The sequence below is a fragment of the Pinus tabuliformis genome, chromosome 8 (assembly GCF_031772625.1).
Source record: "Pinus tabuliformis cultivar Carrire ecotype Pingquan chromosome 8, CPIR1, whole genome shotgun sequence".
In the NCBI taxonomy this organism is placed as follows: domain Eukaryota; kingdom Viridiplantae; phylum Streptophyta; class Pinopsida; order Pinales; family Pinaceae; genus Pinus; species Pinus tabuliformis.
The window spans coordinates 1,369,989,170-1,370,133,348 of NC_142294.1; the positions used below are offsets into that span (position 1 = coordinate 1,369,989,170).

A 144,179-nucleotide genomic window follows, 5' to 3' on the forward strand; every position below is an offset into this window, starting at 1 on the left:
TTAACAACTCATCATTAGTCTATCTGCAGTTAGACTAACTACAACCAGTTTAACGAAGTTAAACTGAACACAACTCCATCAACTGTACCTCCAGTCCACTAAACTCAACTCACTTGAGTTCTAACTGAAGTCATGCATGCAACAACTCAACTGACTCATAAGAAAAACGAATTTCCTTCTGACAGCTGCATGTGCCACTTCCGTAGCTCAAACTGAAGTGCTCCAAGAGAATAAGATTAAGTTTATAGTCCAAATATTATTGTGAGATAATAATATTTGACTTTTCTATTTTTGACAGCCAGTCTAAAAATAGACTTGATCACTCACACTGTGATCACTCACACTTTCATCAAAAATAGAAGTCCATCTATTTTTCCCAACTTGATCAATCATCCATAAACATAGACATGATCCATATGTCTAAAAATAGACATAGTCTAAAAATAGACTTGCGCCAAAAATAGCCTGCGGGCCCACTTAGTGAAGGCGACTCTTTTCACTAAGCTCCATCATCTTGTTGCAATCTCAACACTCCCTCTCGACAAGATATGGATTATCAGCAACCCCTATCCTGCCTCGGTGGTACTCGAATTTTCTCCTGGTGAGAGCCTTCGTCAGAATATCAGCATCCTGATCCTCCGTTGGAATGTACGAAAGTAACATGATCCTCCGCTGCACACAATCTCTGATATGATGGTACCTGATGTGCTTGGACCCGAAAAACCCGACCAAGATCATCCTCATCCACACAGATCTCTGCTTCCTGCTGTACCAAGAAACTACTGTCGATCTGATACTGAAGACCCCTCCTGATGTGCTCTTTCTGTCCGTTGGGCTCCATACCCACTCTGCATCCTCCTGCCTGTACCAAGATCCATATCCCGATGTGCCTCTCAAGTGGCTCAATACATGCTTGCCCGCCTTCCAGAAGAGCTTGGTAGGCTTAACCATAGCTTGTGAAAGCTGGTTAACTGCATAGCATATATCAGGTCGTGTATTGACCAAATACATCAGCGACCCCACCAACTGTCGATAAACAGTGGCATCCACTTCTTCTCCCGAAGTGGCATCCTCCTTCCTCCAGCCTCCAGGAAGAGGAGTATCAACAGGCTTGCAGCCATGCATGTTGAACTTCTCCAGTATCTCCCGAGCATACTTGCCCTGAGAAACAAACAGTCCACCACTGCGCTGCCATATTTCCAATCCTAGGAAATAGTGAAGGAGGCCCAAATCCTTCATCTCAAACTCTGTAGCAAGATCCTTCTTGCATGACAGTATCAACAGCTCATCACCCGTTAGAATCAAATCATCAACATACAGTACAATGATAAGCAACTTACCCTCCACCACAATCTGGTATAGGTTCGAATCCGCCTCGCTCTTGGAGAATCCAAGTCCTGTGAAATAGTTGTCTATCCGTGTGTACCAAGCACGTGGTGCTTGCTTCAACCCATACAGCGCTCTCTTGAGCCTGCACACATGCGACTCGCTGCTGAAGACTTCAAAGCCTTCGGGTTGCTCAATGTACACCTCCTCCTCAATGACTCCGTTGAGGAACGCAGTCTTCACATCCATCTGATGAATGTGCCATCCCATCTGCGCTGAGAGAGCAAGAATCGTCCGTATGGAAGAATACCTTGCGACAGGTGCAAAGGTCTCCTCATAATCGATCCCCTCAATCTGTGAAAAGCCTCGGGCAACAAATCTTGCCTTGTACTTCTCCACACTCCTGTCAGCTGCCTGCTTAACTTTGTAGATCCATCTCGAACCTACCACTGATTTCCCTTCCGGTCTAGGAACAATCTCCCATGCATTGTTTCTGACAATAGAATCATACTCTTCCACCATGGCGTCTACCCATGCGGGATCCTCCACAGCTTCCTCGAAAGAGGATGGCTCAGTCACAACACACTTGCTCATAAGAGCCATGTATCCAGTGTACCGATCAGGTGACTGTCTCTGCCTGCGTTGGGCTGTAGGTGGTCCTAACACTTTCTCTGCATCTTGAGCCAGTCGCTCAGCTTCTGTCAAGCGCTTTCGCCCTCTGATGGTTGGCGCTGCATGAGTGGTCTCTTCCACTCCATGAACCTCGTCCTGTGGTTGATCCACATCCTGAAGCTCATCCTTAGGAACTAATATCTCCTCATCTGCATGCAAGTGTAGCTCCCTCTCAAGCGAACACTTCATGGCTTTCTCCTCCTGAAATTTTATATCCCGTCGCACAACAGTTTTACCACTGTCTGGCAAATACACACGATAGTTGTGGGGCGTATCAGTGTACCCCACAAATATCCCAACCTCTGCAGTCGGCTCCAACTTCTTTCTGGCATCCTTCGTCACATGCATGTAAACGTTAGCACCAAAAATCCTCAAATGAGAAAGATCAGGCTTCTTACTAGAATAAGCCTCCTCGGGTGTACTCATGCCAAGTATCCTATGAGGACAACGGTTCTGCACATAAACTGTTGTATTGCATGCTTCCGCCCACAAGTGAAGGGGTAGGCCCTGATCATGCAACATTGCCCGTGCAGCACCCACAATCGTTCTGTTCTTCCGCTCAGCTACCCCGTTCTGCTGTGGGTTATGGGGAGCTATGAGCTCTCTACGAATCCCTTCTGCCTTGCAGAAATCCTTGAACTCGTCCGAGATGTATTCACCACCATTATCGCTCCTAAGAGCCTTCACCTTCTTCCCCGACTCCTTCTCGCCCAGTGCTTTGAATTCACAGAACTTTGAATATGTCTCGCTCTTCTTCTGCATGAAGAAGATCCAACACTTACGAGAGAAATCATCAACAAAAATCACATAATACCTGTGTTTTGCTATCGAAGCAACTGAGAAAGGTCCACACACGTCTGTGTGAATTCTCTCAAGGATCGTCGTGGGGTGACTATCCTTCTCGTGAAAGGTGGCTTTCACAAACTTCCCCAAAGTACACCCCTTGCACTGATCTGACTGCACAAGTGTGCCTTTAGGAAGCCCTGTAGTGATCTGCTGCAGTATCTTCAAGGCTCCATGGTGAAGGTGACCCAATCTCCTGTGCCACAACTCGCCATCATCCCGGCTCACCAATCCTTCTGCCTTGCCTGCCATTGCTGCGCATCCATCTACATGCAACTGATAAAGGTTCCTCACTCGAACCCCTATCTTCCGGGTCTCACCAGTTGTCTTGCTGCTCAGGAAGGCCTTTCCCTCGTTGAAAACAACATCATACCCCTTGTCTTCTAACATCGCCACTGAGATGAGATTCTTCTTCAATCCTGGAACATGCATGACTTCCTTCAATACAAAGAGTTTACCAGACTCCCTCTCAAAGGAAATGGTACCGATACCGGTCGCACTGTATCTACCATCATCGCCCATCTCGATGTGCACTCCAAGATCTTTGTCCTCCATATCAGAGAACAAATCTCTATCTCCCGTCATGTGAAAAGACGCACCACTGTCCAAGAACCACACTGATCCCATCACACTTGAAACCAAGCATGCGATCAATGAAAAATCAAGCTCAAACTGAGAAGCTAAAGCCTCTCCCCCTGCAGATCCAGCAGCTTGCTTGTTCTTCTTCTTCTGCGGACAATTTGTGGCATAGTGTCCATGCTGGTGACAGTGAAAACACTTCACTTTGGACATATCCTGCTTCTTGCCTTTCGCACCGGAATGAGAAGCTTTCTCGTTCTTCCCCTTCTTTGCTTTGGCAGCCAAAGCGCAATTCTCTTCATCAGATACCTTTGATGAAGATCCATTCTCACCTTTATTGTTATTGAGTTTATCCTTGAGCGCCAGGTCGCTCTTGCTTTGGAATAACATTTGCAATCCGTTGAAAGACATTGCTGCGTTGTCACCAAGAAAACACTGCTGCAAATTCGAATTCCACCAGCAACCAACTCAACTGCTTCCGATCAACCCTCGCTTGATATCCTGTAAAAATCTCTTCTACAAATCAAGCTGCTCCGATACCATGTAGAAACTTTTTCTACAATTATCTAGCTCTGATACCATGTAGAAATTTTGAATAATTTAACACATATTCACAGAGATTATCCTGATCATACAATTATAAGCGGAACATGTATAATACATAATCTCCTCTACGTTGATCAAGAATATAGCAGCATCAATAACAATAAAACATCAAGAGCATTCACACATTAACACAGTATGTATCACGGGGAAAGCATCTCGCTAAAAACCCCACACTATCTGTATATTAATGATTGAGTCATGTAACATTACACAGCATAATACTTCTCACAAGTATCTCCACCTCTGTTACACACAATACAGCTCAGATCTGATCTCCAAATCTCTTCCACTGCTTGCCTGCCTCCACTGCTCAATACCTGCTCAAGAACTGATGAGAATAGCTTCCCAAACTCGATTTTCACCTGCAAAATAGTCACTCACTCTTTGTGGACGTGAGCAAAGGCTAAAATGCGGGCCAAATACGTGAGCAAACTCATTGGCATACTCAATCCTTTGATTGTGCAAGATCTGGTGCACAACTATAGTCACAACTGATAGCAATCTGATTCTCTACCACCTGTCCCTGTTGAACTGAACATGCACTGACATGCAACTGAGTTAACTGATGTATTCTTTAGTTGTATTATGAGTTAATAATTAGTTTAACAACTCATCATTAGTCTATCTGTAGTTAGACTAACTACAACCAGTTTAACTAAGTTAAACTGAACACAACTCCATCAACTGTACCTCCAGTCCACTAAACTCAACTCACTTGAGTTCTAACTGAAGTCATGCATGCAACAACTCAACTGACTCATAAGAAAAACGAATTTCCTTCTGACAGCTGCATGTGCCACTTCCGTAGCTCAAACTGAAGTGCTCCAAGAGAATAAGATTAAGTTTATAGTCCAAATATTATTGTGAGATAATAATATTTGACTTTTCTATTTTTGACAGCCAGTCTAAAAATAGACTTGATCACTCACACTGTGATCACTCACACTTTCATCAAAAATAGAAGTCCATCTATTTTTCCCAACTTGATCAATCATCCATAAACATAGACATGATCCATATGTCTAAAAATAGACATAGTCTAAAAATAGACTTGCGCCAAAAATAGCCTGCGGGCCCACTTAGTGAAGGCGACTCTTTTCACTAAGCTCCATCATCTTGTTGCAATCTCAACATCTCTTTCACCAATGGCATGCTCGAAGGCATGTACTACAATGCAATGAAGGCAAACATAAAGAAGTGCTCCCATAAGGAGTAGAAGGTGGTTGACTAATCATCCAAGAAGAAGAAAATGAAGAAAGAGATCAAGCATGTGAAGAACACCATGGTCATAAAGAATCACTATCTGATAAAATCCACTAAAGACATCTCCGAAAAGAAGGAATGACAACTCTGACAAAGGAATAAAAATATCAAATGACCCTTGACACCTATGAAGGCCTTGGAGATAGTAAGGTGCAGATAACTTATTCAAATCTACAAAGATGTCATGATGAAGAAGCCATCCAGCAAAAGCACCATTTAATGTTGAAGCGATATCAGGATGAAGTCATGAAGGGTTACCAAATAAAAGTATGGGAACAAGAAAGTATAACTAAGCATCCATGTGATAAGTATTTTGAAGCATAGACAAGATGACAAAGGGACCTGATATATATCAAGAAGGCCACTTTCCATGAAGGGAGCAATGACATGACAAACCAAGAAGGAAATTGATCGATGATCAGTGCCCTACCAAGAAGAATTTCAAACAAAGACTTCATGACATCGAACGAAAGAAGGAGATCAAGCAGCTGAAGGACCCATGAAAAATAAGTTGCTAATGAATGGACAATTCCTTAGTTAAGAGGGAGTTCTAACAAGTTCCCAACTACAAAGGAGCTTGGATAAGTTCCTTGTCAGAGGAAACTTGGGCATGTCTTCCTGAATTAAGAGGAAGAGATAAACACAACATTCTTGTCTTCACTTGGGAAGAAAGAATGATGGGATTGGGTAATCATCTGGCATCTGATGCTCTTTGAGGATGTGTAGGGCATCCAAGACAAGATTAGGGAAGAGGACCGATATTCTTTTAGGGTTGGGAACCCAAGACAAGAATAGTCCTAGAAGGTCATACTCAGTGAACACCTGGGTGGGTATGTACCTTGAGAGACAATGAATAAGGTGTCTATAAGTCATTGGTCTCACCAACATTGTGCTATGATCTTATGAGAGATAGAGTTGTTAGTCAAGGCCTTTGCTATGAAAAATGTTGGTTACTATGATGTTATAACAAACGGATTTCCAATCCGGTTTCTCTTACTTGAATTCTTCAAGATTGAAAAATAGCCAAACACCTTGTAATGATTTATGAATACCTCCCTAGTTGAGAGGGAGTGTTGAATAAAATGTAACTAGGTTCAGTGTTCATAAATGTACTTTTGATATTTTTATTTATTCAAGAAAAGAACTATTATTTTTGTTATATTTATCAATGAGTTTCTTGCTCATTGAAATAGGTCTAGCACATGTCAAAGTGCTATAGGTGAGTCAAAGAGTCAAAAGAAAATGTTAAAGACCCTTAAGGGCATGTTACACCATGTATATATTTGTATAAGAGTCAAATAATATCCCTCCAAAAAAAGACAAGTCCTCTCCATGCAACAACATCTTCGAAGGAGAAAAAACAAAGAAGAAAAATGAAGTTGGCCAACTTTCCTCAAGTAGGCCTAAAGGAGGGCCAGTCCTCTATATATAGAGGTTGTCCACTCCTCCAACGAAAATCCAACACACCTCTAAAATCAGCAAAGAAAGATAACAGATAAAAGGTGAATAAAAGTCGAGTTTAAGGAGGCTCTATTGCAGCGAAGAAGGAGAAGTCAAAACCGAAGTTTAAGGGATTGTTTTTAGGGTGAAAAATAGTCACAGGTGTGAGAAATAGAGGAGGACTGTGGTTATATCAGCAGCAATATCATAGTCATATATATCTTATCATTTGGGCTAGAAAGTTAGGCCTATAAGGCCTCCTACTCAAGCGAAGAAGAGGCTCTCCCTAGAAAAGGTAAAAGGAGCCTAATATTCAAGGAAACTACCCAAACGTGTGAGAAAAATAGGGTTGTTGTGCTATCACATCAAGCCTACAATTACACATCAAGAAGAAACTCAGTTGGTCAAGAGAAGGAAGTTGTATCCATAGGTGAAGGATCTCATTAAGTATAAAAGACAAGTATCTCTTCTACAGCTCACATAAAAAAGGTCTATCTCCAGTCAAAGAAGGAAGAATAAGGACGAAGTGTCGGGGAATGAAGTGTCAGGGAACTAAGTGCCGGAAGAAGGAGGATGAAGTGTCGGGAAACAAAGTGCAGGAAGAAGGAAGGAATTGACTTTTTCTTGGAGGATATTCTTTTCAAAGGTCTAGGGTTTGGCATTGATCAATAAGAAGCTTCAATAAGAGAAATTTACGAAATGGTTTTCCTCTCTAAGAGAGAGAGGTTTTCCCTGACAGGGAGCCAACATCTTTTGTTGTTGTTCTTATGTTTTTGGTAGTTGTTTAATGAAGTAAACACACATGCATTAATAAGAAGAGAAGAAGATTAAGCTAACAAGAAAAATTGTAAAAGAGCTTCAAAATTTTTTATCAAGTCTAGAAGAATCCTACTATACCTCATTGCCCTAGATTTTGCAACAATTTGTGGGGTACATTGATACACCTCACAACTATCATGTGTACTTGCCATCTCTAGGGATGGCAGTGATCAGAAGAGATGTGAAATTTGATGAGGAGAAGGCAACGAGATGTTCTCTTGAGAGGGAGCTTTTGTTGCATCTTCATCAGGAGATTTTGGCTCCAAAGGAAGAATCTCAGGAATTTTTGGAGTAGCCGCAAACAGAGAAGCAGAGAGTGGATACATCCACTCAAGCAAAGACATCCAGAGAAGGAAGGAAGTGAACCAGGAAAGTTGATAGATTATTGCAGGATGCTAGAGAGAATGTTGGAGCACCCACATCATAGCACAAGTAGAGTAGATCACCAAATCAGTACACTAGCTACATGGACATGATGAGTGAGATGGTAGAGACAGAGCCATCCTCATTCAAGGAAGTTTTAGAGAAACCAGTATGAGTTGATGCTATGGTAGAGGATTCAATTGTCATAAACAATGTTTAGGAAGTGGTCCCATGTCCAGCAGACAAATCAGTGGTTGGGTCGATATGGATTTGCAAGGTAATGCATGGAGCATATGGGAGCATAGAGAAACACAAGGCCAAATTTGTGGCCAAGGGGTTCTCTCGGCTGGATGGAATTGACTATGAGGATACCTTTCCTCCAGCAATAAGTTACTCATCCATCAAGTCAATTCTAGCACTTTCAGCACATATGAGGTGGAAGATCCACTAGATGGATGTGAAGAAAACATTCCTCAATGGATTTATTGACGAGGAGGTGTATATTTAGCAGACAAAGGGGTTTGAGACTTTCGACAGAGAGCCACATCTTTGCAGACTCAAGCAAGCGTTGTATGGACTCAAGCAAGCACCTCGTGCTTGGTATACTAGGATCAATATCTATCTCAATAATTTGGCCTTCACCAAAAGTGAAGCACGTGCAAACCTTTATCACATTTTGGTAGAAGGTAAATTATTGGTTATTTTGTTATATGTTGATGACTTGATCCTTAATGGTGATGAGCAGCTAATTAGATCTTGCAAGGAGGACCTCGCAATAGACTTCGAGATGAAGGACATGGGACTCATGCATTATTTCCTCAGTTTGAAAGTATGTAAAGGAGATGGGGAATTGTTTATCTATCAGGGAAAGTATGCCAACAAGATATTAAAGAAGTTTCACATGGAGAGTAGCAAACCCATGGACACTCCTCTAGCAGGTAACTGGAGGAAAGAGGATTCCATTTCAGGTGAGGAAGTGGAGGCTACCATTTACAGGAAGCTTGTGGGTTAACTCGTGTATTTGGTGAACACACGACCAGACATGTGTTATGCAATTAACCTGCTTTGTCAATCCATAGTTAAGCCAACCAAAATGTATTGGAAGGTAGCAAAGCATGTGTTGAGATACCTTAGACGCAATACTCAGTTTGGTCTTTAGTGCAAATGGACAGAGGGAGTGAAGTTGAAAGACTTCACAAATTCAGATTGGGCGGGGAGTCCATCAGACAGGAAGAGCACTTCCGCACAAATTTTCAGTGTTGGGTCAGTAGTAGTTTCTTGGCACATTAGGAAGCAGAGATCTGTGGCACTCAACTCAGCAGAAGAAGAGTACATGGCTGCAAGTCAAGCAACATGTGAGGCTATCTAGATGAGAAATATTCTTGTTGGTTTATTTGGTCAAAATATGGATCCTTCAGTGATTTACTGTGACAATCAGAGTTGTATCAAACTCTCTAAGAATCCAGTATTACACTATCGATCCAATCATATCGACATTCGGTATCACCATCTACGAGATTGTGTGCAGAGGCGGATTATGTTGTTGCAGTACATTCCAAGGGAGGAACAAGATGCAGATATTTTAACAAAGGCCTCGTCAAGAGGCACATTCGAGTTCCATAGAAGAAGGATTAGGGTATCTGGTAATCCCTTTATCGCTAAGAGGGAGTGTTGAAAATGCATTAAGAAATTCCTAATTTAATTTTCCCTTGATTAAATTAGCATAAATTCGAATTTCAATTTCAGCAGAATACTTGGAGGTAGTTAACTGAGGTGACATGGATCTTTGTCACTCAGTTAAATGTTAAATTCAAGTTGGAGACACTTTATTTCAATTCTACATGATTAATTTATAATTTGTAGCAATCTATTTCAGTTAACTTGAGTTATTGTCAGTTTAACTAGTTCTCACTGTCAATAGAACTAATGGAGGTCAAGTTGAGGGTGTGTAACTTTCTTTCATACTACGTGATCATCCAGTTAACTGATCAATCAATCCAAAATAATTGTTTCATGTAGATAATTAAAGCTACCCATTTGAGATTGGAGTTTAAGCGAAGTGTACTATCAGTGATAAACTATTCCAAGTTGTACTGGTCATGCATGCAATCAAAGAAGGACCTAGAGGAATTTCGCAACCCATATTGAGGAATTTCTTAAATAATAGGGACTAATTTATTGAGAACAATGCAAGGAAATATGATCTTGGAGGCTCGAAATTTTGGCTAATTATTAGCCAAGATCACTCAGTCAAGAAAACGATAGAAGATACTGGTGCAAGTTGAGCTCAAGCTTCAGCAAAGCATATTGTATTCATCCATATTCTTTGATTAATGCAATATATATAGTAAGGGGTTTAGAGAGGTTTATTTCCCCTAAATAAATCTTTGTTTATTTGTGTTGAAACTTTATGCATGTTAATGATTTGTGTTCTCGATCGTCAATATACTTCCGCTGGTCAGTAGAGTAGCTACTAGCCTTGTGATTTAGAAAATTTCATGAGCAATTTAGAATCTACACATTAATTTACATTATATCATTTATAGTTCCTCACCAATCAACCATCTATAAACATAGGAATTCATGGTACACATACCACAACAAACCATGAGAAATATCACATAGTGACAGCCAACTTATCATGTCAAACAATCAAACATAAATAAATAAATGACTTTGCAACTCAAGAACATATCAGCAAGCATAGGCTCCACAAGCCTTTCATCCATGAGAACACTCATATCAATATTTAATTATAAACAACCATGAATATCATATTCCTTCATTCACAAAGTTGATACATCCATTGTCACATCTCACAACACATCATTCATCATTCATTATGCCACATGTGTACAAGTAAATATATTTATCTTATTATCTTAAGTGACTGGAAACTGAGATAGGGACTTCAAATCTCAACCCAACCATAGGCCAGCTACATGTTGAAGCCTCGAAAATCGTTGCAACAACATCGGGGATAACCACCCGGTCCAGACCTTAGTACAGCTCCTTTTCCGTTTGGAATAGTGGCTCCGACTAGGGATAATGGGACCAGTTTCCCAAAAGTGGATAAACGGGATGAATGTATGATTTATAAACTAAGCTAGCGGTAAGCGAATGACTAAACTATTACCAAGAATACAAGAACTATAACCTATCCCGGGAATCTATTGAACTTTAAAGTGCAGCGTTTAATGGTCTGTGTCTAAAGACAGGCATATAGATGACTCCATTGATCAGACATAGATATTAATTCATTTAAGATTACTGTGCCTAAATAGTTAAGCCCAGCGATTAATGCAATATTACCACACTCATCATTTATATTATCGACATATACATGATTAAAAGGAAAGCATATCATAAAGCATCCAATAGTGGTATGAATGTAGATGTGTTGTTACAGCGCATGCATATAATCAACAATAGCAAGGATAATCAAATAACAATTCACATAACAGGAATGAATTCAGACATAGATAGAAATACCATATGAGCTGCTTTGACACTCCCGATATCAATCACTACTTGTAATTCTTTCTTCAACGCAGAAACATTCTCAACAAAGACAATAGTGCACAATTGCATAAAAAGCCTCCTTGTTGAATTAAGAATAACTGGTCCAGTTTCATAAAAGAATATTGACTGAAGCACAATAGTGCAAACTTCTGTCTTTAAGTCTGGTACAAAAATTTATGACCCTTTCCAAAACAATGAAAGGTCTATAAATACTAAATTAATCTAAATATCTATTAAACTGAAATGCAACTAAATCGGTATCACTAAATTTTGATCCTATTTTTCTCAGCGATCTGGCAATCGGCGGCATGATTCATCAGGTAGGCTGCTTGCCTTTAAATCTGAGCTGACTTATCGCAAGCATTGGCTCTACTTCAGGAGGTTTGTTGAGGCGCGAACTGAGCTGGGCGGCATAGGTGGCATCCTAAATATCGGGAATTATATACCCGATCGCATCTGTTAGGCACTTAAGGGCGGCTCTCTGTGTATGCGGCTTTACCAAGAAGAGCCAATATGCTTCCATAGTTAAACTATTAATCCCAGCGATTAATCTCCCCTTTTCCTCTAAATCAGGATAGCATGATTGTTCCAATGTGTTTGTTGTTGTCATATTTCCTGGTGTACATTGGGAAATCATATTTGATAAGTAGAGAGTGTTGTTGACTAGTTCAACCAAATTCCTGGAAGTTGATTTACATCTTGAAGCTGCCCTTTCTGCTTTCATCATCTCAGAGTGCCATTCTGTGAAAAGTATATCTTTATGTGTTTCCGAAATCTTGGGAAAATTTGCTTCTCTCCCTTGATCAGAATCTTGCCAGTCAAGAAATGCAGTTATGATCTCTTCGGCTTGATCTAATTCATTTCTGGCCTTTTCTACCTGCTGATTTATGGAGGTCGTTAATTCACAGAGTGGCTCTGCCTGAGCGATTTGTTGACACATAAGCCTAATTTGAGATATTAATGCAGTGTTTATTTGTAATGCTTCTGCTCTGAATTCACCCACTTGTTGAGCGCCCTTTATCTTTTCGAGCTGCGATGACAATTGAGCGATTTGCTCATCCTTTGTTTTCATCATTTGCTCGTTTGCTGCTCTTAGTTGTGCCAATGCCTCTGATAATTCCTTCTGTTTCTGGATCGCGCTTTGGTCGACCCTTTGCTTTTCTGCCTGCAATTGTTGGGTTAGTTGATTGTTCACTTACTGTTGTGTCAACAATTGTTGCTCTGCCTTCTTTTTTGTTTTAGCCAATTCTGCCTGTAGCGCGAAAATTTCTTGATCCTTGGTTTTCAGTAAAAGACTTACCTCTGATGCCTTATCGATTGTCGCTGCCGAATAGGCTCCCGCATACTGTGACAGTTTTGTCAGGTCATCGGAGGGGTTGAATTCCTCCCTCCAAACCACGCTGCCCGTTACAGTTTGTTCGGGAAAAAGGGGAGGTTGATCAATCTTCCTCCTTTTCCTTTGTCTTTTTACCACTGCTTTATGCCTCGGGCTGTAGAAAACATCCAAGGGAGGAATATCTTCTACCTGGAGAATGATTTGGTCAGAGGGGTCTTTTGGTATTACCTCAACATCCTTGGAAATGGGTGGGCCGCTGGTTCCACTTAGAACCTGAGGTGAAGTGATGTCCTGTGTATCGTTTGTCTTGGAAGTGTCTGTATCCTTGGAACATTCCAACCCACTCATGATAGAGTCAAATTGCTTCCACTCCCGAAGCAATTTAGGGTCAATATTAGTATCTATATTGACATCAATGGTGGTTTGTTTTTCCTTTTCAGCTTGGGACTCCTTCCACACTTTTTCCTGCTCTCTCTTCTGTTGTTCCTCTTGTTCTTTCTTTTGCCTTTCCTCTTGCTCTTTCTTTTGTTGTTCCTCTTTCTCTTTCCTCTGTTTCTCCTCGTGTGCTTTCTTCTGCCTTTCTTCTTTTTCTTTTCTCTGCCTTTCCTCCTGTTCCTTCTTATGATCCTTTGTTACAACCGGAGGTTCCTTTGACTGTTGCTGAACAGGCTCGCTTGATGATGTCGCCGGGGTTGTTGCTAGTAAATCTAGAGGCAGAGTTTGCAACCTCTGTTCTCTAAGCTTATTAAACTCAGTCAGCCCTTCATCATTATATTTCATTCGAGCGAATTCTTTAGCCTAACCTATTGATTCGGCTGAAACGAATAGGTCGTCAAACATATCTTCTTTGTGCTCAAATTTTGTCAATTTGGCCTGTTCTAGTGCATTGTAGGCAACTTTCTTTGGATCATATGGCCTATTTGGGATAGTCGCCAAAGTTAAGGATTGAATCTTTGTGGCTTCCTTTTCTGCATGTTTGAGATCATGCAGAGTATAGACACCACACCTCAAGGGAAAAGAGGGCCAGCCCCTCTTCTTTTCTTTCTTGAGAGTCTGTGTAACACTCTCAGCCGTAATCTGATAAGCAATTTCTCTTGCTAGCAGTTTATCTGGTATGTGCAAGGGGAGAACATGCGGGTTGGCTTGGCTGCCGAAAACTCTTATGTAGGTAAATCTCTCCTCTCCAAACCAACTCGCTACCACTGTTATATCAAACGAAGCTTGATAGGAAATCTTGGGAATGGGTTTATCAAAAATAGAATAATGAATAGGCACCATAAAGCCATTGCAGATTTGGTACAGATGGTGCTTGTAAGAGGACTTCCATAATTTCTGGTGGTATATGTGGATAGCCGTGGGATCTTGTGGCGTCCACCTCCAGCCGAGCACGGGAAATTCAGAATTGAAACATAATGTATCTAAGATATATGCACTGTAATAGAATGGGGGAATTTTCCTTTCAGAGACGACAGTCTGATTTCTAAAATCACGCACAGCTTGTGCTAATTTGTCAGAAAGGATGGTGGCCCAATCCATGATTATACTGTTGCATGCTGCTTCCATTAGAGGAACCATTTCTATGGTAAAATTAGCAGAGTCATGCAATCCCCATGATCTACACATCATTATTCCAGCATAGCAATAAGGAGAAGCCAGAGAATCAACCGAGTACTTACCGGAAGATTCGTGTTTGTGCTTGGCCGGATTTTGTCTCCAATCCCGGATGGGTTCGGATTCAACTTCATTTTCATTTGCGAATTTCTCCAGGAACGCCTTATTATATATCTTCTCTGGCTCGGGCAAATGATACATTTGCCTTAGATCATCTGCCCTGAACGATCCGAAGATTCTTCCGTCTCTAGTGCTGAAAGTTCTATCCAAGATTGGGATTTCTTGAATCGCCCACCGCACTACGTCTGTGTATGGGAGAATTTTCTCCCTGGCCGCTATTCTGTGAAGGAAAGAGTCGGCTAAATCCTTGAGAGTACATTCAGACTTCCGAGTAGGATCCGCAGTAGCTTCAACTATTGTCCTTGTTGGTTCTTCGGCTTCAATCAGGTTATAGGTCCCTTGCCAAGTAAATCTGACGAGACCTGTACATGTAGTATCAGATATCAAGCCCTTCTTTTTGTCCACGAGAGCTTGTCCTGCAGCTGGTGTAGCGGAAGCGCCTGTGGTCTTCTTGGATTTCTTCCCCATCTTGCTTGAGCTTTCTCCTTTGGATGAATTCTGCACAGAAGCGCAAATATACGTAACACAGAGAAATAGCAATGAAAACTTGCAAGTGATGAGAAATATTGAGAAATGCGTAATAAGGGATTAGCTTTAAAAATGGGCGCAGACACAATCCATGGGAGGATCTTACAATTACATTAAATGGTCGTTTAAGACCTGCCACCCCTTAAATGCTCATTATACCATTATTCGGCCGAATGGCCCGTTTAAGCGTGCTGTGGACGTTTTGGCGGTTGAGCGCGGGTGAATGATTGCTTAAAAGATCAAGCTTTAAATATGAATGAATCATAATATTCCTCCATTTAACGACTTTTTTGAAATCCGCGCTATATAGTAATCGGGCGTCGGGAACACTTAAATCCTTACGTTGACAATTTTGAAATCCCGATCGCCGATAGCGAAATCGCATCGCATCGGGGTGAATGGGCATCATAATGTGCATAAATAGCGTATCGCCGATTGCCGATTGCGATATCGCATCGCATCGGGGGTATGACCTGGGCACCTTATTATTGTGCATGGGATACTGCCGATTGCCGATTGCGATATTCCATCGCATCGGGGTGAATGGGTTGGGGTGTTTTAAGACTGTGTAAAGATTACCGCCGATAGCCGATCGCCGATTGCGCATCGCGTCGGGGCTAATGGCATGGGGTGCTTTAAAATGTGCATGGAGTATTGCCGATAGCCGATAGCGATATCGCATCGGCGGAGACCAATGTGCCACTTATTTGTGTTTTCTATGCCATTGCGATATGCGATCTTGCGATCGCTTTATCGCAATGATAAAAGATTGTTTTATTTGATCAAAAATGGGTTTTTAAAAGGTTTTATATAATGTCTTCATTTGGTTTGCGGACCTTTTTCAAATAATGAAGTATTGATACCAACTAACTTCTAAAGGGACCCATTTCATATATTGATTTAGTAAATAAATATGATATGAAATGGGGGGTTGTTGTAGGGCACAACAATTGGCGATTCGCTGGAAGAACCAGTTATCTCTGGAAAGCATAAAAATACTTAAACTTTTTCCACAATAGAGTTCTAGTCAAAGGGGAAGATTCTAATATAACTAGGTATATATGCACTCCGAGTAAGATGAAACTATTTTTCTAACTTCCTTTCTTTTTTCAGAAAATAAATACATCCTAAGTTTTAAATAGGCCTTTATTGGTTTATAATGATAAAACAAAAAACCTTTCCAAATCAGCTTTTAAAATGAACTCCTCTGTCATAGGTAGAGCCTCTGCTGCCAACAAACGTTCATAGTTTCGACAGGGATACCTTTTAACCATGCTATTGTCCATTGTTCCATCCAATTAAGAGTGTGATTAACATAATGAATTCAAAACATGTTTTCATATTTTGTATTTCATTTCCTTTTTCTGTTGTTGATAAGATAAAAAGCCATTGTCCTGGTTTGGTGGCCAGCTATTGACAATGCCATTCACTGGTAGTAATCTAACCGAACAAGCTGGCTCTTGATGAGACCCCTTGTCTTATAATTTCAAGCCATTACCCTGTTTTGGTATGCAGTATTGGTAATGTCGGTTAAACTATTTCCCTATGAACATGGTAAGCAGGCTTGTAATAAGACCTCTTATCTTTAATATCAAATATTTTAGAATTACACTCTGAGTAATCATAGACTTTAGTGAATGGGATGAACAATCTTCTCCTTAAGAATTAATGGATGACAGGGTAAGAGTTGAAGATGCTGAAATTGGATTGGCATCTATCTTGATATTGATAACCTTTTGAGACCAATTTGAAAATAGAGGATGATTTACAATACTTTTAAACTTTGAAAGGAGTTCACAAAACTTCAACTGTAGTTTCAGAATACAATGATACCTAATTTCCTAGAAATTATCCCTTTTGGTTAAGAGTTCTATTATTTTAAAAGCAAATATCGCTGCACTCCTGTAGATCAAATTTTCAAACACAGAAAAGGTCAATAGTAGATACCTCACAACATTATTTTCTGCAAATCCTACAAACTACAAAAATCTATCAAACTAGAAGGAGAAGGGGTTACCTCCTCAATTAAAGAATTTCTTCAAGATAAGGCCATTAACAGGGAGAGAATCTCTCAACCCTGATAAGTCTTGCAATATAAAGGTCGAATGGCCTATCTTTTCACAGATCTGAAACGGTCCAAGCCACATCTTTTGGAACTTGGTATGTTTACCCTTATCCTCATGGGATTTGTCCCATTTCAGAACTAAATCACCGACTTGGAATTGTTTTGAACCAGATGAGACTGAATCAAAGGCTGCCTTAATGACTTGCTGATGTTTGGCATGAATAACCCTGGCTTTTTCTCTTTCCTCTTCTAATTTTAGAATTTGGTCATGTCTAAGCTGAATAGAAGAGGAAGGACTTTCCTCAATGAACTGCACTAGGGCTAAAGAAGGAAGAACAAGATTTGTGGGTAGTACTGCTTCTTTTCCATACACAAGATTGAACGGAGAAGAACCTATAGAAGCTTTTTGTGTTATCCTATCAGCCCATAATGCAAACACTAAGATTTGTGCCAGTTTTTATGATTCTGTTCGATAGTTCGCTTAATGATTTTGATCAGATTTTTATTAGTAGACTCTGCTAAACCATTACCCTGGGGATAGTAATTAGCAGAATATTTTAATTTAAATCCTCTTTTAATAGCGAAATCAAACATAGCATTGCCTGAAAAGTAAGATGCATTATCAAAAACAAGAGCATTTGGGACACCAAACCTGGTAATGATGAATTGATCTATGAATTCAATGATTGCTTCAGAATTTGTTGTCTTTAAAGGGATTGCCTCAACCCACTTAGTAAAATAATCGGTAGCGGTAAGGATATACTTATGTTGTTTGGAAGATGGTGGAGTAATCTCCCCAATGATGTCCAATCCCCATTGCTCAAATGGTTGTTCAATGTTGACTGGTTGCAGAGGGAAAGCTTATTTACGTTGTCTTCCACTAGAAGTTTGACAATTGAGGCATTTCCTTACATACTCGTGGGCATCTTTAAACAGAGTAGGCCAATAGTAACCAGCATGAATAATTTTGTGAGCTGTTGTATCAACTCCAAAATGTCCTCCCGCTGGTCCATCGTGTAACTCCTGCAAAACCTTTTGTGCTTCAGTTTTCTCAAGGCATCTCAATAAGATGGAATCATAATTCTGCTTAAAAAGCACATCATCAATAATTGTAAAATTATTTGCTTTCAACCTAATGGCCCTTTTGTTCTTGTAAGATAGATTCGGAGGTGCATATCCATTCTTTAAATAAAAGATTAAATCTGCATATTGAGATTCAGAATCAGTAACACTTATCTGATTGATTTCTTCAGTTTGCTCTGTATCGCTTGATTCTAGAATGTTGGATGCTTCTGCCAATATCCTGCAAAAACCTTGGCCCCTAACAATCTTTGCTGGTCTAATTTCTAAGTCATACTCTTGAAGCGTTGTGACCCAATTTGCCCTTTTTTCACCTAGTTCTTTTTAGATTAATAGTTGCCTAACTGTTGGGAAAGGAACTATAACTTTTGTGTGAGTTTTCAAAATGAAGGGTCTATAATGCTTGACTGCTTTAAACACAACAAAGGCTTGTTTTTCTACCTCGGAGTAATTCATTTCAGCACCCTGAAGATTTGAGCTAAAAAATGAAATGGGTGCTTCCAAATTGTGATTATTTAGTTGCGTGAGTACTGCAGCATAAGACAAGTTGGATGCGATGGTATACAATGTAAAGTGATTAGAAAAATTTGGAGTATTTAAAGCTGGGGCATTGATTATTGATTGCTTGATTAGATCAAAAGCTTCCTTTTCTGCTAATCCCCACTTAAAGACTAAATTTTTCTTAATCATTGTTTGAAGTGGCAAAATAATTTGAGAAAAATCTGGGACAAATCTTTTAACAAAATTGATCTGGCCTAAAAACGACTGCATCGATTTTTTATTGTGTGGGAAAGGGATTTCAGAGATTTCTTTGATCCGATCAGGATCAATATAAATGCCATCTTTGGATACAATAAAACCCAAGAGCTTTCCTTGATCAAGAGCAAAGAAAGACTTTTTAGGGTTAAGAGAAATACCATATCTTTTGCAACGCTGAAAGATTTGATTTAGATCATGCAAATGATTATACCTCTCTTTAGAGAATACAGTAATATCGTCTAGATAGACGACTACTGTTCTATTAATCAACCCTCTAAAAGCTATATCCATAGCTCTTTGGAATGTCACTCCTGCATTTATAAGTCCAAAAGGCATTTTCTGATACGCATATGTTCCCCATTTTGTTCTGAATGTGGTTTTAAGCTGGTCATCAGGATGAACCAGAACTTGGTTATATCCTGAGAAACCATCAAGAAAGGACATCAATTCAGAGCCTGCTACTGATTGGAGTATTTGCTCCATAGTAGGTAATGGGAAATTGTCTTTCAAGCTTGCTTTGTTCAAATTTCTGAAATCAATCCAAATTCGAATGTCGCCATTTTTCTTTCTGACTAGCACCATATTAGAGACCTAGTTTGAGTGTCGGACAGGAAAAATAATCTTGGCTTTCAAGAGTTTGTTAAGTTTCGATTTTATCTGGCTCTCCAAATTTGGATGTATTTTTCTTAACTTCTGCTGTATCGGTTTCTGATCGGGAAGCATAGGAATGGTATGCTGGATAATGGATGTATCATAAGTCTTCAAATCATCATACTTCCAAGCAAAAACTTGTTTATTTTTCCTTAACAGTTTAATAAATGCCTCCTTCTCTTCCAAGGAAAGTCCTAATCCTAAATTAATATTTTGAGGAGCATGCTCAGTACCTAGATTTATCAATTCGAACCTAAGGGTAGAACTTTGGAGCTTTGCATTAATTACAGGTTTAAACATGTCTTTGATATCATAAAGATCTTCGAGCTTTACCACTGGCTTAGGAATTGAATTTTCCTGAGGTGTTTCTTTCATTTGTAGATCATGGTCATTTTCCTCTATAATTTGATCGTCATAGGACTTTTCAGAAGTTATAAATTGTAAAATATCCTCATCATGATTGAATACTCTCCAATTAGTGACATTGTCAGGAATTGAAGGCCTAAAAAGTAATTCTACGGAAAATCTATCTAGGTTGTAGTCTTCAGAAGGTAGAAGCTTGGAAGCTACATTGGCTAGGAGATCGGCTACTGAGTTTTGAGACCTGGGGATGGAGGAAATGTTGAATGCAGAAAAGTGCGAAGTAAGTTCTTGTACTAGCGATTGATAGTGCTTGAGGTGATTTGAAAGACAATGGATTGCATTCCTCACCTGTTTAACAATAATTTCAGAATCACCGAATACTTTCAAATATTGCACTTTAAGACCGATCGCTTTATACAGTCCCTGGACTAAGGCTTCATATTCGGCTGTATTGTTAGTGCATTCAAATTCCAGCCTACAGGACATCATTGTCTTTTCTCCTTGTGGACTAACCAAAATACAACCTGCTCCTGAGCCCTCGTTGGACTTAGAGCCATCAAAATATAAAGACCAAAATAAAGAGGTATTAACAAATGTATTTACAGTTTTCTCAGCATCATTGAAACATCTAGACTTATCAGTTTGTGAAAAAATTTCAATCTGAGATGTAAAATGATTGACTGAAAAAGGAGATGGTTGGGCAACAAAGTTGCCAAAGAATGACTCTGACGAATAATTCCCCAAAATGTTGTTGTTGAACGCCACGGGTTGGTTTTCTTGCTCAAATTCAGTCACTGTATGGGTCATATGTTTCTCTCGATCGATCCTTATTTGATTTGGCTTGCCCTTGTAGGGAAGCCACATATGTGACCAATCAGTGGAAATATACCCATGCAATTTTTCGGACCAATCCCTACTCAGAATTAAACCGTAAAATTCAGGTATATCGGCTATTAGTATATCAATCCTTTGTACTACTCTGGGATCAACAGACAACCTGATAGTTACGGAATTAATTTCTCCCACAACCTGCACTTTGGTCCTGTCCAATTGTACAATATGAATAGCAGACTTTTGGGGTTCAATGTTCAGTTTAGAGCAAACTGAAGCTGGCATTATGTTAGATGATGCCCCTGAGTCAATTAAACAGTTGTGCAGGTTTCTGTTGTAAATCTCATAAGTTAGCAGGAAGGGTGGAGTATGAGAATTTGATCTATCTCCAATTAGAACTGAATCGGTAGCTTCAACCATACCTGGAGGAGGTTGGCCTGAATCATTAGCGGCTTTTGCACTGGGAAGTGGTGTAGAGGGAACAACATTCAATTCTTTAAGAAGTAATTTATGCTGATGTTTTAATTTACTAAGCTCAAACATAGTAATGTTTTCTTTAGTTTTCTTCATGTCATCAACAATGTTATACTCCATTGAATCGGATACGACTAATGTTTTAGATGTTGAAGGAATATTAGAAGTTGAAGGCTGGTTTTGGGGAACTGTTGCAGGTGATTTCTTTGCAGGTGTTTTTTCTTTGATTGTAGTGGCACCTGCACTCCTCTTCTTTGATGATACCTGAATAGGTTCAGAAGTACTTTTGCTCCTAGTAGTGACTGGGAACGCCTCTTCTTCATTATCAGTATCGGAGTTGGGGAGTATAAAATCCCACATTCCATGACATTCTACTACTTCTTCTTCATCATTAGTCGGTGCGATTGTTTCCTCTTCCTCTTCTTCTTCTTGCTCTGAGTCTGCGTTAGATATGACATTTGGGGGCTTTGACTCATTTCTCTTAAAAGTTCTAAAGGGTCTTTTGGTTGAGGTTTCGGCCACTTGCTTCTTTATTTCGACCATTTCATTTGATAACGTTTTTAAGACCTTTTGCAAACCTTCCATGTCGTATGGGTCTTTTGGGGTTTTCTTTCTTGAGTCATCTTTGAAAGAGACTTTTTTGGCTTTTCTGTCCTCCATAACAACTTTCTTCTCTAGAGCATTGATGCGTTTTTCCACAGCAAGTGCTTCTCTCATGTTTTCGGCTCAGGTAGCTTTCCCGGCCCTGTCTACAAAAATGGCTATATTGGCAGGTAGGGCGGTGATATACCATTCGCTTCGAATTTGTTCACTTGGTTTGGAAGCTGTAGGGATTTTATTGAGGAGTTTATTGAAGCAAGCATTAAATTCCTTAATTGGTTCCCTATGCTATATTCTCAGATTGGAGAGATCGTTTATTAAGGTCGCCAAAGACTTATCATCTCCATATTTGGTAAGAAACTGCTCTTGGCAAGTGTTCCAACTGGTAATGGAACCATAGGGTAAAGAGAAATACCAGGATCCTTCTGATCCTTGTAAGGTGTAAGGGAAAAGTCTAACAACAACATCTTGTTCTGTTACTCCTTTCAAGTTGACTGCTAACATGAAATTATTGATGTGTTCCTCAGCTTGGGTTCCATCATCTGGATTAAACTTGGGTAGCCATTTTTCAGGATAATCTGGTAATGGATGCAATGGCGCAGGCATATTGACTGCACCAGGTCTGGTCCATGGATCTGCCATTGTAATAGCAACAGTGGTTGATACTACTGTTGGAATTCCAGATGTATGGGAAGGAAATAATACTGAGGAGTGAGAAGGTTGGGATGTTGAAGCTTCTAATCCCTGGTGAACAACAATATGTAATGGGGGAGTGGATGGTTGACTTTGCAGAGGGGAAGATGCAATGGAGGATGCGGATGAAAGCTCTTCACTATCAGATCCTTCAGTATTTTTCTTCGCCTTTTTCCTTTTGGGTAAAGGGAACTCAGTGGGTTCAATACTGAGCTTTTCGCTCTGAAGTCTGATGAGAGGGTGAGGTAAATTGAACTGCGAAGTAGCACTACTTTGTGATACCTTAGATTTCTGTGGTGAAATCGAGAAGCTCTGAAGTTTGTGGATAAGAGACTGGACTTCAGGTGATTCAAGACTTAATTGTTCTGGAGTATGATGGGTTTGAGCAGTGGTAGTTGATTCCTCTTCTTCTTGTTTGGATACCGGCGAACCAGTATGCGAATAGGAAGATCGAGGGGATTCGAAGGGAGGATTACTCTTAGAATGGCTTATAGGTTTTGGCTTATGTGCCATTCACAGTTGATGGCCCTCCTTCTAGCGCCAAAAATGTTGAAGCCTCGAAAATCGCTGCAACAACATCGGGGATAACCACCCGGTCCGGACCTTAGTACAGCTCCTTTTCCGTTTGGAATAGTGGCTCCAACTAGGGATAATGGGACCAGTTTCCCAAAAGTGGATAAACGGGATGAATGTATGAATTATAAACTAAGCTAGCGGTAAGCGAATGACTAAACTATTAACAAGAATACAAGAACTATAACCTATCCCGGGAATCTATTGAACTTTAAAGTGCAGCGTTTAATGGTCTGTGTCTAAAGACAGGCATATAGATGACTCCATCGATCAGACATAGATATTAATTCATTTAAGATTACTGTGCCTAAATAGTTAAGCCCAGCGATTAATGCGATATTACCACACTCATCATTTATATTATCGACATATACATGATTAAAAGGAAAGCATATAATAAACCATCCAATAGTGGTATGAATGTAGATCTGCTGTTACAGCGCATGCATATAATCAACAATAGCAAGGATAATCAAATAACAATTCACATAACAAGCATGAATTCAGACATAGATAGAAATACCATATGAGCTGCTTTGACACTCCTGATATCAATCGCTACTTGTAATTCTTTCTTCAACGCAGAAACATTCTCAACAAAGACAATAGTGCACAATTGCATAAAAAGCCTCCTTGTTGAATTAAGAACAACTGGTCCAGTTTCATAAAAGAATATTGACTGAAGCACAATAGTGCAAACTTCAGTCTTTAAGTCTGGTACAAAACTTTACGACCCTTTCCAAAACAATGAAAGGGTCTATAAATACTAAATTAATCTAAATATCTATTAAACTGAAATGCAACTAAATTGGTATCAATAAATTTTGATCCTATTTTTCTCAGCGATCTGGCAATCGGCGGCATGATTCATCAGGTAGGTTGCTTGCCTTTAAATCTGAGCTGACTTATCGCAAGCATTGGCTCTACTTCAGGAGGTTTGTTGAGGCGCGAACTGAGCTGGGCGGCATAGGTGGCATCCTGAATATCGGGAATTATATACCCGATCGCATCTGTTAGGCACTTAAGGGCGGCTCTCTGTGTATGCGGCTTTACCAAGAAGAGCCAATATGCTTCCATAGTTAAACTATTAATCCCAGCAATTAATCTCCCCTTTTCCTCTAAATCAGGATAGCATGATTGTTCCAATGTGTTTGTTGTTGTCATCTTTCCTGGTGTACATTGGGAAATCATATTTGATAAGTAGAGAGTGTTGTTGACTAGTTCAACCAAATTGCTGGAAGTTGATTTACATCTTGAAGCTGCCCTTTCTGCTTTCATCATCTGAGAGTGCCATTCTGTGAAAAGTATATCTTTATGTGTTTCTGAAATCTTGGGCAAATTTGCTTCTCTCCCTTGATCAGAATCTTGCCAGTCAAGAAATGCAGTTATGATCTCTTCGGCTTGATCTAATTCATTTCTGGCCTTTTCTACCTGCTGATTTATGGATGTCGTTAATTCACAGAGTGGCTCTGCCTGAGCGATTTGTTGACACAGAAGCCTAATTTGAGATATTAATGCAGTGTTTATTTGTAATGCTTCTGCTCTGAATTCACCCACTTGTTGAGCGCCCTTTATCTTTTCGAGCTGCGATGACAATTGAGCGATTTGCTCATCCTTTGTTTTCATCATTTGCTCGTTTCCTGCTCTTAGTTGTGCCAATGCCTCGGATAATTCCTTCTGTTTCTGGATCGCGCTTTGGTCGACCCTTTGCTTTTCTGCCTGCAATTGTTGGGTTAGTTGATTGTTCACTTGCTGTTGTGTCAACAATTGCTGCTCTGCCTGCTCTGCCTTCGGCTTTGTTTCAGCCAATTCTGCCTGTAGCGCGAAAATTTCTTGATCCTTGGTTTTCAGTAAAAGACTTACCTCTGATGCCTTATCGATTGTCGCTGTCGAATAGGCTCCCTCATACTGCGACAGTTTTGTCAGGTCATCGGAGGGGTTGAATTCCTCCTTCCAAACCACGCTGCCTGTTACAGTTTGTTCGGGAAAAAGGGGAGGTTGATAAATCTTCCTCCTTTTCCTTTGTCTTTTTACCACTGCTTTATGCCTCGGGCTATAGAAAACATCCAGGGGAGGAATATCTTCTACCTGGAGAATGATTTGGTCGGAGGGGTCTTTTGGTATTACCTCAACATCCTTGGAAATGGGTGGGCCGCTGGTTCCACTTAGAACCTGAGGTGAAGTGATGTCCTGTGTATCGTTTGTCTTGGAAGTGTCTGTATCCTTGGAACATTCCAACCCACTGATGATAGAGTCAAATTGCTTCCACTCCTGAAGCAATTTAGGGTCAATATTAGTATCTATATTGACATCAATGGTGGTTTGTTTTTCCTTTTCAGCTTGGGACTCCTTCCACACTTTTTCCTGCTCTCTCTTCTGTTGTTCCTCTTGTTCTTTATTTTGCCTTTCCTCTTGCTCTTTCTTTTGTTGTTCCTCTTTCTCTTTCCTCTGTTTCTCCTCGTGTGCTTTCTTCTGCCTTTCTTCTTTTTCTTTTCTCTGCCTTTCCTCCTGTTCCTTCTTATGATCCTTTGTTACAACCGGAGGTTCCTTTGACTGTTGCTGAACAGGCTCGCTTGATGATGTCGCCGGGGTTATTGCTAGTAAATCTAGAGGCAGAGTTTGCAACCTCTGTTCTCTAAGCTTATTAAACACAGTCAGCCCTTCATCATTATATTTCATTCGAGCGAATTCTTTAGCCTGACCTATTGATTCAGCTGAAACGAATAGGTCGTCAAACATATCTTATTTGTGCTCAAATTTTGTCAATTTGGACTGTTCTAGTGCATTGTAGGCAACTTTCTTTGGATCATATGGCCTATGTGGGATAGTCGCCAGAGTTAAGGATTGAATCTTTGTGGCTTCCTTTTCTGCATGTTTGAGATCATGCAGAGTATACACACCACACCTCAAGGGAAAAGAGGGCCAGCCCCTCTTCTTTTCTTTCTTGAGAGTCTTTGTAACACTCTCAGCCGTAATCTGATAAGCGATTTCTCTTGCTAGCAGTTTATCTGGTATGTACAAGGGGAGAACATGTGGGTTGGCTTGGCTGCCGAAAACTCTTATGTAGGTAAATCTCTCCTCTCCAAACCAACTCGCTACCGCTGTTATATCAAACGAAGCTTGATAGGAAATCTTGGGAATGGGTTTATCAAAAATAGAATAATGAATAGGCACCATAAAGCCATTGCAGATTTGGTACAGATGGTGCTTGTAAGAGGACTTCCATAATTTCTGGTGGTATATGTGGATAGCCGAGGGATCTTGTGGCGTCCACCTCCAGCCGAGCACGAGAAATTCAGAATTGAAACATAATGTATCTAAGATATATGCATTGTAATAGAATGGGGGAATTTTCCTTTCAGAGACGACAGTCTGATTTCTAAAATCACGCACAGCTTGTGCTAATTTGTCAGAAAGGATGGTGGCCCAATCCATGATTATACTGTTGCATGCTGCTTCCATTAGAGGAACCATTTCTATGGTAAAATTAGTAGAGTCATGCAATCCCCATAATCTACACATCATTATTCCAGCATAGCAATAAGGAGAAGCCAGAGAATCAATCGAGTACTTACCGGAAGATTCGTGTTTGTGCTTGGCCGGATTTTGTCTCCAATCCCGGATGGGTTCGGATTCAACTTCATTTTCATTTGCGAATTTCTCCAGGAACACCTTATTATATATCTTCTCTGGCTCGGGAAAATGATACGTTTGCCTTAGATCATCCGCCCTCAACGATTCGAAGATTCTTCCGTCTCTAGTGCTGAAAGTTCTATTCAAGATTGGGATTTCTTGAATCGCCCACCGCACTACGTCTGCGTATGGGAGAATTTGCTCCCTGGCCGCTATTCTGTGAAGGAAAGAGTCGGCTAAATCCTTGAGAGTACATTCAGACTTCCGAGTAGGATCTGCAGTAGCTTCAACTATTGTCCTTGTTGGTTCTTCGGCTTCAATCAGGTTATAGGTCCCTTGCCAAGTAACTCTGACGAGACCTGTACATGTAGTATCAGATATCAAGCCCTTCTTTTTGTCCACGAGAGCTTGTCCTGCAGCTGGTGTAGCGGAAGCGCCTGTGGTCTTCTTGGATTTCTTCCCCATCTTGCTTGAGCTTTCTCCTTTGGATGAATTCTGCACAGAGGCGCAAATATACGTAACACAGAGAAATAGCAATGAAAACTTGCAAGTGATGAGAAATATTGAGAAATGCGTAATAAGGGATTAGCTTTAAAAATGGGCACAGACACAATCCATGGGAGGATCTTACAATTACATTAAATGGTTGTTTAAGGCCTGCCACCCCTTAAATGCTCATTATACCATTATTCGGCCGAATGGCTCGTTTAAGCGTGCTGTGGACGTTTTGGCGGTTGAGCGCGGGTGAATGATTGCTTAAAAGATCAAGCTCTAAATATGAATGGATCATAATATTCCTCCATTTAACGGCTTTTTTGAAATCCGCGCTATATAGTAATCGGGCGTCGAGAACACTTAAATCCTTACGTTGACAATTTTGAAATCCCGATCGTCGATAGCGAAATCGCATCGCATCGGGGTGAATGGGCATCATAATGTGCATAAATAGCGTATCGCCAATTGCTGATTGCGATATCGCATCGCATCGGGGGTATGACCTGGGCGCCTTATTATTGTGCATGGGATACTGCCAATCGCCGATAGCGATATTCCATCGCATCGGGGGTGAATGGGTTGGGGTGTTTTAAGACTGTGTAAAGATTACCGCCGATAGCTGATCGCCGATTGCGCATCGCGTCGGGGCTAATGGCATGGGGTGCTTTAAAATGTGCATGGAGTATTGCCGATAGCCAATAGTGATATCGCATCGGCGGAGACCAATCTGCCACTTATTTGTGTTTTCTATGCCATTGCGATATGCGATCTTGCGATCGCTTTATCGCAAGGATAAAAGATTGTTTTATTTGATCAAAAATGGGTTTTTAAAAGGTTTTATATAATGTCTTCATTTGGTTTACAGACCTTTTTCAAATAATGAAGTATTGATACCAATTAACTTCTAAAGGGACCCATTTCATATATTGATTTAGTAAATAAATATGATATGAAATGGGGGGTTGTTGTAGGGCACAACACTACACTACAATCTTTCTTGTAGCTGACCACCCCTTAGCCGAAATTAAAGTCTTAGGAGTTAAGTGCCCATGGGTATTCAAACTGATACCATTCAACCAAATAATCAAGAAGAGGAGTTCACTATTTGAGTGGTTTATCAACCGCCTCTAGTAGTAAGCACCATAGTGACATATACCCCAATAGAATTCAATCACATGCATTCACCCAAGGCTCAACGAGATGTAGTTCAGTTCCAACAGGAAGGATACATTACATGGATGGTTTATCGAATTCTTCTCTAAGATAATGTTGCAGGAGTCAAGAGCCCATTATCCAGGTGGTTTATCGAATTATTAAACCAACACATAAGTAGTTTATCAGCTTACTAAACCTACACATAAGAGGTTTATCAGCCCCGAGCCTAGGACTTAGTGGTTTATCGATTCCTTTCAATAAGCACTTGTGTGTCTCAGCCTGTCAAGTTCTTTATCATCTTTATGAACCAACACATAAGTGGCTTATCATCCCTAATTGTAGTACTTAGTGGTTTATCGGTTCCTTTCAGCTAGCACCCGAGTGGTTTATCAGCCCCAAGGCTAGAACTATATGATTAAAATCCACTAAAATCTCACTAGCTACCGATTTATAGGCTGGTGCACTAGCCTTACTGTAACATAGGGAATACCATCCCAAAAATAAAGCACAGGCGAGAAAACGTTACTTCTCCCTGGCATATTAACATCCACTGTCAATTTTGCACTCTTCCTTCTCTTGCACTTATACTTTCGTTGTTCTTTCTTCTGTGAGATTTGTCTTCTCTCAATACCACATACCACATTGTATCCCACCATGAGGAAGGAGTTAATGGATACCAAATAGTAGTTGAAATAGATGCAGGAAAAGGATAGAGGTAAATTGGACCTGTTGGCTAAAACCACCAAAGTTTAAATGTTAGTACAGGGAAAAACATGGAAATTTTGATTTTTTTGTTTTGCCTAAGTATGCTTGTTTAATGGGGTTGAGATTAAAGATGATTATATTTTGCATGAAGTCCCTCTTGCAAACACAGTTAGTCGGGATTATTAATTCACTTTCAAAAGAAGCAGCTCACGCAACAGTTTTGTGTCCTAGCCAAGCTTTAGGGTTAGGGTTTTTGATGTGAAGGTGGAAGTTTTGCATTTTTGGTGAAAAGGGCTTGAAAGGAGTATACAGTAGGAACAACATTGTGTCAACATCATCACCAACATGTGCATCTTTTTCAAAGACCTCATGGTTGCTCAAAACCAAGAAGAACAAGTGGTGCTACACTTTCTCACTAGTGTTGCAATTTTTTGTTGTAGATGAAATTGTCAAAGTTGGGGGATTTATATGATGGAAGAAATCTTCTAAGGAGGAAGTTGTCCATGTTCATGCATGTTCATGCGTGTGAAAGTTATCAAGCAACCCATAGATTGACTGGAGGTACTTCAACCATGGAGTGTTGCACTTTTCTTCTACGTTTTTGTCTTTCTGATGAATTAGGAGGTTGTGCAACGTTGGTGTTGCACTTCCCAAGAGTCATCATTTTGACCGAGTTATCCAAGTCAAAACCTCTTGTATTTTGTTTTTATGGTCTTGGTAAATGTAATGAAGCATATAATGACTCATAGGCTCGATTTGGACTGAGTATTTAATGTAAATAAGCTTAAAAAATATTTAGTCAAACAATCCCTAGTTTTCAGAAATTAGTTCTATTTTCATTGCATTAGGTAGAAACTGAAATCCTATTGAGGAATTTGGTCCCTAGAGGTGGGAACTAATTTTTATTTAGTCTATTTATGATGTAATTGTAATATAACAAAGGGTGGGTCGGGTTTTAGAAGGAAGAACACTGTATGCATTGTATTTTCTTGATTTTCCAATGAATGAAAGGACAAAGGCCAAATTTTACAAGGATTCTTGTGTTAGTTGCTTTGGAGATGTGCTTCTTGGTTTTGTAAGTTCCTTATGTTATCCATCATGCTTTGAAATGTATCTTCTTGTTTAGTTAAACAAAGATATTGACTCAGAATTCACTTTAAATGGTGCTCTATTTCAGTTTGCTAAACATATATGTTTTCTGCTAAAATGATATTTAGAATTCATCATGTTGTCTAATACTTTGCGTGTCATTTTCCATTTATCTTTAAATCACCCTTATACAACGATTTTGACTAAAAATCTCCAAAAGGACTAGCTACCTTGCCCCTATAGAAGATCCTTCTTTCTCTTCTCCTCTCACTGGAAATCGTCAACTTTATTGACTGTATTGCCCAATGGATTTCTTTTATTTTCTGCCAGTAGATCTTTAAAACTCATACCCACTGAGCATCATACCTAGCCTAACATCTAAGTGATCAAACAGAGAGAGCCCTCTCTGAAGTTGGAAGGGATAGATTCCAACTTCCAAGTGGTTTGTGGTTACCTCTGAATTTCTCTCCTCAACCTGCAGGAATTACGAAGTGCTAACATTCTAGTGTCGTTGTCAGGGATGGGAGTTGAAATCTTCCCTAGAAAAATTTGCAACTAAAGATAAATCTAGTTCCTGAGGGTGATAGAGGACTAGTGATTGATGGGCTGAAATTTACCCAATTGTATTTATTTCAAGAATCAGTTGTAATAAATTATTGTAGGAAATTTGGCTTCAAGAAGAGTGTGCACCAGACATCACCTATACCCTAATCCACCTAAGCTTTTGAACAGACCAGAAAAGTTGTTTAGAAGAAAGAAGCATGAAAAAGAAATAGATATCAGTGTCATAAAAAGATCTTTGTCTCTACCTGAAAAGGTCGAACTAGCGGACCACTCTCAGTTTGATTTGAAATTTGAGCAAAGCCTTTCCATATCTAAATTAGAAAATAGTTTGATAGACACATTTTTTTATCAATCTCAATTTCAACCTTATATTCCTTTTCAAAAAGCGGGTGTGTTAGAAGTAGATAAGGACATTTGGGCACAATTTCATAAGTTAGAACATCTAGTTAATCAGTTGAAGGAAGTTGCCACCAAGTCCTCCAAATTACAACATTTTGTCCCATTTGTCTCTGTCACACTATTTTCTCCTCCATTGAACATCTCATTGAGTTTTGTTCCTGTTGTGTCAATTGTTGTTACTCCTCCTACATCAACTGCTCAAATATCAGTATGCTTACCTTCCTCATCTACATTACTGACCCCAAGAGTCAATACAACGTATAAAATCATGGCTACCCATTATGCTCCATTGAATTTACAAGGCCCACGACATGATTTACCACAAAACTATGTTTATATATTGCCTCAGTTCGATGGCATGGGGGCTATTACAGCACACCAACACCTTGACAAATTGAATGATTTTATAGAAGAGGTGGACCATTAGGATGCCAAGTTGAGGATTTTTGCTCAAATTTTTTCAGGAGAGGTGAAGAAATGGTTTAGAGGTTTGCCAGTTGCTAGAATTGCCAACTTCCAACAACTTGAACAAAGCTTCCTTGCTAGATAGGAATTCAAAAACAACCCTCTACATATTTTGGCTGAGTATGACAGCTTGAAGATAGCTCTAGGAGAATCAGTGCAAGATTTTTGAACAAGATTTAACAAAGTATACAATTCAATACCAGCTAAAATTAAACCCCCTCCTGGATTTGCCTTGGTTCTTTACCCGGATGGTTTTAACGTCAAGTTAGCCTATCAGCTTAGAGAAATAAACCCAACCACTTTGGAAGACATGCAAAAAAATGTTGTAGCAGTGGAAGCCAATTTGTTGAATAAAAAATCCAAAATGAAAGCTGAGAAAAGTTGAGTTAAAGAAGAGGCTTCATCTTCATCAGACAACAAATTAGATGTCATGGTTAAAACAATGGAAAAGTTGGTGGAGAGATTAACCTTGGAGAATAAAGTTGTTTGTCAAGATCTGTAGGCCCCTCCTCCAATAAGAAATCCAAATTTTCGGAGGCCTCAAGTGCAAATAAAGCAGAGAGAACAGAGAAATCAAGTTAATCAGCAACAAATTAGACCTCCTTTCCAAGAGAATTTTGCAGAGGGGGAAGAGGTAGCAGAAGAGAAGGATCAAATTCATTATTTTGGTGAATAAGAAGAGGACAATGTCTTTTTGACAAAGGAAGAACAAGATTTGTTTTATTAGCCACAAGAAGTTATTATGAAAATGGAATCATAAGATTATAAGCAAGGGTATCAAAATTCCATCATGGAGGTGCAGAGGCAATACAATTTGAGAAATAGGAAAGTTCCAGTGAATCCTCTTAATAAAGGCCAAGTTGAGGCACCTACTTCCAGTCAGAAGAAAATTAATCCTCCAAAAGAAATTCTTGAAAAGAGAGAAAAAACCATCAAAGAGGTAGAGAAAGGTCAATCATCCTTTAGTTTAGAAAATGAGATATCTAAAATTAAGATTTTTATTCCATTTAATGAACTGATTAAGAATGATGTATACAAGAATCAAGCTATCGAGGTATTGAAGATAGGAGAAGTTTCAGACACTGTCAATTTGAATGATGATCATCCTGAATTGATTTATGGTCCAACACTTGATGGAGATTCGCAAGTTGGAGATGTCCCACCTTTTTATATTAGTTTGAATGTGCATGATTTGATTCTACACAATGTAATGCTAGACTCAGGTGCTTCACATAATTTAATGTTGAAGGTGATTATGGATAAGCTTGGATTGGATATCGCAAGGCCTTATAAAGATCTCTTCTCTTTTGATTCCAGTAAGGTGAAATGTTTGGGCTTGATCAAGGATTTGGTAGTCTCTCTTACTCAAATACCTACAAAGAGCTTAGTGATGGACATTTTTGTTGCTGTTATTCCCCCTTGAATTTGGCATGCTTTTATTAAGGATTTTGTCTGCAAAGTTGAAGGGTACTCTCCAAATGGACATGTCTTATGCCACAAATTTTGTTTTTGGACAACCAAGAATATTGTACAAAGAGACTTTGTTGAAGTATATTGTAAGTGGCAAGGAAACGCCTAATAACCATCCTATTTATTCTATGCATTATGATTTCGACTCTTTCATATAATATAATGATTCATGTTTGCAGGAAGACCATCAAATCAAGGACAACATATCAGGGGAGAATGTAGGCAAATTGCAGAGAACAAAATCAGAGCATAATGAAGATGAAGATGGTCTTTGGAACATGGATTTTGATGGAGTAGTCAGCGAAGAGGGGGTTGGAGCTGGTGTGTGGATTATGAGCCCAAAGGTGGAGAAGTCCAAGTTATGTTCTTACAAACTAGCCTTTGACTGCACCAACAATGTGGTCGAATACGAAGCATTGATTCTGGGATTGCACATTTTGAGATATGTAGGAGAAAAGAGGATTGCAATTCATGGAGATTCAGATATAACCATAAATAAAGAAATGCAATAGAAATACACTTCATTTCATTAATATCAAATACTGAAATATGCTTACAAACAGAATGGAAATAAGACTAGCTTGGGCGATGGTAGCTTATCTCTGAGAAGAGATGTGCGGCTACATGCCTCTGGAATATGTTACAATGAGGCTCAAAGGCTTATTTAATATTAAGAACCAATGGAAAACCCTAAACATCCAAAAACCTAACCCTAGGAGATGAAGCGCCAAACTATGGGCCCCCTTTGGGTAAATTGGTACATCAACTTCCCGGGGTCGTAACTTTGGCATACGATCTCTGTTTGACGTGCAAAATACCTTATTAGAAATATCTATCCGAGGAATACAACTTTTGAATGTCCAACATAGGTCAATGCCCCATGTTGGCCCCAGTTTTCCCAAAAACAAACGTCGTTTAGGGCCTCAAAACGGATCCGGAAGTTCCAAACCAGAAAAAACTACCAAAAATAGTAAATTGTGCTACAAATAAGGAAACTAAAAAACTGAAAGAAACAATGGTGGGGGTCCAATTGGAATAGGTGGGTGGCCACCAATATCCACTTGAATCATTCCTCCCCCTTAGGAAGTAATGGTCCCCATTGCGTTGAGTTCCTCCATGAGATGAGGAAACTTTTGTTGAACTTGGTCTCTGGTGAGCCACTTGCCCTGGTGAAGGAGTTGGCCTACTTTGACAACTCGATATAGTTGGATCCTTTGTTGTCAGGTGTTCTTGATATGTGTGTCCATGATCCGATCAATTATGTCTAGTTCCATGTAGTCTAGATTTAACTTTGTAGGTGTGAGTTGTTCTACAATGTCTAATGTGTCTAGCAATGGTGGGAAGTATGGTCGAAGGCGGTCCATATTGAATAGTAGGTGCAGTCCAAGGAATGGGGGAATGCTGAGCTCAAATGCATTGTCTCCCATAGCCTCGGTAATGGTGTAAGGACCATATCAGAGTGCCCTGATTTTCCGATAGGCTCTGGTAAGGCGTCCTTCTACAAATGCAACCAAACTTTGTCACCCACCTGAAACTTGTGTGGCACCCGATGTTGATCATGTCGTTGATTGTACTTGGAATTTGATTTATCCATAATTTCATGGAACTACTGGAAGATGTGTTGGATGTGCTCAATGAATTTGCTTTCCTTATCGGCTTCGGACTGGACATGAGCTGAATCTGCCTGAGTAGCTGCAAATGGTATGGCCACATCAATGGGACACAATGGTTGGAATCCCAAGCCCACCTGAAAAGGGTTGTGGCCATTCGAGTTGTGGAGAGCCCAGTTATAGTTGTGTTGGACATAGGGGAGGCTCTCATCCCATATGTGTGGATGCTTTGAGTTGTACATGCAGAGAATGTGTATGATCATCATGTTTACGACCTCTATCTGGCCATCAGTTTGGGGATGGAAAGTTGTGGACTTAGTGAGCTTGGCGTCCAGCATCGACCAGAGACTAGACCAAAATGTACTAAGGAACCTACTATCTCGATTTGAGATGATAGACTATGGGATCCCAAAGTGTACCCACACTCATTCAAAGAAGAGTTTAGCAGTGGCTTCTGCTGTGATATTCTTCTTACAGGTTGCCATAATGGCCATCTTCGAGAATCTATCGACAACCACAAAAATAGTCATTTCCATGCATAGTAGAAGGAAGGCTCGACATGTAATCCATGGAGATGGATTCCCAAGGTCGACTAGGGGTAGGTAGCGAAGTATAGAGGCCTTACTTCTTGATGGTCGGTTTGGCAATGGCGCAAGCAGTGCAGGATCTGATGTACTTCATGACATCTTGTCGAAGATTCGGCCAATAGAAATACTTCTATAGTACAGCCACCATTTTCTCGACCTCGAAATACCCAGTGGCCCGGCTGTAGTGCGCTTCCAAAATCATCTTGGCACGCTTGCTTGAAGGAACACAAAGGTGTCCCAGGTGGCATAACAGGGCATTCTGAGGTGAAAATATGGAACTTGCTCACCCTCCAAGAACGTCTAGTATGTGTGGCCAAATTCTGTGTCGCTTTTGTAGAGAATTGGCCAATCAGAATTCTTGTGACCACAAGGGTTAAGCACGGTGGTTAACACCATGATCGGTGGTCAATTGAAGCAGTCTGCAACATTATTGGTGATGCCCTTCTTGTACTTGATATTCAAATGGAATTGTTGCAAGTATGTGGACCACTTCTGATGGTGATCATTCTGTAACTTCCCTTTCATCTATATGAACTACAGGGGTTGGCGGTCTGTGTGGATGACCGTTTCCTTCCCCAAAATGTAATGCTTCCATTGTCGATAGGCCTGCACAATGGAATACATTTCTTTGTCATAAGTGGGATACTTCTGGACTGTGTCTAAAAGTGTATCACTATGATATGCCACTGGATGCCCCTGTTGAGTAAGAATTGCCCCAATAGCATAGTCGGAGGCATGTGTCTCGATCTCAAATGGTTGTTGCAAGTCTAGTAATGTGAGCATTGGTGTAGAGAAGAGGCGATGTTTCAATTCTACGAATGCCTTCTGTTGAGATTCAGACCAAAATAATTTTGCTTTCGCTCCTACCTTGGTGACTTGACTCAAGGGCTAAGTGATATGAGAGAACCCCAACACGAACCTGCAGTAGAAATTGGCAAGACCCAAAAAGTTTCGGAGCTCTGTCATAGTGGTTGGGGATGGTCAATCCTAAATGACTTGGATCTTGGTTGGATCCACATGCACCCTTCGTTCATTAATGATGTATCCCAGATACTCAACTTGGGTCATGCCAAAAGTTCATTTCTCCAAATTGGCACACAGTTTGTGTTGCTGCAGTGTTTGGAGAACCTGTCAAATGTGGTGGAGGTGCTCTTCCAAAATATGGCTGAAGATCAGGATGTCATCCAAGTATACCACTACAAATGAGTTGGTGAATGGCTGAAAGATGTCATCCATCAACCTCATGAAGGTTGTAGGAGCATTCTTCAACCCAAAAGGCATAACCAACCATTCGAAAAGGCCCTCCTTGGCCTTGAAGGCAGTCTTCCACACATCAGAGGGTTTGATCGGTACCTGGTGATATCCAGATTTTAAGTCGATATTGCTGAAATATTTTCCCCCCTTTAGTTGGTCCAGAAGGTCATCAATCCGTGGGATCGGGTACCTATTCTAGACAGTGATCTTGCTCAACGCTCAATAGTCAATACAGAGTCTCCAAGTCCCATCCTTCTTTTGTACCAACATAATCAGGCTCCCACAGGGCAATGAACTCGGTCAGATGTGACCTTTCTTCAATAGCGCTTGAATATGCGTCTTGATTTCGTCATTCTCTAGAATGGAGCATCAATTGATTGGTCCATTAGGCAATGATGTACCTGGGGTCAGGTCGATGGAGTGCTTGACCTGATAGTGCAGAGGCACCCCTATGGGGGAGGTGAAGATGTCCTCATACTCCTCCACGACCTTTTCCATCTATTGTTGTCGCGCGGACGGGCCCTCTCTGGAGGTCGTGGCCACCATCTTCTTCTTTCCCTAAGGGCGTATCATCAAAAAAAAAAAAATCCAGTTTTGGAAATGAGTTTACTGCATTGCTTTGTAGTAACCAAAGAGATGGCGGTAGGTGTTGCTACCTCTGTTATCCTATATAACTTATTTCCCAATGTAACAATAATAGCGTGAGGCCTTGACTCATACACAACATGTCGCTTCCACAAGTATGGTTGGCCTAATAATACATCACAAACATCAAGGGGAGAAACATCACATAATACCTCATGTGTGAAGGGCTTAATGTTGTATGGAAGGCGGCACTGCTAGCTCGCGCGAAGATCCCGTCCCTGGTGAAGCCACCCGATGGTGTACAGTTGTGGGTGTGTTTTAGTCAGTAAGCCCAAACGCTTCACAACCTCTACAGAAATGAGATTCTTTTGGCTCCCACTGTCGACAATGAATTGTAGCGGGGAACCCTTTACCCACATCTGGGAGGAGAAGAAGCACTCCTCCTCCTCTGGATCTTTAGGTTCCTCCTTCTAGATCTTCGTGGTGGAAATGGTGGCATTGGGCTCCGCATCGATAATCTACTTCCCTTTTTCATTCCCCTTATCGGGTTCTAACTCAGAGTCAGAACATGCATCTGATTTTGAAGATTTTAACTCGGTCACCAGTGACTACTTAGCCCGACACTCACTTGTGTTGTGAGTGGAGCTCTTATGGAACTCTCACCACTTTCCAATGTCCTTCTTTGGCTTCGCGGTGTTGTTCTTTGCTTGCGGCTTTGACAAGTTGTCCTAGGTAGCCCCACCTTGGCTTTGTCCTTTGTTTTACAGTTTTGGTGCACATTTCCCTTGCTTCTGATTCACAGATCCAAAGTCTTGCTTCTTCTGTTTAAACTTCTGCTCAATATTGACGAAGTATCGGTATGCCATGTCGAGGTTGGAGATGTCCAAGAACTCCACCTCGTCCTAGATGTACTTGTGTAGGCAGTCGTGGTACTTGAGTACCAAATGTTTCTCAAAATCCTTGATACCCAACTTCGTGCGAAGGGTATGAAAAACATTGGTAAACTCTAGCACATCTTGGTCCCTTCCCTGCCATAACATGGTCCACTTTATGTATTTATCCTCATAGCTCCCAATAGGGTAGTACTGCTCCTTGATGGCATCCCGGAACGAATTCCAAGTGGATGTGGCTAAAAATAGTGAGGTCGTATTTTCATCCTTCTGTTCACAGTAGGTTTCGCACCAGTCCTTGACGTGGGGGGTGGCTTTGAGAAGAGAAAAATTAATCTTTTCCCGGATGGAAAAATCATGAACAAAAAAAATATCCTTCTAACATATTTAACCATATTTCTACGGCATGTATTTGGCCCTCAAATATGGGAATGTCAAAGTTTACTTGTACCTTAAAAGGAGTGGAGCCTCCAGAGTGGCTGTTGGATGTGGATGCGCCGCCAGTGGGAAACCGTTGAAGGATCTGGGCAAATTTATCCATCAATGTGTTCCTTTTTTTCTCAAAGGCCTCCTCAAGAAATATTTTTATAGGATCTCCTTCTCCCTCATCTTTCTTTCTTCCCCCATGGGCAGTCGTCAGGGTTTTTGAGGCTGATCTTGCAAAGGTTCAACCAGATCAAGCCCTAACTCCTTATATCCCGACCTCGTTGGGGACATGCAAAGAAAAACAAAGAAAGAGAAAACTTGGCCCTGGTACCACTGATTCGGGTTTAAACAGGAACACAACAAATTACAGATATAACCATAAATACAGAGATGCAGCAGAAATAACACTTCATTTCATAAATATCAAACACTGAAATATGCTTACAAATAGAATGGAAATAAGACTAACTTGGGCGATGGTAGCTTATCTTTGAGAAGAGTGTTACAGGTCTATTTGGGCACATCACTCCCAACATTCATATCAGTACTATTAGGGCTCATAAAACCCTAATTCAGTTGCTACATGCCCTAGACAAGTCATCACATTGAATGCCATCATTCGTGAGAGTTTCTTGGCCTGAGGACATCCTGAAATGACTCCTTGAGGGACCAGCGCAACCTTGGTCAGGGGTAAATGCATTGCAGAGCACTTAGGCCCATTCAAGGCTGCTCTGCAGAAAACCTAGGCCCACTTTGACCTGGCTGGGCAAGATTGAGCGAAATCTTCATAGGATTCTAGGATATTCCTACATTCTAGACCATTCTAGAATATTCCCACCTATTATCCTCTCCTATGAGCTCGAAAATGGATAGGGAATGAATCAAATGACCTCCTATCCTCTCATCCCTTCCTCCATGGAAACAAACTCCCAAATTGGAAAGTCATTCAATGCCCAATTTATGACAAAACCACCTCCATTTCCCTACAAATTGAGCACTCATCATAGTGATCAGTGGCTGGACTTTGAAGAATTGTAAGGAGACATTGTTGGTTTGAGGTTTGAGATCATAAGCAAGTATTGTTATTTTGTCGGAGTGTTGTAACTTTGGTGTGATGAAGGATGAAACTCAAGTTGGATGAGTGACACGGGATCAGACTTCTTTGGTTGTAACTCTTCCTTCTACTTAATAAAGTTGTTTAGACCTTTTCCCATATTCTTGTCTTTATGTATGATGATTATATGTGTAAATGCTTTTGATTCCATTTGCTTATAGTAGATAGATCTCTTGCTTTGATTGGTTTTTGTCCTCTATTTATGATTGCAGGTATTGATCGAGCGGATTCAATTCGAGAAGGAGCGATGGAAGCTATTCAAAGGAGACAAAGGGAAGCAAAAGATAACAAGTCGGTCCCTTGTCTTATTTATCTTCTACAAGAAAAGGTTAAACTCTTTAATTCTATTTTTCTAAGTGTAGCTACCCACTTAGGGAAGTTGTGTTTATCCATAGATGCAAAATTCCACATAACAAATTGGCGACTATACTGGGGACGATCATCGTTCCAGGTAGTTTTTCTTCATCCTAGTACACCCTAGTAGACTTTACTTGCCTCCATTGATCTTATTTCAGCCTTTTTGAAGTGTTTTTTGGTCGCTTATATGTCTTTTGATTGGCCTCTCTGGCACCAGCGCAGGCTTGGTCAGGGGACAATGCTCTCCAGAGCAGCCTTGAGTGAGAGACAGTGCTCTGTAGCGCAGTCTCTCCCACTCTGACCTGCGCTGATCCTCCTTAGGCCAAAAAACCCACTTTTAACTTGGATTTTTCCAAATTTGCTTCTGATTTTGTTTGCTAAAAGATCAATGATTGTTATGGTTTTGAAATCAATTTGAATTTCCTCTTCTAGCCCTACTTTGACCTTGATTGTTTAGCATTTCTTAAGTGATTTATTTATCATTATCAATTCATTGTCAAAGTTAGTTTATAGTCGATTAATCTTTTCTGAAAAGAAAGTGTCGTAAAGTATTCATTTCTTTCAAAAAGGAACTGTCGTAAAGTCTTCGTTTCTTGCAAAAAGATTGATTGATTGTATGTGCATTTAGTTTCCTTTTGTTCATCTAAACATTAAGGGAATTGAAAAGGAAAACTTGCATTGTGCATATTGTAGTTTGTGAATTCTTGATAGGAATAGCTAGGGAAATTGCATTAGGTGTGCTCTTTGCTCTTTGTTAAATATCGGATTGCTCTATCCCTTACTAGCTATAGTTTTCATTATTAATTGAATGAAAGAATGTTTCTCATGTTAGTTGCATTCTAGGAATTGCAAACATACATCACGCGGTGAACCTAAAAGTAAAATTCTTAAGAAGATCAACTTAAAAGTTATCTCAATTAACCTAATGGAGCATTGTAACTTAAAGCATAACATTCAGAAGTTCTAGGCTAGAGACGTGTTCTAGCATCGTAAAACATAGCATCTGTTCCGAGTGTGATACCTCATTCCACGTACGTAAGTATATCCTAGCTCGTCCACGCACGTAAGTATATCCTAGCTCGTCCACGTACTTTCAAGTATATAGGGCGGTGTTACAGTACGTAAAGTATAAAGGACTACTCTCACTGTGCGATTTCGCATTAGATGACGCTAACACAGATTGGGCCTCCACGTGCTTTCCAGTATATATGGGAGGAATACATTAGGTTTCTATCCATCCTTAGGTAACCGAGTCGGCCGCCTTGTACACTGTGATACACCGAACACAGCATTCGGGGAGATTGCCTGCACGTATGTTAAGTCCTTGGTTTACTGAGGCAGTATATTACAATTCACAGTTGCTTGGTAATCCTTTTGCCTAGATTATCCCTCTTTTGTTTTGTTGTGTTATTTTTATTAAAATAAAATTAATTGACCGCGGATAAGATCCTCCACGTCACTCCTTAGTTGATCTTAGGTTGAAACATATGGCAACAATTCGGGGTCCACTAATCAAGGAATTCCTTTTGATGGGAATCCTAGTCCTTTTCCTCCTTTAGGAAATATTGGTGCTCCTTATATGGCTACATTTTCCCTTCCGGGACTTACCATCGGCTTGCCAGTATGGTTGTTATCAACCTCCTTGGCCCCGCAACTGAATATTCCTACAACTGGACAAAATAAACCTCCATTTGATCCTAAAGTTGACCCTTTGCCTTCTTCCTCGGTTGTTTCTTCCTCCCCTTCTTCCTCTTCGCCCAGTAAAAGTATTATTACTAGTAACCAGGTGGCTAAGAGAAGAAGAAGAAGCAAATTCAGCAAGGGGGCAACCAAGCAACCATGGCTTCGAATGTAACTTCTGATGAGAAGTCGTCTGATAAGCCTCACAAACTTCGATATCCTTGCAAACTTTGTATGGGAGACCATCTTCTTAGAAATTGTTCTAGTATTCCTCAGATCTTAGAAGAATGGTCTTCTCATTCACATCATCTTGTGTCATCAACTTCTCGAGATCATGTTGGTGACACACCATCAACTAGTGTTAGTAAAGTTCATGGAAAGAAGGGTAAAGTTAAGTTTCCTTGTAGGTTATATGAAGGGAATCACCCCATTCACCTTTGTCCCTATCTGGATGAAGCCAAAAAAGTGTTGGATAACCATCTTGCTTCACTGCAACGACTTCCATCTGGTTATAGGAGACTCTCCCTTAATCCTTCACTAGTTGATGAATTGACTGACCCAAATCAACCGTCAATCAAACCCACTCTCTCTGAATGTGAATCCCATGAGTCTATACCTGACCCATCACAGGTCAAGGAAACAGTTGACCTGATTTCACCTTTAGTTAATTGTACCTTTCCCATAGAGAGTGAGTATGATACCACTCAGGTTCTTTTCGTTTCTTCATATTCCAATGAGCTTGGAGGAAACCCTCCTGTTCCATCAAGACAGGAGGAAAATCCTCCTATTCTCGTAACTCAAGGGGGTAATTCTCCTGTTCTTATGGTACCCCCTCCAAGTAGTATGGTCACTTCCTTTGATTGGAATCGACTAGAAGGATGTTGTCTTCCTTCTTATGTGCCTTTCCAGATCATAGTACATGTTTGTAATATGATTGTACCTCACACTATTATAGATGAAGGTGCATCTGTGAGTATCCTTTTCTCCACTACTTGGCAAGCGCTCGGTTCACCGCCACTTGTGCCTGTTACCCAGAATCTGTTGGCTTTTAACAGAGGAACCAATCAACCATTAGGGATCCTTCCTTAGTTGCCTATTACTTTGGGAGGAAAAATTGTTTATCTCAATGTGATGGTAGTCCCAAGCCCTTTAGATTACAATTTACTTCTTGGCCGCGACTATGTTTATGACATGGGAGCTATTGTTTCAACACTCTTTCGAGTAATGTGTTTCCCGCATGAAGGCAAAATTGTCACCACTGAACAACTTTCATTTCCCGGTCCAAATATGGCTTCCAGTCAACCATCTTCCCTAAATGGTCCTTTTGTCCCAATGGTATCTTCCCCGCCACGGGTCAATTATGTGGCAACCCATTCCATGCCTACATCAACTAACGATCAATTCAGTGATGTTGTACATTATGTGCTCGGGGCATTAGAACCAGATTTCTCTAATGGATTCCTTGCTACGTATCCCTTGCAAAGCATTTTTCTCCCATCTGATGAGAACCTCTTGGAAGTCATGACCTATTACAGGTCGTGATCAAGGAATCATGAGTATATTTCTTGGTCTTTTGTCAACCTCATTAAAAAATAAAACAAAGGGTATGAGCATAGTTCCTTGTCTTGTGTCAAGCTCGTTAAAAAATGAAACAAGGAGTATGAGGATAGTTCCTAGTCTTGTGTCAACCTCGTTAAAAATGAAACAAGGAATCTATGCAGAGTTCATTGTCTTGTGTCAAGCTCATTAAAAAATGAAACAAGGAATTTGTGCAGAGTTCCTTGTCTTGTGTCAAGCTCATTAAAAAATGAAACAAGGTCCCCTAGAGAAAAGTTCCAATTCGAGACTTTGATTAGATCTCATAAAATCCCAGTCGAGTCTTTCACTTGATCTCGTATATGAACCTTCATTCCATCCACCTCATAGCCACGAGTAGTCTACTTAGGTGAATGCAATGAAGCTTGGGGGGCATGCACCTAGAATCAAGTCATCATGTTGGGGACATGTAAACCAATCCAAGCATAGTTTTTCGTTTCAAGCTTGTGTGAACATGAAATCGAATCCATGCATAGTTTTTCATTTCAATTTTGTGTAAACATGAAACTGAATCCAAGCATAGTTTTTCATTTCAAGCTTGTGTAAACATGAAACTGAATCCAAGCATAGTTCCCTATGGTTCAAGCTTGTGTAAAAATGAACCCATCTCCATTTTAACCCTCGTGATTGCCATTCTATCAGCCTCTTCTGTCATATGAGCCTTGGTTTTTCTCCTTCCATCGTCACTATCTGCTTGGCCGATCATACGCTTTCACTTGGTTGTTTTACCCTTTTTTAGGAACAGTTGTAATGAGTGGTCTTATTACCCAGCCTCTTTGCATAAATCAACATGTTTTGAGAAGTTCCAACATCACCAGAACCAGTTGCTATCCTAGACACCACTCGTTCTTCTAAGTGGAGTCTTCTTTAAGCTCTTTTCAGACTCTTGAAACATGAAAAGATTGTCGAGCACTTTTCCTTTTAAGCTCATAAACGGATTGGAAACTACATCTACTCAGTATAAGTTTAATCCTTTTTCCGAACTGAGATAGATTATTTATGAAAAAGGAATGCGTTGATCAAACATGGTCAATAGGTTCTCTCTCGTATTATTTTACGCTTTTTCAGGCTTGAGAGACAAATCTATGAAAAAGAACTTGTGGAGTTTTCTTTTTGTCCCTTTTCAAACTCTCTAAACATGAAAAGGACTAAGTTATCATTGTCGTTAAACTCATTAAAACATCAAATAGCGACAAACTTGTCCATCATGACAAGACCAAATTTCACCTTTGCTAGACTCGTTAAAACATCACAGAGCGATGGATTCACCTGAAGGGTGGAATTATACAACAAGCATATGTTATCCTCCTTAAGCTTGCTAAAAAATAAAGAGGTATTAGTTAGCAATGACTGGGGAAAATGGGAAAAGGGGTAAACCACTTTATGTTAGCAAGTCGCTCTTGAACATGACCCTTTCACTTCATATTTGTGGCTACTTGGGTTGGGTTATCTCCTTGATGGTAATCATACCTATGGTTTATCATACCATCCATTACTTTGGTTTTGGGTCAATGTTGCGAATTCATTCAGTGTCGCCAACATGTTCAATAGAAGTCACTCAATTAAATTCATCCTTTGCAATACTCATAAACATTCATTTCATGACTGTCATTCATGGACCTTGTGTCGTCAGTCACATTCTGTCTCCAAAAATCATTACACTCGTTTCATTTCATTGATGTGGGATACATCAAGGCCCTCCTGCGACAAGTCGCTTCTTGTCAACGTCAGCACATTATCCAAGAAGTTGACTTAAAAACACCCTTCCAGTACCTTGAGGCTTGCATACATCAATGGGAAGTTTCTCGCTTCTGACGATAGGTTGACATCACTGGTCTTTGACCTAAAGACTTTGTATGGTGTTCGACATCAAAAGATCCATTCACACCATGCAAAATGTATTGTAGTACCTTGAGAATCATTATCACTATCGGTGATTTCTCTCGCGTCTGTTAACAACTTACATCATTGACTGGTAATCAGACGATGTCTTCCCATGTTCGACTCCAGATCACATATTCACATGGTCAGACTCGTACTCTAGTGAACGATTGAATGAGATAGAAGACCCCGGATCTAGTTTCATCCATCTAGGTTGCGATTGCAGGCGAGTACTAAATCATATGTACAATGGATTTACACAGATGGTCCTCCTATCTTGGGTCTATATCTGTAGACGAATATATGATTTATGTACATGTAATGAAAATTTTATATGCTGAGCATGGGTATGCCTTCCCTCAGCGATTCATGAAAAATCCAAAATATCATGATATTATGTATTGTAATTGATGCAAGTCACCATCCGCTTCAGAACCTCCTCATCACATTGTAAAGCATATCACTCGACATTATCATTTTTGACTTCATGCTTTAGGAGTAGATGTTACAGGTCTATTTGGGCACATCACTCCCAACATTAAGATCAGTACTATTAGGGCTCATCAAACCCTAATTTAGTTGCTACATGCCCTAGACAAGTCATCACATTGAATGCCATCATTCCTGAGAGTTTCCTGGCCTGAAGACATCCTGAAATGACTCCTTGAGGGACCAGCGCAACCTTGGTCAGGGGTAAATGCACTGTAGAGCACTTAGACCCATTCAAGCCTGCTCTGCAAAGCACCTAGGCCCACTTTGACCTGCGTTGAGTGAGATTTAGTGAAATCTTCATAGGGTTCTAGGAATATTCCTACATTCTAGACCATTCTAGAAGATTCCCACCTCTTATCCTCTCCTGTGAGCTCAAAATTGGATAGGGAATGAATCAAATAACCTCCTATCCTCTCATCCCTTCCTCCATGGAAACAAACTCCCAAACTGGAAAGCCATTCAGTGCCCAGTTTATGACAAAACCACCTCCATTTCCTTATAAATTGAGCACTCATCATAGTGATATGGGGTTGGACTTTGAAGAATTTTAAGGAGATACTGTTGGTTTGAGGTTTGAGATCATAAGCAAGTATTGTTATGCTACCAGAGTGTTGTGCTTTTGGTGTGATGAAGGATGGAACTCAAGCTGGATGAGTGACATGGGATCAGACTTCTTTGGTTGTAACTCTTCCTTCTACTTAATAAAGTTGTTTACACCTTTTCCCATATTCTTGTCTTTATGTATGATGATTATATGTGTAAATTCTTTCGATTCCATTTGCTTATAGTAGATATATCTCTTGCTTTGATTGGTTTTTGTCCTCTGTTTATGATTGCAGGTACTGATTGAGCGGATTCAGTTCAAGAAGGAGTGACGGGAGCTATTCAAAGGAGACAAAGGGAAGCAAAAGATAACAAGTAGGTCCCTTGTCTTATTTATCTTCTATAGGAAAATGTTAAACTATTTAATTCTGTTGTTCTAAGTGTAGCTACCGACTTAGGGAAGTTGTGTTTATCTGTAGATGAAAAATTCCACATAACAAAGAGATGTGGCGGCTAAATGCATCTCGATTGTGTTACAATGAGGCTCTAAGGCCTATTTATTATTGAGAAACAATGGAAAACCCTAGACATCCAAAAATATAACCCTAGGATGTAGGAATTTACAGGGTAAGTTCCTCAGACAGAACACCAAAGGACACCGCTCACAAACAGATCGCAGATCAATACACCAGTACTTTTGACGTGGTTAAAACCCTCAAAGAGGGAAACAATCCACGGCCTGAGCCAATGCGGCCACTTAAGGCAATTTATTAATAAAAGAATGAAAATTTACATATGCTTCTCTCATAGACGGATTACCCTACAAATGACCCTCCATGCTCTTTAAATAGAGATCATGGACCAATCGGGTGTTAAGCCACGGATCAAGTGTCGGTAATACCGAGGAGAGAATGAACCGTCGGATCACTACATATCGTGACCGTCGGATTGTAAGTTACAACATGTACATAGTAAATAAACACACTTTACCTAACTCTATACCTAACTCTATACTAGACCAAGTTGTACTTAACTATTTCCTATGTGTCGGAATATCCTAACATCCCCCCTTAAGAACAACTTGGGATAGGATTGAAGGATTTACAAATATGACACAATAGGAGAAGGAAGGAGGCACTAGAGCCTATCCCCCCTTAGTGACAACTTCCTGAACTCCAACCATAAATCAAAGTTTAGTGAACTTTGCCTCTATGAGAGCCTTTGTAAAGATGTCTGCAACTTGATCATCTGTTGAACAATATTGCACTTCAAGAACATGGTCGTGAATGAGCTTTCTGATGAAGTGCATGTGCCGTTCAATGTGTTTGCTGCGCTGATGTTGGACTGGATCTTTGCATAGCTGAATGACACTTTGATTATCACACCAAAGTGTAATCGAATGTTGTTGTTGAAAGCCAAACTCTGACAGGATCTGATGAAGCCACAAGGCTTCCTTACTAGCTTCTATGGCACCACGATACTCTGCTTCTGCTGAAGAAAGAGAAATGGCTCCTTGTTTCTTGCAAGCCCATGTAATAGGTCCTGAACCAAGAGTGAACACATAACCTACAGTAGACTTCCGATCATCAAGGTCACCATCCCAATCGGAATCAGTGAAACCAACCAATAAAGGAGCTGCTTCGGCACTGTAATGAATCCCAAACTGAACTGTACCTCGAACATAACGAAGTATTCTTTTAGCTGCTTTCCAATGACTTTCATGTGGGTTTTGCATAAACCCAGCAACAAGGCCAACGGCAAAGGAAAGGTCAGGACGAGTATGGGTTAGATACAAAAGTTTTCCTACAAGTTGACGGTATAAGGTAGCATCAACTTCAGGAGAAGTACAAGTGACTGAAAGTTTGACTCCAGACTGAAAGGGAGAAGGGGCTGGCTTACAATATTCCATGTGAAAATGGCGTAGAATATCACAGGCATACTTGGACTGAGAAAGGGAAATACCTTCCTTGGATTGCAAGACTTGAAGACCGAGAAAATAATGTAAGTGTCCTAAGTCTGTCATTTCAAACTTCCTTTTAAGGCTAGACTTCACATGGTTTATAAGGTTGGGATCACTACCAGTCAGGATAAGATCATCAACATAAAGAACAAAAATGATAAGAGACTTGCCCACTTTCTTGGTGTAGACAGTATTGTCAGAATGACACCTAGAGAAGCCAGATTCTAAAAGAAAGTTATCCATTTTGGCATACCAAGCTCGAGGAGCTTGCTTGAGACCATAAAGGGATTTCTTGAGCCAACATACAAGGCTGGAGTCTGTTTGTATAAAGCCAATAGGTTGTTCCATATAGATTTCTTCATGCAATTCCCCATGCAAGAAGGCGGATTTAACATCCATCTGATGGACTTCCCATTTGAAAGAAGCAACAAGGGAAAGAACAAGGCGGATAGAGTTCATTTTGGAAACAGGGGAGAAGGTTTCAGTGTAGTCAATGCCTTCAACTTGTGAAAAACCCTTAGCAACAAGACGAGCTTTATGTTTATCAACTTTCCCATCTGGTCCATACTTGGTTCTGTAAACCCATTTGCATCTAACAAGTTTTCGTCCCTTTGGTAGAGGAACAAGATCCCATGTATCATTTGCCAATAATGAATGATATTCTTCATTCATAGCTGCTTCCCAATCTGGATGGCCTGAAGCTTCTGCAAAGGTGTCAGGATCATAATTCACTGAAGCTTGAGCCAGTAAAGAAGAGGCTCTCTCGAACTGAGAACGTGTACGTCGCTGATCTGTAGGATCACCAACAAGATCACCTGCTGCATCCTGAGTAGCACAGACCCATTTGGCACATCCGTTGAACTAGGTTCGCAGGCCGATATATTTTCAGCAAACTTTACATCTCTTCTAATGATAACATTTTTGGACTTAAGTGGAATAAGTCTATATCCTTTGACATCTTCAGAATATCCAACAAAAATACATTTTTCACTCTTAGGTTCTAAAGCTTTATGTTTCTCATCTGGAATATGGGCCCATGCTTCACTTCCAAAAACACGAAAGTGACTTACATCTGGTTTGATTGAGCTCCATGCTTCTTCTGGAGTGATATTCTTTGAAACCTTAGTAGGAGTGTGATTTATTATGTAATTTGCACAGTTAATTGCTTCTGCCCAATAATTAAGACTAAGTCCTTTAGATTGAAGCATACAATTAGCCATTTCCTTTAAGGTGCGATTCTTCCTTTCAACTACACCATTTTGTTGTGGAGTATATGGAACAGTATGTTGCATTTGAATTCCATTCTCAGTGCAAAAGTTGATGAATGTGTTTTTTAACATATTCTCCGCCATTATCAGATCTTAGCTTAAGAATTTGATGTCCAGATTGTTTTTCAACAAAGGCCTTAAATGCCAAGAACATGTTAAATACTTCACTCTTGAGTTTTAAGAAGTATACCCAAGTGCGTCTAGAGAAATCATCAATGAAAGTTAAGAAATACTTGTAGCCAGAGAATGAAACAACTGGAAGTGGACCACATAAATCACTATGCACGAGCTGTAAAGGGGCTGAGGCGTGCCAAGAGGCACGTTTTTCAAAACTGTCTCGATGATGTTTTCCGAGTACACATCCGGAACAAACACCATCTCTGCAAGATACCATTGGAAGACCTATCACCATATTTTCTTTACATAGATTCTGAAGAGAGCGATAGTTTAAGTGACCAAATCAATCATGCCAAAGTTTGTTCACTTCATCATTATGAGCAACAAATACTGAGGGAAGATTTGATGACCCAAAGTTGTGAAACTTATACAACCTTGTAGAATCATCAGCAATGCCAGTAGCTAAAATCTATCAAGGATCTCTTAGGTCCTTAATTACAACATCGTGAGGTGAAAATTCAACGATTTTACCTTCACCTGAATGGGTTATCTGATATACAGATAGAAGGTTGCAAGATAAGGTTGGAAAACATAATACATCATTCAACTGACCATTGTCTAGATGAACAGTTCCAGTCCCTACAACACTAAGAGATCTATCATCACCAACATATATATTTTTGGTGTTACAATCATTAAAGAAGAAAACATGGCTTTGTTTTTGGCCATGTGATAAGAAGCTCCAGAGTCAATGAGCCACTCATGAGAATGAGAAGAAGAAGATACATTTAGTGCATAGCCAGACCAAGATGCTTGACAACCACATGCAGAAAGTGCCATTCCTGAAGATGAAGTTGAAGTTGAAGAGTTCTCCAACTGGATGTTATGCTTCTTCATTGCTGCTTCCAAGGCTTCCATCTTCTTAAAGCATTTAGATTCTAAGTGTCCATCTCGATTACAAAAGTTGCAATGTCTATCAGTCTTCTTCCCTTTGTTTTTATTTGTCTTATCATTTTGTTGAAATGATTTTTCATTTTGAGGCTGAAATTGCTTAGGACCCTTGTTTGGTTTAGGACCATTCTTTTTAGGATACAACTTCTTAGGATTCTTTGGATTTGGTTGCTGCTGGGCGGCTAACGCTTTCTTAGAAGAGTTTCCAAGATGAAGAAGACCAAGGTGTAAGAGTTTTTCTCGTTCTCTTATTAAAGAATCACAAAAGGAATCAAAGGCAGGGGACTCGTAGGTTTGTCCTTGAGAAATGAAGGCTTCTCTTGTAGAATGGAAGGTGGAAACAAACACAGAATAGGTTGGTCCCAACTTAGTAAGAATGGAGTAGATAAGGCTACTATCTTCTTTCTTAACCTTAACACCTTCCAAGAGAAGTCTAAGGGTCTTGAACTTGGACAAAAAATCTTCAATGCAAGAAAAATTATTGGGGTCCAATGTAAGCAATTCATTTTCAAGTTGATGGGATTTAAGTTCATTTTTAATTCCAAAGACTTTAGTAATGTGTTTCATTGCTTCATCAGGAGTATCAAGTTCTGCAATATGGAATCTAAGATCTGGGGAAATAGACATCCCTATCAACCCACGTGCTTGGTCTTGTCTATTTTCCCATTTAGCTACCTTGTCTTCATCTTTCGGTTTGGTCTCTTGGCCTGTGGCTATTCTGTAAAGACCTTTACTTCTAAGTAAATCCACAATGTAGGACCACCATTGGAAGTAGTTGGTGCTGTCAAGAATAACTTGGCATGGACTTTCCATTTTAAAAAAACCGAAGCTATAGATGTTGAAACTAAGTGTTTCAATGGAAAGATCTCAAAAAATTAGGCTATTTAAAAAAAAACGGTTTTGAAAACGGCTTCCGGATGAAGAAGTTATGCCTTTTTGAAGAAAATTTGATGAAGTCGCCGACGAAGTGCGGGAATGTGCGGAAATGAAAAATCCGCCCCCACTAAATGGAGACTTGAACCCAAGACCTCTACTCTCATAAATTAGCTTTGCACCAAGTGAGCTATACAAAAAGTTTGAGAGAGAGAGAGGGGGGGGGGGGGGTTGATGCTTTGGGTTGCGTGCTTGCTTTGAGAAAGCTCTTTTTCCCTACAAAACAAAAAAACAAAAAACCCAACACGGACATACAAAAAAAACGAACCTTGCGGCTCGAAGTTAGCTTTAGCCGAAAACTAAATATTTTCAAAAACAAACCTTGCGGCTCGAAGTTAGCTTTAGCCGGAAACTAAATATTTTCCTCAATGTTTCTGATTTTCTGAGATCACACTAAGGCGCAACGGAAAAGAGCATACGCATGAGAAAAATCCTTCCTTTCTGTTTCTGATTTGCCCAGATCGCACAGAGTCGCAGGGCAAAGAGAATACGCAGAAATGAAAGGTATAGATCTGGTAATAAAAAAAAGGCTAAATAAACTGAAAACCGAAATAAACAGAGAGAAAATGACTATAAACTGCAAATAAACACTGTATACCTCCAGATCTTAAAAATGACGCAACTAGGGCTACCGGAAACCTTTTCGCGTGAAACAAAAGGGGTTCCTCATTGGAACAGATGCTCCCAACACAACAGAGCAGTCCTCTCGGCCCGAAAGCAGTCAGAAACAGTAGATCTAGGAAACGGTTGTCGGATGCAGTTCTACTGGCTTCATATTTGGATCACCAACGGACGCGGCCCTCAAATAGCTCTGATACCATGTAGGAATTTACAGGGTAAGTTCCTTAGACAGAACACCAAAGGACACCTCTCACAAACAGATCGCAGATCAATACACCAGTACTTTTGACGTGGTTAAAACCCTCAAAGAGGGAAACAATCCACGGCCTGAGCCAACGCGGCCACTTCAGGCAATTTATTAATAAAAGAATGAAAATTTACATATGCTTCTCTCATAGACGGATTACCCTACAAATGACCCTCCATGCTCTTTAAATAGAGATCATGGACCAATCGGGTGTTAAGCCACGAATCAAGTGTCGGTAATACCGAGGAGAGAATGAATCGTCGGATCACTACATATCGTGACCGTCGGATTGTAAGTTACAACATGTACATAGTAAAGAAACACACTTTACCTAACTCTATACCTAACTCTATACTAGACCAAGTTGTACTTAACTATTTCCTATGTGTTGGAATATCCTAACATAGGAGATGAAGCGCCAAACTATGGGCCCCATTTTAAATTGGTACATCAACTTCCGGGGGTAATAACTTTGGCATACGATCTTCGTTTAATGCGCACAATACGTCGCTAGAAATATCTATCAGAGGACTACAACTTTTGAATGGCCAACATTGAACAATAACCCATGTTGGCTCCATTTTTCCCAAAAAAAAACGTCGTTTAGGGCCTCAAAATGGCTCTGGAAGTTCAGGACCAGAAAAACTGCCAAAAATAGTAAATTGTGCTACAAATAAGGAAACTAAAAAAAAAATGAAAGAAATAATTGTGGGAGTCCAAGTGGAATAGGCAGGTGGCCACCAATATCCACCTGGATCATTCCTCCCCCCTTAGGAAGCAATGGTCCCCATTGCGTTGAGTTCCTCCATGAGAGAGGAAACTTCTGTTGAACTCAGTCCCTGGTGAGCCACTTGCCCTTGTAAAGGAGTTGGATTGCTTTAACAACTTGATATAGTTGGATCCTTTGTTGTCGCATGTTCTTGATCTATGTGTCCATTATCTAAGCAATTATGGCTCTTTCCATGCAGTCTGGATTTAACTCTATAGGTGTGAGATCTTCTGCAATGTATAATGTGTCCAGCAATGGTGGGAAGTATGGTCGAAGCCGGTCCACATTGAATACTAGGTGTAGGCCAAGGAATGGGGAAATGTTGAGCTCAAATGCATTGTCTCCCACAGCCTTGGTAATGGTGTAAGGACCATATCGGAGTGGTTTGAGTTTCTGATAGGCTCCAGTAAAGTGTTCCTTCTGCAAATGAAACCAGACTTTTTCACCCATCTAAAACTTGTGTGGCACCTGATGATGATCATGTCGCTACTTCTACTTCCCATTTGATTTCTCTAGAATGTTGTGGACCTGATGTTTTGGATGTGCTCAATGAAGTTGTTTGCCTTATCAACTGTTGACACCTAATCATAGGGATTGGATGAACAACTGTAATTACTGTAAATAAATAATAGAGAATATGGAGAGTCATCGGGAGATGAATTGAATAGTCACTCCCTCTTGTATATAATAATGAACAACCTGAATGAATAATATGATTTGATTTGAGGAGTTACCTCCTGGTCTGACATGGTATCAGAGCCAACGCCATTTTTGGCTTCCCTCTTTAATTTGTAACTCCTATTCTGCCTATTCTGCCTATGTTTTGAATCCTTTGCAGACTGACATCTCTCTCATATCCCCTGCGACTCACTATTATTTTGTTGATTCTGGCACCCTCCACAACCATCAAGCCTACCAGGTCCGTAGGCCTTCTAAACCCCGCGGCCCACTCAGATAACTGACATATTTTCCACATAGTTTTCTGTAAACTCCCCCAAAGGTCTCCAACTTGTACTCTGTGTTATTGCGCTCCTCAGGATCCAGATAGATCTTCATTATCTTGGAACCATCAACGCGATATCTAACTCGCTTCCCAACAATTTCTACGTAGGGCTTCATGATTCTCAACATGAAAAAAAGTGGCTCAATAGCTCGTTGCCTGGGGAAATCAGCCTGATACAATCTCAAAGATCCCTGCGTGGGATCGCTGCTCCTCGGACCATACATGCCCCTCCTCCCACACTGCGTTGCTCCTCCTCCCACGCTGTGTTTCTCCTCCTTATACCATCGCTCCCACGCTGTCCAGCAACTCTGGTGGCCTATGCAAGTCCATACACTGCGCCTGTCACCATTACTTTTTCAATTGAGCCCATAGCTCCAATGCTATTGCTGCCTGTTTCTCTACGCCCTCCTCGCTAGTTGCGCCTCATTGTTATAAAATATCTACTGCCTACTATGCTAAAGGAACTCCATGACCTTTCGAATTTTTTTGGTATTAAATACTCCCCATATGTTACCTCCCCCACATATAAACCCTTCCCCATAAACCACCTCCCCCATAAAATACCTCTATCCTATATATCAAAGTGAATTTTTTTTTCTTCCCAATTTTACACTAGAACTGCATTTTTTTAACACTAGAGGTGCAATTTTTTTTATAACATTGGCAGTAGAAGTATTTTTACAATACACAGATTTTTAAAATGCATTCATTGATATCTATTGTGGGAGTGGTTCTCACCGGCAAGGAAAACTATCCAAAATGGTCACGGAAAATCAAACACACTCTCATTTTTAATGAGCTGTGGAAAGGAGTGTGTGTTGGAAACGAAGACAAAGAGCCAGAATAGCCTACTTCAGACAAGGAATTCACCATTTGGGAAAATAAGAACAACAAGGCTTATGCATTGATTGCAGCATCAATAAATGAAGAGGTGAGTCGCCATATTTCGCCATTTTCAAATGCTTTTGAAGCCTTACAAAAACTGAAGGAACTCTATGACTCACACTTTGCACTTGACGTTGTTCAACTCATGATTAACTCTTCACCCTTGAATTACAAAATAATGATAATCTTGCTCTTGCATTAAAAGTAAAATCTATAATGCATGATATCAAAGTCACTAATGTTGAACTGGATATTCCTCTAATAGCTTTTCTCAAGGCACTTTATCCCACTTACTCAAATTATCTTGATTCATTGCAAGCAAATGGAAACCTCAAAGATATTATGTTTGACTCCCTTGTGAAAAAATTTGTTGAAAGAGAGAAAGATTTTGGTAATAAGACAGCTCCTGAGTCTTCTGAAGAGGCTGTGTGCCTTGCTCATAGAGAAAATAATCTTGCTCAAGATTCTTCCAGAGGAAGAGGTGGTCGAAGAGGAAGAGGAAGAAATTTCAGAGGCAGGGGGAGCAGACACTCTCAAGGAGAAAAGTCAGATTTGCACTGCATACGCTGCAAAAGAGATGGATCACATGATGCATCCACATGCAAGCTACCTTGGGACATAATTGAGCAGGAAAGAAACCAACCCAAAGGTAAAACTAATGACAAAGAGAAAGGTAAAGCACCTGAATCCGCTCACTATGTTGTGGCACACTATAATATTGGAGTAAATGAAGGCTTATTTAATGCTTCACTTGCTTCTTGGAAAAATGATTGGTTGCTTGATTCAGGAGCAACTTGCCACATGACTTTTAGAAGAGATTTTTTTGAAGACTTTACTGAAAATATTGATGGAGCAGTATACTTTGCAAATAAATCAAAACTCAAGCCATCAGGGCTTGGAATAATCAGGCTTAAATTGCCTGGTCTTCCAAACTTTCTTCTGCATCATGTTCTATATCTCCCACAGCTGAGGAGAAACTTGTTGTCCTTGGTCCACATCCGCCAGCAAGGACACTCCATTCATATGTTTGATGGCAAGCTTGAGGTAAGAAAAACATCAGACCACTCACTTGTCATGACAGGTATAGAAGAAGAAAGGCTTCTCAAGCTGTAGGGTACTTCTGCTCATGCACAAAATCTCTCATACAATTCTCATTATGAAGAAGGTACATTTCCATCAAGTTTATTATGGCATGCTAGATTTGGACACTTGAACTATGATAGCCTCCACTTGTTGAAGAAAAATGGTGTTACTGGTTTGCCTACAATTCCTAGGAAACTTAAGCAATGTGATGCTTTCATTCTAGGAAAGCATAACAAACAGTATTTTCATGATTCACATTTAAGAGCACATAGAAAACTTGAACTCATTCAGTCAGATTTATGTGGTCCAAAGTCTGTTCCTTCTGCAAATGGAAATAAATATATGATGAAATTTATTGATGACTACACCAGAATGTGTTGGGTTTATTTATTAAAGAACAAATCTGATTATTTTCAAAAACATTCAAGAACTTTCATACATGGATTGAAAATGATGCACAATCTCATATTAGCTCTATTCACACTGATAATGGAAAAGAATACACTTCAAATGAATTTGAAAACTATCTTCGCCAACATGGGATCAAACATCAAACAACTGTGCCTTATAATCCCCAACAAAACGGAGTTGCTGAAAGAATGAATAGGACAATCTTAAATATGGTACACTCCATGATGTTTTTCAAAAATGTAAAATTGATGTTTTGGGTTGATGTAGTTTTATGTGTTGTATATGTAAAGAATAGATGTCCATCTAATACTATTAGAAACAAGACTCCTTATGAAATGTGGTATGGGCACATTCCTTCGGTAAAGCATCTCAGGTTCTTTGGTTCCACATGTTATGCCTTGATACCAAAGGTACATAGAAACAAACTTGGTGCAAGAAGTCGTAAGTGTATTTTCCTGGGGTATTCCAACACCTCTAAAGCATATCGTCTCTATGATGAAGTCAATAAAAAGTTTGTTGTATCTAGAGATGTAATCTTTCTTGAATCATCCAACACTGATAATGTTGTTGAGCGGCAACTTGATCGCTTGGATAGATTCGCAAATGCAAAATAATTTCAAGAATTTGATAATCAGATTCCAAATCTTGAAGGGGGGATTCCTATACTAGATTAGCCTGTGGAATCTTCTTCTGAAGCACTCTCTCCCCTGCATGAAACTCCAACAACGGATGATACTTTGAGTGATGTGATTGACAGAATTGGGAGACTCAATCTTGATTCAGCCCCAACTCAATCAACGGAGCAACCTAGACCATATGAGAAATGTCCCCCAAAGTGGCTGACAAAGACACTTGAAAGTGTTCATCCTAATGAGGTTGGAAAGACAGGAACTAGAAATTCAAACCGACAAAATGCAGGTGATGTAGATGAATCTGATTCACCTGTTGATATGGATGTTTCTTATGATTGTGAAATGAATTTGTCTACATATTTTGAACCAACTTCCTTCAAATAAGCTGCTTCTCATGATGAATCGAAAGAAGCGATGCAAAAGGAGTATGATTCCCTGATAAAGAGTGGCACTTTGAACCTGGTTGATCCTCCATTGGGAACCAAACCAATTGGCTACAAGTGGGTCTACAAGAACAAGTATAAAGTTGATGGCTCACTTGACAAGCATAAAGCTAGGCTTGTGGAAAAAGGTTTTGCACAGAAGGAATGGGTCGATTATGAGGAGACTTTTCCCCCACAGCAAAATGGGCTACCATCCGGGCACTCTTTGCCCTAGCAGCTCAGAATGGTTGGAAAGTCCATCAAATGGATGTAAAAACTGCTTTCTTGAATGGATATCTAAAAGAGAATGTTTTTATGTCCCAGCCTGAAGGATTTTTTGTGAAAGGACATGAACATAAATTATGCAAACTTGTGAAATCCTTGTATGAAAAACTAACTGAGCATATTCTGAAACTCAATTTCAAACATTATGATCTTGATGATGCAACTTTGTTTGTCAAGAAGGTTGGCAAAACAATTGTATATCTTGTGGTATATGTAGATGATCTTTTGATGACAGGGAACAATGGGAGCTACATTGCATCCATAAAGAATTAATTGAGGAAAGGTTTTGAAATGACTGATTTGGGCCATTACTATCTTGGTATTGAAGTAACTCAACATCTGAAGTCCATATTCCTTTCTCAAAAGAAGTACATTGGAGATCTGTTGAACAAGTTTGGCATGACTGAATGCAATCCTCTGACTACTCCAATGGAACAAAACTTAAAGCTCACATCCATTGAAGGAAAAGAATTTGAGGATGCAACAAAGTATAGACAGCTTGTAGGAAGTCTGAACTAACTAACTACTACCAGACCAGACATTTCGTTTGTTGTTGGAACCCTCTCTAGGTTTATGCAAAAGCCTTGTGAGGGACATTGGTCTAGTGCAAAAAGAGTTCTAAAGTACTTGAAGGGAACTCAAGACTTTGGAATTCAGTATACACAGGTGGGCGACTTCAGCTTGATTGGATAATCTGATTCAGACTTCGCTGGAGACAAAGAAACTGGGGGATCTACTTTAGTTTATGCTATGAGTCTTGGATCAGGAGCTGCCTCCTGGAGATCACGCAAACAATCAATTCCAGCAGATTCCACAACAGAGGCAGAATATGTGGCAGCAACTGAGGCAACAAAAGAAATTGTGTGGCTCAGGAAAATTCTTAAAGATTTGCATCTAAAACAAGTACAATCGACTCCACTCATGATTGACAATACCTCGGCAATAAATTTGGCCGAGAACCCAAAGTTCCATGATCGAACGAAGCACATCAATACTAAATATCATCTGATTCGACATCATGTTGAGGCTAAAACAATCCATCTCTGCCATTGTTCCACTAATGAGCAAATTGCAGACATCTTCACCAAAGCGCTTGGAAGAGAAAAGCTTGAAAGATTCAGAACGATGCTTGGACTCACCAACATCCCTTCAGATTAAGGGGGGGAATGTTGACACCTAATCATAGGGATTGGGTGAACAACTGTAATTAGTGTAAATAAATAATAGAGAAGATGGAGAGTCATCAGGAGATGAACTGAACAATCACTCCCTCTTGTATATAATAATGAACAACCTGAATGAATAACATGATTTGATTTGAGGAGTTACCTCTTGGTCTGACATCAGCTTCGAACTGGACATGAGCGGAATTTGCCTAAGTAGCTGCAAATGGTATGGCCACATCAATAGGACATAGTGGTTGGAATCCCAAGCCCACATGAAAATGGTTGTGGCTAGTCGAGTTGTGGAGAGCCCTATTAGGGTTGTGTTGGACATAGGGGAGGCTCTCATCCCATGTACGTGGATGCTTTGAGTTGTACATGCGCAGAATGTGTGCAAACATCCTATTGATGACCTCTATCTAGACATCAATTTAGGGATGGAAATTTGTGGACTTAGTGAACTTGGTGTCCAGCATCGACCAAAGACTAGACCAAATGTACTGAGGAACCTGTTATCCCGATCTCAGATGATAGACTATGGGATCCCAAATTGTACCCACACTCGTTCAAAGAATAGTTTAGCAGTGGCTTCTGTTGTGATATTCTTCTTGCAGGCCAACATAATAGCCATCTTCGAGAATCTGTCGACGACCAAAAAAACACAGTCATTGCCATTCTTAGTATAAGGAAGGCCCAACATGTAATCCATCGAGATGGATTCCCAAGGTCGACTAGGGGTAGGCAGCGGAGTATAGAAGCCTTGCTTATTGATGGTCGGTTTGGCAATGGCATAGTCATTGTAGGATCTGATGTACTTCCTGACATCGTGTCGAAGATTCAGACAATAGAAATACTTTTGCAGTATTGCCACCATTTTCTCGACCTCAAAATTCCCAACAACCCAACTATAATGCGCTTCCCAAATCATCTTAGCACGCTCACTTGAAGGAACACAAAGGTGTCCCAGGTGGCATAACAGGGCATCTTGGAGGTGAAAATCAGGAACTTGGTGACCCTCCAAGAGCATTTGGTATGTGTGTCTGAATTCTAGGTCACTTTTGTATAGAAGTGGCCAATCAAAAGTCTTGTGCCCACAAGAGTTGAGCACGGTGGTTAACGCCATGATCGGTGGTCGGTTGAGGTAGTCTGCAACATTATTGGTGTTTCCCTTTTTGTACTTGATATTCAAATGGAACTGTTTCAGGTATGTTGACCACTTCTAATGGTGATCATTTTGCAACTTCCCTTACATCTGTATGAACTACAGGGGTCGATGGTCTGTGTTGATGACCGTTTCCTTCCCCAAAATGTAATGCTTCCATTGTCGGCAAGCCTGCACAATGGAATACATTTATTTGTCATAAGTGGAATAATTTCGGACTATGTCTAAAAGTGTCTCACTGTGATATGCCATTGGATGCCCCTGTTGAGAAAGAACTGTCCCAATAGCATAATTAGAGGCATCTATCTCGATCTCAAATGGTTGTTGCAAGTCCGGTAATGTGAGCACTGGTGCAAAGCAGAGGCGATGTTTCAACTTTGTGAATACCTTCTGTTGACATTCAGACCAAAATAATTTTGCTTTCACTCCTTCCTTGGTGACTTGACTTAAGGGCTAAGTGATATGAAAGAACCCCAACACGAACCTGCAGTAGAAATTGGCAAGACCCAGAAAGCTATGAAGCTCTGTCGGAGTGGTTGGGGCTGACCAATCTCGAATTACTTGGATCTTGGTGGGATCCACATGCACCCCACCTTCTTCAATAATGTATCCCAGATACTCAACTTCGGTCATGCCAAAAGTGCATTTCTCCAAATTGGCACATAGCTTATGTGGCCGCAATGTTCGGAGAACGTGTCGGCTTTGGTGGAGGTGCTCTTCCCAACTATGATTGAAGATCAGGATGCCATCAAAGTATATCACTACAAATGTGGACTTTTTCAGCCAGTTCTGAGCCAGCAACCCCGAATTATGTGTCACCTTTTTAGGGCTAGGACTCATGCCACTACCCAAAACTTCATGAAAATTCAGAAATGATAAATAACAATGGAATAAGTGTACTAATGCAATCATTGGTGCAAGTATTAGATCTGACCCCTACTAGCCATGACAAACATTTCATCAAACATGTCACAAATATGTAATCTACAGGTCATAATTACATATCTGAACATAGGGGTCTCATACTTATCTGAGATTCATAAGGAAGCATTGTTGCTCTATTACAATAGTTGCATTACCATTTATTAGGTCATATATTCCTTGCACATTCATTTGCAAATCAAAACATGATGAGAGGCACACATCAAGTCTGTCATAAACATACTCATAACCAACATATAAGCAACAAAAATAACAAGGATATAACAATCATAAGAATCACATATGAACCAATATATGTACTCATGAAATACCAAGGAGAAAGAGCTCTTATTAATGAATGCATAAGCCAACCAGGTCCGAGACTTGCACGAACCACCCGACCATAAATTGGCTGAACCAAATATTTCTTTCACTAATCACCCCCGTGCCATATTCCAAGCATGAATGTGGGACTCACAACAAAACCAATCCAAGTTTCCTCAGGGTTTATCGCAATCCTCATTGGATCACTAGGCCCTAAACAAGCATGGATGCCACTGGATTTCTCCACCTACACTGTGAAGAATTTGTCTACCTCCTAGCCTCTAGGATTTACTTTATATCCCACCATTCACAGGTCGAGGATTCCTAGGCCTAATCGAGACTCCACCCTCTAGGACTTACTGTATATCCCTCCATTCATCGGTCGAGGATTCCTATGTCTGATCGAGGGCACCCACCTCTAGGATTTACCATATATCCTGCCATTCACTAATCAACGATTCCTAGGCCCATCAAGGTACACAAAATCTAACTTTACTGCATTCCCAACTTCTCTGATCTAAGGATTCCTAGGCCTTGTGTTCTTCTTCAAAGACCACCTTACTCAGTTTCAAAATCATTCGGCAATCCAACTTAACCAAATAAAAGAGAACCCATCACACCATGGTTATCCGGAAATGACAAGGTAAGGCTGAAAATCACTGTCACACCTAGCAAAACCCATGCCATTGGCAACAAGAGAACGATATACTCACATGCTGTACCATGCATGCCAATCTAGCAAGGAAATCACACATGCAAATCGATACCTGCAAGTAATCCTGTTGTAGTTGCTTGATCTTGCTCTTTCTTGCTTGATCATTACTTCCCTTTGCCTTCTTTGTCCTTCCTTTGCTTTTCTTGATCCAATGCTAGAATGCTCCAATAATGCTCTAAGTGTCCAAGAGTGAGTGAGAGAGAGTTCCAAAACTAAACTGACAAAAGGTACCAACTAATCCTCAAAAGCCTTTTTATTAATGAAGCCTCTATTTTCTTCAATTTTCCATTATTTTCCTTCATTTCCCTCCTCACACGCAACCTGTAACCTTTCACCTTCCTTTTCTCCTAATTTCCATTATTTTCATAAATAAAATGCCAATTAATGCCTCATGCCTTCCCAAAGCCTTTACCATTGCCTTTGCCATTTTCCTTAGCCATAATAAACCAAATGAACACCCACACTAGGATGTTTTACCCAACACTCAACTTGGAATACATGTCCCATGATCTTGGTTATTATTTTTCCTTTATTAACTTTTATTACATGGAATTTTGACTAGGGCAATTACAATTCGAACCTTTCAAGCTGCCTTCTATTCCAAACTGATCTCCTCAGTGGTGGAGTTTGTGGTTCTTCTTCATCTTATTCCCGTTATTCAATAGAGTCTAATTCATTATCCTCCAATTCAAACTTTATCTTCTCTAGTTCTTTCTCCCTAGTTAGGACTTCACATTTGACAACATCTTTGATTTCTCTAAATACAACATATCTCCTATACACAACCTTCTTAGTTTATGGGTTCCAAAGCTTATAACTTTCCAAACCATCTTTATATCCAAGAAAGTTACACTTTTCAACTTTCTTATCAAGCTTACTCCTATTATTCTTTTGAACCTGCACACAGGCATCACAACCAAATACCCTGAGATGTTTAAGAGAGAGTTTCTTATGACTCCATACCTCATGTGGACTCCTGTCATCCAATACTAATGAGTGTGATTTATTTAACATATAACATGTAGTGTCCACTACCTTTGCCCATAATTCCTATACTTAACTTGGCACAACTCAGCATGCTCCTTGGTTTCTCCATCAATATCTCATTCATCCTTTATGTAACCCCATTTTGCTATGAAGTGTATGAAGTAGACTTTTTCCTTGCTATACTGGACTTCTACATAAATCTTAGAATTAATTTCCAAAAAATCATCTACGATTATTTTTCCTCAACACCTTAATTTTCTTCTCTGTTTGATTTTCCTAAGGCACTTAAACTCTTTGAATTTGTCAAAGACTTTAGATTTCTTCCCGAGGAAATAAGTCCATGTATTCCTTGAGAAGTCATCTATATATGAGACATAATACATAGATTTTCTTAGTGATGGAACCAATATAGGTCTAAACACATCAACGTGCACCAACTGTAATATTCTTTGAATTTGTCAAAGACTTTAGATTTCTTCCCAAGGAAATAAGTCCATGTATTCCTTGAGAAATCATCTATATATGAGACATAATACATAGATTTTCTTAGTGATGGAACCGACATAGGTCCAAACACATCAATGTGCACCAACTGTAATATTCCCTATAACCTCATAGCACCAAAGGATAATCTTACCTGATTCTGGTTTCCATATAAATAATGTTCATGGAAATAAAAATCTAAAGAGAAATTAAACAAACCTTCTACCATACCATTACTTTGCAATACTCGAACATACTTTTCTTTGATATGTCCTAGTCTTTGATGCCACAACACAGTTCTTTCTTCAAAGGCTGTAAGAGTTTTTCCTTCTTTTACTCCACCTCAAGGGACAATGGAATTGTTGCACCCATCACTAATAATGTTTCCTAATAGATTATAGAAAGTTCCAATCTCAACTCCCCTTATCAATACCAATGCTCCATGAACCATCCTATATGTATCCTTTTAAACATTGTTTTTAAATTAACGTTTACAAGAGCATTTTTGGAAGTACTGCTCCTGAAACCTGCTTCAATGTGCTCAGAACATCAAAATCACCTAGGAACACCTTTTCCTGATCCCAATTTGGTCAAAATTTGCAAAAGTTATGACCAAAATTGTTTCTCCTAGTAAACCTCCACTAAAATTAGAGGAACTCTAGTTAGTTCCACCAAAATTGGAGGAATCCCCGAATTTATTGGACCGCCAAAAATGCCGCTGAACTAATCCCACATTAATTAAATGGATAAACTTGGATTAATTAACGCTAATCTGGATTAGCACTTTAAGCACGTTTTATGGCGCGTTTTAGGCTAACTATTAACCGACGGTTTCCGTGGTAGGTCACATGGTGGCATAAAATGTCGCGGTTATGGTTTTATGTTGTGGTTTGTGGTTAACCGTTAATCGTAGCCGCCGGATGGAGTGTTCACATGGGAGGGGGTTGGCTCCCTCCTAACCCCCAACCGTAAATTGTTAACATAACAAATATACGTGGTGACCGTTGTAGGTTAAGATCCAATGCGGTGGTATAACAATATGTCGTCGAGTTTGTTGGGGCGAGGTCGCGGGTTTGACTCCGCCGACCTACCCAAAATTTTACATTGCATGCCAATTTCCACCATCCTTTGGGGAGGGACACGTGGCAACCTCTAGGCTTGCCACTTGTCCCCTCCTCATTGGTCCACCATAAACCAATAAAAACGAGGCACGTCACCGCACCTGCAAACCAATAGAATTGCGCCACTTGGCAAGTACTGATTGAATGTTGACCATCTCGTTGACTTGACCATTCCCTTGTCACGTCAGCAGTATGGACTACTGACTGTGCAATGACTGTACCTTTTTTTCCTTCAAAAATTCCTCTGTTTGGCAAAGCGGACAAAACGCGATATCTTCCTCATACGAACTCCGTTTTGAGTGAAACGAGTTGCGTTGGGATTGTTTCATCGAGACAGACGCAATATTTCAGGTTTCGAGCAATTATGAGAACTTTTATTTTTGAGCTAAATACTGAGCACCTGATCATACTTGCAAAACCACTTCCTGTGAGGAGTCATATGAAAGGGTGCACCTTAGTCAGCCAACCATGACTTATGATATACAGGTAAACTTGAAGAAGCCAAGTATGTATCCCCTTCTTCATTTGAGGATGTTTTTGCTTATGCAAAAGGAGCATATTTAGATCCCTTCCCTTTCTCAAGAATTTTAGATCTACAATCGTTCTTGTAATGTCATTCTTTTCCACATCTCTAACACACCTTAACAATTTTTCGTAGAGATTTAGATCTTTCTCTAGATTTAAATCTCCCACTAAAGGACTTATTTTTATCTATTATTGGAGTGTTCTCTTATATACAAGACATATGTGCTATGACTTTCCGTGCTTTTCCATCTCATCTCCTTTGATAAGAAGGATGAGACTATTTGATTGAAACTTAAGGTAATTACATTACTACCTATGGAAACAACTAGACTATCCCACAAGTCTAGTAAAGAACACAACAAACTGATACACTTATCTTCATCTGAAATCACAATATCAACATATAATAGTTATCCCACCACAATATTAAAGTGTCATCGAGTCTCCATCCTTCACCCTCAAGTTATACAACTTTTTTTGTAAAAACAATTTGTTCACCAAGGACTTTCACTTGGTACAAAGCCCCTAGCTTGTTCAACAAAGCCTTTGTTGTAGCTTCCCTCGAAACATTCAATAACATTGAATATGAGAAACATAATTGTATTGTGCTCTTCACTTTTCGATCCAATTTGCTCCAATATTTTGTTGACATCCCCATCGATATAAAACTCAGATCCACACCGATCCATTGATATTTGTCCACCAACAAATCTTCCATTTTTAACTTCCATAGCTAAAAAAAATTCTTAGAAAATTTCTCGATCTCTATCTTTGAATTGCTCGCCATTTTTTTCACCACAACAATCACTTCCATAGATCTCCCACTGTAACAAAGTCTACAATAGCCTTGAGCCAAGCCCCTTAGTTACAAAACATCCTCTTGAAACTAAAATTGTTCTGATACCAAATGTGGGTTTTAATCTTGTAGAATTAATTGTTGCAAACAAACTCTTAATAAAATAGAAAAGATATAATAGAAAACACACACATTAACATATAGATTTTATCCTAGAAACCAAAATCGGGAAAACCAATGAGATTTTTCAATATATATTATTCTGTTTAAGATTGCAATACAATATATATCACATGGCATGCATAAACCCCCACCCTATTTACCATGGATTAGAATACAACAATAGTTCCTTAAACGAAACTACAAAATCATGGGCATAACTAACACGTGCCACAAAATTGTTAAAGGCAAAAAATGTGTTCCAAAAATTGTGGAAAACTAACACACAAAAAATGCCTAATTTATTATTATAATTATAATTATTTATTTTGTTTTTAATTTGTATTACTATTATCATCATTATCATACTTATATTATATTTTTATTTTATTAATATAAATTATTTTAATATTTATTTATTTATTTTTTATTATTATTATTATTATTATTATTTTTTATTTATTTATTTATTTATTTATTTTTTTTTTTTTTTCAGGGGTGTTGTCTCTAAACCCCCTGCAAATCCCTTGAGCATAGGGGTTTCACCCTCTGTATGAACCCCCGGCCCCTGTTGCGCATAACGCAACACACAACATGTGTAGATAGTCGTAAAAAGAATATAACGCATGCTCAACATGAATTGGCTCTTCATCAAAATTAACATTGCCACTCAACGACAAACCTTTAAATAAATTACAATAAACTATATCAAACACAAGATAAGAGGTCATAAAGAACCTCTTGGTTTGGGTGAAGTTTAAAAGTTGGTGAGCAATCTCATTAGAGATAATTTAGGCCTAAGTAAAAAATAACACCATTTGTATTGAGAAATAAAGAATATACAAGATATACACGGGGACATGGGTAGTCAAAACCTGAACAACAAGGCACACAAACAACCACACAAAATCCTTATATGGATCAACCAACGTGGATATATAAATTTGGTTAGGATTAACTGGTGCAATAATTGGTTGAACCTGAAAATCCCTAAGAAGATTTGCTCCCCCACCTTAAGCATATAAAAAGAATTTGCATCAAACAACCTAAGCACTCTACTCGGTTTTGGAAGTCACAACATTCTTATGAAAACATTTAGAGTCGACATGATAGAAGTTTGTCCACTTTTCTCAACCTCGACCAATATGTGCTTGGAATCACATCTCTTGGCATAACACGATACCAACTCATTGGAATCAAATGCTTTGAGCATGTAACCAACTTTGGCTATTTCAGATGCCCACACTTTTTTAGTAAGCTTGACCTCTTGGTGCAGTTCAAAATACCATTTGTAAGCTATGGACCACTCAAATCGTTTATTCTCACAATCTAAAGAGTTTGCTATATCACCACATAATGGTTCACTCTTCTCTCGTTTGTCATCTTTTTCACTTTTAAAGTGCTTAGTCATATAAGAAAATGACATGTATAAATTATATTTTCCGTCTAATAGGCACATAGGTAGTGATCTCCATTCTTAAATGAAGCATTAATCCCTTCTATTCATAGTTGAATCAATATACATTTGATGAAAGTCACTTATTTAATGTTAACTTCCTTTTATGTGTGAAATGCTTGGAGGAATATGTGACTATTAGGACTCATTATTTAGGAGAATATGCGACAACTAGGACTCATTATCCAACAACAACCATATCTATTACATCAAGGGTGTGGGAGAGGACATCAACTGTTATTCCTCTCATGAGATCAAATAATGTTACCAATTAACTAGATTCCAATATGTAGTAGACAATGCAAAAATGCATAGATAAAAAACGCAGATATTTGAGATATACATTGTAATCTTTTTGTGAGTTACTAACCCTTATTAGCATTTATGATTCATTGACATTTTCCTAGATCTAGTAACCCTTCTTAATATTCCTAGAGATTGCATTCTAGGTATAGCTCTAGTTCATATTAAAATTACATTCACTACATAAATATATTTTTGTTTAAGAATTATTTAAATTGATTAAAAAATAACTAATTATATGACAAAATTATAGTCTATCTTGGTCGTGATAATGAATCACACTTGTTGGTTCGAAACCCGTCGGCCAAAAATTTCTCCTATATAATTTCTATCGAAAACCTTTGCTTAATTCATTATGAATCACAAACGCTCAATACGGAGAATAAAATCTCTTCTTTTAAAGATTATTTACATTGTTTTAAAAAACAATTCACTATAATATTTCACAATTCTTTTACGAAAGATAAAGTAACGGATATCATGTTTTGATTTTTTAAAATGCCAATCAAAATAAAATAAACAAGAAGGCAGCGTAACCTTGCTATCTTGAAGTCGTTTTTGCTTTTGGTTGCTGTCAGGATCCGATGACAAGCTTTTGATGCTCCTATCGAAACCCTAGGGCCAAACAACCGTGCATTTTGAAACTTCGACACCGGAAAGCAGAAAATTGCAATCGAAGTCGAGTGGATGCGAACTCAGGACCGCACGGCCAAAAGTCCCTCTTTAAATTTCCTCCGCTGTAGAACTTCACAGCTCTGTAAACTCGCATTTCGGAGCTTTTTAACTTCAACAGCAATGGCGTCAACAGTTGTGTAGAATGCGAGCAATTTAACTCTCCTGCCATTTACTCGCAGCCATAGAATATTCTAAAAAAGCTTGTGGAACGTTCCAGATCTTCAAAATGCAATGCTTTCACTGTCCGAGTATCCTTTCCGTGGGAGGAGAAAGGCTTTACTCTTATCATATTCGATCCTCTCCGAGTTCTTTCCAATTCGGCTGGAGTTTAGCTCCATTTTCTGGCGGCATGGCGGCAAATACTTGGAGCTCAAAGTTTGGCGGAGCGAAATTGTTCCATAGCGGGGTTGCTGGAAATGGAGGTGGTTTGAGGGTACGCAGAGTGTGCAGAAGCTCGTATTCACCGTTCAGACAGATGGAGTCAGCTCGCATAAAGGTCGTGGGCATCGGCGGTGGAGGGAACAATGCTGTAAATCGAATGATTGCCGCTGGTCTTCATGTACTTGTACTTTTCCTTGTGCTCTATGAAATTTCCATTCTAAATATTTAGAGAGGTTGCTTTCTTTTCTGTTTTAAAAAACCCATGTAGTTATTTGTGCTAATGGTTCTTTCACATCGAAAAAGAAAAGCTACTAGGTCTATTTGGGCAATTTTAGGTCGCCCTTGAAAAGCTGGAGGATCAACAATTATTCACACTTCTAGTGTTAGGTTCTTCAGCCGGACAATTATGTCATTCACAGCAGATCTTTAGCATTTTTTTTTGGAAAATTCGGAAGTTACTTTGGGAAACACAACTTTCCAGACTAAGCTGCCCCTTTGGCTAAGCTGCTGCACAGCGAGAGGTGTATGCATGCCACCAAAATCACCTTGGCGTAGCACCTTGCCTCAGCAGCTGCCATGTGGGAGGCTTTGAGCCACCTCACCGCTTGCCACCGGACCACACTCACGCGGGATTTCAACTAAATTTTGTTGGAGGAAGTTTTGGGGAAATGCTGGAAAGTGTAAATTCAGTAATTTTTTAATAATAACTGAAAGCGTGATTTAATAATTTCAAAAAGCTCATGTTGCACTCTCATGGGAACCTGATTGTGAATGATATACGGTGTTGGATGATTGTGAGATCATATGTATTCCAATATGCTGTTGAATATGATCGCAGCGTTAAACCTGTTGAACAGTATGTTTTATTCTTGTATAGCAATGTTCTTTTATGGAGGTAGTATCAAGGCTGGTTTAAAGATTGTGCCTTTTTGCCTTGATTAGTTAAACTAGGGTTTCCCTTCTTGATAATCTCCAAACGAAGACCTTACGAGAGGCTTACGGAATGGACTTCCAGAATGCTTGAATGTTATAAAAATGCGGCTTAGGAGGTGATCCAAAGATGGAAACCCTATAATGAACTAGTGGCGAGAAATTCATTCACGTTGAGCATAAGCATTCTTGAGAAGAACATAGTAGACGCTGATCTTTTGAGTAATTTACAACAATGCAAATAAAGAAGATGTTCAATTTCTAGAGGTAGATCAGTTTTCTCCCAACATTTTGGAGGAAATGAGAGCTGAAATTTGTACCTTTTAGCTCTAATAGAAATTTTAGTAGAATGAAGATACAATTGGTTTGAGCTGATGAAAACACATGGACTATTAGTAGTGTTCCACAGGGATGCATCTCCCCACTTGGGAATCACGATTCCTTGCTCCCTTGCGCTCCGGGGACGTCTAGGGGTCGTTTCTCGACCCTCCCAAAAAATGAAACGCACGGAAACTCCAAAGGGCGTCGTTTCCTCCCAAAAATGGAAACGTTTCCTTTGTTTCCCAAAAATTCGAGAAAAAATAATTTAAATAAAGTAAATGTTATGGGAGAGTGCTTCCTATTGATGATCATGAGGTAAAGAATGGCTTCCTAGATGCAATTGCAAAGATCTACAATGAGGAGGGGACAAAACTTCAAAGACATTTTGTTTAGTTTGCATCACTTAGTGGCCCCTTCAACGCATGTGGTGCTCGGGTAGATTGCCTAGATCTAGCCCAAGATGACCCGATTGGTTGGTGGAGGATGCAATCGTATGGTGCTCCAGAGCTCAAACATTAGCTATGCGTTTGTTGTCTCAGATTGCTAGTTCCTTTGCAACAGAGAGGAATTGGTCCATATATAGCTTCATCCACTCTATCAAGAGGAACAAGCTTACCTCTAGAAGAGCGGAAGAGTTAGTTGCTGTGCACAATGCCCTACGTCTTGAGCATAGGAAGACACCTGAGTATTTGAAGGGACCAACGACACGATGGGATGTTGATCCAGAGGATGATGCACAGGTAAGTATGGAGGAGGGACTTGATGAGACACATATGGGGTTGGTTGGTGTGCCACTTAGCATGTTTGAGAATGAAAGTGATTCTGATTCAGATGGTGACATGGTTGATCCTGATTTATTCATGCAACAGTTGGATGCAGAGACTAGCGAGGCATTACTTTGAGCAATTATGCTCATTTGTCATTTGATATGTTCTTATGTTATCTTCTTTTCTGTTTTAGACTTCAGTTGTAGACTTCATTTTGTTTTGAATCTTGATATATGATATATTAGACTTGACTCTATAAAAGTTTGAATCTTGGTGTATCAAATGTGACTTTTATTTCAATATTTAGTATTCACTGTTGGAACTTCAATATGGTTTGAACTTTTATTTTCATTGTACATTGTTATAGTTATATGTATGTTTGTATCATGCTTTTCGTTTTAAATTTGTTAAAATTATATGATTCATCAATTTATCCTTCATGATGTAAGTGTTATATAATGATAAAGACAATTAAATAATAAAATTTCAATGATATATTTATAATTTTTTAGTATTTTTATTTTACCATTTTTGTCGAGGTCCCTTGTGTTAAAGACCCCAACGTGCCCCCATGTTTCCTAAAAATTGGTGGGGAGCTTTTGCATAGGCTGCTCTTGCGTATCCCTGCTCCCCCATCCCCATGTCTCGAAAACTTGGTGGAACACTGACTATTAGTACCTCACTTTGCAATATCCTTATCATCTCATCTAGTAAATACATTATAGGGTGTAGTTCCCTATGTAAAAAAGTCTCTTTAGGCTTCCAATTATCCATTAATTGCAATTCTTCAATCTTGGAGGAAATGTGAGATAATTAAAAAAGTCTCTTTAGGCTTCCAATTATCCATTAATTGCAATTCTTCAATCTTGTATGATATCTATATATGAGTTTGACATTGCGTATTATAGGCAAATAGAAATCAATGAACATTGATGTAATTTAGGCCTCATCTTTCTTCAACACTAGCATAATTGGGTATCACATGGAGAAGTGGTTGATTTATTATGGCTTTTGTCAATTTGGTTCTCAATCTTTCACTTTTTAGATTGGAAGTTTGGATGAACACCATTACTTAAAAGAGAAGTTGGAACAAAGTCAATGGTTGTCAGATTGTCATGTTTGGAGGTAGCATAATGGGTCCCATTGGATTGCATTTTCTGTTTTTAATCTTAATTAATGGGAGTTATAACTTGGCTAACCCGTGGCCTTCGTTATGAACAAAAATACCTTTTCTGATTTATTCACCAACATCTACCTTGGATATTATTATCATTATCATGACACCTCCCCATATTGAATGTAAAATATAGGGCATTACATTTTCCCTCCACCTAGAGTTGTTAGGTCCATGTTGGAATGTTCTATATAACTTCTTTATCCATATCAGGGATATCATGTAAATTGTACATTTTATGTTATTTTGGTTGGGAAACCCCTTTTGGGTCTTGACTAGAGAGGGCACAAAACTCCTTATCATATCATCTTTGGAATCAAAATTGGTAAACTTTGTGTTATAGATGTTGTAGGAAAGCTAAACAACAAAGTATAAAAACCACTGGCTCGAGTTTCAAGCAAGCTTGGTAGCTCTCAAATGCCACAAAACATAACTTGCAAAAGTCCACAATTAATACATCTACGAGTTTCTTGTAGCTATGCTTACATGTATACAACTCTAAAAGGCTCCCAAAATTCTAAGTGCTTTACCGAACATAGAAATTACTGAAGAACATGATGGCTATTGGTTTCTTCTTGTTTGTGGTTGGAAGGGAGGGAGTTTTTGTTTTCAAGTTCCATAGCCGCTATCCTTTGATGAAGTGTGCCCTCTTTTAAATATGATTGGATAGAGTTGTTGTTAAAATTGGCAACTAGGGCCAAACTCCATGTGGTTCATCTTATTAATGGCAGTTGATATTTTTCTTGGATCCCTCTCATCGAGAGGTGTAGGATTGATCTAAAGATTATCCGATTTTGTTAAGTATTCATGGAGATATGAATTTATTAGTGTTATGGGACAATTCGTCAAGGTCGACCAACAACCAAATAAACACCACTTGTGCTCAACGTTTTAGTATAAATAAAGGTGGCTTTCAAGTCATTTCAACACACACTTGGGATCTCTTCCTCTCTACTTGTCTTTGGGTTTTAGTAGGAGGAGATATCTTAAGGGATAACGCTGCCCTAATCTAGAGGGAGTGCCCTAGGCTCTATGCTGCCCTAATATAGAGGGAGTGCCCTAGGCTCTACATTGCCCTAATGAAGAAGCCTTAGACGCAAGAGGAAAGGGAGATCTAGCACGGTGAAGGAAGCCCTAACACTGCCCTATAGAGAAGCCCTAAATGCTGCCCTTTGAAGAAGCAGTAATATGCAGCCATGGAAATGAAGGCAGAAACCCTAGCCGCAGGTCTAAGGAGAAGAGATGCCCTAAACCTAGTTGCTACGTTGCCTAATGGAGATGGCACCTAAACACTGTCCTAGAAGAAGTGCTCTACACATGGAATGCCCTTGCTGTCATGAAAGGAAAAGCCCTTATCCTATATGCAGTCATGAAAGGAATACCATCGCTGTCATGGAAGGAATGCTCTCACACGTAAACGCTAAGATAAAGAAGCCACATCTTTAGCAACCCTTGACGCTGTTCTAAATAAGGATGCTCTATTTGTTGTTTGGATTGAATCACAGTCATGAATGATAGATCCAAGTCTTATGATGAATGTTGTAACATTATAGACAACATAGTATATGACAACAAGATGTATGGTGCAGCAATGGTGTAGTAGTATGGACAACAAGATGTATGGTGCAACAATGGTGCAGATGTATATGACAACAAGATGTATGGTGGAACAATGGTGCAACAATATGGACAACAAGATGTATGGTGCAGCAGTGGGACAACAATGTTACATGGTGCTGCAATGATACAACAATGGGACAACAAAGGCAACCTGGTGCAGCGTATGGTACAACAGTGGAACAACAATGGTCAATGGCATACAGTGCACAATGGGACAGCAATGGTACAACAGTGGAACAACAATGGTCAATGGCATACAGTGCACAATGGGACAACAATGGTACAATGGTACAACATGGGACAACTAGTATTTAGTGCAGCAAATTCATGGTGTTGTTATGGTATGGCAAAGCACAACGGGACAACCATGACATTGTGCAATAGTGGCACAATGGGACAGTCATGACATAGTGCAATAGTGGCACAACGAGACAACCATGACATTGTGCAATAGTGGCACAATGGGACAACAAGCATGTGCAACACGATGAGGTGCAACATGATGACGAGATGCAACACAATGATAGGTGAAGGAGTCACCTTGGAGAATCAGTTGAAGCAGCATGTTTTCTGATCTCATTTATCATCTTGTTAGAGATGATCTATGCTTTTATCTAGATAAGTCAAATTGTTGACCTCTGTTGTAAATGTACTATCTCTCTCTCTCTCTCTTTGTTGAACTATTGAAGAACATATAAGAAGAATTGATCAAGGGTTTCCCCACATTGGGGTTTGTCCCTGCCTAGCGCCACATCTTGTGTCCTCTTGTCTTGGCTTGTCTTTTGCGATTTATGTCTATGTTCTATCTGCAGTTTACTTTAATGCTGATGTGATTGCTAATCTGAAAAAGATATTGAGCTAACTATGAAAATTGAAATAAATTGCTCTTAGCATAGAACATACCTAAACTTAACCTGGTATCAGCGCTGAGGTGAAGACAAAGCCCAAGCAATAATGAAAGAGCAATCATTGAAGACAGCTGGGAAAGGACAAAAGGATGAATGCATTCCTCATCCCTCTTCAAATTCACCAAGGGATAAAGTCGAAGCAGAGTATATCATCAAAATGGCGCAGCAGAAGCTTCTGATGGCCTACCTACAGATCACTTCAATGGGAAGTCCGGATCTCAGGGTGAAAGGAAAGGCAGATGCCTTGCTTACAATAAGTTCGGCCATTATGCGAAGGAGTGTCCAAATGGCAGGGACACATCTATTGATGAAGATAACAATCATTCCAGGGACATCTTCAATGATCGAAGGAATGACAGATAATGCAGGTCATCAAGGAAATGACCGACTCTTCAAGGAAAGCAAGGAACCCCAGGTATGAAGAATCAAATGTTGTTTCTAATAAGATAAAGAAGCGTTATCTTGTATTGGCCCTCTCCTTTAGATTTTGTGGGAATCTGGCTTATTGATTATAGTGCTTCAAGGCACTTCATCGGATAGAAGGGTGCTCTCTCGAATTTGGTAAGAAACAATCGTGGGATTATACTTGGAGCCGATGCCACCTATCCCGGAAAGGGTGTAGGAAATGTTACCCCTCAATTGAATGAGGGTAACTCGATTCATTTACAAAATCTCTTTTATGTACCTGATCGCAAGAAGAACCTGGTGTCCATTTCGACAATGGAAGTCAAAGGTTTCAGGGTGGTATTCATCGATGGAAAGGTACGTGTTTGAAAATAGAATTTTCAAAGATGCTTTTACTCATGGGTTTAGGGTTGGCAATTTGTACCAAGTTGCAGGATGGTCCATTGGGGACCATGTCAGTTGACACATCTCATCTATAGCACCGAAGGTCTACTTATTGTGGGGCCCTACCCGATGTGAGTCAGATGGTGACTGGGATGCCTGAATTCAAAAGGATCATGAAGGTACATGTCTGAGATGTACCGAAGGAAAATCTTACAAAGGGACCATTCCCCTCATGTAGCAGGTTCACAGGCTTGGAACAACCCGAGGGGTTTGAGATTCATCGGGAATCTCATATATGCAGGTGGAAGAAAGCCCTCTATGGCTGGAAGTAAATCACCCCGGGTTTGATATGAGAGGATTGATAATTGTCAGATGAAGCTGAGATTCACTAAGCGTGAAGCTGATCCAAACCATGGTTTGAAGATTGTGGATGATAAACCTCTCATACCGACACCTTTTAAGAACGACCTATTTCTGATAGGTGCAGACCCTCTCACTTGCAGAAGTAAGAGGGAGTTGGATTCCGGATGTGGAATGGTAAACTGCAAGCCCGTGACTACCTCAAGGATCTTAACTTTTAGAAGTTATATGGTGATGATGCCGGACCAGATTTGGAAAATGCCTTTGAGTTTCATAAACTCATTTGCATTGATGTTCTTGGTGAACTTTCGTCCGTATATATGTTTTGCAGTTAGCATGGTGAGCTCATATTTGGTTGAGGCTCACTGGATTTGGTGCCAAGAATCTTCTGAGATATCTTCGGGGCACAATCTCTCATGGATTGAGATACACTGTTGGAAATATGAAACTGCATGATTATTCGAACGCTGACTGGGCAGGCAGTGTGGAGGATCATTAGAGCACTTCTTAGTGCTGGTTCTCTTTGGATTCTGCTTTGATATCATGGATGAGCAGGAAGCAGGAGTCAGTTGCTATAAGCACCGCTGAGACCGAATACATAGCTACGAGTATGATCTCGTGTGAAGTTGCTTGGTTGTGGAAGCTCTTTAGTGAGCTATTTGTACACATGATGAATACCATTATGATCCTCTGTGACAACTAGGGGGGTTCGATTGTTGAGGAATCCTGTATTCGATGATTGCTCCAATAGATAGACATCAGATACTACCTTATCTGGGATATGGTAAGTCAATGAGCGAGGAGGCTCCATCGCATTGAGATTGATGTACAGGTCACAAACATTTTGTCAAAGCCCCGGGGAAAGGTCAAATCTGTGACTTTCCCAAACGACTTGGAGTCGTTGAGAGACCTTCGTATAAGGGTCCTGCATGTTGCATGCATTTTGCTCTGGGAGCTCTGGGGGGCTTGGGGTACTTACTAGAGCAACACACGACCATAGGGTGACTCACCCTCCCTTAATGGTGCGTTGTGTACAGGGTGAATAGCTTAGCCTTCCCTTGTGATACCTTGAGGCGACTTTGGGACAGGATGATTCGTTCTCCTGTGAGCCAGGATGATAAGTTCTCTTGTGGGACAGGATGATTAGTTCTCCTGTCGAGGCATCCTACCCATGTAGTTTGGGACTCATGGGAAGTACCTCTCATTTGATCAATGAGCATGGAAATGGGGTTAGGGACCATAGTAGTACTATCAATGGACACATCGTTGTATCTACCGTACTCCCTATGCTAGGATGACCTCCAACTAATCTGGGATCAGTATGAGTGGTTTGAGACACTCTCTTTTGATATTGATCTGAGATCAATAAAACTGACTTCGGGTCAGTAAGAGTGATATGACACACTCTCTTCAGATGAAACTGACTTCGGGTCAGCAGAGAATAGTATGAGACATTCTCGACCAATTCTTCTTCTTCATGGTTCAGCAAAGCAGAGCAGTGCAGGGCACTGATGGCAGAGATAGTATAGTCAGACATATGGATCAACTGATGGAGTTCTCCCTAGTTGAGATGGAGTGTTAAAATTGGCAACTAGGGCCAAACTCCATGTGGTTCATCTTATTAAAGGCAGTTGATATTTTTCTTGGATCCCTCTCATCGAGAGGTGTAGGATTGATTTAAAGATTATCCGATTCTGTTAAGTATTCATGGAGATATGAATTTATTAGTGTTATGGGACAATTCGTCAAGGTCGACCAACAACCAAATAAACCCCACTTGTGCTCAACGTTTTAGTATAGATAAAGGTGGCCTTCAAGTCATTTCAACACACACTTGGGATCTCTTCCTCTCTACTTTTCTTTGGGTTTTAGTAGGAGGAGATATCCTAAGGGATAACGCTGCCCTAATCTAGAGGGAGTGCCCTAGGCTCTATGCTGCCTTAATATAGAGGGAGTGCCCTAGGCTCTACACTGCCCTAATGAAGAAGCCCTAGACGCAAGAGGAAAGGGAGAGCTAGCACGGTGAAGGAAGCCCTAACACTGCCCTATGGAGAAGCCCTAAATGCTGCCCTTTGAAGAAGCAGTAATATGCAGCCATGGAAATGAAGGCAGAAACCCTAGCCGCAGGTCTAAGGAGAAGAGATGCCCTAAACCTAGTTGCTATGTTGCCTAATGGAGATGGCACCTAAACGCTGTCCTAGAAGAAGTGCTCTACACATGGAATGCCCTTGCTGTCATGAAAGGAAAAGCCCTTATCCTATATGCAGTCATGAAAGGAATACCATTGCTATCATGGAAAGAATGCTCTCACATGTAAATGCTGAGATAAAGAAGCCACATCTTCAACTATCCTTAACGCTGTTCTAAATAAGGATGCTCTATCTGCTGTTTGGATTGAGTCACAGTTATGAATCACAGATCCAAGTCTTATGATGAATGTTGTAACATTATAGACAACATAGTATATGACAACAAGATGTATGGTGCAGCAATGGTGCAACAATGTGGACAACAAGATGTATGGACAACATGATGTATGGTGCAGCAATGGTGCAGATGTATATGATTGCAAGATGTATGGTGCAACAATGGTGCAACAGTATGGTGCAATAGTGGGACAACAATGCTACAGGGTGCTGCAATGATACAATAATGGGACAACAAAGGCAACTTTGTGCAGTATGGTGCAACATATGGTACAACAATGGTCAATGGCATATAGTGCACAATGGGACAACATTGGTACAATGGTACAACTAGTATTTAGTGCAACAAATTCATGGTGCTGTTATTGTATGGCAAAGCACAACGGGACAACCGTGACATTGTGCAGTAGTGGCACAATGGGACAATCATGACATAGTGCAGCAGTGGCACAATGAGACAACCATGACATTATGCAAGAGTGGCACAATGGGACAGCAAGCACGTGCAACATGTTGCAGCACGATGAGGTGTAGCATGATGACGAGATGCAACACAATGATAGGTGAAGGAGTCACCTTGGAGAATCAGTTGAAGCAACATGTCTTCTGATCTCATGTATCATCTTGTTAGAGATGATCTATGCTCTTATCTAGATAAGTCAAAGTGTTGACTTCTGTTGTAAATGTACTATCTCTCTCTCTCTGCTGAACTATTGAAGAACATATAAGGAGAATTTTGATCAAGGGTTTCCCCACATTGGGGTTTGTCCTTGGCTAGCGCCACATCTTATGTCCTCTTGTCTTGGCTTGTCTTTTGCGATTTATGTTTATGTTCTATCTGCAGTTTACTTTAATGTTGATGTGATTACTAATTTGAAAAAGATATTGAGCTAACTATGAAAATTGAAATAAATATCTCTAAGCATAGAACATACCTAAACTTAACAGTTGTTGACATTATTAAAAGTTGTAGAGTGTGAGTCTCTACTTAGATTGATGACCATTTTCCTCATCGTATTACATTATGCTTCCAATACATCAATTTTATGCTTTTGTTATACTAGTATATTCATGATTATAACATTTCGTGAAGTGCACTACTGTTCATTTTCATGCACCTTAGAGGTCATTGAAAAAAGAAAGGATCTATTGCATTACAAGGACTCTTCATGCCTTCTTAAAATCCTTTTAAACTCCCAAGCTTCCTTGTAACACATATGAGCAAGACACCAAAGAATGCTAAGATTCTAGCTTTTGGGAATGGTATTTCAAGGCCCAAGTTGGTGCATAGAGGGGATAACCCAAAGAATGTTGATGTTTGTAGCTTGGATAGGTACTTTTGCATTGGCCTAAGTGTCTAGGTGTGTAGAAGTTGCCCAAAGTTTCCTTAGGACACTTGCTATTCTAACTTATCCTAACTCTATCTTAGGAAAAACACATAATTAGTTATGTAGGCTAATTGAACTAAAGAAACCTAGGAAAAGTAAGTAATTTACTCTAGTGATTATGCTTAAATCTTAGCCGTTGATCTTAAGTGAGGTGAGATCTAATCTCGACTGTCAATCACTTTGGAGATTGGGGTCATTGATTTAGCTAAATGTAATGTTATAAAAGCAAGGAAAGGAGAGGAGAGACACACCATACAACAACACAAGACATTGAGAGAAGCATATCAAGGGTGAGTGGAGAAGGACTTCCATTCTAGTGTGCTGGGTCCTAGGAAGTGCAAAAGTGCAGCATTGGACATCCAAATTAGTCAAGGATATCGAGGATAGATCTAGGGCCTGATCTGTTGGATCAAATCTAGGGTATGTTGTAATTGTACTCTCCTCAGTTGGGCCATTCTCCTAGGACGAGAGCCCAAGTAGGTTTTGAGTTATTAATGAATAATTTTGATTGGGCAAAATCTGTTTATGTCACTTGTCATTGAGATTGGTGTAATTTTGCTTCCACTAATTGTGTTGAGAATCTATTTGTGCATTTATTCAGTAGATTGATAATCTGCTAGGTTAATAAAGTGTTAGGTGCTAGGTTCAGAAAAATCAACAAAGAATGCCTTGTTTATAACACATAAAGGAACACTTGCCACAAAATTACACAAATTACACCAACAAACAAAGTGCCAGTTGACCAAAGATTTCCAACATTGAGTTGAAGGATATCTTAGTAGCTAGTGCCTAATTAAACTAGAGAAAAATTCCTCAATGGAGAAAGGCCAAGAAGTAAGAAAAACCTAGAGAACTAGGATTGCTTGTGTCAGGTAGGTTGTTGCAAAGGGGCCAAGACCAAGAAGTGATTGCAGTTTGTGCAAACAATGAGACAAAATGTAATAGGCAAAAATTCAAGTAAATTAGTTGGAGATGGATAGAGGTTCTTACCAGGTTGATTTTTGGCTAAATGATCTTCCTAATTTCAATGTAGCAAGCTTTTCTTGCATAGTGTTTCATTATCCCACCTTGCCAATGCAGACCTTTGCCAAGGACTTAAAGAGTCTAAGCGTATTTAATTTCATGCATGCGAAAGAAGGGTTGGCTTGTCCTTTCAAATTCGAGCCCCTCGCTTGCAATTTGTTGGTGGTTTTTATGTGAAAACTAGTGATTAATTGTGATGTTACATGTCCTCGTCTCCAAAACCATAGAGTGTCAAGGAGGTGGGTGAAAAAGCCACCTCACATTTTTTTCGAAGGACACCTAATTTGAGAGTAACAACTTCATTGGCTAGAGAAAAAGCCTGCTGCTTTTTCTTGTAAAACTTGATAAAATGAGACCTTATGTAGTTTTCCAATCTTCTTCTGGATTCAAGCTATAATCGAAGCAAGTTTGCTTTTGGAGTGGGTGAATTTTGAGATCATTTGATTGATAAGTGTACTTGGTTCTCCAATATTAGTAAGGGAGGAGGATACTCTAATAAAGAGCATAGGCTTTTGCTTGATTGTTTGTAGACTTTCCCAGACCCAAAGAAAGCGATATTTCAAGGTTTCCCTTGGGACCTAATAAGACCCCCCCCTCACTTGCTGATTGTGCTTGTGAATGGTAGATTATATCCATAGAAAGTTGTGGATTTCATGCCTTATTGAATGTGACCAATTAGAAGTAACCTCTAATTGCACCTCTTGGGAGTCTAGGTTGCAAATGCCCGTGGAATAACTTGATCTACGATACATGGTCCAAGGTAATGACACTATTCCTACCAAATCCTCAATAGTTAACTCAATATGAGGAATGTTGCTAGGGCTAAGAGGATGCTTTTGGACTTTGTGAAGGACCATTGATTCTTGTTCTTGGCTCTGGAAGGATTTGCTCCTACATTTGGAGATGACTAGGATCCATCGTTGGAAACATATCCTATAGGATGGGAAGTGCCTAGCACAGGAATGCTCGAAAACGATTTTTTTATTTGCTACATATGAAGACATTATTTGTTGTTGGAAACCATAACTAATAATATTAAATTCCTAAAGTTAATGTTGATGTTCTCCTTTATCTTTCCTTTTCTATCCTTTTACTTAAATTTTGAACATTACCATCGGTAGTTTTGGGATGTTCGAGAGTTTTTCTAACCTCATTAGACTTTATATTAGGAGAGTATAATTTTATATCCCATTCATGATTTTGTAGGCTTGACAATTTTTAAGATTTTAACATCTCAAGGGTGGCAAGAATGCAACATTTTAGGATTAAATTATATCATGTATGAGGGTATGGCATTTAATCAAGAGCACCAAACTCTTTATGTACCCCAATGTTAGGGGTGTTCATTGTTGAACTCATTTGTCATAGCTACAATAAAAATACACCTTTCACAAAATCATTGATTTAGGCATGTTAAGGTTTTCACCTTGTTTTAGGTGTTGACTGAAATAACAAGGTGGACGTACTTGTACGTGTAGAAATTCCACAAATTTTTGCTCTGCTTGAATGAACAAATCGGAACCCAACTTGTAACCCAAGACACAAATTTTTCTCCACTTATTTTGCAACGGAATAGGAATAGAAATAAATACAGTCACACAATAATCAAGACACAAAAATTTCTAGGGAACCCAAATAGGAAAACCGTCTAAACCAATCTGGTTTTCTTTGCTTATCCTAAGCTTGAAACACCTGCAAGACCCCTAATCTGCTTCCCTTATCCTTTGCACACTCTTGGAGCCCTATTTCCTAGCACATTCATCCACAATCTATGCGCATAGGCTGCTCCTATTAACTAGGAAATACCTCCTAATTGCTAGCGCAATTCCCAAGGGAAAAATAGCCTCTACCAATCTGTGCACAAGCTCCTCTTGCACACTCTTCCTCTCACAAGCTCACACACACACAAACCTGTGCTCTCTATTGCTTTGTCTCACCAACTCGTGCTCACAAAACAATGAATAATTTTGTGCCTTGGTCCTCCTTATAAGCTTTTCGAATAGGCTAAATCTGGCAAGTTATATTTTTGGAAGTCAAACTACCGACTGATGAGTTAATTGAGTCTAACTGACTCATGCAACTCGTCCTTCCTCAATTTAGAACTCGAGACTCACTCACATGTCTTTTTCCAAAGATAGCTCGCACTAGAAGACAAGTTGAGCCTTCCACTCTTGCATATTAGTCAAACTTCTTCATGAACTGTCCTAACTTATAGGAACTCGCCCTAATTTTTAGGAATTTGTCCTAAATTTTAGGAACTCGTCCTAACTTTTAGGAACTTGTGCATGCTAAGGAAATCTGCTTCTTGGTCTCTTTGACTAAGGCACAAGTCAAAGAAAGACCTTTCTTGCTACTATTTTCAACACTCCCTCTTAGCGAGGAAGGTGTTTCTGGAAGAACCTTGTCCACCCGGATCTGTCTCCAATACTACCACGTTCTCAACTGCTATAGCTGCTCTCTCTGAATTGTTTGAATTCCCTGCTTTCTTTTGTGGAACTTGATCTGAAGACCTATTCCTTCCCACCATGTTCTGTGAGTCTATCACTTCAGTGATAAGTGCCATGTACCATATGTACCTGTGTGGCACCTTCCTCTGGCTAAAGGTGACACTGGAAGATCCAACTCTCTTCTGATATCCCTTAAACAAATCCTTTGCCCACTTGGCTCAAACTCTCCCTATACTGGGAATCTTTGACTGAGTGGCTTCCTCCACTCACCTTGGGCTATGCTCCTCCTCATCCCACTGGTCAGCCCATTTGCCAATTAACGTAGACTCAAACTGAGATACTGGTTGAGGCTCCATCTTGAGAGCTCTATCCCGCTCTCGCTGAACCCCCACTTCTCTACTCTGAGCTCTCCTTGCCTCGTTGCTCAAGGCTGCACCTGCCTCTACTTGCAACTTGTAGAGATTCTTCACCCTCACATCTATTTGCTTCTTACATCCATAAGCTAAGTGCTGGAGGTAAGCCTTACCTCTGTAGAAGATGACATCATAACCCTTGTCCTCAAGGGTAGTTACCGAAACAAGATTTTGCCTCAATCCTGGAATATAGAGAACATCTCTGAGATGAAGAGGATTACCTTACTCCCTTTGAATCTGACAATACGAACTCCTCTAGTTGCATACTGACCATCATCTCCTACCTCGATCTGAAAATGCATGTCCTTCTCTTTTAGGTGGTTGAAACTCTTCTTGTTCCCAGTCATGTGGAAGGATGCTCTTGAATAAATATATCATATACTGTTGTCCGCTGAGCTTGCCATGCATGTTGGGTTGTGTTATAGTCTTTACACGACTAGCCCACATAGTTAATCGGGGGGTTAGAGGGGGGTTCACAGGGGGTTTGAGGGGGGTAGGTAGCTCCCCTCTACAGCGTTTGGGGCAGCGCCCCGAGGAAATTTTTTTTGGACTCTATATTAGGTGGGGCGAACCTACCTATGGTTTTGTGCATGGTTTTTGGTACATGGTTTTGGACGCGATGGTTTTCGGTCCATGGTATTGGATGCTTTGGCATGTATAAATATGTATTGTAACATTGAAAGGAACATAATGAAAAATCAAGCTAGTAGTCCTGGTTTTGGAATCCGGGGGAAAATCTTTGTGTATATGTGTTTTATGTGTTATGCTCTCGCATTGTTTATTTTCTATTCTTAGAATTCATATGCAGGTAATTTCTGTACGGGGTTAAAACCTACAATGCAAACAATCAATGAGAAATATTTCCCAAATTGGGTAGAAAATGCATCGACCTCCGCTGATGCAGCTACATGATCCTTACTGGATTCCTTCTTCCACTTAGGACACTTAGTGGCATAGTGTCCAAACTCATGGCAATGGAAGCACTTGATCTTGCTTAGATCCTTCTTCTTGCCCTTTTGACTGGACTCGACCTCTCCTTGGCCCTTCTTGCCCTTGGATTTACCTACAAGAGCAAAATTCTCCTTGTCCTTGGTCTTGACTGATCTTCCTTCTATGGTTCCTCTTTGGATCTCTTCCTGTATGCAGTCAGTCCAAAACCTGTCCCAATCAGGAAATTTTTCTCTCCCACTAACAACATCTTGGAACCCTTTCCAAGACTTGTGAAGTCCAAGTAAGGCAAGACTCACAAGGTCATGATCAGATACAACTTCACCCACACCACCTAGTTCATCTCGAACCTGAGTGAACCTAGTAAGATATGTGATAATGGGCTCACCTTGTTTCATCTGGATACTCCTTAGCTTCTCCTTAAGAGAAAGCTTCCTGGTATCACTAGTACTCTGATATAACTTTAAGATGGCATCAAACATCTCAAATGTTGTCTTATTCTCATGGATATGAGGAACTATATGATCTTTGACCCCTTCTAGAATAATCCTCCTAGCCTTGACATCATTCTTAGTATGTTGGGCCAATTGTTGGGGATCTTGAGGTGTTGCTATCACCTGCTTGATAAACTCTCCCACCCCATTATCCTCCAACACAATCGTGATCCTCCCTTTCCAAGAGATGAAGTTCGATGCTCCCTCTAAACAGTGATTTGCTCTCAATCCTTGGTACGCCATCCTGCTTCCCCAGAGAGATCTCCAACACTTACCCACTAACAACCTTGTAATCCTTCACAAGAAGTTATACTTAAGGCTCAAATAATTATGCCTCTCCTATCAGTCTTGTAGTCCTTCACAAGAACTGAACTTAGGGCACAATGTGACAACTACTATAGTCCTCCAATCTGCTCTTAAGCTGCCACCTACTCTCTCCCAATCTTGGACTCTCACCAACCTACACCAACCTAACATCAATACCATACTTGAAAGAACACAAACAAACCTTGGGTCTGGATGATTAATTCTGTCCCCAAATCAACTCGGCCTGTGCATCTAAGTCTGAAGTTTTGGCCCTCTGGTTAGGGCTAGAGACTGTCCACGTCAGCTCCCTAAACCTGGTCCAAAGACTCCCAAAAAAACTGCAGTCCCATGTCATTGTGTCAGGTGACATATATATATATATATATATATATTCCTTCTAAACGTGGTTATTGAATCTTTGGCTTAGCTTCACTTCTCAGAATCTGTATGTTCCTTGTATATTTAGTTGAATATGTAGACATGTGCTCTCTTTTCATTTCCTTGCAAGGTGTACTGTATCTCATTGCATATAACAAACTATCAATTGGAATTCTTGTTATCATTTGCATTCCTCTAATAGCAGTGGAAGGGTCAAATTGTTTCTCAAATTATTGACTTGACTTTAATGACGCTACATTGTTGCTTGTTGTATTTCAGGGCGTTGAATTTTATGCCATAAATACAGATGCTCAAGCTCTGCTACAATCAGCTGCAGATAATCCTGTTCAAATTGGAGAACAATTGACGCGTGGACTGGGTAGGATACTTTTGCCTTGTCATTTGAAAAGAAGATATCATCTCTTATTGACATGCTGAAACTGAAAACGTTTATATTGCTAGAAAGAATCAACAATTCTTAAAATTTGAATCTGTCAACCATTTAGTTGGAGAGTAGGGTTTGGGCATCGAGTAATCTGTTACTGTAGTCTTAAGATCTCTCATAGGATCAGTAAAGGGTAATCCAAACTTTTATACTCATATAATTTCAGATATATGAAGTCTTAATCCAAACTTTTTGACTCCTATGAATCAGATATATGAAGACATGATCCAGTATTTTCTACTCCTAAAAATTCATATATATGATGTCCTAATATCATGTATGAAAATCCAGCAAGTTATATCCTCATTTAGACAAAACCATGATTTGGTCTACAAATCACAAGTTATTTAATCTAAAAAGAGTATGCATTCCATAATTGTTTTTTGAATGCTTACAAAATTCTATTAATAAACCATCCTGTACATAAAAAACATTTATTGCGGAGAAGTGGGTAACATGTAGGTCATTACCATAGATTCATGAAAGGGATAATTACTAGTTACAAAGATTCCCCTTAAAGCAACTAACTAAATCTAGCTTTTATCAAAACATTGACAGCCTTAGCCTCCCCAAAATAATAATACTTAATGAATTTTAAGTCTGTAATAAAGGTCTTAAAGGGCAAGACAAAATTATGTTCAAGATTCATAGATGTTAAGTCTGCAAAGCTATTGGGTATTCGTCATCATTAGGCTTCTCAAGCCAAGAGTTGAGAAATGCTTATCAAGCACAAAGGGGTCACATCATCATTAGCCTTTTCTTGATGTTTCACCACTTTAGAAATATCCAGAGGGATGTATGCCCTAGAGGAAATTCTTGTTCAGAGCATGTCATGGGTCTCCATGCATTGGTGTTGTGGTCTACATTGGCATTATTTACATTGTTGATGAATCTACGCTTGCTTGATGATGTGGCCAATGCTAGCCTAATCCTCAATTCTGAGATGGAGTTGGTGACCTAACTTGGGAGGGGCTAAATGGGACCCTACTCATTGTACATGGTGCTTTACTTTGATATCCCAATAGTTTCTGCAAAAACTGTAAGCTGAGCGTGACATTATCAAGTTGAGTTTGAATTTGTAGTGACAAATTAATCATGATTGTCACTATTTCAATCAATCTATGTACTATGATTTTAATATTATTATGGCTTTTAGATAGATGAAATAAGATATCTACTAAGCCCCAAGGGTTAGCTCAATTGATCGAGTTCCTGTCGTTAAAGCTTCTTGCTAATGGGAGGTCATGGGGTCAATTCTCTTTGACGCTCCTGGGGTTATGCTCTGTTAATGAGCTGACGGGAAGTGATCCCTTCGGGAGGATCTACCTGGATAGTTTCTGTGGACGTAGTGTCCACCGATCTCTGGTGTCCATGAACCACACAATAAAAAAATTTCTACTTTGAGCACTTACCAATTTGCATCATGATTAATAGTTCAAATTCTTTATTACCCAATAGAATATCCTTTCAAGAAAGGGGAACTTGCAACAATTGGCTGCAAAGATCTGTGGCTTGCTCTAGACCACTTTCGTCTTCTTTGCATTACTAGAGAATTTGCCTAAATGTTTTGGCCTTGCACATCAACGCTAAAATTCGGTTCATATGGAGTACTTAATAGATAACTAGTAAATTCTAATATCAGATATTTATATGAAATTGAAGCAGTATTAGTAACACAAAATATGCAAGTAAAAAGTGCAATATATATCATTCATACGGCATGTGCTTGATCCCTTTCATAAAGGCTGTCCAACTTAGTGTGTTAGTTTCTTTCTTTTTATGGTTAGTTTCTCTTTATTTTAAGTCAAGGAATCTAGAAAAGTAATAGCATTGTGGAGACTAAACATCTCCGTTACATTAGGGGCATACATTGACCATGCTGGGTACATCATCTGGTGTCCCCGTTGCTTGAGAATATGTGATGCCAGTTGGGACATTCCCAGGTGCTCACCCCAAGATGATGGGGAATGCTGGGGATGTATCCGTGTAATTATTGTCTAAAAAATGACATTTTTGCCATTGTGGTGGCAATTAAGGAAGTAAAATTACACTTTTCTTCATCATTCTTGCAGTGGCAACATAATGATTGTTTTTGGTTCAGAAATGCAGGTACTGGTGGAAATCCTGAACTCGGGGAACAAGCTGCAGAAGAGTCAAAGGTAGCTATAGTTGAATCTCTTAAGGAATCAGACCTTGTATTTATTACAGCTGGAATGGGTGGGGGAACGGGGTCTGGTGCAGCTCCTGTTGTTGCACGATTATCAAAAGAAGCAGGCAATCTGACTGTAGGTGTAGTTACTTATCCTTTCAGTTTTGAAGGTCGTAGGAGATCTGTACAGGTGGGCATGCTTTGGCTTTTATTTACCATAGCAACTAAATTGTGCCTATTGTGGTGCTTTTCTTGTCAGCATTTAATTTTTTGTGATGCAAGGGTTGTCTAGAGGCTGAACTACTGTTTCAATGTTAAACTATTGGCTGAAATAAAATTCTGTAACTTTTGAGCATCATGTTTCAACTTTCAACTAAAAACTGTTTTGATTAACTTGTAATGATTCTGTCCAAAGATTGATGGCATTAGAATATTTAAAAGGAAATTCCTTACAATGCTTTAACTTTTACTGTATTGATATGCATTGATGATGTCCGTAACACTTAAACCATTACTGGTAGAAACTGACTCAGTGATTAAATTGTATGCAGGCCTTGGAGGCAATTGAGAGACTACAGAAATGCGTGGATACTCTTATTGTCATTCCAAATGATAGGTTACTAGATGTTGTTGAAGAGCAGACACCTCTTGAAGAGGCTTTCCTCCTTGCTGATGATGTTCTACGTCAAGGTGTACAAGGAATTTCTGATATAATAACAGTAAGTGGAATGCAAACTTAATTGTATGCTCATGTTTTTCATTTTGACTTTCTACTATGATATTTGGTAAAACATATTTAAAATAAATGAGATTTGCAGTGTGCATGCATTAAGTTTGTTGATATGATGCATATAAAAATGCAGATTCCAGGCTTAGTGAACGTGGACTTTGCAGATGTGAAGGCTGTTATGAGTAATTCAGGAACTGCAATGCTTGGAGTGGGTGTGTCATCTGGAAAAAACCGAGCAGAGGAAGCTGCACAGCAGGCTACTTCAGCTCCCCTCATCGAAAGATCAATAGAGCGTGCTACTGGTGTTGTGTACAATATTACTGGGGGAAAAGACCTTACACTTCAAGAAGTAAACAAAGTATCCCAGGTATGGTATATAGCCTTTTTATGAAAGACAATGTTGAACATTTATGTTGTTGTTTTGGATGGAATTGAAATGTTTGAGAATTGTGTACTGTTTTTGGTTGATATTGCTTCAAGTTATCAGTGGCTGTGTGCGATAACATATACATAAGCTTAGGTGCCATGTCCAGCAAAATCACCCAGGACTTGCAGCTGGCTTCACCCCTTTTTGAGACGTACCGCTCAGATAGGGCAGGTTACAGTGAGAATTGGAACCATGGTGGACGAATTAATACTATGTTGACTTCACAAACGAATCAAAGGGTTCATTGGAAAGATTGTGTATTATATTAATGACGATAATATTTAAGTTGGCATTGCCCTCTTTAAAAATGTGTGATGAATCTTTAAGCTGTCATGTTTGCTACTGTAGAGGTTGGTACCCCAAGTGTTTATAATTTTTTTTGTTTTTCTATAACGATTGCTATCCAGTAGGTTCTGCACAAAGCAATTCCACTTATTGTATAGGCTGTGCATTTTGTACACTGAGCTAGTTGTTTGGGAATGCATTTTGTAAATGTTGACTACATTCCTAAATGCCTATGCTGAAACTAGTTACAGTATGGGCTATGCATTTTGCACTGTAGGAGCCTAGTTGTTTGCAAATGCATTTTGTATATCTCATTTACATTGCGATTGTTTAAAGCTGTTAGGGTATGGAGGGACAAGTTTCAGGAACAACTGCAAAGGCCCTACAAATTTCAGGGCTGGTATACAAAAAAAACCTCACTCCCATCCATGCCCACAAAATATAGAAAAGATATAGAAAACATGGAAAAATTAGTAGTTTTACCAATGCATTATAATTGATCAAAGTAGACTGTAGAACACATGCTACATCCAGTTATCCAATTTGAAACTCAATTAGGTGAATCCATAATCCACACATCTTACATGATACATACACATATCACATTCTGACAGCATATAAAAATTTAAATGACAATTTTGTATGAATAGTCTTAAAATAATTAGTGGAGTCCTTTAAAATGACCCGGTGGCTTTAAGATGACTAGTTGGGCCCTCCCCTAAAAACAAAAAGAAGAAAAATATTCTTTTTTGACTGTTTTCTTTTATAAACTGCCACCTTTGTAGGGCATGGTTGGACGTCCCCTGTGTTGGAAAATCAAGGTATTTGTAGAATAGAGTTGATTTTCCTTACTTGATAATTACTTGTGATATTAGTTTCCCTTTTATTACTTTTATTTCTTCTTCATCAAGCAATTACCAAACATGGAGATCACAAGAACACAATGAACATAAAATATAGGCTCCAAGCTAGGGCAAAACCCCTCCAAGGGGAAAACCCAGAAATGATACTTCTCTTCTTATAGAATCAAATCAAAGTGAGATCTCCAAGACCCAAAGACCAAAAACAAGACTTCCTCCGATGACCAAGTCAGCCCTTCAACAAGACATCTTTCAAACAAGTCAAATTCCATCAAAGTCAACGAAGGTCAAACTCTCCAAAACCTGCTCCAGTCAAAGTCTTGGCGCTCTACTTCAGGTTTGCTATTTGGACCTACAATTCTCGGTCTTGCAACTCGCATAGAAAACCTAATTCTTTGCAAGTGTGGGCAGAAAAAGGTCAAACTTCAAGTCTTCTTCCTTCGCTTTTAACTTCTCCTTTTCTCCTTGACTTTCGCTTTTGAATTTCTTCTTGTCTTGGTGTAGATCGAACTTATGTGTTGTGTGTTCAAATGAGTCGAAGTCTCTTCCTATATATACCTTTTTCAAGGGGTCGAATAGGCCTCTCCTAGGCCTACTTTTCCTGGCAGGGCCGACTTGGCTTTGGAGGAGAAAATGACTCTTCTTGACTCAAAGATGATAATTTTCTTTTGTTACAAAGAGTCTAAATGTGACTATGACAAATATTCTTCTTTGACTCAACAAGCCCCTAGAAGCATGAAGAACATGCTTTGACCTATACTTGAGCATGAAACCAATGCTTAAATAAAATTCTTTTTCTTTTTATATAAAATATATGATGTCATGATTACAAAAGTCATTATGAAGGCCGAATCTAGTTACATTCTCCAACACTCCCTCTTAACTAGGGAGGTATTCATAATCCCATCATAAGGTACAAGGATTCTCAAATTGAAGTATTTTCATAATAAGAGTCGGATTGATAAGCCATCTTTAAACATCAACATCATAACCAACATTGTCAAACATAGCAAGGCCTTGACTAACAAGCTCTAACTCTCCACAAGATTAGAGCACAATGTTGGGTGGCTTTATGTAAGATGCCACACTACCTCTCAAAGGCACATACCCCATCCGGATGTTCACCGGGTATGTCCTTCTAGGACTATTCTTATTTTGGATTACTAATCCTCAAAGAATATCAATCCTCTTTGACCACTCTTGTTTTGGATACCCTGTCCAATCCTCAAAGAGTGTCGGTCTATGGGACTACTTCCTAATCCTCAAGGAGTACCAGTCCTAGGTGCTTATCCAATCCTCCATTCTCCTTACCATTGCCTTCACTAGACATACAATTGTTAGTCTTGGTTTAGTGCATGACACTTGGAGAATATGGTGTCTATCATCCCTCCCTCTTAACTAGCCAGATAATCCTCATTCCCTCTTGATAAGGGAATAGATCCTTGCTCCCTCTCAACTAGGGAGACACAAACAAAAGTCTAAGTTTGTTTCAATGCATTAGCTACTTCTTCTGTTGTGGAGATTTTCAATAGTAGTTGTAGGGCTCCTCCTTTCCTTTGCATCATCGTTCTAGGATGTCAAATATTCCATCATACTTCTTGACAAGTTTTTTGGCTCCTACCATCATCACATCATGTCAAACCGTGAGTTTCCTGGATCCCAACAATATTTTATGCAACATTGTCATCAATTGGATCATCCATTTTTCTTTAAGGAGCCAAACTACTCACAACTACCAGCACATGCCAAAGTTTTGCCTCATATTCATTAATGAGTCACATCAACTGCTCTAAAAATCAATGTTCATCCAATCCATTTGCTTTCAAATCAGACATTTGTCAGTACTATATTATCAAGCACACTTTTCTTCCAACCTCTTCACATGCTTTTGCAATATGTTCGACCAGGGAGCCAAGTCATATTCAAGCAGATCATCAATACCAGAGTTACCAGAACATAATAACCTCTTAGTCAAGTCATCATGTCAAATTCTGTTACTTGCTCCTTCTAAAGTCAACATTCTTTTGCATGTTCTATCTTCACATTGCAACAAGGTTCTGCTTCACTTTCAAATATCAATGTGTTCTTGGAATGAAATCATCAATTGGAAGCTTCAATATCATCAAGGTCCTTATAGGTCCCTCTTTCCATCATGCTCATCATTATTAGGAAGTCATCACCAAGCATAAGTCTAGCTTTTTCCATCCTTCTCATCTTGCTTTCATAATTTTGACAGCCTTCATTATGTGCATGTAATTCTCATTAAAATACAACCCAGACAGATATACAAAGACAAGAGCATAATGTCAATCTAGTCAATCTAGGGTTTCTATGAATTCTAGGGTTCTAGCTATAAAGCCTAGACATTCCTTGATCCATCCCTTATTAGGGATTTTACTTTAGTGGAAACATCTAGTCCTAGGGTTTTGTCTTCAAGCCCTAGGATTTTTCTTAATCCAACTTTTGCTAGGGTTTAATACATACCGTAGACTCTTTCTCAAAATTTTTTATACTAAGGTTTTGAGATATCAAAGAATACTTAGCCTGCAAACCCTAGATACCATTCCCCAAGAGTTAGGGATTCCTTAGAGGGAACAATTGGATAGGGTTTCCTTTTCTAGGGCTTTCCAATTCAAGTCTCATCTAGGGTTTAAAACTCTAGATATAAAAAGCTATACAATCTTACAAACCCTAGATTCTTTTCAGTCATCAAGGTCTAATATGCAAAACTTCTACAAGTATGCTACAAAAAACCTCAATGCAATTCATTTCTAGATCTTAGGATCTAATCTTCACATTCAACTCAATACCTGGACCATTTTTAGCAAACTTGGTCTTCATGTGAGCATGATGTAGTACCTACCATGCTTAAGAACTACGTCTCTTTTTCTTTTCACAACAGAACCAATTAGTTAGGGTTTCTATCTCTAGGGTTTCTCCTTTTATTCCATACTTTGTTAGGGTTTACAATCCCTAGATGCCCATACTTGTCACTTACAAATTGTAAAGTTCTACAACCACACATAAGGTTAGTTGCAAAACTCTCAATTTTAAGGTCTTCAAGATCTATCATTTAGATTCTATACAAACCCTAGAAACTTCAAAGTTATCGTTCATGCATTACTATCATGTTGTAAAACCCTAATGAAATCATTAGATTACAAGACCTAGCATATTATTAAATTCTTTCATGCTACTATCCTTTTTCATGATCATCATCATAACCTTGACGCATAACATGAAATGTACATAAAAATTATACATACCTCTGCCACTTTACCTTGAAGATCTGGTTCTTCTTTAGATCCAATTAGCTTTGCTGTTCCCATATCACTATCCAATTATCATGTCAAGGTTTCTTATTCTTGTAGTAATTCGTGTCAATGTTATACCCATATTAGACTCTTGTCACTTGCATTTCTCCAAGAAATTCGCTTTGTAGATGGGTTCTCAAATTTGCAAGGCAGAGAGAATAATTCAATCTTGGTCTAGTAGCTCAAAACGAACTCGCCTTGTTTGTAGCAACTTGGACTGTTGCAACTTGCACCATAGAAATCAATATTGCATGGCATCATAACACTTGTTGTGATTTGTTTGACATACTACATTTGTACTCTGTTGCAGCTCATATATCATATTGCGCATATTATTGTCAGTGCTTAGAAGAGGTGTCAAGAGATCTCATAGTCCTTCACTGTTTGTCAACGCATCACAGTTCTTCGAATCATAGATAGGTTGCTCATAATTTCAGATTAGGATCCTTAAACTCACATAACAATACCTTTCATAAAATTGCACTAAAGCTCGCATATGTGCCCAGCGTTGAAAAATGTAACTAGGTTCAGTCTTCATAAATTGTACTTGAGTCAAAATGTAATATATTTGTCAAAAGAAAGCAAAAAGAATTTTATTATTAATTGAATTGACTTGTTAAAGCATGGGTTTCATGCTTGGGTCAATTGTCTTAGGTCAAGCCTCCATTGTAGGCTTTAGGTTGTTGTCAAAATCAATTTTTGTTTGGTCAAAGACTCCTCCATCAAAGTCTCCTTGCTGTTGGCCTAAAAAAGAATCATCATCAAGTCGACTTCCCTCAATGAACTCATGTCGGCCTAACCTTATAAAGACACTTCTCTTCATGAACTCATGTCGACTCATTTATGATGGAAAAACAACTATATATACAAGCCTAAGGACTTCACATCAAGCACTGTGAAGACCTCAGATTTCAGAGAAGTTTTTCGGTTATCTCAGAGAGAAGAATTTCAGTGATCTCAAAGACGAATTTCGGTGATGTCAGAGATAGTTTTTCGGTAATCTTAGAGAAACAGAATTTCGGTGATCTAAAATGACAAGTTTGGATTTCAGAGAGAAGCTTTTTCGGTACTAGTACAGTGAGACAGTTCAGATGTTTTCCAAAAGATGGGTTCATAGAATCTCGATGAAGGCACAATATAATGAAGATATAACTTTGCTATAACTTGCAGAGATGATTTTAGTGGTACCACAGTGACAAGGTCTCAATAACGACAAGGTCTCGATGCTATCACAGTAATAAGAATTCGATACTATCACAACGACAAGGACTTAGTGCTCACACAGTGACATGAATGATAAACTGAAGAAGATCAAACAAGGATGACTTGATGGAGGAAGTCTCTAGCCTAGGTTGTGAGGGTAATGGTTATCTCATCTTGTTTTGAATCTACTGAAGGAAGAATTCTTGACCGGGTTTTCCCTTAGAGTGGGGTTTTTCCCTGGCTGTGTGCCTACATCTTGTGTCCTCTTCTATTTGTTGATTGGCATTAGTCTTGATGATAATGAGAAGATAAATTGAATGCAAAGATAATAATAATAAACCATCACAAGATAATGTCATAATAAGAGAAATCAATTAACTTGCCACCTCCTTGGATTTCTCAACATGGTATCAGAGCTATGGTGGAAAAAGGTTGAAAAATCACCTTATTGGCAAGAAGGTTTTGGTAATGAAGAAAAGTCACTGTTTGAGATTGAATCCATTGTCAAGAGTAGATCGAAGCAGTTCAGATAGAACAATGATGCATTTCTGTGTATCTTAGTGAACTGTTCAGATCAATTTCAGAGTGATAAAGTTCGATGAATATATTTCATTGTGATTACAGGACAACGTAGAAGTATTCAAGTTAAAACATTGATATGTTTTGAATACCAAGTTATCACAAGTGCAATAAAGAAGGCCTACAACGAAAAGGAACTCGAAGATCTATGACTACAAAAAATATGATAAGGGCTACTGCAGACCAAGGATGAGGCCATCTCCACATAACCGAGGAATCCGAAGTCTGTCCTATGGAGAAAGGAACTCAAGCCTTGAGGATCTGAATTAATATTTTGAGTACGAGGTACCTACTCAAGGAAATCAAGAAGTATTGTCCCTTAATAAGATGCACATGCAACAAGTCTAATGAGCTATCAAATCAGAGGTATGTAAACACAAGGTACGTATGCTCATAAGCTTTTAGATTTTCAATATATCTAATCTTAAATGGTTCATACAAATCCTAGTTTATAGCTAGTCTAGGGTAAAGATTGTAATCCCTTGATAACATATGAAAATCTCATATTAGAACCTTAATCCTTATCTTCTAGGGTTTACAAGTAGTCTAGAATGTCAAGTAAGAGTTCTAATTGAAAGAATGAATAACTTGATCTTCGATATCATAGGATTCCATCCTCCATGGTTACGTAGAAGATCTAACTTGAGAAATTAAATCATGTTCTTGGTATCACATGTTTTGTTGGAAAGTATGTATTATAGGTACAAATGATCATGGCTTAATACAAAGAGAACACTTCAAGGAATCCTTACAAGGTTTGTCAAGGAACATCTCCAGGTATGTCTTAGACTATAAAATTCTCTTAATATAAAAAGTACGTTCATCTTATTTTGAAATTTGTATTACTAACATCTTTTTGTCTAGCTTCCTTGAATCTTAAAGATTCTTGATTGGGTGATTCATCATTAGATAAATCTACCCTCCTCATATCTCTAATTACTCTTATGGAACCCTAGAAAGGTTCATTGTAAAAACCTTAACTCAAGGGTATGTTAATGATTGTGTGAAATCCTAATCTGCTTAGGGTTATTGTTGAAAGAAAATATCTGATGTTTTGATGAAGTCTAAAGTAACTGATTGATGCTTGGATGATGCCTTGTTTGGGGTTTTGGTATGGTTATGGAAACCCTAACGTGTTAGGGTTGAATGATAATGTCTAAAATCCCAAACCTTTAAAGTATTGGTAATTTAAGGTTTGCTATGTTTTGTATTGAAACCCTAGATCATTAGGGTTTGTAGTGTATAAGCAAGACCCTTATAATGTCTCAAACATGAAATCCTTGGATGTGTGTTTGTCCGATCAAACCCTAGTCTGATCAAGTATGTTATATGTCTAACTCTTATTGATATTTGTGTTGTTGGGTTCGACTAACACTTGTTGTGATATGCTTGTGCATGGTGATGGAATCCTAGATGTATGAGTTGACCTGTTTGTCGGTAGTCACGATTCCTAGGGTTTGGAACCAAGCCCTAGTCGAAGTTTGTTTCTCTAGGATGATAGTATTTATGAATTCTAGGGTTTTGGAGTTAAGCCTTAGTAGAAGTAAAATCTCTGATATATGATGACAATATGATAATTTGAGATTTGTGTAAGAATGTTGAAATCTGAGTTTTAGTTATGATTAATGAAAAAATTTAGGGTTTGCAACAAACCCTAATGGAAGCTAGTCATGTTGTTGATTGAGCTGTGATTGGTTTTGATTGTTAAAATCTCATGTATGAAAACTAGGGTTTATATGAAACCCTAGTGGGAAGTCTAACATATGAATTATGAAAGTTGTTAGCTACCTTGTAAATCTATATTTGTTTGAATTATTTCTAGGGTTTGCTATATGTTATAGTAGGGTATGTCATACCTTTGGAAGAAACATTGAAATCCTAGATGTAATGAAAGTTGTTATTAAATAAGCATTGATGAAGTAGTCTATGATTTCTGTTAAAGTCCCTAGCAAGATGTTGAAGAGTATGTGTCTCTTGTTTATAAGTTTGGGCATTTGATATATAAAGTTGAATGCTTCCGTGATTTTGATATGGTTAACCTCATGCTTCTATAGATTTGGTTGTACTTGCTATCTAAGTTGTGCAGGTACGCGATCTTTAAGTTAGTGAAGATGTTCGTAAAGAAAAGTTGATGTGATAAGCATGATGTGAATGGTAATGGTAATGATAACTCCGATGAGAAGGATGGAAGTCACGAAAGATTCTCCAATGTTGTAAAGAAGAAGTAGAACTCCCTAAGTTAAGAGGGAGCTTTGATGAAATCTCCCTAGGTTAAGAGGGAACTTGATTGAAAGAAATCTCCCTAGATTGAGAAGGAGCACAGACGAAAGGAATCTCCCTAGGATAAGAGGATTGTTGAGAATATACCTTGTACATGAATGATTAGATCCTCTCTGATTAAGAGGGAATGACGGATATGGTTCTCCACTTCATGTGTCATGCACTAGACCATGACTAACAACCGTGAGTCGTAGTGAAGGCCATGAGTGAGAGAAGGAAAAATTGGAGAATGTATTTTGAAGGGCTGCTGAGATAAGAAAAGCCTCATCGATTTGTGAAATATGTTGCTACAGGGGAAGTAGGAAAGGAAGCTGCATGGTTAAGGAATCTTCTATCAAAGATTCATTGGGAAAGCTCTAAGTTCTAATATGAAAAGTTGAGAAGCAACATCAAGTTGTTTGGAAGAATCTGAAGGTTTGTATGTATGTACATTTGAAAGTTTGTTACTGATTGGGGTTGTGTTTGTACAGGTAAATCTCTCAGAAGTTTTGATAACATGTTGGTTACCAATCAATTTGATTGGGTGAGATTGTTATCCTTGATCTGTTGGATCAAGGAGTGTTGAGGCTTTGTGGGTGAAGCATTGGCTGGGAGGACATTTGGGCGACACTTTGTGTTGATGTCTAGGTCCCGAAGTTGGGAGGGTTGTGTTGGTCATAGAGCTCTTTGTTGGTGATCTCAGAGAGAAGAATTTTGGTGATCTGAGAGAAGAATTTCGGTGATCTCAGAGATAGTTTTTCGGTAATCTCAGAGTGATAGAATTTTTGGGGATCTAAAATGACAAGTTCGGATTTTAGAGAAAAGTTTTTTCGGTACTATTACAGTGAAATAGTTTAGATCTTTTCCAGAAGATGGGTTCATAGGATCTCAGTGAAGGCACATTATAATGAAGATATAACTTCACTATAACTTGCAAAGATGATTTTGGTGATACCATAGTGACAAGGTCTCAACAATGACAAGGTCTCGATGCTATCACAGTGATAAGAATTTGGTACTATCACAACGACAAGGACTGAGTGCTCACATAGTGACATGGATGTTAAACTGAAGAAGATTAAACAAGGATGACTTGATGGAGGAAGTCTCTAGCCTAGGTTTTGAGAGTCTTGGTTATCTCATCTTGTTTTGAATCTATTGAAGGAAGAATTCTTGATCGGGTTTTCCCCTGGCTGCATGCCTACATCTTGTCTCCTCTTCTATTTGTTGATTGACATTAGTCTTGATGATAATGAGAAGATAAATTGAATGAAAGAATAATAATAATAAACCATCACAAGATAACGTCATAATAAGAGAAATCAAAGAAGTTGCCACCTCCTTGGATTTCTCAACACCAAGAAACTTGGATCACTCATACCACTGTTACTTGTATCAATTTTTATCATACTAAAGCACCTTGGGTCACATGCTTTGATCTCGGATCCACAAACAAAAAGGTATTTCGTATCCAATACTATGCCTTTTCTGGAAATCATATTACAATTGCATCAATTCATCAAAAGAGAACTCGTATAGTAGTCATTCAAAGCAACATGTTCATCAGACTTGTATTACTTGTTGTAGAGAATTCTCGGATCTCTATCATAAAGATCTCAGATAGGCAAAAGATAAACTTGCAATGGACAATCGTCTTTATTTCAGGGGGAACTCAGATTACTTGTTATGCCCAAAGAAAAATCTTTTATATGTGCTAAAATCAGAGGGATGAGTTTGTATGAAGCTCAAATCAGCCCACATTCGGACTTGTATTAGACTTTGGATTCTTGTAGTAGTGACTAAGAGAGTGTTGTAGTCTTTCTTCTTTTCCAAATTGCCAACAATTTGTGATCTTTGGCCTCCTTCTGCCAACCTTAGCTCTAATACCATGTTGGAAAATCAAGGTATTTGTAGATTAGAGTTGCTTTTTCTTACTTGATAATTACTTGTGATATTAGTTGCCCTTTTATTACTTTTTATTTCTTCTTCGTCAAGCAATTAGCAAACATGAAGATCACAAGAACACAAAGAACACAAAATATAGGCTCTAAGCCAGGGCAAAACCCCTCCAAGGGGAAAACCTAGAAATAATACTTCTCTTCTTATAGAATCAAATCAAAGTGAGATCTCCAAGACCCAAAGACCAAAACTAAGACTTCCTCCAAGCACCAAGTCAACCCTTCAACAAGACATCTTTCAAACAAGTCAAAGTCCATCACAGTCAATGAAGGTCAAACTCTCCAAAATTTGCTCCAGTCAGAGTCTCAGCCCTCTACTTCATGTTTGCGATTTGTACCCGCAATTCTTGGTCTTGCAACTTGCACATAAAATCTAATTCTTCACACATGTGGGCAAAAGAAGGGCAAACTTCAAGTCTTGTTCCTGTGCTTTTGACTTCTCCTTTTCTCCTTGACTTTTGATTTTGAATTTCTTCTTGTCTTGGTGCAAATTGAACTTATGTGTTGTGTGTGCAAATGTGTCCAAGTATCTTCCTATATATACCCTTCTCAAGAGGTCAAAGGGGCCTCTCCTAGGTCGACTTTTCTTGGTAGGGCTGACTTGGTCATGGAGGACAAAATGACTCTTCTTGACTCAAAAATAATAATTTTCTTTTGTTACAAAGAGTTCAAATGGGACTATAACAAATATTATTCTTTGATTGACCAAGCCCTAGAATCATGAAGAACATGCTTTGACCTAGACTTGAGCATGAAACCCATGCTTAAATAAAATTATTTTTCTTTTTATATAAAATATACAATGTCATGATTACAAAAGTCATTCTGAAGATCGAATCTAGTTACATTCTCCAACATTCTGTGGGGTCAAAAGACATCCTGATTTTTCATATGATTGGGGGCTTCCCGAGGATGCCCCTATTAGATAGGAGACAACTTGGCAAGTGGTTCCCCTATGTTTTGGGGGTGACATGGGATGTCCATTGCTTGCTACCTCATCCTTGGATGTAGGGGATATGAGAAATTCCTCCCCAATCCTTGGGGAGAACAAGATTCTCAAAGAAACAATTAGTGTGAAATTTACATTGATTGCAATAACTGGAATTTAATCTCCTAACTTATGCAGTTTATTTGAATTAAAAAATTACAACAAATAACGATAAATTCACTATCGCAATGTTCACAAATTTCAATACATGAACTGAGAAATATATTCACACACAAGATAGATGACACCAATATTTTTGGACAAATGTCCCTAGAAAACCCCAACTTGGGGAAAACTACTGCATCGGATGAGGGTCTATATTATTAATTCTTTAGCAATTTGAGAAATTTCAACTGCTTGCTTGGTGATGGCAAAGCTCCGACAATTAATAATCTCCACTGGTAAAATAATCTAGAGACAAATTCCCCTCTGTAAATCGATTTGGCCTCTTCCAACAAACTTGCACTCCTCCCTGGCACTCGCACTATTGTCCAGAAATGTGAACTGCTTGCTTTGGAAAATTCACACAACCTGCAAGAATCTCTCCCCGCAAGTAAAACTGCCTCCCTCTGCCTCCTGAAGCTACTCGCACCTCCTCTGGCAATTCTTCCGGGTACAAGAAATGGAAATATTGCTCCAGCTATGTGCATTGGGTAAATCGACTAACTTGCACTAGTTGAATCGACCTCCTCTTTTGCAGATAAATCGACCTCCTTTCCTATCACTAGAACATTGGAAAATCTATGGAAATCCTCTCTGGAAATCTCCTCCCAAATCTCTGTTGAAACCCTTGTTGTTGATGTCTCCCTCTGCTTCAACTGTGCCCTTGCTATCTTTGCAACTGGGTGAGTCGAACTGCTCAAGTGTGTCTCTCCAACCCCATCGATTTGCTCTTATAATCTCTCGTTGAGCAATCAACGACCATGATCTAATCACAATTGATGGCTAAGATCATCTTGACTCCATCAAGTGACTTTTCCGGAAGTCTCTAGAGAAAAATTGATTTCCCCAATTAATACTGATTAATTAAGCTATTTCCCTAAGTTAGACTTAGGAAAATTTAATTAATTGCTTAATTAAATCTAATCAAGGCCTTTTCTCGCGAAACCAATTCTGGGTATTGGAGAAAATGTGTTCCTTAGCCTCATAGACACCATAGAGACTAGAACAGTTGTCTTGGCTACACCAACTAACAATTAGAAGCTTACACTCTTTTTGAGGTTTTATTCTTCTTGGAGATCTGAATAACATAGTAATGTTGGGTTCACCTTAACATTTTTCTCTTTGTAGGTCTCGTAAATATTGCAACAAGATCTAGAATACTTTATCAAGTTTAGGTCTTGGTTTTACATGTTGATCTTTGCACTTCGTTCATATTTCTTTCATTTTTGAAAACATATTTCTAAAATTCCCAAAATTGGGATATTTTTCTTATTTTAAACAACTTCACTAGTGTAAGGTAAAATCTTTAGTTTGCTTATCCAGTGTTTCCTGTTTGTTCTCACTCTTGCAGAAAGCTTTTGTACTTTGATTTTCTTATGTTTGGCACAAGTTCTCATGCTTCTTAAGATCACCATCTCTTTCATTGTTGTCACTTGCTTTTGCAAGTTTTGCCATGTTCCTTGATGCATTGTTTTTCTATGTTGCTGGTGTGTTTCGCTGAACTTTCTCTATGATTTGATGATCCGTTCATCATTTGGAACTGCATCTACGTACCCATTCTGCATCTGAGATCATTCAGGATATCTCTATTGGAAAATATATATGCTGCACGGGTTCGCGAACCCGGGGGTGGGGTTCTCAAACCCTTCCCGGGTTCTCGTCCCCAAGTACCGGATTCAACTATGGGTTCTTTTGAGAAGAATCCATAAGAACCGGGTTCTCCATCAAAAAATTTGGGTTCTTTTGCCTTGACGGGTATGGAGAACCTTGATGATGGGTACTTGGAAACCCAATATCGGGTTCTTTAGGGTTCTTTGGGGTTCATTTTAGTTTTTATTTTTAAATTTTTAATCAATTTAATGGGCTTCCCCTAATATTCCAGGAAGCTAGTTCTTCATCTTGCGAGAGGAATTGGAGTACTTATTCCTTTATCCATTCAGTAAAGAGAAATAGGTTGGGCTCAAAGAAGGCAAAGAACTTAGTGTAGATTCATAACACACTTCGTCTCATATCTCGAAAAGACCCTGGGTACAAGGAGGGTCCTTTCAAGAGATGAGACCAATACATAGATGATGCTTTGTGTGTGGATGAGGAGATTCAACAAGATGGCCTTCTTGAGCTACCTCCAGTTGCTATGGATGAGCAGGAGCCTCAAGATGAGAGTGATTCCTACCTGGAGAGCATGCTAACTGAAGATCTGAGTAATGCTGATGACATGGATGTTGATGACATGGCTTGAGGAAGCCATGGTTCCTTATTAGCTATTTTTATTTTAAAATTTTAAAATTTCCTACTTCTTGTTTGGAGATGCCTTAAGGCAAATTTTGAATGTAGTATGACAATGGACATATATCATGATTCTTATTAATATGTAAACTCCAATTTGCACTTGATATCAAACTAGAAATTTTGAAATTTCATAATGAATGTTGAATGTTCAATGATGTGTATGTTTAACTATATAAAGTTTAAATCATAAATATTTTAGTTTTCTTGTTTAAAGTTGAAAAATATACAAATTCATATATATTATAATTTATAAAATATAATATTTTTATATTATATATATAAATTATAATATACCCCCAACGAACCGATGCACCCTGTTTCAAAAAATGATGTACCCGTCCTCGAACACACGTTTCCTAGCAACATAGGAAAATATGGTAGCCATGGTCAGTATTTTCATCTTGAAAAAGAATGGAAATTTGCATTTTTAAATTTGCCTCCAAATTATTAGGTCGGTTGGGCCCCTAAGAGGCACTTGTTCGACCGCCACTTGAAGGCTATATAAAGGAGATCATTTCTCTTCATTTGTACACATAAATTTGGTCTCATGCATCTCTGATCCAACAAAATTATAGGGGGGTGAAATTTTAGGAGGTTGAAATTCTAGGGAGGGCCGAAATTTCAAGGACTTGGATTTTGACATGGCACTTGATCATGATTTTGGTTACTGGTTTGGCTATTATTATGCTATTTGTTATTTATGATGTATTCACAAATCTGAAAACTCTCTCTCATAAGGAATAACTTTTATTGGATTTTTCCCCTGTGGGTTTTGACCTGGCTGTGTGCCTAATTTTTTGTCCCTTGTCTCTTTGTTTCATGGTTACTTTACTGCTCTTTCATGTTTGTTAGTTGATGTTTTTTCTTGTGTATAATTGCCTAAATGATATTGAATTTAATGCTATATGAAACTAATGTTTAATTGATCATTGAAGTAGTTATTAGGTGAAGAAAAACTTAATTCTAGCAGGTGCCCTGGAAACTCAACATGGTATCATAGCAAGGTTCGATGAGCAGTTGAGAAAATTTGGAGCATTTTCTAAGGTCTTTGTTCTCCTTCCGTGGCTTGATCAAGCTCCCTTGATGGTGTAATTCTATCCCTGTGGGAAAGTCAAGTTCCTGTACTGTGATCTGAATTTGAAAACATTGTGTTGAAGGTCTCTAAAATTGTGAACCATGTAAGAAAGGCTTAAAAAATTCTAATAGTTGAAGGCTTGAAGATGCGAAGTAACTTAAGTTGAAGTCCAAACCCCCAAAATGATTGCCAAATGGATCCAAGGAGGTCCCTGTCTTTGTAATTATGGGAGCCTCTAATTCTGTCACTGTGAAATGGTGCGAGTAATATCTCTTAAGGAGTGAAGATCTGAAGCTAGGATAAGTTCAAATTTCATCTAACCTCACTTGTTCTTTTCCTTATGCAAACTCTGTGGCTCATATCTATGGCATGCGAGCTTTGTGAAATCTATACAAACCTATGGCACAATAGAATGATGCAAAGTACGAGCTTGTTCTCTAAGGTATGACCAAGAAAATTAATCCATTTTTCCGGTGGTACGTCCCGTCATGGTAAGCAAAAAATTGTTGAAAGTGCAAGTATGGGCTTGCATTAGAGATTGGTGGCATGTAACATCTTTCTGTGGCATATGATATATCACTATGACTCGTCTCTATTGTGATCGCATCACCACAAAGGCATCATGATTCTTGATTCACTATACACAGAGAGGCACTCATACTACTCACATTGACATTGCATAACGTGATAGAGGCATCGCTTATCAATGTGCGGTAAATGAAACTCACATAAATCTTGTGGTTTTGAAGTTCGAATCTACAGTAAGGTGGCTCGCAATGACTTGTAGCTTGCACTCTTATCTTGAGGCTTGGATCATCAGTACGCTCGTACCTATAAACAATAATTCATGCGCTTTACACACTATGACTCACTCACACCCTTTTCTCTATAATCCTCTATGGCTTGTCTCTATTGATCATCTCTGCGACTCACTGTGGGCAACATACCTTCGTGTTTGACTGACATTGACTGTGACGTATAAGATATGGTGTTGACTGCATTGGATTTCATCACTGACCTTTGACTAGCAAGTAACGTATGACAAAGACTCTTATGATATGGATATGAGTGGTATTATAGTGTTGAGCTATGTCACAAGGTTTATCGAACTTTAACCTTGAGGTTCTAATTTTGGCGAACCTTAATTTTTTTTTGAGGTTTGGTGAACCTCATCAAACCTCATAGCCATTGACCAAGTCCATAGATCGAAACTCATAACCTCATGTCACAACTCAAGCTTGTAATTTATCCTTGCAGTTTCCATGTCTGTGAGCATTTTTGATGTTTACTGATGTTGATTTATTACTATTTTATCCTATAATTCATTATATATATATAGACGAACCTAATGGCGAACCTCATAAAAAAATTCGAACCTAAACCGAATCTAATCATTGCCGAACCCGAACTCGAACTTGAACCATGTGACATTGGTGTTGAGAACATAGTTAGAGCAAAATCGTGATTTACATAACAGTGAGATACTGAATTATGGCAGTTGGATGGTGTGACCGTTGAGACAAAGTAATAGTCTAAAGGACTCTTAAAATTATAAATATATGACAGTATGTGTAGCAACCATGAAATGAAGCCGAGCTACCAATGATATTTGACGAAGCAATAAGAATTGCTATGTTAGCTTTCTACATAGCTTGTGTCGACATTTCTCTGAGGTTCAATGACTCGTTGTATGGCTCGCTCATGTAACTTGCATCTATTTGATCTGGATTTGGTGGAATGTTGGAGATTTACATAACTGTGATAACAATGACTTTGTTGACATCGTGAAACTATGACATTGTTGGTAGGAAAATAGTGATCTTGGCTGACAATAAATCAATGATCCATGTAACAGTGAGAAAGTCACCACAATTGATTTGAGTATATAGCATAAATTTTGCGTAGAAGCTCTTGAAAGAAAATTCCAAAACCCTTGCCAATAACTGTTAACCCTACCTCGATATTAAAGGTTGAGAAAATGTTGGGCTTATGAATTGATTGCTAAAAGATCTGACATTTTGATGTTGAGGTTGATTTGCAGGTTGGATTCTAAAAGGACTCAAGACCAAGAGGGAGTTGTCTTGATCTCAAAAGGTAAGTATCTTGTGTTTCTCTTGTTGTTTCAATTAAAACTGACATTGGACTATCTATGATTTGTAAAAGCCTAGGTTGGGTTTGGAGAAGAAAATCTAAATCTAATGAACCTAACCCTAATTCCTTGTTGATAATATGGACTCATTGATAATGATGTGGTTTTGTTGATGACGTGGACTCGTTAATGATATAGACTTCTTAATGATGTTGATGCGAACTCTTTATCGATGTTGATGTAAACTCCTTGAAGATGTGGATGATGAACTCCTTGATGATGTGAGCTCTTTGATGCTGATATGGACTTTTCGATGATGCGGATGATAATATGGACTCCTTGAGGATGTTGATGTGGACTCCTTAATGATGAATGATGCGTACTCTATGATGTTCACAATGTGTACTCGCTGTTGATGATAGATACTCCTTGCTGACAGTGATTGATGACGTGGATGGTGATTGGACTCCTTGATGGTGATTTGAACTCTTTGATGATGATGATGAAGTGGACTCCTTGATGATGATGAGGATTGAACTCCTTGAATGAATTTCTCAATGATGATATGGACGAGATCAACTTCTTGATGATGACATGGACTCTGTGATGATATGATGATTATGATGATTCCTTAATGATGTGGACTACTTGATGATAATGAAGATATGGATTCATTAATAATGTATACTCTTTGATGTTGATGATGATGTGGACTAGTTGATAATGTAGACTCCTTGATGATGATGATGTGGACTTGTTGATAATGTAAACTCCTTGATGATGATGATGTGGACTCATTGATAATGTAGACTCCTTAATGATGACGACGACTCATTGGTAATGTAGACTCTTTGACGATGATGATGATGTGGATTGTTGATAATGTAGACTCTTTGATGATGTGGACTCGTTGATAATGTAGACTCTTTGATGATGATGATGTTGTGGACTCGTTGATAATGTAGACTCTTGATGATGATGATGATGTGGACTCGTTGATAATGCGGACTCCTTGATGATGACGATGATGATGATGAGGACTCATTGATAATGTAGACTCATTGATGATGATGATGTGGGCTTGTTGATAATGTATACTCTTTGATGATGATGATGATTTGGACTCATTGATAATGTAGACTCCTTGATGATGTTGATGATGATGAGGACTCATTGATAATGGAGACTCTTTGATGATGATGATGATGATGATGATGTGGACTCGTTGATAATGTAGATTCCTTGATGATGATGATGATGATGATGAGGACTCATCGATAAAGTAGACTCCTTGATGACTTGGACTCCATGAACTTTGTTGATGATGCGAATCTCCTTAATGATGATGTGAACCCTTTGATGATGATGTGGATTCCTTGCTAACATGGACTCCTTGATGATGCAAACTTTTTAATGATGTGAACTCTTTGATGATGGTATGAACTCCTTGATGATGTGATGAAATTGACTCGATCTGAGAAAGCTGACACACTCTCAAAAGATAAGTATTATCTTGATTGTTTCATTATGAGTCTCTTGGCTTGCTTGGTTGTTCTTGTTCTTCCATTACGTCCCCATGAGGATTGCAGGTACATAATGAAGACTGCCAAAGTGTGGCAAATAATTGGAAATGATGGAAAAACAATGTGACAAAAAGACTCGTGATAGGCCTTGTACTCGAAGGGAGTAGATAAGATTAACTTGATTGAAGCACGTTTCTATGAAGATGACTAGAAATTTCGAAGACTGATGTTGATCCAGATATGCTAAAGATGAGCCCACGATTTTTCTGCTATGTAGAGGACTTCTGTGTAAGAGGGAGTTGCTTTTGTAAAGGCACGAGCCTGGTGATATCTTTGGCACAATGGACTGCAGGCCCATCGACATCTCCCCAATAAACGATCTGAAGATGCTGCAAGACTCTGATAATGACTTGGTTGATTCTCTGATTGGTTCGTTGATCTATCTGATGATGTTTATTTCCGATGAAGTCTATTGTTATCTGCTAGATTCGATTATGGTTTGCTGAATTCTACTCTAGTTGTTGATGCTTGCTTCTGTGAGAAGATGCTTGTTATCTGTTTGATTCAATTGTGGTCTGCTAGATTCTACTATGGTTGTTGATGCTTGCTCTTGAGAGAAGCCATTTATTATCTGCTGGATTCGACTATGGATACTGATATTCACTTCTATGGTTGTCGATGATTGCTTCTGTGAGAAGCCACTACTGAAATCTATTATTGTTTGTTGATAGCTGCTGATGTTTGCTTCTAAGAGAAGCCACAACTGATGTTGGATGAACCACTGAATGTTGTTGTTTACTGAAATATTTGAGGTCCACCATGACTACATTTATGAAGATGAACTGGTTGCTGATGTTTATGTGACGAAATTGGAATGAATGAGAATCCCCTTGAATAGGGAGCACTAATTACATAGCATCATATTATGGACCATTTCCTATAGGTTGTGTGCCGTGAGACCTTGTGGTCTGGGAGATGTGTTGTTGATTCCTCTTGTAGGCTGTGTGTCGTGGGGCCTTGTGGTCCGGGAGATGTATTGTTGATTCCTCTTGTAGGCTGTGCCGTAAGACTTGTAGTCCGAGAGATGTATTATTGATTCCTCCTATAGGCTGTGTGCTGTGATACCTTATGGTCCGAGAGAGGTATTGTTGGTTCCTCCCTTACGCTGTGTGTTGTGAGACCTCATGGTTGGTGAGATGATTTGAGATGGATGCCATGTATCTTTCCTTATGATGAGATTGGTGATCTTTCCCTTAGGATGTGGGCTGTGAGACCTATGATTGGTCGGGGAGATTGATCGTGATAGAGAGAGAGATTTGTATTTGTGATCTCTTCCTTAGACCATGGGCTGTGTGACCTATGATTGGTCAGGAAGATTGATCTTGAGAGAAAGAATGAAAAGTACCTTCTTGGCTAAGAGAGAGTGTTGGAAAATATGTCAGCCATGGTCAGTATTTTCATCTTGAAAAAGAAATGGAAATTTGCATTTTTAAATCTGCCTCCAAATTTATTAGGTCGACTAGGCCCTTAAGAGGCACCCATTCAACCCCCACTTGAAGGCTATATAAAGGAGATCATTTCTTCTCATTTGGACACATCAACTTGGTCTTATGCATCTCCTATCCAACGAAATTACAGGAGGGCCGAAAGTTTAGGAGGCCGAAATTTCAGGATGAGGCTGAAATTCTAGGGAGGGCCGAACTTTCAAGGACTTTGATTTTGACAATGCACATGATCATGATTTTGGTTACTGGTTTGGCTATTATTTTGCTATTTGTTATTTTATTTATGATGTATTGATAAATCTGGAAACTCTTTCTCTCTCATAAGGAAAAACCTTTACTGGGTCTCCCTTGTGGGTTTTGCCTTGGCTGTGTGCCTAATTTTTTGAGTCTCTCGTCTCTTTGTTTCATGGTTACTCTATTGCTCTTTCATGTTTATTAGTTGATGTTTTTACTTGTGTATAACTGCCTAAATGATATTGAATTTAATGCATTGATCATTGAAGTAGTTATCAGGTGAAGAAAAACTTAATTTTGGCAGGTACCCTAGAAACTCAACAACCTGTTGTATGTGGCAAAAAATATTGAGATTGGATTAGATTGTAGGCAGTTTGTCGAAATCTACTTTTTCAGTGTGATGTTAACTCTGTACTAACTCATAGCCCCCTTATTTTTATTTTCTTCAGATTTTCTGTATCTGGTATGCACATTTTGGCATCCTTTTCACAATAAATTATTGACCTAAGCTGTAAAATAAAATAGAAATCTTTGCTAATCTCATCTTTGTTGCCGTAATTGGTTCTTGTTTTTAGATGTCTTTATATTATGCCCTTGATTCTTCCCTCACAATTAAGACCCATGAATTGCGTGCATTTTGGATCCATCTTCTGTTGTGTTAGATTGTTGGTATAGTTTAATATTTCCATTGTACATGCATCTGCAATTGGTTATTCTCATCATTTGATTTGTTTTCTTGCATATTACATTAATTCTAAGTCACATGACATGAGGACACGGAACACAGAGGACACGTAAATACAAGTATTCGGCACGAGACACAATGCCCTTGGAAACAGGACAGGGTGGACACGTTATATAGATATTTATATTAAAAAAATACATAGTGCCTGATCCATATTTTTTAGAAATTAGAACATCTACAGATATGAATCGTGATGATATCTATTTAGTAATTTACTAATTTAGTATTTACAATTTTAGAAGTAGTTAGTTTATTAATTTACTACATCAATGATGTTCACAGTTCAATGTTCATTGTTCATGTTATTAACAATTGTTCAAGCATATAGGAAACTAAAAATTTAGAAGTAGAACTTAGATATTAAAACCATAAATTGCAGATTTTTCATTTGGTCATAAAAAATCAAAATGTATTACATAGATGCCGAGGGTGCCATGGAAAATACAAATTAGAGTAGATACAAAATAGGTAGGAATATCATAGCTCGTCAGTGGTACTGGTCATGACTCTATCAATAGTCCAGGATTCCTCCATGTCATAATCACCATCACTATCACTTCCGTCTGACTCTTCACCGTCCTCCTCTATGCCCATACCAAGATCTCCTGCTGCATTTGTTGTGGAAGATGACCCCTCAGGAGGCTCATCATCAAAAGTGACTGGCTCTATCATTGGGTCATTAAGATCCACACTGGATAATGCTTCACGAACAAACATGAAATTGGCAGGAAAAATGGAAAAAAATAATGACGCGATGCTTTTTACTTTGGGATTTTAGTGGGACTCGTGTCCTAAAATCAGGACCTGTTAGGGCACGTGTCCAACACAGCCCAAACACGTGTTCTGATTTTAGGATACACTGAAAAATGTGTCAGACACGTTTTATGGGTCGTGTTTTGTCTGACATGCGAAATACGGGACACAAGACGCCGAAGGACGTGTCCTATAACTTAGTTGCTTATCCTCTTCATACATGGTGCATTTTATGATTGGCAAGTTCAAAATTTGTGTTGCCTTAATATTTACCTGAGATCATTGATATCTGGAGTGCTATTTACAGTGATCCCTTAACCTTGTGATTGTTTTTGTTTCTGCACTTAAATTGTAGTTCTTTTAGCTATGTATTTTATTCTTTTCTGCTGTTGATAAGAGTAGCAATAAGAGCTCCTTTTGCTTTCCCTCTGTATCTTCATGTACGATTGAGTTCCATTGACCCAACTTATTGTGCTTATTTGTTGGACATCGATAGAATCATCTCATCTTATAAGTGCAAAGTTTGCCCTCAAGAAAGTTCTTGATCTAAAAGGTTATCACCACTAAATGTGTTTATGAAGTGGTCAGTTTGGTTTGTGACACTGTTTTCTCTCGTGAACTTATTTGCAGGTTGTTACTAGCTTAGCAGATCCATCAGCCAATATCATATTTGGAGCTGTCATTGATGATAGGTATGCAGGAGAAATACATGTAACTATCATTGCTACAGGATTTTCTCAAACTTTTCAAAAAACATTGGTAACAGACCCAAAGGTTGCCAGGCAAGAAGCTCAGGAGGCTAAAGGATTGGAGTCTAGTAGAAAAGGTTCAGCTCCTGTTTCTTCTAGGCCTTCTGGTAGGAAGTGGCTTTTATGAAGGGGTGAAATATTTCAGTTGGACTGCAAGTTGCTAGATATATCAAATCCAGAATGCGAGTAACTTCATGATTGTCGTGAATACTGCATATTACTGCTCTCAATATCATTTGTACAAGAGGCAGTGGTGGCTTAAGCAGGAATGTAAAAACTCATTATAGAGACCACGCTTCTTTCATTTAGGAGGCGTTGTGAGTGGTTTTAATTGTTGGCAGTTTGTTTGATCCTCTGTGATCAATTAATGTGTACTTGTTTTCTTTGGAATGCTTCGATTCAAGTTTCTCAGCCCTAAGCATATCTTTGTATGATTTATGCTTCAAGATAACAAAACTAGAAAAACAGAAATACTTTGTGCCCCCTTGTTGATTTCACATTTTCGGAGATCAGTTCAGAAGATTATGTCAACGGAATTCCAGAAAGTGCTGAAGTGTTGACATTGAAATTGCAAGTGAAGCATAATGGGTGTTTTATGATGAATTTTATTCTTAAATTATATATATAACCTCCCAGGGAAACCTAAGGGATGCTTCCCCACATTAGTGTATATCATCCCAGTAAACCTGTCAGTGTAGACTAGTGTGTCTCAAAAGGATTTGAACCAGGCACCTGCTGGAAGCATATATTTCTTTCTTTAAAAATAAAAAAAATCCCAAAAGCCACCAATAAGTGGGAGTGGCAGTGGCAGATACAGGAGGGCTGGCAAGACATGGAGTTCAGGTAACAGTCAACGTACTTCTGTTGATCTCACTACAGTGCAAATTAGAGAATGCTACGGAGGAATGGACCACACTGTATTTGAAGATAAAATCATCAAACATCACAAAATTAACTTCTTCAATCTGCAATGTGTTATACAGGTTCAATGCAGTAGCTATACACGATTTCATTAAATTTAAATTATCAATACCAGGTACAGAACATGTAAGAGATGCTTTCTTTTTTATTTGAAAATGTTTAGTGATTAAAAGTTACTCGATGTAATAATAGCCCGTTAATATTTTGTAAGAAATTTCAAGAATTACGTATTTGAGTGCAGGAAAATGTGCATATGACAACATTTATGGCCAATGTTTTGGGCCGAAAATAAAGTATTCCAGTGTCAACATCTCAGGCATTGCAGATGCATATGTGCATAGAGGATCACTTCTACGTGAGCATTATCCACCACTCAAAAATTCCATAATCATCAGTGTCAAAATCTCCGAGCATTGCAGATGCATATGTGCATAGAGGATCACTTCTACGTGAGCATTATCCACCACCCGTCAAAAATGCCATAATGCCTTATGCCAAGATGGTGTTATATGAACTGCTCGGAACCATGAAACGGACTATATATGGAATGCTTGCTCATCATGATTCTAGGAATGCATGCCAACCATCTCACTGTTGCGGCACTCCATACACCCCAGTCATGGGAGTTTATGAGGGGTGAATAATGCTCACCGTTACTTCCATTTGGGGAGTCATCCCCTTGAGTAACATGCAAACTAACAGTTTAAGTTTCTAATAGCAACATAACTTTTTCAATTAAACCTCCACTTTCAGAACATCAAATACTTAGCTTGATATTGGTCAACCCTGACAATTGACAGCTACCTTGAGAGGAGCAATGCTATCAAAAGTGGATTGTTTATCAAACCAATAGAGCCCAAAAATGTGAATCAGAAAAAGAAATTGGACAAACAAACCGGTTGACCAAAAAATAAAATAAAATATTTAATTTTAAAGAAAAAGATATTATTCAGGTGCATCGTATGAATTCAAACTATTTATATACAAATATGCAAAAGTTCTCATTTATATGGAAAGAATACTTTTAATCAAAATAACATCTAGTGCAACATATGTCCGAACTAAAATACATCAAGAAACAAACTCTAAATGGTCTTTAGAGTCCAAAAATAATCATGGTACTAAATTTCCTCGTATTAGTGGGTCCAAGTTCATCCAACGAAGGTCTTTTTTGTTAAATGTTGGTGTCTAACTCTCCACAATCCACTCCGATGATGGATCAAAGTCACTCAAAACGGTTGCTTGATTTAGGCATATTGTTCAATGGGTTACATCTCAACCTAAGGCTGCATTGAACGTAAAACATGTTCAAGTTTTCTTGCTCCAAATAGTTTCTCTTTTTGGTACATATGCTTAAAATACATTCCAATTCCATTCACATCTTGAGACATTGCATGTTTGGTTTAATATCTAAATTACAAAGATTTCAAATTAAAGCATTGGCTACCAAATTGTTGCCATCAATAAATTGCAATAAAGGTTGAAGGAAAATAAGTAATAGTGAATGACTTTGAAACTTGGATTCAACTCTTGCAATGAGTGATATAATTTGAAAAGACATTTCTCATTTGGTGTATTCTTTGTTATGTTTTTTATAGTTATAGACATGCAAAGGTAACAATACTCCTTGAAATTGAAGGGCTTCCTTTGAATCTTGGGATCTGAGACTATGCGCTCAATGCATTTGTACAATTCCTCTTTCACCTCTCCATCTACTTCATTTTTTGTTGTTGTAATGATACTTTTCAAAGACAAAATATGAATCGATTGATTTTCAATGTTTGACAAAGTTTTTTTAATGAATATTAGAAATTATAAACTTTGAAAAGTAAAATCACATGCATTGGGTTTAAGTAATAACCAACTACATGTAAAGGCATATGGAGTTTATTCTCCATATAGGAAGATACTTGTCTTTTATTCCCATATGCCATTTTTATTGTCTTTTTGGATGGATTTATGGCCTCGTAAACAAAACCTATGGTGGGATTATCACCATCTATTATCTGCATTCTTATAAGAGGCTCCCTAAATGACAATATTTCTGCCTTTCTTCAAAAATAATTTTCAAATAGTCAACAACCTCATCCTTTAGTTGTTTCACTCCATTGAGGTGCACTCCATTCGTCGTAAAAAAACTTCTTCTGCAAGTTGGGTTTTTGTTGAACAACTGATTGCAATGAAAGAAAGTTTGTTGCAAATTGTGTGATGGTTGATCAAACAAGTTCTCTATTTTCAATGTGTTTCTTCATAAAGTTCAAAACCCATGAGTGGTTCTAGATGTACTTAGTTATGGATCGTGTATTTCCACACGCACCTTTGTCCACTCAATTTTGCCAATATTCTCAAGCATGCAGTCCAAACAATGAGCTGCACATGGAGTCCACGAAATGGTGGGGTTTTTTTCCTCCAAAATCCTTTGAGTTGCAACATAGTTGGAAGCATTGTCTATTATCACTTGCACCACATTTTCTACCCTTACTTCCACAAGTTCATCCAAGAGATGAAATAACGATTGTGCATGCTTCACCTAATAAAAAACATTCACAAATTTGAGAAACATGGTATCTTTTGGGTAGGCAATTATGAAATTTAAAATAATGCGGGATCTTCCATTAGTTCTTCCATCAAACATATTTGTGCATTTTGTTTTGTTTTGGTTTATGACTGCTTGAACTTTGTGAGGTACTCATCTAATATTTGAACTTTCATTTTGTAGAATTGACCCATTGATATTGTGAAAGCTAGGACTTTTGAAACTTGGACCCCATGCAACCATAACATCGATCGTAAGTTAATATGTAGAGTTAGTAGTGTTGAAAGGTATGTTTGCATTGTATCACCATTTAACAATGCATTCCCAAATAATGTCGTCTATATTTTTCATTTATCATTAATGGCAGGTTGAGTACTACAAGTGGTGTGAGGTACAAAGAATGAGTCAATCCCTTTATATGTGCTCTTCAAATTGGATGAACTAGAGGTAGAAGTAGAAACATATTCATCTCCAACCCTTTATGTGTGCTCTTCAAATTGGATGAAGTAGAACTAAAGTAGAAACATATTCATCTCCAATTTTGACAGGAAATTGGATGATTATTCAAAACTAGGGCTATGCCCTTCATGTTCAGGGTCTATGAAAACAACATCATCCTTTTTATTTTTGCCTATATCTTTTTAAACTTTCTTGGTATTGCTTTTCTATTAGGATGGATTTAATTAGACCCAACACTTTTAGGTCATTAGAGATACTATCACAAGATTTTACTTGCTTCCTCCAATGTGTTAAGTGTTCTTTAATCATATGGATCATCCCCTAGCGCTTTAACTTCTTCCCACAATGGTTGCATACTTTTATTACCCACTTTCCCCCCAAATGACAATGTAATCATGTTGGATTATTCTTGCTTTTAGGTGCCATGACAACATTTGCAACAACAAATAAAAGTCTGCATACAAAACCTTAGCAATTCTAAATTTGTAGGAAAAACACTAACAAATTTTAAGACAAAATACAAGAAAATTAGATATCATGACATGCCTTAAGAAGCTTTCAAATTGTTGACAAGAAAAGTAACTCAACAAATTTCTAACAATCCTCAAGAATCCAAAATGACCCCTTAAATCGCTTCCAAAGATAGCTTAAAAACAACCCAAGATCTTTGGGAAAGAAACCCTTGACGCAACTCCAAATTTTCCTAACAAATTCAACCCAAAAGCTTTCCAACTCAATCCTTCAATTAGCTCTCCAAATCTACCCAAGAGTCTCCTCAAAACAACCTTGCAAATACCTTTCCAAGCAAATACATTTCTTTCTCATAAATATGTTTGTGTAAATACCTTCCCTTGATAGAACAACTTTTGAAAGCAACGAGTCTTTCTTTTTGCATCAAAACAACATCAATTCCATTTCCGGAGGCATCACATTCCACAATAAAGGTTTTTGTGAAGTTTGGTGTAGCTAAGACTAGTGCTTGGCACATTGCCTTTTTAAGATGTTCAAAGACCTTAGTTTCTTATGGAGGCCAAGAAAATGCATCTTTCTTTAGTAATGTTGTTAAGGGTGTTGCTATTTTCCCATATTTCTTAACAAACTTGCAATAATACCATGTCAACCCGAGAAATTCTTGCAGATGCTTTCTGGTTGTGGGGATTTTCCATTCTTTAATGGCTTTAATTTTGTTAGGGTTTACCTTAACATCCTCATGAGATACAATATGACCCAAATAATCCAGCTTTTGTACTCCAAGGAAACATTTTGATGTTTTTGCATATAATTGTTTAACTTCCAATAGTTTGAGCACCCGGTCAACATGTTGAACATGATTCTTCCAAGACTTGTTGTAGATTAGTATATCATAAAAAATACTTACACAAATTTTCTAAGGGTGGGTTTGAAAATGGAATTCATCAAATTTTGAAATGTGGACGGTGCATTAGTAAGGCCAAAAGGCATGACCAAAAATTCATGATGACCTTCACGAGTTCTGAATGTTGTTTTCAGAATGTCTTCACTTTTCATTCTAATTTGATGATATCCTGAATGAAGATCCATCTTGGTGAAGTAAATTGCTCCATGTAATTCATTCATCAATTCATTATTGACAGGAATGAGAAATTTATCTTTAATAGTGAGCTTGTTGAGCTCTCTATAATTTGGAGACATACACCATGATTCATCCTTCTTGTGCACCAATATTACTGGAGCATAGAAAGAACTTTGACTAGGTTGAATTACACTGACCTCTTGCATTTTTGTAGCCATACATTCAATTTAACTTTTTTGGGCATAGAGATATCTGTAAGGCCTGATGTTTGGAGGAACACTTCTAGAATCAAATGAATAGCATAATCATAATCACGAATAGGTGGGAGGACTTTGGGAGTTTTAAAAACCTTGGAATGATTGTTCAAGACTTTTTGGAGATATGGAGAAATAGATGATTTTGATGTTTGAACATCTAGTGAGCATAATTGTGCAATTACACTTCATTGTTATTTCTTCAGAAGCTTTGTCATGCCATTAGAGCTGATTATTTTCCCTGATTTCTTTGCGAGACCCTTTAATTCAATTTATTTTCCTTCCCAAAAAAATTTCAAGAAATTTTTGAAAATTAAAAACTATCATCCCCAAAGATTGTAACCATTGGACTCCTAGTACAACATCAACACCACCTATTGGAATGGAAAACATTAGACTATTCAATACATATTCCTCGATGGTTAGCTTGATATTATGGCACTTTCTAGAGCAATTTATAGTTTCTTCATTTGCAACCATCACTTGACACTATCATGCTGGATATAGAAAGCATTTCAATTCCTTGGCTATCTTACAATGAATAAAATTATAGGTATTACCCGAATCAATCAAAACTATTACCTTTTTCTTCTTGATATATCCTTCTATCTTGAGAGTTTCAAGAATGGTAATTCCCGCCAATGCATTACAAGTTATGGTCAGATTCATTTCTTATTTCTTTGGGGTTGGTTCTTGGTGTATATCCTCTTTTTTTGATGTTGTTATTTTTCTTTCCCCTCTTCACAATCTATGTAAAATAATTATTCTCACGACATTTATGACCTTTAGTGTATTTGTTATCACAACTGCAACAAAGCCCTTCTGCTATTTTTTCCTCCAATTTTTGTGGTGTCAACCTTGTAGGTTGTGGAAGGCTAGGAGAAACATCACTTCCATATTTATAGGTGTGAGTGATAGACTTACTTGTTGCCATAATTTTGCTTTCAACTTTTTTTTTTCCACTGAATGCATTTTCCAATGAATCAGGTTCCCCAAGGCGAACCTTATGTTGGATACTAATTTTTAAAGTCCCTATGAAGACATCAATTGGAAGTCCTCAATGTGCTCTGCGATTGAACCCTTTTGTTTGAGATTTATCAATTGGCTAAAGAAGGTGTTGCTCTTTGTATCCTCATAATGTGCTATCATTTTCTTCGTAAAAATTAACCAAGTGACAAGTGGTTTACGAGAACAAAACCATTGATATCTTACAAACTGATTGAGTTCTAAATATAAAGATGTAATGCATATTTTTTATGTGTGTTGCACATCACGAAGATCAAAATATTGCTCCATTTGTAGTATCCATGTTACCAGATCCTTGCCATCAAACTTCCTCATATCGATATTTGGAATGTGGTGGGTCTTAAACCCAACATTGAAGTCTCTAAAATCATATTTCATATTCTTTTTTCCCTCATCATTATTTTCATGAATTACCTTGACACTACTAGAAATCGTTTCTTGCAACAACTTTATCAACTCTTCCTTCAACCCTTCCATTTTGACATTCATCATTGCTTCCACCTTTGCTTCTAAACTATTCTTCAAACCTTCCATGTCCCTTTTTATTTTTACTTCTAAACCATCTATATTAACATTAATTATTGTTTCCAATTCATTTTTGGTTACTCTCTGTGAGAGCGAAATTTGTTTCAGTTGGTCTTGTAATTCTGATACATCATGTTGCATTTCTTTCTCTTCTTCGTGTGTCATAGTAGAGATTTTTGGTTGTTTACTGGGAGTATCCATTTTTTTGTTTCTAGGCATATTGGAACCAAATAATGATATCTATGCTTTACTATGCCCTTTGAATTACTTCAAATTGAGTTTTCAAATAAAACTTATGAAAATTTAAAAAATACAGACTTTTTTTCTTTCTTTCTTTTTGGAGCTTGATATTGAAACTATTCTATCTCTGAAATTTCGGCCTCCCAAGATATGAAATTTGGTCTTGTGATAACATTTTTTCTTCTTCTTGCTTTTTGGAGCTTGATATTGAAACTATTTTATTTTTGAAATTTCAGCCCCAAAATATGAAATTTGGTCTTGTGATAACACTTTGTCTTCTTTCTAACACCACAAGTCAGATGGATATTGGATTCTTCATTATAAAGTTATGTCAAGTCTCCCACGATGACCTGATTATGGACTCGTTTAGTAGAGAGAAATTGTACCGGATGACACGTGTCACTATTTCAACCTTCGAGTTTGAAATTGATACAAGAAAAACTATGGTGCGTGCCATTTGCATAATTTTTTACAGAATTCAAATATGATGCTTGAAAATAAAGTTATGACGATTTTCCTCAGGTCAACTGTTTGAGACTCAATTCTGGAGCATGCATAAACCCTAACTTCTCCACACCATATCTCAAAAAATATAGTGACCCAAGATCTGAAATTTCTACATGAAGTTCACCAATATTTAGGCTCTAGCTCCATGTGATTGAAATTTCAACTTCTAAATCTTTATACAAAAAAGTTATAGGGAAAATCCCAAGATGACCTGTTTTAAGAAGAAAAACCTTAAAATCCAAAGCTTTGATACCAAATTTTATAACAGATCAGAAAACAGAAGAAAAGATAGATCAACCACTTGAAAATTAACCTCTTCGAGGGGGAAACCTCCTTTACATCACATAAATGAACAATTATTGGATGATACAAATGATAAGAGCTTCTTGGTAGACATAAGAGTCTAAGGGGCCACAATATAATCAAATCTTACATAATAAAGTAAGGGCACAACAATAACAATAGTGGGCTACACTAACAATAACAATAGGGGGGCTACACTAGTATTATAGGAATGTAAAGTATGCTCTGTGGCTCGTGGGCTACTACAATGCACAATTTTTTTTTGTGCGCTCTATCTACCGTGACCCCTCTTGGCTATTTTTTGCTTATCTTGGAAACAAATGCACTCAAAATAATGGAACCCCTTCTCTGCCTAGCGGCCTAGTTATAACACAACTTGATAGCCTACTAGTGGTTCGGTTTGACTACCCCCGCTCTTAAAGATATTTACAATATGGACTCTTCTAAAATATTCTTCATCATAATCATGTGGCTAGCTCATTTTCCATGAATAATGGGGGCTGATGTAGCATCCTCTCGAATTATGCTGGTGAAAAAATGAAGGTTAACTTCTGAGTGGCATAACTTTTGCATAAAGACTCCGATTGACGTGATTTTTGCGCCATTGGAAACTTGGTCTCTGTGTAAAATATGAAAAATAGGTGCCGTGCAAAAGTGACAAGGTTTTACCACAAAAAACATTGTTTGTGTTAGGAAATCAGAAGGGTAGTGATATTTTCTTATCTTGATAATTACTTGTGATGTATTTTTATTCATATCAACTTATTTTGTCTTCTCTTATCTTTTAATCATCAAGAAACTATCAAAATCAAAACATGAAGATTAAAGCAATAAATGACACAACATGTAAGCTCTCAGCTTGGGAAAAACCTTTGTTTTAGGGGAAAACCCAACGAAATTCTCTTATTTTCTCGAGGAACCAAATAAAATGAGAAAACCAAGACCCTTAGCTAACAACAAGTCGTCCTCCAATCCTCCAAGTTAGCATCTTAAGAAGATTAGCCAAACTCTAGTCAAGTTCTCCACGAGTCAACACAAGTCAATCCTTCAAAAAACAAGTCATCAAGGGTCTCGACCCTCTGCAATTTTTGAGATTCGGCCTGCAACAATTCAAACCTATAGTAACCCTAACTAACCCAAAATCTTGCACGTGTGAACTAGAAACAAGAGAAGACAACCTTGTTTCCTTCGCTAGGTTCCTCCTTCCTTTGCTAGGCTTATTCTTCCTTCTTCTTGCCTTTATCACTTCCTTTTCTTGCCTTCACACTTCTTAAGGTTGCATATCGAGTTACTTACTTGATCAGTGCTCAATGCGCTAAATTCACTGCTTATATATAGTCTCTTGTGTGGTCGAATTATCTTCAATGAGGTTGAATTGTTAGGAGACGAGGCCGACTTGGTGGAGGAGGCTTAACTTGCAATTTTGACACAAAACAAATTTCTTTCTTGATACAAAAGGACCAAGAAGGGTCTATTACACGATGACTAGGATAATGACTCATGACACAAACCTAGAAGCACTCAATGGGTGTTTTGATATATAAACAAAATAAATAGAGCATGAGACCCATTTTTATAAAAATAATTATTTTTTTGATCTTTACAATAATTTTATTTTTCTTCTTTTGACAAATACATACGAATTACATTATGTCATGAGCCAATCAACAATTATGAAGACTAATACTAGTTACAATTTTCAACACTCCCTCCTAGCTAGGGAGGTATTCATTATTGTTCAATCGGTACAAGGATGAATTCAAGTTGAAATGTTCTAAGAAGAGTACAACATCATATACAATGTTAGATACCATCTAGGTCAAAACTTGTCAAGACATCAACTCATTAAGGTAGCATCTAGGATACCTGCCAAGGTTCAAACTCAACTCATCAAAGATCAAAGTGTCATTTAGGCTACCTTCCAAGACACTAATTCAAGGATCTGAGTGTCCTACCAAGACAATAATTTAAGGATCCAAGTGTCAAGACACTAACTCATCATCAAGGATCCAAGTGTTTGTTAGGGGCCACTGTGTCATCCAAGACACCTTCTTATCATGGATCCTTCGGTGTCATCTAGGCCAATATATAAATTCAAATAGAGCTCTGTACATCATCCAGGGCAAGACACCAACACAACAGGGGATCTGGACATCATCAACGACCCTAGAAAGGGATACCACCCTAGAAATGAATCTCAATATCATCTAGATGTCCTCCCTAGTACCATCATATGGGCTCACAGCCTAAGGTACTCATCTCTCCCTCAAATCAAAGATATCTATCAATTCAAGCATGCTTATCAAATATTCAAACTTCTCAGGGAGAGATCAACACATTAACTACTTGTTCATTCAACAGAACATACTGTAGCTCCACGAACCCAACCAATACTGGTACTTATTATCAATATGCTAGCATAAAACATAAGGTCTTCAACCATTTTGATGTTGCTTAGGTTATCCCAATATCCAAACAAATCTCGACGAAAGCTTCATTTTCCAACCTCACAAACAACAACAAATTTAACCTCAATGCTACTGAAAACAACCGAGCCTTGTTCACGACTTATAAAAAATAATCACCAGTAGTGCTTTAGCCATTCTCCGATCTTATAATCTCATTCTCTTCTTATGGCCTTCACTAGATGTACAATTGTTAGTCCTGGCCTAGGGCATGACACATGAAGCAAGGAATCATGTCCTCCCTCTCAAGTTAGGGAGGATATACTTTTTCCTTTGCCAAGGAAATATATCCAAGCTCCCTCTCAACTCGAGAGATGTGTTCAACATTAATTATTTTATTCTTCTAGTCACATGGGCTCTTGTTTTTGCATCATCACGTCATCAGAGGACTTCAACCTTGCGAAACATTATTCCTTTCACATAATTCAACTTCAACTTCAAATAATCAATGTCATTAGAGTTTCTATAGCTCCCTCTTTTCATCATGTTCAACATCATCATAAGTATGATGTAGGCTTACATCTTTATAATTTTGATAACTATGTACCTGCAAATATCATCAACAAGTACAACCAAAGAGAAATATATATGTACAAGAGCATGAAGTTAACTTTATCAATCTAGGGTTATCATGTAATCACAAGGAGAACATATAGGTGTTGGGTAATTTAATTGCTATGCACATGTTCTTTCCATAAAAAAATACTCTTTTAAAGGAAAATCAAACTTCAAGGTAAAATCAATTGAAAATTCTAACAATAATGTAAACTATGAAATGAGAACTGTAAACTCAAAACAAGAACTCTAGCAAAAAAACATGAAAAACAACCCGAAAACGAATAGTGTTGATTATGGAGTAAAGTTTATTTATTTATTTTTTATCATGGCAAATTTTCAACAGTTTTTAAAAATGACGGTAAAAGCCAATAAAAAGCAAACTTTTTTGTGCAAGAAAACATGAAGTGTTGATATTGTAATGTCACTTTTTTCGAGGTAAATTTTCAAATTTTTTTAGCAACGACGTTAAGGATAAAATATCATGACTTTGAAAAACCTTAAAAGTCCAATGATTTTCAGGAATGACATTAAAGATAAAACATCATGTCTCTAAAAAAAAATTAAAATTTCAACAATTTTCAACTATGATGTTAAAAATAAAATATCATGACTTAGAAAACCCTTAAAATGTTCAACCATGGAATTAAAACCAAAGATCATGACTACAAAAACCTTTAAGTTTTCAACATATTTCAACCATGACATTATGAAAATTTTCTATGAATTTTTTTATTTATAAAATGAATACCCGAATGAAAGAATTATTATACCAAGAGTAATATTTTTTCAAATGCTAAAAGTACAACAACTTTAAAATCTTAGCCTAAGACAACTTGATACATTGCAACAAAAATTTAAGAATCAACCATCAAATTAACACGCAGTGTAGGTGAACTGACTCATTGTACTGGAAGCTTAAATACCAAGCATGGAATTGACACATTGTAGGGTCAAACTCGATCCATTATAACGAAAACTTTAGAATCAATAATAAAATTGACACCTAATGAGATCAGGTTGCTAGTTGATGATGACACAAACTGTGCAAGGAAAATAATAAAACTAAATAATAAATAAATATATAAACAAATAAAAATGAAAAATACAAAAGAAAATAAAAATTAAAACATTGAAAAAAACAAACAAAAACACACAAGTTTAAAAAATAATAACAAGTAAATAAAAATATATATTAAAACATAAAAGAAAAAAACATGAATTATAAAAAAATTAAAACATTGAGAAAAATTAAGATTCAAACAAAAGAACACAAAAAGTTAAAAAAATTAAAACAAGTAAATAAAAATATATTAGAATATAAAATTAGTAAAAACTTGGGAAAAAAAAATACAAACATAAAAAATATATAAAGAATGATAAAAAATAAAAATAAAACATAAAAATGTTAAAAAAAACAAAATTAACTTATAAATGATAAAAATTAAAAAAAAACCAAAAAACAAAAATTAAAAAATACAATAAAACATATAGGGGGTGACGGATTTGTTTTTTTAATTAAATGTTATTTAATTTTTTTTGTGGTGTGTTTTTTTTTCAATGTTTTAATGTTTTTAATTTTTTTGTCTCAGAATTAGACAACTTGAAAAATGATTAAATAATCAACATTTAATTTTTTTTGTGCATACTTAGACATAATTTTTTTAATGTGCCAAAAATACGCCTTAAAGAATGTTGATGCTTTTCAAATCCACACGACAATTACCAAAATTTCAAAAAAATTATTCATACTTAATACATTAGAAAAGTTGAAGTGTAAAAAATAATCCTTCTAGAAAAAGGGGATGATGCCTCATCAACACTTTTCAAAATCAACATGAAAATCATTAACATTTAAAAAAAAATATTCATACTTGATAAATAAGAAAATTTAAAGTGTCAAAAATATGCTAAAAAAGGTGTATTATGAGTCATCATTTTTCAGAATTGAATGATTTTTTGCTCCCTCAAAAAACGGGTACTTGGTAAAGTTCCCATTTGATAGTTTACATTGTTTAACTATCAAACTGAATCAAAACTTATCCACTACAACATGAATTAAAATTTACTGTAATTGAACTGAACTGAAAGATATATTTTAATGGAAAAATTGAAATTTTCATTGAATTTACAGGAAATTGAAATATAATTCTAAATGCTTTTGCAAATTAAAATCTCTATTCTATTCAACAACAAAAGAAATCGTAATATAATTTCTTTAGAAAAATAACAAGCTAAAATGTGATCACATGAGACATCATTTGTCGACGTGTTTCGAACCAACCAGTGTGGTTCATCGTCAGGACAAGTTGTCCTGACGATGAACCACACTGGTTGGTTCGAAACACATCGACAAATGATGTCTCATGCGATTTTCGCCGAAAAATCTTTTGTAAACTTAATATGGATTACAGAAGCCTAAACTCTATTAAGCTAAAATGTGACCTTGAGGGATTCAAGATGTGCGCGGTTATGATTTAGAATTGCTCTGTCCATTACTCATGAAATCAAAATGAAAACAACTGAATGAAGGGAACTATGAAATATTTTTTTTTCTTTTATGAACGCTCGACCTGTTCAAACTACTGAGGGTTAAAATGGAAATCGATGAATAAAATACTAATTAAAAATATCAGTTAATTATAATGAAGAAGAGACTATTCATGAAAAAAGTTAAGATTAACATAACCAAATACTAAACTAACTTATAGCTCTCTAGGGGCCCTTCTTATTGAGTACAAGCACGAAATCAATTATCAAACTGTTCAACCACGTATAAATCACCAAAGGAACAAAATAATTTGTATTAAATGCCGAAGTATTAAATAGAAAATGATTACAAATTTTGAAGAGAGAAACGATGTATATTACTTCGCCTCAGGTATTTTTCTAATACTCCGTTAAATAACAGTCTTAAGAGTTATAAGCCGAGAAGCAAGTTTTTACTTTGATAACTAAGAAATTAAATCGAAATTGGAGTCTTTCTTCTCATGATTTTCTACTGGAAGAGAAAATCATGAGAAGATTTTGATTTGACATATCGATTCCAAATTCTTCTCGTCTAATTCCATGCTCGCTTGATAATGTCACGATCCTCCTTCAAATCCTACACATAGTTGGAGTATTATAACCAGAGTTGATATCTGGTTTGACCATTATATCTCTCGAACCAGGTGAATTTCCATATCACTGTGATAGGTGGATATCCATATGTCAATCATTTTCCATATATCTTTATCTTTTATTCCTTCTCAAGCGCACTAGAACTTGTCTAACCATGGATGTAGCTACAAAATCTTTGGTTAGCTACAGAATGAGTGAAATTCGGTAGCTATAGGAATGTTTTGATTAAATTTCATAAAGAAACAATAAATTATAAACCATGAATGATTGATACTTTTTATGATGTTTGAGCATGTTTGAGATGACCTTTCAACTTGGAAATGTAGCAAAACTATCATGAAAATGATGGAAAGGAAAGTAAAAAGGTTATAAAAAAAGACAATTCTGGACTTCAACATTTCCCCACACCAAGGGTTTTGCATGTCCTCATGCATCAACAATTCAAAATTTTCTAAGTATTTTCTTCATTGTACTATCTATGAAGCTTGGATTAGGACATCCAAGCTAGTGCTTTCTTTTTGATTCTTGATATTGAATGCTAGTCTTGACTTCCTCATTAAAATCTTGCTCTACAACCTTATGAATTTGTTTCTAAGGAACCTATTATTGGCCTTGAGTTTCCTTTTTTTTTCTTATACCCGTGGAATAAATGCAAAAGTATGTTATCATTTTGAGTCCTCATGATTTCATTCTGCACTTTTATTTCCTCATTCTCTTCTTTGATATGCTTGTTCAATATTTCTAACTCATATATATCTTGTTTTAAAGCATCTTCAATCTTGTATTATTTTTGAGGAATATCACTAGTCAAAGGAATTTCTTCACTAAAGAATCTTCATATTCATTTTGGGGAGGGGAGTTTACCTTCTGTTGTGTTATTTTCTCCAGTGATTCCACATAATCATAGATTTTCTGTTGGACTGGATTGATGTCGGGTGTCTTCTTGATTGGTCTTGGTGATGCTCTCGCTTTTTTATTCTTGATGCGATCTTCTTCCTCGAGGTCGACTATCTCAGGTGATTGTATGCTTAAACGCTTATAAATACGTTTAATCCTTCTCAACTTTACTTCAGGTTCCTCTGTCCTTTGGATTATTTTTCTCTTGCTTATTTTCCTTTGTTCCTTGTCCACAGGTTTTGCTTCTTTTGTTTCCTTAGATTGTTTGACACTTGTGCTGACTTTCTTTCTTCTAATATATTCTTTTTCATTTTTTTGTTTAATATTTTCCAAGAACTGACAAAGAGGAGTATCATCTTTAGGTACCTGTCGTGAGGTTTTCGTTTGTTTTGATTCATTAACAGTGAAATCCGCTTCTTCATTAGTGGGTTTAGGATTAGGATTTGAAATTACTTTGTGCCAACTCCTTCTAGTTTTTGTAACAATTTCTTCCTCTTGAGCTTCTACAAAATGATTGTCTCCCCCGACCTTCATATATGGTTCAATGAGAATTTTAACTAATTCATGGTGATATAGGGCATTGTCGAGGGTTTTTGAATTTCTTTGTATGCTAGAGGCCATTTTCTTGAGACTACAGAGTAGGAAGTACGGTAAATTTAATTCATTTCCATCAATGCATTAAGAGCCGAACATAGTAGAAAAACATGGTACCATATCTCCCCTCACAAGTTAAGAATTTATGGATCACTAACAACAAACTTCTCCACTTAGTTTTTAATGCAGTCACTGGTATTCCATTTTTGAAAAATATAAGTATCCATACCTAGGTCTCAGAGGAAGTCTGCTCATTCTTTTTCTTTGATTTTCCTATTTTTGAAATAACTTTCTCTGTTCCTAGGTAAGTATGTTGCTCGACCACTATAGACTCTGTAAGTATGAGCTTAACGTCGCCAATCTCCGCATATACTCCATCAAAAGCTCGTGCAAATTCTTTTGTAACCTTTGTCTCATGCCCATCAAATTTCTTAAAGAAATCGAGCCAGCCCACCTGCTGTAATTGATCCTTGACTCGAGGATATGCCTGAAGGAATTTTACTCCTTTGGGTTTTGATCTGATAATGACACCCATGGTGAGGGAGGAGTTTCAATCTTGAATTTTTTCTCTTGACAAGGGTGGCAGAGGTAATGGAAATATGGTTGATAAGGCTGGATGGTTTTATGGAGTCAAGTGAAGGTGAAATAGGTTGCTTATGGCGATGTTCGATTCATATTTACATTTCCCCTTTTATGTCAATTATTTACCACGATTCTTAGATCCAATCTTATAGGATCGTTAGAAATTAGGTGATTCTGGAGAGATTTTGATGTGACAACTCGAGATATAATGATAATGTAAGGTTATAAAGAGTATGATTATAGAGGTATGATGGTAGGGGGCATTACAAGGTCTAGGATTTGGTCAATTTTATAGTATATGCATCGTGATCATTTAATGGGTTTAAAAATATAAAGCTCTTAAATGAAAAATAATCTAACATCCACTTACATACCTTAGCACATATATTTTTTACATTTGATATATTTTCCTTTGCTGCAGGCCTGGAATATTCTAATGGTTCTTTCATTATAGTTTGATATGGGTCACATAAATTGAAGTTGGCTGCAAAATGCCACTGGTTCAATAACTATTTTTATTTAAGAATTTGCTGTTGTTGATGGAATGGGATCTTATATCTGCTGCTTCCCAATGAAACTTGAAGAAGACTAGATCTCAAAAGCACTGCTTTAGACCTGTAAATTTATTAGAAAAAGAGGGGTAACAAGAAGATGGAAAAAATACAAGGAATGTGAAAAACTAAACCACTACGAATTCTTGGTTTTCAGTTAAGATTTTCTGTATAGACATGCCTATCCATGTTGGTTTTCATGCATGTATATATATATATATATATATATATATATATATATATATATATATGTATATATTTGTCTTTTTTTTATATTTGAGAAAATAAAATTACAATTGGGTTGGAGGATGAGGAGAAAAATATCCTTTCTCAACCAACTTGAAATCAAAATTATCTTGCAAATATTTGACAAATTCTTCTCTTGTTAATGGTTTATGATATAACATTAATCTATGGCCATTAACAAGGAAGATAATTTTTTCTTCATCAATGGTTTTGGTTCTAATTGCTCCATTATCAAAGACATGATAATCTCATAAGGACCAAGCCTGTGAGTATGAATTTTTCCCTGAACATATTTGAATTTAGAGTAAAAAAGAAGAGCCCTGTCACCTGGCTTGAATTTTTTAGCTTTGATGAATTTTTCATGCCATCTCGATCTTTGCTGCTGGACTATGTTGGTTCTTTGGATAACATCTTGTTGAATTTCATCTAGCTCATTCAATTGTGCTAGCCTTTGTTTTCTAGCATCAGATAGATCAAGGCCCAAATTTACTACTGTTCTAAAAGTCTCCACTTGGAACTCAATTGAAGGCAAAAATTGTTTCCCATAAACAAGCTCATAGGGAGTATGTCTAGTTGTATTTCTCCATGTGGTACAATATGCCCATAATGCCTCTAGAAGCCTTTTTGCCCAATCTCTTCTATGCAAGTGCATAGTCTTGGTTAGAATTGTTTCAAGTACCTTATTGGTAGATTCCACTTTCCCATTGGCTTGTGGATGATATGGAGTAGACTTTTGATGTTTGATTTTGTATTGCTCCATTATTTTCTACACCAACTTGGATGTTAATTGAGTACCTTGATATGTCACAATTTCCCTTGGGACACCAAAACAAGTAAAAATATCCTCAAAAAGAAATGTAACTACAAAATTTTCAGTAGCAAAAGGAAGTGGTTTAGCTTCTACCCATTTTGTAATGTAATCTATACAAATAAGTATATACCTTTTATGTTTAGATGGAGGATTGATTGGACCAACAAAATCTAGATCCCATTTTTCAAAAGGCTCTACAAGTACCTATGGTTGTAGAGGCATCTCATCCAATGGAATGGGTTTTCCCATTCTTTGGTAGCGACCAGATCTCTTGACATATTCTTTGACATATTTAAATAGATAAGACTAATAATATCCCAAAAGAAGGACTTTGTGACAATTTCTTCTATCAACAAAGTGTCCTCCAAATGGTACATCATGGCAATCTTTTAAAATTTATGGTACTTAATCTTCTTGAACACATCTTCAAATGATTAAGTCAGGTACAATTTGATATAATTCTCCCTCTATCCAAGAGTAAGGTGTACTAGATTTGATGGCTTTCTGCTTCTTTATGGCTGATAATTGTGGGGGTTACTTTCTTGTAGCCAAATAGTTAGCAATATTTTCAAACCAAGGAGTTTTAATATATACTGCAAAAATATACTCATCAAGAAAATTACCTTTTACACGATCATCTTTATTATCATTATGCATTCTAGAAGGAAATCAACAACTGTGTTTTCTTTTCCTGGTTTGTCGAGAATAGTAATATTGAATCCCTGCAACAATAACAACAATCTTACAATCTTGCCATCAATAATTGGTTTATTCATTAAATATCTAATAGTAGAATGATATGTTTGAATAAAAGTTTCGTAAGCAGTGATATAATGTCGAAACTTATTAATGACATGCACAACAACTAAAAATTGCTTTTTTTGTTACAATATAATTTAACTCTGTAGGAGTCAATTTTTTTCTTGTGTAATAAATAACATAAGGAGTTAGATCTTTCTGTCCCAACACAACTCCTAAAGTTGTATCTGAAGCATCAGTTGAAATATGGGAAGGAAGAGACCAATTAGGTCCCCTTAAAATTGGTGCTTCAATGATTCAAATGCTTTATGGCATTCATAATTCCAAACAAAATCACAATCTTTTGTAAGAAGTTTAAAAAGTGGATATGCTATTTTTATAAAGTTTCTATGAATCTTCTGTAATAACTAGTAAAACCAAGAAAACTTCTAACATATTTTTGACAAGTAGGAAATGAAATTTTAGAAATTACTTCTACCTTAGATGTATCCACCTTAATTCCATCACTTGAAATATGGTGGCCTAAGACCATTCCCTCATTAAACATCATAATTTTTTTTTTCATGACTTGATGAAAGATTTGATTATTTACACCTAATGAGGATCTTTTCTAATTTTTCAAGAGCCTATTCAAAAGTATTCCCATAGACAGTGAAATCATCCATGTAAACTTCGACACAATCATGAATTAAATCAGAGAAGACACCCAAAAATTCTCTTTGAAATGTTGTAGGTGCATTAAATAACCCAAAACGAAGTACTCTATAGGCATATGTACCCCATGGGCATGTAAAGGTGTCTTGTCTTGGTCTTATGGTGCCAATTGGATTTGGTTATATCCACTGAAACCATTAAGGAATGAAAAATATTTCTTCATGTTAGAAAATTATATATCACAGAGCAGTGGAACACATAAAATATATTGCAGAAATATAAACATAGAAAACACATAAAATAAGAGAGACATAGATATACGTGGTTCACCCAATTTGGGCTACATCCACTGAGAAACAACCAATCCTTCCTTTTATATTATCTAACAAACTGAAGAGATACAACCTAGAGTAGATCCGCTGTAATTCCCTCTTCGCTCTTACACAATCTCCTCTCCCTTTTGGACTTAGAATACATATATACATAGACACAATACAATTCCCTCATATAGAGCGAGGGGTTGCCTTTTAGGGAAAAAAACCCTAAATTAAACATAACTTCTACCGCCAGATCTCCGTTTAATGAATGACCCAGATTGACTACGAAATTACAACATTTTACAAGGCAATTTTACATCTATTTTTAGCTTCGGGGGCGTTGCCCCCGATCCCCTGCCATGGGGTGCTCCTAAAGATTGCTACCGCCCCACTGGACCCCCCTTGCAGCGTAAATATTACGGGTGGCGTTGCCGCCACATTACGAATTGGGGTCCAATGCGGTGATACCTCTGAATAAAGAAGATAATCAGGGTCCACACCCAACACTTCCCTGCTAAGGTATCTAATACTTGATCTATAAAAGGTAGTGGTAAATGATCTTTCAAAGTAGAATTATTCAATTCCTTAAAATCAATGCACACACTCCATTTTCCATTTTTCTATGGAACAATCACTAAAGGTGAAACCCATTGACTATCTGATATTAGATAAATGAAATTCACATTAAGTAACTTTTGTAATCCCCCCTTAATAATTTCCCTTATATCAGGGTTCATTCTTCTTCGAGGTTGTATAACTGGTTTGGTATTTTCTTGAATATAAATATGATTCTTACATGTTTTAGGGTCAATTCTCTTCATATCAGTGTATTCTCATGCATATGCGGAAGAATGTTTCTGTAGCATATTTATCAATTTTCTCTTTTGAAATTCTTCGAGGTTGTTATTGATATTTAATGTTTTACCTGGAAAGATTTCTACTGAAGAATTGCCAAACTTTTCCATAAAATGTAAAGCCATTTGATAAGATGATAAATATTCAATATTACATTGTTCTTGAAAACTTTGATCTTTCTCACTGTATGAAGATGAATCATTATTGTTAATAAAATTTATCAATTGATCTTCCTCATCTATTTGTGAAAGAGTAAATACTGGTTGAATATCATCGAAGTCTTCATTGTCATCATCTATCCAGACTTCACTTTCTACTTCAGTTATTTTTTTGCAGGTGAGTACAATGCAAATGTCTTAGTAGAGCCACCATCAAAGATATACATATTCCTAGATCTAGAAATTATGAATGCATCAACTGTAGCTATCCAAGGCCTACCAAGGATCAATGGATGTTCTCCTAAATTATTTTTAGGAGTTAAAGTCATAAAATCAACATGATACTCCCATGAATCCAAAGAGACATACACATCTGGTATATTAATAAATCTATCTGCTAATTGTAGTAATGTGGGCTATATTGAAGATTGGGAAGCTTCAATTGATCCTTAGTTTGTTTGCTCATAATATTGATGGCTTCTCCTATACCAATTAGGGTGTTTGGAATTTCAATACCATTAATGTGAATTTTTACAATAGGGCTACCTCACGGGGGCTTCACTCAGTGAACCTCTAACATAGCACATGCGTTCGTGGTATGCTAAATAATACCCTTAATTTGACTACATATTGGAAAATACCTCTAAAAATCACTTTATTTAACCCCCTAACAATACTAACCCAATACACCTTCCAAATTTAAAAAGCCCCTAATTTCACTAGATATTGTAGGTATTCATTTTTTCATTAACATTTTTTACACCCATTTATATTTATATCCCTTTATTTTCATTAACAATGGTAAGCAGATTTTGCACCTAGAAAGAATAACCTAAATACAAGGTAGCTGAAAACTTGAAAGTTTCAATAAAAAAGAGGCAAATATAAGTTGGTTTATTTACAAATACATATTGTGGAAAATTTGAATGGAAAATACATAGATTTGAACTCTCAATTACATCTATCTTCTATTGAATACTGAAAAGATACACTAGAATAGTTCAAAATAAAACCTCGATAACCAACACAATGGCGCACCTTTCATCTTGCTTATAAAATAGGAAGAGGAGATAAAGTACAATGAATATGGACACATGCAAAATCCTATCTAGTTGGACTTTGTCAAATCATAGCCTTAACATGATCGTTTAATGCACCATAGTTGCATGGTAAGAGTGCCAAGTAAGTGTGTCTCCATCAAAAGAAGAATTGGAGCATGCAATAATGCATCCCTTCCTTGAGATCTGTGTCCTCTACCTAAGATGGGAATTTATCATGCATAAGTATTCTAATTGACTAAGGATATGTAGCCTCTTAGTAAGAATATATCACGCATGCTAAAAATAACAAAAAAAAGCTATTATAATAGAAAAAATCTATCCAAAACTGAAATTGCTAAATTTGAAACAACATCTAAACTAAAATTAATTGAAGGTGGGACATGCATGCCCTTAGCATGCATGCACTCTCTTCCAAACAATAGTCTATTTTACTATCTCCTATGGCATGCATGTGCCCTCCGCCAAGCAACAATATGTATCACTGTCTCCTTCACTTTCATTCAATCTATTTGTCACTAATGTAAGGAAAGGGTGAATGTACCATATTTGTTGTCTTGTCTACTGCCCCATCATTGGGAGGATCACTAGCATAGAAACAGGTAAAAAATCTTAACACACACATTAGACATAGATCATAGAGGTATTAGTAATGTGATGCATTCTTATTCTAGAGAAAGGTTGTTCGGGAGCAGGAGTAGAAGCAAGAAGCGAGAGTAGAAGCGGGAAGTGGAAGTGGAAGCATGAGCGAGGAGTGAATTTTATATAATATATATATTTTATATTTTTTGATACATATATGCCTAAAAAAGCTTGTAGAATGATGAATTTATGATAAAAAAACATAAAAACATGGATTAAATCATATAACATCATTCATCTAGTAGTTATAATCTTCATCAACCACAGGTCCACAATTACAAGTTCTCATTTATATATCATGTAAGTGTGCACATAACCAAAATAACATCTAGTGCAACCCATCTCTTAACCAAAAATACATCAACAAATAGGCTCTGGATGGCCTATAACATCCAAAGAAATCATGTTACAACAAATACCTACATATCATCAAAATCATTTCCTATCTTGGGATCTTTGTCTTTAATATCACCCTTTAAGCATTAACATAAGATAGAAAAAAGGTAGCATGTCAAGTCAATATTTCATTTGAGTGACAAGTACATTTTTAGTAGGGTCATGATAGAGGAGTTTGACAACCAATGTCACTATAATCAAGGCACATAAAGGGATTGATTATCTTGATTAAATACAAGTTCGATACTCTAGTACATGACAAAATTCAATGGAAACATTGCAATCCCCCCAATCCCGAAATCTTGAAAAATTAATAAGTCTGCTGGATTTTAAATGCGATCTAAAATTCTACTTTCTCCATATGAAATCTAATGACATCAGAACCACTCTCAAACATCCCGAGTCATTTCATGGTAATGTTGAAAATTTAAGTAAACGGATGAAAATGAAAGATAAGGGAGAATGCCACTTTTACTTTAAGAATTTAACAATACCATGAATTTCATGTCAATACTAGGGCCATAGGTTTGAATATTAGGCTACTATGGACCTAATATTACCATATTTGTTTCTTTCTCCCTCCCACCATCAAAACTCCCACAATACTCTTGAACCTTTGTTTCTCCATCCCATTTGTTTTTGGCCTCTGCATGGACAATGTATTGTATAAACAATACCTTATAATCCACATATTGTTATACAACATATAAAAGCCCTTTACCCCCTATTATATTACCAATATATTATTTCATTTTTTATACCCCAATATGAACACACATGATATGGTATTTCTTTGCCAGTGAATCCCCCTTGGGATACCTCAATCTAGATATTTTTTAACTATTGGTTTCCCCACCATAATATCCACAATCTTTCCTACCAATTGGATTTTCTTGACATCTTTTATTTTCCTACCTGTTTTTTTAATGCACAACTCCTTAATTGTTTTTGCAAATATTGGTATTTCCTTTATAGCTTGGAGTAACGGAATTTTGATGCAAATATTCCTCAAGTAATATAGCATATCATATTCTGGTAAAACAATTTTCGTTTCTATTCCCTTATCGATTTTAAGCCTTCGAGGAAAATGTTGATTTTGCAAGGAAACAAAAGGTTGTTCCACTAGAGGAATTATAGAAGTTGGGTTTATTTGGTTATTATCTAAATGTGTAGGAACATCTTCTTTTGGAGGAGTCTTTTCTTGATCTAGAACTGTTTCTTTTTCAGGAAACTCATCCTCTTTATATTTTTGGATGACAACTGGTATGGACTTCTTTTGGAAAACCCTACCAGATCTAAGTTGGACATCATTTAGACCTAATGGGGCTATCATACAAGCTTGAAAATTTTGACCTTCTACATTGTAGATAGGTTGTTGATTTTTATTATTTGGGTTTGGGAGTGGTTGAGCAAGTAATTGATTGTATTTTTGAGGAAATGGAGTGGATGGTAATGAAAGTGGTTGATTTGGTGGTTGGGTCTACAATTGAGGTTGAGGAGGTTGGGTTGGTTGAGGAGGGTAGTGTTGAGGCGGATAAGGGGAGTAAGGTTGTTGGAATTGAGGATATTGGGAATTTATACCATAAGAATTCCGCCAACCTTGTTCCCAAGGTGGGTTTTGAGGTTGGGGTGGCCAAGGTTGCCAAGGAATAGGAGAAATCCAATTATTCTATGGTTGTGCATATGATTTATTTTGAGTGTCAAGTCCCTATGTCATGCTAGGATGTTGGGATTTCCATGGTATTTTAGCAATAAAGAAAAGTGATTCAACTTGGCTTGATCCAACTCCATACTAAAAGACAACTTTAAGCCCATGTATTGAAGGACATTCCCTTGTATCATGATTTTAAACACATACGGCACAAATTCCTATACTATCAAGAGGACATTCTCTTAGAGCATGCTTTTTCCTAGACCTAGGGCAAAATATAGAAAATGCAACATTCTTATATTTTTACTTATTTTGTATCTTGAGAGTATTTAGATGTTCACTAAGATTCCCAACAATATCTATTTTGAAATTATCAAGAAAATTTCCTTATTCTGCTCTACTCACTATTCCAGATGCAAATTTACTAACTCTTGACATGGTTGGATGTCTTGGATTCTTACCAGATATAGCCTTACCTCTCAAAATATGTTTGCACAACTCACATATTTCATTAAATGATAGTTGGGAAACATATCCTTTTCTTATTAAGTTTAGGAGGTCAATCCACTCATCTCTTATAACTTTTAACAAAAAATATTTCAATGTTTCCTCATCTAAATCATGCATGTTTCCTCTATTTCATCTTTTAATATTCTAGGAAAATTTTTCCACTAAATATTCAAGGCTTTCATCCTCCTTTTGCATCATCTTAAATATGTCATCCTTAAGGTTATGGGGCATACAATAATATTTATATTTTCCTAGGAACACCCTCTTCATTTCTTCCCATGTTCTAATAATATCTGTTCCTAGACTCATAAACCATTTAAGGGTTCCATCTTTTAGAGTAGCTGGAAATAATTTCAATTTTGAGTATCAAGTAAATAGTCATAGGATATACATAATACTTAAAACTCAAAAATAAATATCTCTAGATCCTCAGTTCTTAAGCCATGAAAAATGGGAAGAATAGAAGGTAAGATATTTTTCATTGTGTTTATCGTATCTTCATCAAATATAGGAAATCCATAAGGATCTAGTTCTCCCCTACCTCCTCTACCACCTCTATTTCCTCCTCGAACTCTTCCACCTCCAATCCTAATTTCATCATTTACATTGTGTACTTCTCCTACCGTTGTAGACTCTTCAGAGCTAATATAAGGTTGAACAATAGGATTGTCTGGCTCTTCCTTTGGTTTTTCTACTAATGGTATTTCAGAATGAATTTCTTCTTGTTCTTCACTATGAACTTCTAACTTCTGTCCTAATATTTGTTCTCCCTTTGAAGAGATAAATATAACTCCTTTAATAAGGGATGTAGGTTCTTCAATAATAACTTCATTGGAAGAAGTTGGTCAGTCCCTAGGTTGGATTTCAGATCTATGCACCTCAAGAAGTCTATGTATTCCTATTATAGATGGGATGTGAGTGTCAGTGGATGGTGTGGCACTACATGGTCTAGTGGAGGTGAGTGAGGATGTTGGTATTGAACTCTCTCCTCGACTTCTGATTACAAATCTACCCCTAGAATCTCGTTCTCTATTCATGCATTCTAAATGATTTTTAACATGCTTTAATTATGCATCTATAAGATTGAATACATATAAGATGATTTTCAAACCAAAAATAAAGTCCTATATACACTTCCCTAACAATGATGCTAAATTTTTGGGTAATTTAATTTATGGTTAAATTAATTCATTAATTTTCAACCAAGGTCCGTGTACTTGTGAAGTGCATGTGCACAATATATGCTAGGAGTTCTATTTTTGATTTTAAATGATAAAATTGCATTAAATATAAATGTAACTAGATTAACTCAAAACATTCATACACACATGTTATTTCCATAAAAAAATACTCTTTGAAAGGAAAATCAAACTTCAAGGTAAAATCAATTGAAAATTCTAACTATCAAACTAAATCGAAACTTAATCTACTGCAACATGAATTAAAAACCACTCTAATTGAAATGAATTGAAAGATCTATTCTAATGGAATAATTGAAATTTTAATTCTACTTGCAGGAAATTGAAATATTATTCTAAATTCTTTTGCAAATTAACATCTCAATTCTATTCAACAACATAAGAAATCATAATCTAATTGCTTCAGCAAAATAACACGCTAAAATGTAATCTTGAGTGATTAAAGATGCAAACAATTATGATTTAGAATTTCTCTATCCATTACTCATGAAATCAAAATGAAAACAAATGAATGACACAAACTATGAAATATTTTTGTCTTTTATGAGCACTCGGCTTGTTCAAACTACTTAAGGTTAAATTGGAAATTGATAAAAAAAATATTAATTAAAAATATCAACTAATTGCAATGAAGAAGAGAATACTCATGAAAATAGTTAATATTAACATAACCATATACTAAACTAACTTACAACTCCCATGGGGCCCCTCTTGTTGAGTGCAAGCACGAAATCAACTATCAAACTATTCACCCATGCATTGATCACCAAAGAAACATAGTAATTTGTATTAAATGCCGCAGTATTCAATAGAAAATGATTAATTTTTTTAAAGAGAGCAATGATGTCTACTAATTCTCCTCAAGGATTTTTATAATCCTCTGTTAAATAAAAATCTTAAGACTTATAAGTCGAGAAGCAAGTTTTCACTTTGATAACTAAGAAATTAAATAGAAATTGCATTCTTTCTTCTCATGATTTGCTATCGGAAGAGAAAATCATGAGAATATTTTGATTTTACATATCGATTCCAAATTGTTCTTGTCCAATTCCATGCTTTCTTGATAATGCCACGATCGTCCTTCAAATCCAGCACATAGTTGGAGTGTTATAACTTGAGTTGACTTCTAGTTTGACCATTATATCTCTTGAACCACGTGAATTGCTAAATCATTTTGATAGGTGGATATCCATATGTCGATCATTTCCCATCTATATTTATATTTTATTCCCTCTGGCACATGCTATAACTTGTCTAACCATGGATGTATCTGCAAAATCTTTGGTTAGCTGCAGAATGAGTGCAATTCAGTAGCTATAGGAATGTGTTGATTAAATTTCATAAAGAGACAACAAATTATAAACCATGAATGATTGATACATTTTATGATATTTGAGCATGTGTGAGATGAACTTTCAACTTGGAAATGTAGAAAAACTATCATGAAAAGGATGGAAAGGAAAGTAAAAGGGTTATAAAAAAGAAGACAATTCTGGACTTCAACACTTGGGTTATCAAAACTTCAATAAGGGATTAAACATTATATATCCCTTGTTAGGGTTTCAATCATAGTGGGAAAATTTACACCTAGGTTTTAAATTTCATGCCCCAATCTCTTACATCACCCTTTGCTATGGTTTTGTCATAAACCCTAGATACTATCAACAAACCCTAAAAAAAAGCGAGGGTTTTAATAAAGTGAACAAATAGCAAAAGACAATACTACATTTTTTTTTTAATATAGGAATCAAACATTCTAACAATATAAGAATTTTCATGATATAGCAAAAACCTATACATTAGAGTCTCATTAACATGAAGAAATTTTAAAAACAAAATGATCATACCTTAAAATCCTAATGGAGAACTACTATAAATTTTATAATCTTAAACATACCTTGAGTTGCTCCCTCTACAAACCTTGAAGGGATCCCTCTGCAACAAAGTTTCTTTCAATATTCAATTCTTTCTTTAGAGTCTCCCTATGAATATATCCATAATACTTTCTTTTAAAAGAATTCTTTAGAATATACTTGAAAACCTTCTTGTGGGGAAAACACAAAAGAAAGGGTTATAATTGAGTACAAAAAAATGAAGTTAGATACATTGAAGTATTAACAATGTAATGAAATAAAAATAAAATAGAATACTTATCTTTTGTAAAAAATAGAGGCTCCTTCATAATATTGCATTGATACAGATATTATTAGGGATTCCTTCAACTTATCAAAACAACTCAAAAACTTTCTGTCAAAGCATGTTAGATATATAAACCTTAGGAATCAAAAGAAAGAGAAAGAATAATCTTAGAGTTAATAAAGTAAAGTTAGACAAGATCTAAAAACAATGAATTAAACTACAAACAAAGGATATACAAGGGATAACATCCCTTAAGACTTATTATAATATGTCTTTGACATTTGAGTCTTCAGTTTTGGTTTTCTTTGGTGGATGTTCATCAATGGAAACTATGGCTTGATCTCTTTCTCTTTTCTCGTTCTTAGGATTCTTAGGACATTGGTTCTTATTGTTACAGGCCATTTTGACACATCAGCCCAAAAGGCTTGAAAACTGGATCAATCAATATCCATGAACACTTTTTCACAATCCCTTCACAAATCCCTAAGTATCACTTCTCTAAAAAGTCTGAGTTTCTGGGATAATTAGCTCAAAACTACTATTTTTATCCCCATCAAACCTTGCGTTTTTTTCCACCTGCATTTAACACATGTTTCATAGTTGAGAGCCAATGCTAGTCAACACATGTTTCTCCCTTCTGCAGGTGCGCTGAGTCTAGAAATTCAGGAAAAATAAAAAATATTTCTGAAGCTTCCAAGGTAGTTTTAACTATTTACCATGGATAGAGATCTCAAATTCCTATCTGATCCTACTCTAATGGTCAAATATATTATCCCTTGAGCTTATCCTCCCTCTTAAGTGGATCTCAAGCCTAGATTGGTAATTGGATAATAATTCCTAAACTATCATACTCATCCTATTAATTTACTGCCTCCCATAAGGTCTAGGTCGGATTTTGGAGATTGATAATGCCCTCATGCGGTTGCTTTGAACACACAAGATTCACCATATTCATGCATTAGGGTTGATGGTGAGGTGTGCTTTGTGACACGGAAGGACAATTCAAATTGGCGAGACATATACAAAGTCATACTTATATAAATGGTTGTAACTCTCTCCTATATTTGTTAATACAAAGAGTATCTTGTTTTCCTATATTTGTTGTGTTATGTTTGCACTCATGTATTTCAATGCCTTGCTGACTCATTGAATAAAGATTTTAGATTATGCTACGTGTATTGTGGTTCCTTTGCTTGTTTTAGTTGTGTGTGCATGTTCTAATTATAACACTTGGAAGTATAATTGGAGCTTACAAGCGAGGAAGAAAGGAAGACTTGCTATAGATTTCGGGTACGATTCTTTACCATACTCTAATTTCTCTAAGGAAAACTTTGAGCTTTTTGTCTTCTATTGTTTTAGATTAGACCACTAGATCTAGGGAATTCACGTTTGTCCATAATAGTGAAAAATTCATATAACAAATTGGTGACCCCACTGGGGATTGATTCTTCCCTTAGTGGTTTCCTTGATCTTAGCATCTTTTTCACCTCTTAAAGCAACCTTAATTGACTCACTCAGACATTTGATTGAACTTAGGAAAACAATATTTTAATCTTGGTTGGGTTTCTTGTGTCATTTTTTGAATGGAACAACTCCAATGCACTCCTTGTTATGAGACATAGCGCTTCAACACACCTGTTCCTTCTCCGTGGCCACTGTAGAGCACTAGTATCAGTTATGCACCTTCACTGCTCCTGTAGGATGCAAAAATTTGCATTCCTTGTCCTTTCTCCTCATTCTTCTTGAGTTCAGAAAGTTTCCTTTGTGTCTTTGAGTTTGTCTTTACCTCTGAAAATCCATTGTAATGTTTGCTTTTGGTTTCATCAACCCTTGGTTTTTTCTTTTTTCTTATCAATTAGATATTTGGCTTGATTGTTGATTAGATTTTATAAATTGATATTACACTCATATTTTGTGTGATTTATTTTATCAATAATCTTGATGCATCTTAGTTTTCATTGAATTTGTGAACTAAGAGGACAAAAAAGAAAAATCTCATCATTTTGCATACTTTTCATTACATTTATGGTTTTGCATGAAATTTGGAAATTGGAGTAGTTTCATTTGATTTTTTTTTGATTAAGAAGCATTATTTGCTGCATTATTCCTTCTCATATATAATTTTTCATCGAAAAGTAAAGAGTTCATATTATCATGCTAGATTGCATTGTAGGGAATTTAGGTGAACTCGTGGTGAGCCTTGAAAATTGAAATATAATTCAAGTTGAACTCTAAAATTGATTGAATCACCCTTAAGGAGCATTTGGAACATTAACAAAAACATATACAGGTCTAGGTTAGAGATATGTTCCGACATATTTAAACGTAGGAGCTGTCATTTTTTGTCAAGTTTACATTTTCGACCTGATATCCCGTTCCACGTACATAAGTGTATCAAATATTTATCGACGTACATTCGGGTATATCGAATGGAACTCCATGCATGATAAGTATATGGGAATTATCTCATCAAACGGTTATGCATTGGAAAACACTAATGTGGACTGTGCTTCCACGTACCTCAGGGTATATTTCAGAAGTCCCCACTAGGTTTCTATCCCGCCTTAGGTAACCGAGTTGGTTGCCTTGTACATTGTGATACACCAAATGCAACATTTAGGGAGATTGCCTACCCGTACATAAATTCTCGCTTTTCCAAGGTGGTATATTGCAGTTCACAGTTGCTTGGTAAACCCTTTTTCCTAGTTACCCTTCTTTTGATTTATTTGTGTTGTTAATTTCTAAAATTTATTAAACCATCATGCAAGAACAACCCCAACAACCCCATCATTTGCGGAGGATGAAAATATTTCCTCCTTTACCTCCTGAGGCAACACTTGGACGTCACAAGAAAAAAAACACGCAAACTACCGAAACTAGTGCTTCAGAAGCATCCCCTTCTGGTACTACATCTAAAGTTAATCAGCCAAAGTCTTCTCTTCCTATAACCACTGAGATCGAGATCACATATTTAACTACTGGCGAGTCCCACAAAGTCAAAACCAAAAACCTTGAGACTTTACTACTTGAGGTCATTGAGCCTGAATTTTTGGATTCGAATACATTACAACCTAAGGAACCTCAGTTAACTCAACCTATTACTTCAAGGCCTTCTCTTTCTCTTCCTCTTTCTTCAACTCAACCGCAACAACCTGTATATTTCGGTCCCGACAGTGAACAACTTCCACCTAGTATTTTGAGTATTGAGGAGATTCGTAATGAGTCTCGATCTTCCTCTCCTGTTCATTTCAAAGCGACTCCTCTTGATCAAGTTCATCCTTTTCCAAATCCTCCTACTCCAATACAAGATCCTTCACGTATTTCTCCTCGTTTCAACTCACCCTTGATGTTTCTCTCAGCCAAATTCTTTGGGAAGTTTAACCATAATTGAGTTAATGACGATTTATGAACCCGTGTCTACTATCATGAGTGATTCAACTGAAGTTTCAACTTCCTCTATGTTTGTCACTTCACCAGAAACGCATTTTTATAGTGGTCCATCGGTGACACCTGGTTATCAGTCCTTATCTGGAACCTTTTCTGCCACAATGACCAGTCCATGTACCTCTCCTTCTCCATCCTCATCTGGAATAACATCTGGAACCTCGGTAATGAGCACTTCACAACCTGTTGCACCCATTGCGCCCCAACCATATTTGGAGCAGGAATATGGTCCAAATGTTAGCAGAATGGGACATTTAAAACAAAATCCTCTACCCTATATTGGCTACCCTCCTCCTGGGGGGAAGTTACCTGCATATCCTCCTTATCCCCCACTAGGGGGCAATATTTTAATGGAATGTACCCATTTCCGAA

At 37.9% G+C, this 144,179-nt stretch overlaps 1 protein-coding gene across 2 annotated transcripts; it reads left to right on the forward strand.

Annotated features, from left to right (window-relative positions):
- Positions 1-68,359: 68,359 nt before the first annotated feature.
- On the forward strand, positions 68,360-112,064 carry LOC149240598 (cell division protein FtsZ homolog 1, chloroplastic-like). Of its 2 annotated transcripts, none has more exons than XM_089373763.1 (6): positions 68,360-69,049; positions 85,837-85,936; positions 88,112-88,341; positions 88,703-88,870; positions 89,015-89,248; positions 111,760-112,064. In XM_089373763.1, the coding sequence occupies exons 1-6, from the start codon at positions 68,711-68,713 to the stop codon at positions 112,003-112,005; spliced, it is 1,317 nt and encodes a 438-aa protein (XP_089229889.1). In that variant the 5' UTR covers positions 68,360-68,710; the 3' UTR covers positions 112,006-112,064. The 2 variants fall into 2 exon arrangements, with proteins under 2 accessions (XP_089229889.1, XP_089229890.1); XM_089373764.1 differs by having other exon boundaries at positions 68,360-69,043.
- The last annotated feature ends 32,115 nt before the right edge of the window (positions 112,065-144,179 follow it).

Bases quoted from the DNA above. Each gene is read 5' to 3' on its own strand.
- LOC149240598 (XM_089373763.1), top strand. From the start codon at position 68,711: ATGCAATGCTTTCACTGTCCGAGTATCCTTTCCGTGGGAGGAGAAAGG. The intron at 69,050-85,836 runs GTACTTTTCCTT...GTTGTATTTCAG, and splicing joins CCGCTGGTCTTCATGTACTT to GGCGTTGAATTTTATGCCAT. The intron at 85,937-88,111 runs GTAGGATACTTT...TCAGAAATGCAG, and splicing joins ACAATTGACGCGTGGACTGG to GTACTGGTGGAAATCCTGAA.